The sequence below is a fragment of the Gymnodraco acuticeps genome, unplaced genomic scaffold (genome assembly GCF_902827175.1).
Source record: "Gymnodraco acuticeps unplaced genomic scaffold, fGymAcu1.1, whole genome shotgun sequence".
In the NCBI taxonomy this organism is placed as follows: domain Eukaryota; kingdom Metazoa; phylum Chordata; class Actinopteri; order Perciformes; family Bathydraconidae; genus Gymnodraco; species Gymnodraco acuticeps.
Genome location: NW_022990174.1, coordinates 1,488 through 134,207, shown reverse-complemented (window position 1 = coordinate 134,207; position 132,720 = coordinate 1,488). Strand labels below are relative to the sequence as shown.

At 41.3% G+C, this 132,720-nt stretch overlaps 3 protein-coding genes across 7 annotated transcripts; 1 reads left to right on the top strand and 2 right to left on the bottom strand.

The window, feature by feature from the left end:
* Positions 1-44,120: 44,120 nt before the first annotated feature.
* Positions 44,121-67,589, bottom strand: LOC117547180 (zinc finger protein 850-like). The gene is given in 5 exon segments (XM_034217736.1): positions 44,121-46,435; positions 48,235-48,711; positions 48,714-49,263; positions 64,420-64,485; positions 67,126-67,589. Coding segments are annotated over 4 exon segments (2,496 nt in total). The 5' UTR covers positions 64,453-64,485; positions 67,126-67,589; the 3' UTR covers positions 44,121-44,999.
* LOC117547179 (chromodomain-helicase-DNA-binding protein 8-like) lies at positions 56,029-60,462 on the bottom strand. 5 transcript variants are annotated; one of them, XM_034217733.1, is made up of 7 exons: positions 60,113-60,462; positions 59,399-59,468; positions 59,205-59,317; positions 58,311-58,422; positions 57,900-58,104; positions 57,657-57,811; positions 56,029-56,279 (listed from the first exon to the last, which is right to left on the bottom strand). In XM_034217733.1, the coding sequence occupies exons 2-7, from the start codon at positions 59,447-59,449 to the stop codon at positions 56,196-56,198; spliced, it is 720 nt and encodes a 239-aa protein (XP_034073624.1). In that variant the 5' UTR covers positions 59,450-59,468; positions 60,113-60,462; the 3' UTR covers positions 56,029-56,195. The 5 variants fall into 5 exon arrangements, 3 of the variants coding, with proteins under 3 accessions (XP_034073624.1, XP_034073623.1, XP_034073625.1); XM_034217732.1 differs by having other exon boundaries at positions 60,166-60,462; XM_034217734.1 differs by having other exon boundaries at positions 57,949-58,104; positions 60,166-60,462.
* Positions 67,590-85,691: 18,102 nt separating the features above from the next.
* LOC117547182 (zinc finger protein 135-like) lies at positions 85,692-112,456 on the top strand. The gene is given in 6 exon segments (XM_034217738.1): positions 85,692-86,005; positions 87,397-87,462; positions 109,980-111,005; positions 111,007-111,087; positions 111,089-111,181; positions 111,183-112,456. Coding segments are annotated over 5 exon segments (1,311 nt in total). The 5' UTR covers positions 85,692-86,005; positions 87,397-87,429; the 3' UTR covers positions 111,261-112,456.
* Positions 112,457-132,720: the final 20,264 nt, after the last annotated feature.

The window sequence follows — 132,720 nt, the reverse complement described above, 5'->3', positions numbered from 1 at the left end:
AAAAGCAAGATAATATAAGATAACTTTTTTCACAAATGTTTGATTTTTTCCTAAATTTCTCATCATTCTGACTTCATTCACAAAATCACAACTTTTTTACTATTTTCTGAAAATCGCAAAATTCTGTAATTTTCCCCGAAATTCAGACTTTTTATGAAAATCTAAAAATTCAGCCTTTTTTTCAATATCTCAAAATTCTTATTTCTTAAAATTTGGACTTTTCTTTTTTAAATTCGGACTTTACTCTCCAAATCACCTTTTTTGAGACTTGATTCTGGATATTGAATAATTCAGAATCCGACGTCTCTCATCATTCTGACATTTATTCTCAAAATCTATTTTTTTTAATACTATTTTCTGAAAACCTCAAAATTCTGACGTTTCTTCAAAAATGCATGATCTGTTTGGTATTTTGAAAAAAAACTTCACAGACATGTTTTATATAGATATGGCCCTACAATATATTATGAAAATATAGCATGATAGGTCCACTTTAACTTATAGTACAGAACAGTAGAGCTCGCAAAGCATTAATTCAATCTGCTGCTTTTACAACAAAAAGAGATTTGAACTCATCACCTGCTACATTTAAAGAAGAAGACTGAAAATAACGTCTTTGAGCACCAGGAAAAGAGTTTTATAAATACCATGTGTTTTATCATTAGTCTAAATGACACAGCCATTCAGTGAGACTTATCAACTGTTTTAAAAAGTTGATGGTGCAGAGTTTCTTTGTGCTGCAGTATGATGACGTTTCAGTTTTATTAGAGATACTTTATTAAGGACATGTGTTCATTCTCAGTGAATATGAGACGTCAGTCTGAATGGTTTCCTGTCAGTCAGTAAAGTAGTTAATAAATGAACAGATGATAACCTGCAGCTTTGTTCTCTCCATCAGATGCCTGTGAACTGGAGCTGGACTCAAACACAGCACACTGGAAACTCAAACTGTCTGAAGACAACAGGACGGTGACATCTGTAGAGGAGGAGCAGCCATATCCTGATCATCCAGAGAGGTTTGACTTCTACGAACAGCTGATGTGTAGAGAAGCTCGGACTGGTTCGCATGTTACTGGGAGGTCGAGTGAGGTCGGAAAGGTTCATGATATAAGTGACTTACAGAGGAATCAGCAGGAAGGAGATTGGGTAAAGAACTGTAGGTTTGGAGAGAATGATCAGTCCTGCGAGTCTGACCTGCAATGATGGTCGTTAACTCTATCAAGTCAGCAATAGGAAGAGAGTAAGCACACATCACATCATTAAAAAAAGAACATGACATCTCTCCCTCCTCCTCCTCATCCTCCTCCTTCCTCCTCCTCCCATCCTCCTCCTCCTCCTCCTCCTCCTCCTCCTCCTCCTCGCTCCTCCTCCTCCTCCCTCCTCTGGTAGAGTAGCAGTGTATCTGGATCATCCTGCTGGCTCTCTCTCCTTCTACAGAGTCTCCTCTGACTCACTGATCCACCTCCACACCTTCAGAACCACATTCACTGAACCTCTCTATGCTGGGTTTGGGTTCTGGTTCTGGTCACCTGGTCCCTCTTCAGTGTCTCTGGTTCCTCTGCAGGTCTGAGAGTCTCTCCTCAGCAGAGGTCACGTTAATTGAATATTTTCCGCCTATGACGCTTTTTTTTTTAACAATGTCGAAAAAATCTGAAAGACGTCCGTCATTTTGACAGATTAGAACAAACTCAGAACAGCGCCAAAGTTTCCCCGCAGCGGGGCTCTGGTGTTATGCCGTGTTATTATGCATGCCCTCCGAAAAGGAAATTATATCGTTTCCAAACCTAATTTTGCCGAACAGATCATTGAAATGTCTGTGAGTACTTGCTTTACGCTGCGTGCGCTCCCGCATGCATAACACGGCACGAACAGTTCACGAGCGAGTGTGCGCCCCCCACCGCTCAGTTCTGAGAGTCTCTCCTGACGACAGAAACTGACTGCAGAACAGCTGCTGAAATCAGTTCGGTGTGTTCACCATGACACACACACATCTGTCTCAAACTCAGACACAATAAATGTTTCTGATTCCATCCCTATGGCTAACATCATACTTACAAATGTATAACATTTCTACATTTACATTTGCTTGTTCTATATTTAGTTGTCTTGCGTGGGTTCAGAGGAACGTGTGATGTTCTTCGGGTTAACGATGTGTTTCCTCTGGTCTCCTGTGGTGCCTTGTATCCTCTTTGAGCAGCGCCAGTGTTTGCTGCCATAAACTGATTCTGAATCCAGTTTGAAGCCACATGTTTCCCATATGCAGTGTGGTATGCAATGATCAGACATGTTTTCTTTGTTTTGATTCAAAAGATGACGTATTGTTTTTATAATGGTACGAAACATCTGAAAACCAATTGCCTTCCTTAGCTTCCTCTTGAATAATACTGTAATGTTATAAATGTAAAACTGTGATCTTTTTCTTCTAATGTTTCTGAATATTTTGAATAAAATATTTTCTTTTTATTCTGAGGCTGAGCTTTTGTAAAACTAGCACCAGAATCACTTCACACATCTTCTAACACGCCCCCTACTGGTTATACTACTACATATATTTTGAAGGTTTAAATGCTATTACATATCTTTGAAGAATATTCAATAACGCCACAGTGAAGTGCTTCCAACAACACTTGGATACTTTTGGTTATAGTTCAACACTTATTCTGAACATTTAGCATTATCATGTTGGTTTTAAAATAATAAATGAGTCCCCTGTTGGACAGTTGTGTGTCACGTTAAATGTGTTAAAATACTAATTTCTTCTCTATTTTATTTCCACATTTATTTATTATTTTAATGTATTTATTCATACATATATTTATGCATTTATGTTTCTATCAGTTTATACTTATGCCATGTTCTGTCCTCCATACTAACCCCTCAACTGCTGCTCAAATGTATTAAATGTATAAACCCACCCTTTGAATCAGTGATGAAGATAATTCCTAATGCACAACTCTCCTTCTCTTAGCGACTGTAACTCCACAGTTGCCTACACTCTTTTCGGGTTTGCTAACGGTAGCTACTTTAGCTTGATAGCTAGCCATGGCTCTTTCCCCACCCTCGGGTGCTATTTCCTGCTCTAACTGTCTCATGTTTGGTTACTTCCCTGCCTCCTTTACTGGTACCGGTACATGTGTTAAATGTAGTATAGTTGTTAGGTTGGAGGCGGGAATCATAGCCATAGAAGCCCGGCTCCGCATCTTAGAAAGTAACTCAGCTACAGTAAAGCCCATGTTAGCCGGTGCGGACCGGCAAAAGGTAGCTCCTATTAGCCGTCCCCCGGCAACTCCCGAGCAGCAGGGAGACTGGGTGACTGTTCAGAAGGGGCATAACGCGAAACCCGCAGGTCCCCACCAACCCGTTCACGTATCTAACAGATATTCCCCACTCAGCGAGACACCCGCTGAGAAGCCAACTCTGGTTATTGGTAGCTCTATTATGAGACACGTGAAATTAGAGACCGAAGCCTCCACAGTCACATGCATTCCGGGGGCCAGAGCGGGCGACGTTGAGACGCATCTTAAACTGCTGGCTAAAAATAAACGTAAATACAGTAGGATTGTTATTCACGTCGGTGGTAATGATGTTCGTATACGCCGATCAGAATGCACCAAACTTAATGTGGAGTCGGTGTGTAGTTATGCTAAAACAATGTCGGACACCGTAATCTTCTCTGGTCCCCTCCCCAATCTGATCAATGATGACATGTATAGCCGCATGTCATCATTTCAGCGCTGGTTGTCTTGGTGGTGCCCAGCAAACAATGTGGGCTTCGTAAATAATTGGACAGCCTTCTGGGGAAAACCTGGTCTGATTAAGAGAGACGGCATTCATCCTACTTTGGAAGGTGCAAATCTCATTTCGGCAAACATTTCAGGGCTTTGTGGACTTAATCCATGACAAACTGGAGTTGAGACCAGGAGGCGGAGTCGCAGTCTTACACGCTTCTCTGCGCTCTCTCCTAGGCAGTCATCCATAGGAATCCCGAACCCAATAAAATACCCAATATTAGCGGTGTGTGTTGTGTCTGCCCAAGGACAAGTTAAGGTAAAACCTAATAGAGGTGTCATACATAATAACCTAATAAAAGTAAATGTAACAACTACTACAGTGCAACAAAACAGGAATATTAAATGTGGTCTCTTAAACATAAGATCTCTAGCATCTAAAGCAATATTGGTAAATTATTTAATATCAGATTATAATATTGATATATGCTGTCTCACTGAAACTTGGTTGAGACATGAAGAATATGTCAGCATAAATGAGGCCACTCCACCCAGCCATATCAATACTCATATTGCCCGAGGCACGGGCCGAGGAGGTGGAGTTGCAGCAACATTTGACTCAAGTTTACTTATCAATACTAAACCAAAATTAAATTATACCTCCTTTGAAAGTCTCGTTTTTAGTCTTACGCATCCGACCTGGAAAACTTTGCACCAGGTCCTTATTCAGAATGATTATCTGAATTCTCTGAGTTTTTATCAACTTTGGTTCTTAAAACAGATAAAGTAATTATCGTAGGTGACTTTAATATTCATGTTGACGATGATAAAAATAGCCTTACTGTTGCATTTAACTCTGTATTAGATTCTGTTGGTTTCTGTCAGAGTGTAAATAAACCAACCCACTGCTATAATCACACTCTCGACCTTGTTCTGACTTATGGTATTGAAATTGAGCAACTATTAGTCGAACCGCATAATCCTGCTTATCCGACCATTTCTTAGTAACTTTTGAAGTACTGTTACGAGACTACAAAGCATTAGTCAAAAGCTCCTGCAGCAAAAACCTATCTGTTAGTGCTATTGCCAAATTTAAGGAAGAGATTCCACCAATACTTAACTCGATAGCATGTCTGCATGTAAGGGAGGAAACTTATACAAAATGTACACCACCCCAAATTGATCATGTTGTTGATAGTGCTACAGATGCGCTGCGAATAAAATTAGACTCTGTTGCTCCTTTGAAAAAGAAGAAAATAAAACAACATAGATTAGCTCCATGGCATAATGCCGAAACCCGCAATATAAAGCAAAAGTCGAGACAACTTGAAAGTATATGGCGTTCCACTAAACTTGAAGAATCTCGTTTAATTTGGCATATTACTCTCAATGAATATAAGAAAGCACTGCGTAAAGCGAGAGCAGCCTACTACTCTTCATTAATAGATGAGAATAAGAATAATGCAAGATTTCTTTTCAGCACTGTAGCCAGGCTGACAGAAAGCCACAGCTCGATTGAGCCTTCTATTCCCATAGCACTCAGTATTAATGATTGTATGTGCTTTTTTAACGATAAAATTGTTACTCTTAGAAACAAAATTAATGACCTCTTGCCTTTGACCAGTATAGTGTTATCAACAGCTCCGGGAACGTAAGTTCTACTATTACACTAGATAGTAAACTAGAATGCTTTTCAGCCAGAAACCTTGAACAATTAAATTCAATGATTCTCTCTTCTAAACCATCAACGTGTATGTTAGACCCAATTCCAACTAAGCTGTTGCAGGAAGTTTTTCCAATAATTAGCACTTCTTTATTAAATATTATGAATATGTCTTTATTATCAGGCTATGTTCCACAATCATTCAAAGTAGCAGTGATAAAACCGCTTCTTAAAAAGCACAACCTCAATCCAGAGGTTTTAGCCAATTATAGACCTATTTCCAATCTTCCGTTCCTCTCCAAAATTCTTGAGAAAGCGGTCGCAAAACAGTTTGTGTGATTACTTAAAAAACAATGATTTATTTGAAGATTTTCAGTCTGGCTTTAGAACACATCATAGCACAGAGACAGCTCTGGTTAAAGTCACAAATTACATTCTAATAGCCTCTGACAAGGGACGTGTCTCTATTCTTGTTTTGCTCGATCTCAGTGCTGCATTTGATACTATCGACCATGATATCTTATTGCAAAGACTAGAGCACTTAGTTGGCATACAGGGAACTGCTTTAGGCTGGTTTAGGTCCTATCTATCTGAATGCTCTCAGTTTGTACGTGTCAATGATGAATCTTCCACGCAAACCAAAGTTAGCCACGGAGTGCCACAGGGCTCAGTGCTCGGACCTATTTTATTTATGCTTCCGTTAGGCAATATTATAAGGAATCATTCTGTAAACTTTCATTGTTATGCGGATGATACTCAACTATATTTATCAATCAAGCCTGATGAAATTAATCATCTAAATAAAATTCAAGACTGCCTTAAGGACTTAAAAACGTGGATGACCTTAAACTTTTTGATGTTAAACACGACCAAAACTGAAGTTATTGTACTTGGCCCGAAGAATCTACGAAACAAATTATCTAAGGATATACTAACTATGGATGGCATTAATTTGGCCTCCAGTGAGACTGTAAGGAATCTTGGTGTTATATTTGATCAGGATTTATCCTTTAACGCCCACATAAAATCAATTCAAGGACCGCCTACTTCCATCTACGTAACATTGCAAAAATCAGGCATATCTTGCCTCAAAACGATGCAGAAACTAGTCCATGCATTTGTTACTTCAAGGCTGGATTATTGTAACTCCTTATTATCAGGGTGTACCAAGAAGTCAGTCAAGTCGCTTCAGCTGATTCAAAATGCTGCAGCTCGTGTACTAACCAGAGTTAGGAAAAGGGACCACATTACTCCTGTTCTGGCTGCCTTACACTGGCTCCCTATAGAACACAGGATAGAATTTTAAATTCTTCTTCTCGCCTACAAAGCCCTTAATGGGCAGGCGCCATCTTACCTTAAAGAACTCATTATACCCTACTGTCCTACTAGGGCATTGCGTTCCAAGAATGCAGGGTTGTTGGTTGTACCTAGAGTGTCTAAAAGTACAATGGGAGCCAGAGCCTTTTCTTATCAAGCTCCACATTTGTGGAATCAGCTTCCAGTTTGTGTTCGGGCGGCAGACAGCCTATCCGTTTTTAAGAGTGCGCTTAAGACCTTCCTTTTTGATAAAGCTTATAGTTAGGGCTGATTAGATTCAGCCCCTAGTTTTGCTGATATAGGCTTAGTTTTTCGGGGGACATCTTACTTCTTCCTTCTCTCTGTCTATACCTGTGTACTCTCATGTTCCGATTAACCCAGCTTCCCCGAATTTCTTTCTTTTTGGTGTCTCTGGCTGCTTCTCAGGTCGATTAAATGAAATCCTTGCTTCCCTCACTTGCGTCATTTCCCTGCGTTTAGTCCCTCCCACCAGGGAAGCATGGAGGGATGCAAGGAAACCACGAGAAGCAGGGAAATTAGTTTTAAGAGCAATGGGACGTCCTTTCCTCCGGAGCGTCACGTGAAGCGACGTCCGTTTGTGATGACGCCGCACAGCTGTTCATCTGACAGCAGCTCTTTCCCCGTTGTTTTCACAAACACCCCCGCCACACATTTACTGACATCTACATTTGTATCATCTGTTGTAGACCCAAATACATTAAATAAAATAAGAACTCATTCTCAAAAAAGATAAATGCCATTCTTAAAATGTATAAACGAAAAAAGCGATCATGAAAATATTTCCAATAAATGAATAAAATGATTTTTGACCACTTTGTTGTTCAGATATATCACATATTTGTAACTAAATGATACATTAATTGAAACAAAACACGGTATAAACTGAGGAGTGAGTCCCGTGAGGTTCATGTATTTTCTTCACTCCGCTGGGGTATTGCTCTCATGTCAAGAAGCATCAGATCAGTGCATGCACTGCCTCGTCCAATCAGTGAGCGATACACAGTAAGGGGGCGGGGCGAGTATCTGAGGATTTCATCGGAGGATGGTCTGGTGGTTCCTCGGTTATCGCTCCTCCATGATCGCTCCTCGCTCCTCGCTCCTCCGGCAGAAATAAGAGCCATGGGACGGTACTCAAGATGGCGCAGGCAAATCAACTTCCGGTGAGACCGAGGAGCGAGGAGCGAGGAAATTAAAATAGTCGACCTGAGAAGCAGCCTATATATGCCGGGATCCGGAGTCATGGATGATCCTGCGCTCCTCTGTCCTGGATCGCGAGCCCTGGATCTTGAGTCGTGGCTGTGGTCCTGGATCATAGGTCCTCGATGGATATCCTCGTGGATTCATCTTCCTATTATACACACATGCATTTCCAAACATTTGGACTACCTATGTTGCAAATGTATTATCTTTTCAATTTACACACGGCATCTATTGCACATCTGTCCGTCCTGGGAGAGGGATCCCTCCTCTGTTGCTCTCCCTGAGGTTTCTCCCATTTTTCCCTTTAAACTGTGGGTTTTCTTCTGAAGTTTTTCCTTGTACGATGTGAGGGTCTAAGGACAGAGGGTGTCGTATTGTCATACTGATATTTTGTACAAACTGTAAAGTCCACTGAGACAAATGTAACATTTGTGATATTGGGCTATATAAATAAACATTGATTGATTGATTGATAATGCCTAATTCCAAACCACACCCACTCCCCCTCCATCTGAAGTCACACTCACAGCTGAACGAGGCTCCCTCCTTTCAGACGGAGGGTGTAAATTAAGCGGCAAGCATTGGAACAAATTCCCCTCTCACCGGCAGCAACAGGGAATACCGTAACTTGTTGTAACAACGGTTTCAAATCAGCATCTCTTGGATCAAAAAAGAAAATTAAAAATCAAACTCCAAAAATCTTTAATTGTCTTTTCTTTTTTGTAAAGTTCTTTTAGTTTTAAAACCTGATGTTTATAAGCTTCTTATTTTTTTTCAACAGTCTGTAAATATACACAACTTGATATATTCCACACAATATATTCCACACATTTACCGTTTTCTAGACTAAACACGGGTATGATCCTGAGTTAAAAACAATGCCAGGGAACATGAAGTTGTTAACATCTGTATGACGATATTTAACATCTATCTTGTTGTTCAGTTTATCAGTAAATGTTGGAACTGTTTGTGATCAGCGTGTTTCCTGACGGACACACACACGTTGGTCGGTCAGGTGGAGCAGCAGGTGAAGTCAGGTGATGCAGATTCTCTGATGGAGGGCTTGATAAAACACTCCCCCTCCACACTCGCTGGATTGGAACAGCACTTAACCTGTTAAGCCCCAAGCCTTTTTTTCAGGTTTCAGGCTCGAAAATGACATTCCCAGAACAAATGACCATATCTTCCCTTCTAAAAGGGTTAAATTAATAATCTTTTTTCTCAAAGTAATGATAAACCTGTGAGTTGGATGTAGAAAAGTCAGAATCAATATAGATGTTTTTTATTTTAAAGAAAATGTAGATTGAACATGGTAAAAAACTGTAAATTATAGTGTCCGTCCAAACAATATTTTGTACTTATAGTGAAAACTAACCTTGGCTGATGGGTTAGTAGACTAAAAGCTTTAGGAATCCAAAGTACAACATATAATAAGTACCCTGTATCAAGATTGATACAAAACAAGTGATATTTGACCTTTTTAGACAGATTTAGCAAAACAAACCTCTTCTGGGGCCATTTGGGTGGATTTTCCTTATCTTTGGCCCCCCTTCTTCGATTTTGACATGTGACATCTCTTTCTGACCGTTAGAGCCAATAGAATCCAAGGGAAATCATCCCGCACACACTCATGTTAAAAAAAAAAGATGGCGTCTTTGCACATTTAATCTTGCTACAGAGCGTAATAATGGCCTGCTCTGATATGTATCAGAACATTTCAAAGGGGACACAGACACATTGGATATTAACCTATGGATTAACTACAGCATCGTTGTTATCGTTTTAATGCCATTGAAGACCAGTTTTGACCAGACAAAACCAAGGTAAGCCATGTTAGCGTTGTAGGCTACCTAGCGCCACATGTTTTGATGTACGTTTTTGTTGATAACGTCGCGAGTTTGTATCTTTCAGTGTTGAGGTGGGCACCGTTATATTCTGTGTCTTTACGATCATAAACGATGTGTTGGATGTGCAGCTAGGATAAGTAATAAGGGAGCTAGGAGTGATTTTCGGTGCAGTAATAGGTTAGCATTTTTCGCTCGGGGCTAATTCAGAGGCTCACTGTTATTATTGTGTGTTTTTTTTGAAGAAAAATGAGTTTTTCCCGTTATATTGATGTGACCTGCCCCACCGGGGAGGGGGGGGGGGGGGGCTGCGATAATAAAAGGGGGTTAGGATACTTAACGCTAACCTGGGTTCCCCAATACGAGCCCTTAGGACAAGTCACGCAGATAAGAATAAAAGGATGGGCAGGGACGCGGCCTCAAGTTCAAATGTTTACAAACGTTTATTATATAAATAATCAAGTAAAAGTTCAGTAGTACAAAATGCAGATTAAAACTTATTCAGCTTTCCCAGTCGACACACCTAAGTCCCACGATTGAAGGCTGGCTCTGACAAGGAGAGAATAACTATAATAATTACAATATCACACATAATGATAGTTAAAAAGTGATTCTTCTGGCCAACTGCTGAGGGTTTCCCCAAAACCACAATATCACCACGTGTAGCTGTATTCAATCAAACACTCACTACAAATCAACCATATCTGCATGCAAAAAGTGCCCAGCAAACCACATGCTCCACTCCACAGTATGGCCAGGATCGTCACTGAAGAAGTATAAGCACAGAGACAGTATTAGACCTTGTGGGACAGAGTGGGTCGTTACAAGGAGGGTGCTGTCGCTTTAAAGATTTAAATCACTAGTTTGTACACAATACAACAAACTAGTCAATAAGCAAAACATAGAAGGTAGGCAAAACGGTAGCAAACAAATCCTAAAATAAATGGAGAAAGGAGATTAGAAATTGTATAAAGACTTATATGAATGTCCTTCAGTGTACATACAATTAATCTCTAGTGATGTTACATATTGCGCCGAGGCTTCGGAGCGTGTGTCGAGTAATCTCCGAAGCTTTTTGTGAAGCATGTATCGAGGCTTGTATCGTTTTGGGCCAGTGACGTCACCGATGACAAACAAAGCCTCGCTGCCTGTCGATACTACGTGACTGCTTCAGGAAGCCATTCAGATCGGTTGAACCACAACGCTCATAATACCCATGGATGTATAATAAGAACCATATTACCCCTCCTGTACCCGCTGGTGACACGATGGAATCAAGAGAGCTCAGACCCTCACTTATAGAGGTCGGAACATGTCATAAGTATAAATAGATACAAGCATAAATAAATGTAGGAATAAAAACATCAATAAATACAGGAATACATATCTTGCAGTGTTTTCAGGGAGCTTTAGTGTGTGTGCTGTGGCTCAGCTGGAAAGCAGTAGACTCATGACCGCAGGGTCCCTGGTTCAACGACTGAACAATACATATTTTTTGTTGTTTATAAAAGCTACAGCTAAATGAGAATGTAGTTAATAAATGTATTCTTTGATATGGTTTAGCCTTTCTCAGGCTACAACATGGTTAAGTTTACGAATATTATTAAGGAATACAAATCCCTCTTTGCAATGTTTACCAGCCTCCTTAGGCTTTTCAATCACAATCATTAAACTGGAATAAATACAATATTGTTAACATGAAAATATGATTTAATGTTCGTTGTTTAGAGTTATTCTAAGGCTTTACTCATTGGGAACTCGGTATGAGATGGAGCACACTCAGGGTCGGCGTCATAGGTGGGCATTCGCGGGCCATGCCCCCCCAAATGAGTCACTGTGCCCCCCCTAACGCAGGCCAGGCAAGCCCTGCCACTTTGTCGGTTTTTTAATTTATTTATCATATTATAAGTGAAAACGTTTCCACTAAATGTTTTTTCAGTGAAATAAATCAGAAATAAAGAATATAAATAAAAAACACAGCCTGAGGTGTGCTCACTGGTGATTGGTGTGTTTCTTGACCAATGACCCCGGCCTTTGATTTGTTGTTATTACTTCAAAAAATGCGCGCACAATTAGCAAGTCAGTGAGACGAAGCTATAAACTCGGACTGTCGGACATAAAGGAATAAAGTAATGGATATACGTAAATGGCTGCAAGGTGCAGCTGCTACACGGCCTCCTCCAACTCCTCCACCGACGGAAAACGAAAGGAATGAACCCAGCTCCAGCATCGCCGGCACCACCTCTGAAGAGCTGGAGCCGTGCTCTTCGACCAGCCAATATACACCACCTGCTAGCCAAGCGCATCCACCTGCTGCAGCTAACGTTAGCGCTGGAAATCAACCCATAGATGATCTTGGAACTGATCTGCCCAACCAAATTGTCTTAAAACAGTACCCTTACAGCATACTCACTGGCAGGAGGCGTTCGTTTGTCTCTGCTTGGTATCACAACCGAGACTGGCTTGAATACAGTGTCAAGGCCGATGCTGCATTTTGTTTCTGCTGTCGGCAGTCTAGCAAAACCCGGAGAATGGATGCATTTATGTCTGTTGGTTTCCGTAACTGGAAAAATGCGGTGGAGAGAGACAAGGGATTTCATAAACATGCAAATTCAAAGGAGCATCTCTCTTGCTATGCAATGTGGAAGGAGCGAGAGAGGCGTGCCAGCACTGGAAAGGAGATTTCTACACTTGTTAACGCAGACCAACTACGAAAAAACAGGTATTATATCTCCTCTCTTATTGATGTGGTTGGATTTCTGGTGGAAAACCAGCTGCCTTTACGAGGGAAGATAGAGGCTTTTGATAACATGTCAGAGGGGGTTAGTGGCCTTTTCCTCTCCCTGCTGGACTATACGATCAAAAAATACCCCGAATTGGCTGATGTAGTGAAATCAATCCCTCGAAACGCCACTTACACTTGTCACGAAATGCAAAATGAACTCATAAGTACACTCAGCAATGTGGTGACTGAGGCTATAGTGGAGGAAATAGGAGACTCCTTTTACACACTGAAAGTAGATGGAACCCGTGACCCCACGGGGTGTGAAAACATTTCGATTGTCATTCGATTTGTAAATGAGACATATGACGTCACAGAGCGCCTGCTGATCATATCGACAGCTGACAAAGGTGATGCACAGACATTAACGGACACAGTCGTGGCAGAGCTCAACAAAGTTGGACTGGACACATCAAAGATACTAAGCCAGGTATTTGATGGGGCTGCTCTGATGTCTGGGAAGCATGGTGGCGTCCAGAAGCTCCTGCAAAAGAAACTAGGTCGTGAGATTCCTTATGTACACTGTTTGAACCACCAGCTACACTTAGTTGTAGTACATGCTATGTCAGCAGAGACAGCTTTAGTGGATTTCTTTCATGTGTGCAATGCCCTCTACAAGTTCTGCAAGAAGCCCACAGTTGCTGTGCATTATAAGGGTGTGCACCTTAAACGCCTCCTGGAACAGAGATGGAAAGTGTAGAGGAAACTTCTGTGTAGCTATGCAGTGGGAGTCACCGACTCAGGAAGGAGACACGGTAGGAGCAGTAGCTTTGATGTCAAACACTGGTGGTTTATTTGGAGTTAACGGCCGGAGGATTCACATCACAAGTCCAAGAGTCAGAGGTTCTGACTCCACGGTAGAGTTGCCACGTCAATTCTGGAGAGCCTCTCTCTTGCCAGCCCATCTAACTGGTTTCGCAGAGAGTAAACAACATATTTGAGAAGATAGCCTAAACAGTGTGGGAACACTGAGCTACTTGCGTCGGACACTTATGACCTCGAAGATTTCACCTTGGAGTCCACAAATACAGAGAAGGAAGTGTCCCAGTGTACCCACAACACAGACCATCTGTGACCCAGTATTGACCGGTCACAGAATGGGAACAATAACATTATTGGCTAAGCAGCCTGTGTCCTTAAAGAAGGTAAACAGACATCAAGGTTTGTCCTGTATGTCACATCTTAGCGTCTATGATAATTATTTCCCTAACAGTCCACTCTTTTCATCATTTATGATAACCTAAAAACATTAGTCTAATAATAATTTGGTCAATAATTAACTCAATAGGCGTCTCCAGGTTCGAGTGTGGTCTCACCTTACATTAATTATATCACAAAGTAGAATAAGATTGAAACATTCAATCACAATGATTGATACAGCCAATCATAATAGGAAAAATCATCTCTCATCAGTGTTTGATCATCTTTTGTCAAAAGCATAATAATGAACACACATAAAACACAGGTGCACAATGGCTAAATATTTGTTTTTAAACTAATATCTTTTATCATTTACCATTAGTTAATTTCATTCATCAAACTATAAAATCAAACCCAGCTTGCCGCTTTAAAGATTTACTTCAAGGCAATCACTAGTGAAAAGCATTTTAAAACTCAGGATCGTAAGAGATCCAGCTAAACATTCACAGTTAGAGTATAGAATTCACACTGGTGATTTGATCAATCTGTAATCTGCAAAAGTGCAGTGTCCTCAATTTTAGGATTACTTTTACGTTTACTTAAATACGCTTTAGTCAAGAGTAAGGCACTTAGTGAAATCAATACATTCATTTTAGTCAAGTACATTGTTCAAAATCTGAAAAGGAAAAGTTAGGCAAATATTCAAAGACTTTTGTAAAAACCTGGAAAGGAAGGATTAAACATTCTTAAAATGTGAATTATTACATTTGTAAATGCTACCACTGATCTGTACCAAATTAAGTCTATCAAGTATTCCTATTAGCCATACTTACCTGAGCATCTACTTATGGTACTTGGAAAGGATTCTAAGCCTGATTGCTGGACGATTAAGGATATTAACATTATCTGTGATAATAGTAGAAATATCTTATGATTCAATACTTTATAATCTGAATTAATTTTGTTTAGTGCGAAAGTGTAATCTGATCCGGCAAAAATATATTAATCACCACTATTCAACACATGTCTGGTCCTTGGAAATATAAAGACAGTCATTAATTGTACATCTGTAAACATCCAAGATATAAAATCAATTCAAAGTTCATCTTTGTACGAGAGCTGGAAAAACGTGTCCTTCAGTCTTTCTGACTCGTTCTCCTCCTCTCTTTATGACAACGAATGTCTGGTGTATGTAAAGGCATCCTGATACTGTAGATTAGCACGGAGGTGCTGATTGGCTCAAACTCTTCCTCAGAGCGCCATATTTAAACCCCCCAATTGCTCTGCTTTTGTGTGGCTCATTCAGTGAGCACTGTAGTTGATCCCCCCAGTGAAACAGAGGCTCATCCGCCTGCATTCCTTCTGCTATCTGCTTGAGAGCAGTGCCAGACAAAACTGCGTATTCCAAGTGGCGCATCCAGGTCTCCCCCCGTGATGGGAGAGGTTAGGAAGACATCTGATCCTCCAAGAAACAAGGAACCTGGTATGAAGCCTCTGAAGTTCTCGCTCGTCCCGCAGGGTTGTCTGCCTGAGCCCACCGCGCAGAAAGGTGAAGAAGCATCCCATCTCCTCAGATAGTTGAAGATTAGAATCCTCTCATCTCGAACGACCTCGTGCCTCCTTGCCCGTAGATGGGGTGTCCTCTGCAGCCGGAGAGTGTGACCCTCTCTCTCTGACCCTTGGCCTTCAGAGCTGTCCTAGTTATTGGTTAACACTTGATAGGGATGTTTTCCTGAGTGCAGACAACTCAAGGTAATGGATTAGCACATTATCATTTAAATACAAAAATAGGATAGGCCCCTCAGAATTATTTGGGAGCCTTCCTGATACATGCACATTATAAATGTAAGGTTTGTGTTAGTCATTTAACATGCAAGAATCCTATACTCATCAGTCCAAAGCAGAGAAATGTTATTTTAATTTAAAGGTGAGCTAGTCCCTGCGGATATCACCCCTTCTCAATGATTCTAAATGTTATATTAATTCACCATTTACCGTTTGATAAAAGATTAGTTTATCAGAAATATTTTCCTCTTCCCTAAAACAGGTTTGAGAAATAAATGTTCCAATATAAAATCAATTACTCAATATAATTGACTCTTCCCTCCCTTTTCTTACATATGTCTCATATGAAATAATAACTTAGGAGTCTATTTAAGCATGGTGTAATCTATTACTCGAGAAGACTCAGTATCACCTGTGTGCAGCTTACAAAAAAACAAACAATTGTGAGAAACATATATTATGCAGGAAATGCATACCTTTGTTGAAAAACAAAGCATATCTGATTTGGGAGGAAAAGCTTCACCCCCTTAACATCTGAGTTACCACTGATGGCATAGCATAAATGATAGTGGGTGTCTGAGGGTGTTATTACTGAGAAATGTCAAACACATTCAAAACCTTACATTTGAAAACAGGTTTGCATTCCTTCTCTTAAAATGACGTTATCATTGGAAACAATAAAAGCTAATTGTTTTGATGTAGAATCTATCAATTGAATCATTAGAGCAGAACAGAATGGTCGTATTGTAGCCTGAGTACCGTGCAGCCTTTAGTTTTACCAGGTGGAAACATTGTCCATATAATGTGAATACATGTAGAACTAAGAGGCCCCTGACATTTAGGCCTATTTTAAAAAATAGTAGGGGCTTTTAACAGCTTGCCAACCTACAGGCATCCTCTGCATAGCAGTATGAATAGCCTAAAAAATACAACCTACTCTGCGGTAACGAGAGTCATATTTCTGAACCAAATGCCCTAAGTTAAGCCGTTAGTCCCATCTGACTGACCCAAGGGTTGGTGCTGGTGTGACCGGGAGGCTTCTAGGTGTTCAAAGCAGATGTCAAGCTTTCAGTTCATGGCTTGGTGGGGGGAGTGGCCCACGTGAGACAGTATTGTTCAGTTTGAGGAGCGGCATTGTCTCTGGAAGCAGGTAATGGTGTCCATTCTCAGACCAGACCATTAATGTCATTTCATGTAGAGCAGCCATAGCATCTCTGTGACTGCACTCAGAACTGTGTCAGAACTGGGTGATTCTTAGTGAAATCGTCCAAGGCCATAGACAGAATGGAACCACGTACCAACAAAAGGGACACAAGGTCATCAATGTCTCTCTTTACCATTGGCCTAATTGCACAACACATTAGTGGGAAAAATGTGGAGCACTAATCCATCATGTGAAATGTTGAGTTAATCTAAATAATTACTTATGGGTTGAAATCAAATTAACATTAGAACTAAAGTCAGTCATAATTGGACTTTGCACGGATCCGAATCTAAGCAATACACCATTTCCCCAGCTCTGTAATGAAAAGGATAACAAGATTAGGTACATTACAGGAGTGTTCCACACCCAAACATGCACACTTATCTTATTCTAGTAGAGATTAGAGGACAAGGTCTAATGTTGTGAACAAAATGATCAAGTCAAAGTTATTTTGTTTATTATATGTTATGTACCTAATTTAATTTAATAATTAATCTTGAATTACTAATAACTTTAAAGAAGGCAACAATTTACAATTTGGATGAAGTGATTACTCATCCAAAGTGTGTGTGTGTGTGTGTGTGTGTGTGTGTGTGTGTGTGTGTGTGTGTGTGTGTGTGTGTGTGTGTGTGTGTGTGTGTGTGTGTGGTGTGTGTGTGTGTGTGTGTGTGTGTGTGTGTGTGTGTGTGTGTGTGTGTGTGTGTGTTGTGTGTGTGTGTGTGTGTGTGTGTGTGTGTGTGTGTGTGTGTGGGTGTGTGTGTGTGTGTGTGTGTGGTGTGTGTGTGTGTGTGTGTGTGTGTGTGTGTGTGTGTGTGTGTGTGTGTGTGTGTGTGTGTGTGTGTGTGTGTGTGTGTGTGTGTGTGTGTGTGTGTGTGTGTGTGTGTGTGTGTGTGTGTGTGTGTGTGTGTGTGTGTGTGTGTGTGTGTGTGTGTGTGTGTGTGTGTGTGTGTGTGTGTGTGTGTGTGTGTGCGCTTATCTGCCCAAGGTTTAAAACATTTGGGACAGCACAGCAGTGAGAATGTTATGAGAACCAATCTGTTGTTTATATTAAACTCGAAGGAAGCTAGACTGGAACATTTTAAATAAATCAAAACACTTGCACATTAATTAAATACATTTCACATTTAGCTCGAGCTGGGTTCAATACTTTTCTTTATGGTATTTAAAATTGGGCTCGAGTAGAACCCCTGGGTTTGGCTTGCAACACAAAGTGATACTGATCTCTGTAGGACTTGGAAGTGTTATGATTCAAAGTGCCTGTGAAAGAGAGGCCCTTGGAAAACAACATCTATTTTGTAACTGTGATTACTTATTTTAAAGAAATTGCAACATTATACTTTTAAAGAATTGCTCAATTAATTTAACACATTTATTATGCACACAATAAAAACTTCAACAAATATATTGATCCTGGCTTAACCAGCGACCTTTACTCTGTTGTTCATAAGCTCGGTTTCAGAAAACTTGTCAGTAGTTTAACAACTATTTTAATTTTAGTATTGTCTCTGGAGACCAATTGGTTGATACTAGAAATAATTTGAAGCAGTTTAATAAAGAATGTTAAACTATTTTTAAAACTGTAATTGAACTTCAACTTATATTAATTCTCTGATTCCAGTGGCCAGTTGGAACAGAATAATTAACACAGTTTCCATTTTGCTGCAACAGCGCAAAAGGTTTCAACAACAATTAGTATTATGTCTGAGTCTTGTTCTGCTTATCTGCTTTGTTTCGGAATGTGTTCAATACATTACGTTTTTATTCATTATTACTATACAATACATAGATTAAGAATAAATGAAACAAATAATACAACATTGACCTAAAAAAACAGATTTTGCAACCCTGATCTCCTCAGGCAAGTCTCTGAGGGTCTCGGGGCGCAGGACGGGCATAGGGTTTATACAAGGTCACAAAGATATCTTAACATACCAGCAATACCATTTAAGAATGGATTCTTAAAGCAATATAATCTTATTTTCTTCTTACACCTAGCGCTCACCCTGAACAGTGTGCTTCTTGTTTACATGTTCCCCTGCACTCAGAGGCAGGACATAAAAACACTCTTTCTTTTTCTCAGGTCATTTACTTTTGGTGAGATAATTAAAGTTTAGTTCATTTTACCCTGTCTATGGACTGATTCATTATTGTTACAAAACATACACAAGACGGCGGGACAAACCAATATAGACCCCCATACAAACAATCAGACAAACAAAACATGAACTCTTAATAAACACCAGCGCGACAGCAAAGCTCATCAGCTCAATTTAGTCCGGATCTTAGAGATCTTAGAGGGGGGGGGGAATTCTCTCCAGTGCGGCGTCTTCTCACGCCTCACCCTTGCATACAAGTGATTTATCGGTGCCTGAAAGCCGTCCAAGAACGATAACTAGCTTATCCTCTTGCGACAACCACTAGGCTATTTGTTTCTAGTGGCGCTGTGCCCCCCCGATCGGAGCCCACAGACTTTTCCCTGCCCTTTCTCTCCAAACAACAGCTCAGTTGACTGTAGTCCGTACGACCAGCCTATATCTACCCGCCATCGAGTTCACCTCAAGGTGAAACACAGTTTGCCTATGCTTGCTTGCCACTACACACCTCTGATCAATTAGCCTATAATTGTATGTATGCACTCCTGACCGCCACCTGCTCCAGAGAGCCGTAGCGCATCGGGTGATGCACGCACTTCGCGCTGGCCCGTCTAACCATGAGAAAAGCGGTCCTAAACAACGAGTGCTTTTAGACCGTCCCGTTTGAAGGACGGCGGTGTTGTGAGTTCAAACCTAGACAATAAGCTGTGACTTTCTCCCTCTCAGCCTGCACTGCTCCAGCCCCACACACACACGGTGAGGTTTTACACACACACGCAAGGCTGCAGCTGGAGCCGTGTTGTTACAGAGAGGCGATAGCAGCAAATATCTTTGGCTGCTTATTTTCAACTGCTATGTTTGGCCGCTAAAATCCTCAGAATCCGGCGATTTGTCCAATACAAATCTTTTACATTGCTTTCAATTCACACAGAAGCTCCACTTCACTGATGCCCTTTCCTTAAGGTATCTCTAAACATGAGCTGTGTATGCCTGTATGGCACTTCCGTCCCGAGCAGCATACACAGAGGAAATAAGCCAGGACTGAGTCCCCAGACACTGATCTCCTGGGTTTATCATCCCCAAATGTTCATTAACCAAAAGGAAACGCAGCCGATTAGTTTCACAGGTAATTTTAGGATACCGTCAATCACAGATTCTAATAAGGCAATGTCCAAATGTAGATTTGAAAATCACACTTACCAGCTCTGTAGATTTATTGGCATCCTGCCGACAACGCCAATTTGTAGAGGAAACTTCTGTGTAGCTATGCAGTGGGAGTCACCGACTCAGGAAGGAGACAACTCAATAGGAGCAGTAGCTTTGATGTCAAACACATGATGGTTTATTTGGAGTTAACGGCCGGAGGATTCACATCACAAGTCCAAGAGTCAGAGGTTCTGACTTCACGGTAGAGTTGCCACGTCAATTCTGGAGAGCCTCTCTCTTGCCAGCCCATCTAACTGGTTTCGCAGAGAGTAAACAACATATTTGAGAAGATAGCCTAAACAGTGTGGGAACACTGAGCTACTTGCGTCGGACACTTATGACCTCGAAGATTTTACCTTGGAGTCCACAAATACAGAGAAGGAAGTGTCCCAGTGTACCCACAACACAGACCATCTGTGACCCAGTATTGACCGGTCACAGAATGGGAACAATAACATTATTGGCTAAGCAGCCTGTGTCCTTAAAGAAGGTAAACAGACATCAAGGTTTGTCCTGTATGTCACATCTTAGCGTCTATGACAATTATTTCCATAACAGTCCTCTCTTTTCATCATTTATGATAACCTAAAAACATTAGTCTAATAATAATTTGGTCAATAATTAACTCAATAGGCGTCTCCAGATTCGAGTGTGGTCTCACCTTACATTAATTATATCACAAAGTAGAATAAGATTGAAACATTCAATCACAATGATTGATACAGCCAATCATAATAGGAAAAATCATCTCTCATCAGTGTTTGATCATCTTTTGTCAAAAGCATAATAATGAACACACATAAAACACAGGTGCACAATGGCTAAATATTTGTTTTTAAACTAATATCTTTTATCATTTACCATTAGTTAATTTCATTCATCAAACTATAAAATCAAAACCAGCTTGCCGCTTTAAAGATTTACTTCAAGGCAATCACTAGTCAAAAGCATTTTAAAACTCAGGATCGTAAGAGATCCAGATAAACATTCACAGTTAGAGTATAGAATTCACACTGGTGATTTGATCAATCTGTAATCTGCAAAAGTGCCGTGTCCTCAATTTTAGGATTACTTTTACGTTTACTTAAATACGCTTTAGTCAAGAGTAAGGCACTTAGTGAAATCAATACCTTCATTTTAGTCAAGTACATTGTTCAAAATCTGAAAAGGAAAAGTTAGGCAAATATTCAAAGACTTTTGTAAAAACCTGGAAAGGAAGGATTAAACATTCTTAAAACTTGAATTATTACATTTGTAAATGCTACCACTGATCTGTACCAAATTAAGTCTATCAAGTATTCCTATTAGCCATACTTACCTGAGCATCTACTTATGGTACTTGGAAAGGATTCTAAGCCTGATTGATGGACGATTAAGGATATTAACAATATCTGTGATAATAGTAGAAATATCTTATGATTCAATACTTTATAATCTGAATTAATTTTGTTTAGTGCGAAAGTGTAATCTGATCCGGCAAAAATATATTAATCACCACTATTCAACACATGTCTGGTCCTTGGAAATATAAAGACAGTCATTAATTGTACATCTGTAAACATCCAAGATATAAAATCAATTCAAAGTTCATCTTTGTACGAGAGCTGGAAAAACGTGTCCTTCAGTCTTTCTGACTCGTTCTCCTCCTCTCTTTATGACAACGAATGTCTGGTGTATGTAAAGGCATCCTGATACTGTAGATTAGCACGGAGGTGCTGATTGGCTCAAACTCTTCCTCAGAGCGCCATATTTAAACCCCCCAATTGCTCTGCTTTTGTGGCTCCTTCAGTGAGCACTGTAGTTGATCCCCCCCCAAGTGAAACAGAGGCTCATCCGCCTGCATTCCTTCTGCTATCTGCTTGAGAGCAGTGCCAGACAAAACTGCGTATTCCAAGTGGCGCATCCAGGTCTCCCCCCGTGATGGGAGAGGTTAGGAAGACATCTGATCCTCCAAGAAACAAGGAACCTGGTATGAAGCCTCTGAAGTCCTCGCTCGTCCCGCAGGGTTGTCTACCTGAGCCCACCGCGCAGAAAGGTGAAGAAGCATCCCATCTCCTCAGATAGTTGAAGATTAGAATCCTCTCATCTCGAACGACCTCGTGCCTCCTTGCCCGTAGATGGGGTGTCCTCTGCAGCCGGAGAGTGTGACCCTCTCTCTCTGACCCTTGGCCTTCAGAGCTGTCCTAGTTATTGGTTAACACTTGATAGGGATGTTTTCCTGAGTGCAGACAACTCAAGGTAATGGATTAGCACATTATCATTTAAATACAAAAATAGGATAGACCCCTCAGAATTATTTGGGAGCCTTCCTGATACATGCACATTATAAATGTAAGGTTTGTGTTAGTCATTTAACATGCAAGAATCCTATACTCATCAGTCCAAAGCAGAGAAATGTTATTTTAAGTTAAAGGTGAGCTAGTCCCTGCGGATATCACCCTTTCTCAATGATTCTAAATGTTATATTAATTCACCATTTACCGTTTGATAAAAGATTAGTTTATCAGAAATATTTTCCTCTTCCATAAAACAGGTTTGAGAAATAAATGTTCCAATATAAAATCAATTACTCAATATAATTGACTCTTCCCTCCCTTTTCTTACATATGTCTCATATGAAATAATAACTTAGGAGTCTATTTAAGCATGGTGTAATCTATTACTCGAGAAGACTCAGTATCACCTGTGTGCAGCTTACAAAAAAACAAACAATTGTGAGTAACATATATTATGCAGGAACTGTATACCTTTGTTGAAAAACAAAGCATATCTGATTTGGGAGGAAAAGCTTCATCCCCCTTAACATCTGAGTCACTACTGAAGGCATAGCATAAATGATAGTGAGTGTCTGAGGGTGTTTTTACTGAGAAATGTCAAACACATTCAAAACCTTACATTTGAAAACAGGTTTGCATTCCTCCTCTTAAAATGACGTTATCATTGGAAACAATAAAAGCTAATTGTTTTGATGTAGAATCTATCAATTGAATCATTAGAGCAGAACAGAATGGTCGTATTGTAGCCTGAGTACCGTGCAGCCTTTAGTTTCACCAGGTGGAAACATTGTCCATATAATGTGAATACATGTAGAACTAAGAGGCCCCTGACATTTAGGCCTATTTTAAAAAATAGTAGGGGCTTTTAACAGCTTGCCAACCTACAGGCATCCTCTGCATAGCAGTATGAATAGCCTAAAAAATACAACCTACTCTGCGGTAACGAGAGTCATATTTCTGAACCAAATGCCCTAAGTTAAGCCGTTAGTCCCATCTGACTGACCCAAGGGTTGGTGCTGGTGTGACCGAGAGGCTTCTAGGTGTTCAAAGCAGATGTCAAGCTTTCAGTTCATGGCTTGGTGGGGGGAGTGGCCCACGTGAGACAGTATTGTTCAGTCTGAGGAGCGGCATTGTCTCTGGGAGCAGGGAATGGTGTCCATTCTCGGACCAGACCATTAATGTCATTTCATGTAGAGCAGCCATAGCATCTCTGTGACTGCACTCAGAACTGTGTCAGAACTGGGTGATTCTTAGTGAAGCCGTCCAAGGCCATAGACAGAATGGAACCACGTACCAACAAAAGGGACACAAGGTCATCAATGTCTCTCTTTACCATTGGCCTAATTGCACAACAAATTAGTGGGAAAAATGTGGAGCACTAATCCATCATCATGTGAAATGTTGAGTTAATCTAAATAATTACTTATGGGTTGAAATCAAATTAACATTAGAACTAAAGTCAGTCATAATTGGACTTTGCACGGATCCGAATCTAAGCAATACACCATTTCCCCAGCTCTGTAATGAAAAGGATAAGAAGATTAGGTACATTACAGGAGTGTTCCACACCCAAACATGCACACTTATCTTATTCTAGTAGAGATTAGAGGACAAGGTCTAATGTTGTGAACAAAATGATCAAGTCAAAGTTATTTTGTTTATTATATGTTATGTACCTAATCTAATTTAATAATTAATCTTGAATTACTAATAACTTTAAAGAAGGCAACAATTTACAATTTGGATGAAGTGATTACTCATCCAAAGTGTGTGTGTGTGTGTGTGTGTGTGTGTGTGTGTGTGTGTGTGTGTGTGTGTGTGTGTGTGTGTGTGTGTGTGTGTGTGTGTGTGTGTGTGTGTGTGTGTGTGTGTGTGTGTGTGTGTGTGTGTGTGTGTGTGTGTGTGTGTGTGTGTGTGTGTGTGTGTGTGTGTGTGTGTGTGTGGTGTGTGTGTGTGTGTGTGTGTGTGTGTGTGTGTGTGTGTGTGTGTGTGTGTGTGTGTGTGTGTGTGTGTGTGTGTGTGTGTGTGTGTGTGTGTGTGTGTGTGTGTGTGTGTGTGTGTGTGTGTGTGTGTGTGTGTGTGTGTGTGTGTGTGTGTGTGTGTGTGTGTGTGTGTGTGTGTGTGTGTGTGTGTGTGTGTGTGTGCTTGTCTGCCCAAGGTTTCAAACATTTGGGACAGCACAGCAGTGAGAATGTTATGAGAACCAATCTGTTGTTTATATTAAACTCGAAGGAAGCTAGACTGGAACATTTTAAATAAATCAAAACACTTGCACATTAATTAAATACATTTCACATTTAGCTCGAGCTGGGTTCAATACTTTTCTTTATGGTATTTAAAATTGGGCTCGAGTAGAACCCCTGGGTTTGGCTTGCAACACAAAGTGATACTGATCTCTGTAGGACTTGGGAGTGTTATGATTCAAAGTGCCTGTGAAAGAGAGGCCCTTGGAAAACAACACCTATTTTTTAACTGTGATTACTTATTTTAAAGAAATTGCAACATTATACTTTTAAAGAATTGCTCAATTAATTTAACACATTTATTATGCACACAATAAAAACTTCAACAAATATATTGATCCTGGCTTAACCAGCGACCTTTACTCTGTTGTTCATAAGCTCGGTTTCAGAAAACTTGTCAGTAGTTTAACAACTATTTTAATTTTAGTATTGTCTCTGGAGACCAATTGGTTGATACTAGAAATAATTTGAAGCAGTTTAATAAAGAATGTTAAACAATTTTTAAAACTGTAATTGAACTTCAACTTATATTAATTCTCTGATTCCAGTGGCCAGTTGGAACAGAATAATTAACACAGTTTCCATTTTGCTGCAACAGCGCAAAAGGTTTCAACAACAATTAGTATTATGTCTGAGTCTTATTCTGCTTATCTGCTTTGTTTCGGAATGTGTTCAATACATTACGTTTTTATTCATTATTACTATACAATACATAGATTAAGAATAAATGAAACAAATAATACAACATTGACCTAAAAAACAGATTTTGCAACTCTGATCTCCTCAGGCAAGTCTCTGAGGGTCTCGGGGCGCAGGACGGGGCATAGGGTTTATACAAGGTCACAAAGATATCTTAACATACCAGCAACACCATTTAAGAATGGATTCTTAAAGCAATATAATCTTATTTTCTTCTTACACCTAGCGCTCACCCTGAACAGTGTGCTTCTTGTTTACATGTTCCCCTGCACTCAGAGGCAGGACATAAAAACACTTTTTATTTTTCTCAGGTCATTTACTTTTGGTGAGATAATTAAAGTTTAGTTCATTTTACCCTGTCTATGGACTGATTAATTATTGTTCCAAAACATACACAAGACGGCGGGACAAACCAATATAGACCCCCATACAAACAATCAGACAAACAAAACATGAACTCGTAATAAACACCAGCGCGACAGCAAAGCTCTTCAGCTCAATTTAGTCCGGATTTTAGAGATCTTAGAGGGGGGGGGGAATTCTCTCCAGTGCGGCGTCTTCTCACGCCTCACCCTTGTATACAAGTGATTTATCGGTGCCTGAAAGCCGTCCAAGAGCGGTAACTAGCTTATCCTCTTGCGACAACCACTAGGCTATTTGTTTCTAGTGGCGCTGTGCCCCCCCGATCGGAGCCCACAGACTTTTCCCTTTCTCTCCAAACAACAGCTCAGTTGACTGTAGTCCGTACGACCAGCCCATCGAGTTCACCTCAAGGTGAAACACAGTTTGCCTATGCTTGCTTGCCACTACACACCTCTGATCAATTAGCCTATAATTGTATGTATGCACTCCTGACCGCCACCTGCTCCAGAGAGCCGTAGCGCATCGGGTGATGCACGCACTTCGCGCTGGCCCGTCTAACCATGAGAAAAGCGGTCCTAAACAACGAGTGCTTTTAGACCGTCCCGTTTGAAGGACGGCGGTGTTGTGAGTTCAAACCTAGACAATAAGCTGTGACTTTCTCCCTCTCAGCCTGCACTGCTCCAGCCCCACACACACACGGTGAGGTTTCCACAACAACATCGATACAACATTACATGTTGATAGAAATCAACACGTAATGAAATGAGACCCCACGGTTTGATGATTGATAGGTGCGTGGGCTGTCTTTCATTTTGACACACAGAACAATGGGGGCTATCCACCCTTATCCACAATGTAAAGTAATTCCCTCTTCTCTCTGTGAGGAGCAGCAGGTTCAGCTTTCAGAACAAAGTAACACAAAATAAATTAAAATGGCATTAATGTTTTTAAATATGTCGGGTAGTAATATATTTATTTATTGTTCTTCTCAAGAGAGTACCAGAATGTGTATTTTATGTTAGTATTTCAAAAAATCTCCTGGGGGAGAATCCCCCCAGACCCCCCAGCAGGGGTTGGGTTTTCAGCATGTCAACTCTTTCACCTGAGGGGAAATTGCAGGATTGGCTCCAGGTCGCCCTTTTTATTTACTACAAGACAAATGTGCCTTTTTATTTCATACAGTTCAATTTGGATTGAGACAGGGAAATAATCTAAACCTCACGCGTGGCGTTTCACTGTCAAGGGGAGCGTGTATGTGATTACATTGCAAATACTGACTTGAGCCCCACCACTGCATGGGTTAGCCCTACCATAGATTACCCAACAGAAATACCGCAACTGCCGACCCGTATTGCGCATGCGCAGATCTAAGATCCAGTAGAAATTATAAAAAAGTTAAAGTCTGCTGCTTATTGTTCTACTAGGCCAAAATAGAGTCAAAGAGTATATGAGAGGGAGAGTGTGTTAATTAATATATTTGGCAGTTCTGTAGATTTGTTTGTGTGTGTGTGCAGGGCCGCCCCTGGCCAACTTGGGGCCCCAAGCGACATTGTGAGATGAGCCCCCCCCCCCCCCAACCGACAGGAGTGAAAAAAAATGTTTTGGAAACAAAGTAGGCTAATTTGCAAATATAGTTCCTGTTTATTATTATTATCAACGGTTACTTTTTTATACAGTGAGGTAAATGGTAAATGTGCATGTATGTCACTCAGTATGCGTTTACAGGTGAATTTTGCATTTCCTGCCAAATACTAGCCTCAAAAAGATAAAAACATAATTAATGCAAATAAACTACTTCTACTAATAATCATAATCATAATCAATTCAATAATAAAAATACTATATTGTTTTATTATAATATAGTCAAGACAAAACATGCTTATGACATGCTCAAAAACTGATATTTCTTAAATCTGTATTCTAGTTCCCTCTGTCAGCAATGTATCAACAACTACACACACATTCCTATCAGTATTTCTCTGTGTTGTGGTTGACATGATGATGACTGTTGGGAGTTAAGGGGAGAGGCTGAGCGTCACCATGACGATGACTGTTAGGAGTTAAGGGGAGAGGCTGAGCGTCACAATGACGATGACTGTTAGGAGTTAAGGGGAGAGGCTGAGCATCACCATGATGATGACTGTTAGGAGTTAAGGGGAGAGGCTGAGCGTCACCATGACGATGACTGTTAGGAGTTAAGGGGAGAGGCTGAGCGTCACCATGATGATGACTGTTAGGAGTTAAGGGGAGAGGCTGAGCGTCACAATGACGATGACTGTTAGGAGTTAAGGGGAGAGGCTGAGCATCACCATGATGATGACTGTTAGGAGTTAAGGGGAGAGGCTGAGCGTCACCATGATGATGACTGTTAGGAGTTAAGGGGAGAGGCTGAGCGTCACCATGATGATGACTGTTAGGAGTTAAGGGGAGAGGCTGAGCGTCACCATGATGATGGCTGTTAGGAGTTAAGGGGAGAGGCTGAGCGTCACCATGATGATGACTGTTAGGAGTTAAGGGGAGAGGCTGAGCGTCACCATGATGATGACTGTTAGGAGTTAAGGGGAGAGGCTGAGCGTCACCATGATGATGACTGTTAGGAGTTAAGGGGAGAGGCTGAGCATCACCATGATGATGACTGTTAGGAGTTAAGGGGAGAGGCTGAGCGTCACCATGATGATGACTGTTAGGAGTTAAGGGGAGAGGCTGAGCGTCACCATGATGATGACTGTTAGGAGTTAAGGGGAGAGGCTGAGCGTCACCATGATGATGGCTGTTAGGAGTTAAGGGGAGAGGCTGAGCGTCACCATGATGATGACTGTTAGGAGTTAAGGGGAGAGGCTGAGCGTCACCATGATGATGACTGTTAGGAGTTAAGGGGAGAGGCTGAGCGTCACCATGATGATGACTGTTAGGAGTTAAGGGGAGAGGCTGAGCATCACCATGATGATGACTGTTAGGAGTTAAGGGGAGAGGCTGAGCGTCACCATGATGATGACTGTTAGGAGTTAAGGGGAGAGGCTGAGCGTCACCATGATGATGACTGTTAGGAGTTAAGGGGAGAGGCTGAGCGTCACCATGATGATGGCTGTTAGGAGTTAAGGGGAGAGGCTGAGCGTCACCATGATGATGACTGTTAGGAGTTAAGGGGAGAGGCTGAGCGTCACCATGATGATGACTGTTAGGAGTTAAGGGGAGAGGCTGAGTCACCATGATGATGACTGTTAGGAGTTAAGGGGAGAGGCTGAGCATCACCATGAAATGTGCAAATTGACATAAAAATGAATAAAAGGGGAAAAAATCCTCCATGTTTTTTAGGCTGTAAACTTTAACTGTTATGTAAGCCAAGTAGACAGACAGTGTATCTCTCTTCCTCCTGTACATCAGCAGATAAAAGGCATCACATAATGAATGAATGGTAAATAAAGAATGCTGGAAATAACTGCATCTCCATTAGCCTATATGCTCTGCAGAGACTGCCTTCTTCATGTCGTGAATTGCAGCTGATGTTTTAAGATGGCAATTGGCAATTTGACTTATACAACATTCGTAAGTTGTACATTTGACTCATACAATAACCCACCTTCGAGTGATGCGCTAGTTTCTTCATGTTTTCTTTTTTGCGCCGGACTGAAACTGTCTTTTCACCGACATCTCTTCACCTGCACTAGTGGCCGTATCAAAGCCGTGATTGGTCAGATGTCGATTCATTGCAACGCTGTCGGGTTACAGACGTGCTCCTCTTGTCACCTCTCACTCTCGCGGGGGGTGCGCGGAGAACTGAGTGGAGAACTGCGCACAGCAGCTGAGGCCCTCTGGGCGGGGCCCCCTGCGCAAGGCGGGGCCCCATGCAGCCTGCGTGATTGGCCTGTAGGGAGGGGCGGCCCTGTGTGTGTGTGTTTCATGTACAGTATAGGCCTCTCACGATAATTAATTTTGTTGGATACATTTTCCCGGAAATTATTGTCGGCACCGTTGTATGATCATTTTAGACCACTGACATAATGATAATATATAATAATAATTAAAGTACATCCTTTCAAACTGCTAGTCACATCCTCATGTCAATGGCAATTTATCGAGTTCATTTTTATTTATCGTACGATAAGTCAATGAATTGCTTATCGCGACAGGCACACAATAAAACAGTGGAAACAAACATGTGTTTGACTTTCAATAGTGAATGAAACTGTGTGTCCTTTATAGTCTGTGTCGAATATTGTGTATTTGTATATATTGTATATATATCCTGTATATATGCTAAGGTCCCGCTGCTGACACGATAGCAGTCATTTAGTGCATATGTGTAATTAGACCCATGATATCAAAATCTCACTCCAGCCAGGTACCCAAAGTTGGCAACCCTGCCTTAGACGTTGTTTCCTGCAAATGACGCGATTTCGGCCCCGGAACCGGGTCCGTGGGTCTTAAGAGGGCATATATTATAGGTCTCAGATATAAAAAAACATGTCTCTGAAGGCTTTTGCTAACCCTCTGGTAGAGTAGCAGTGTATCTGGATCATCCTGCCGGCTCTCTCTCCTTCTACAGAGTCTCCTCTGACAAACTGATCCACCTCCACACCTTCAGAACCACATTCACAGAACCTCTCTATGCTGGGTTTGGGTCAGGTTCTCGTTTTGTGTTAATTCCTCTTCAGAGTCTCTGTGTGCTCTGCAGGTCTGAGAGTCAACATTTTCACACTTATATATACATATACTGATAACATTTCTAAATGAAATGATGTGAAACGAGATGCTGACTGCAATGATCCACAGAATCTTTTTTTGTTCTTGTTTTGATTGGGAAAATCACATTCTGTTCGTCCAATAATAAGCAACATTTGAAAACAATGTGTTGAATTGTTCTGTAATGTAATGAGAGTTGTACTGTCTTATATTTGTTATGTTTCTAAAGACATCTAATAAAATATTTTCTTTTATCATATTGCAATCTTTTGTTTATTTGTTTACTTTTGTCTTTCCTGCGTACGTTTATTTATGTAGCACATTCAAAGACAGCACATTTAGAATAAAGTTATTCAAAAAGAGATCAAATAAAAACACTGTCATCGAAAAGGAGACCTGGTCCTGTGAACTACTACTTCATCGATTCCCAATGTGTTTTCTAAATGTATTATATGATATTAACACGTTCCTTTACCATACCAATTCATCTGTTACTGATAAATCATTTTGGGTTATTAATTATCAATACATATATCTGGTACTCTCTGTGAGGCCCAATGTGAAGCAGAATTTTTACAGAGGATTTTTTTTTTTAGATAAAATCGTAAAAGAGATTTCATAGCCTCGACGTCAGAAGAACGATGTACAGTAATAACAAGTTTCAACATTGTTGCTATTGTTAGTGCAACACAGAGAGTAAGTAATCCACTATTCCGTCTAAACCCCATCACACGTTTAAAATGAGAAAAAGATTGTCTGAGACCACCCACCAACACCGGTGCACAATGGAAACATTTGTCCACAAAATGTCAGAAACTGTTGCACGGAAGTTCTTCCGTCAGCACGGTCTGGACTTGGCTGAAGCTGCTGTCTGCAGGTCGACAATTTGATGGTCTTTGTGGTCATGTGACCCTAAAGAGTCCTGATGTTGTTTGTGTGCAATAAGGAGGGCAACGCAGGGCCTGTGGAGGAGAACTTTAGGCCCAGATGCTTTGGCACAAGCTGTCAAAACATGACAAGATCAATGTAGAGATAACATGGGGGGTGGAACTCTTTCTATAAAGTGAGGAAACAGACTCACTGTCTTCAGTTCAATTCTGTTTTTTTAGAATAACAATGCATCAAACTCTGATTGTCTACAGTTACTTCTTTTTTTTAACCTGAGGAGACTCTAATATCCTGCAGTAATCTCACAAGTGTTAGATCTCACAGGATTGGTGTAGTGGGTCTTGTAGTTTCAAAGATATAAACTAATACTTCCGTCATTTCCTGGTGCCTGAGCGAGAGCCAGGGTCCACTTGGAAAAATATAGATTTTAGCTAGTAAAATAGTTAATTTATCCATTTAACAACCTCAAATGTGCATCTATTCAAAAATGTCATGTCTTTGAAGATTACACAACAATAACATGTAACAAAGGTAATCAACCTGTGAAACCACAAACACACACACACACACACACACACACACACACACACACACACACACACACACACACACACACACACACACACACACTATTTTAAAGATACATTAGAATGCAGGAAGAGATGGCCCCTTGACTCTTTTTTATGTCAGTATTGTAAATCAAAGTGTCTGAGGAAAAAACTGTAAACCTTTATGATGCAGATGATAATGATCTATGCTCTCTGTTAACCAGTTAAGCCCCAAAACGCAACATCTTGCAAGAAACAGCGTTTGAGGGCTTAACAGTTAACAAACTATGAATGTGTCATACCCACTTAACAGGAAGGAACTCAGCTATCAGACAATATTAACAATTTTTAGCTAAACGAAACACAAGTGTCATCCCAAGCTTCTGAATTAGCCCTGAGTTGTGTTCAATGGCATTAAAACGATAAAAACGCCACTGTAGTTTAATCCATAGGTTAATCCAATGTGTCTGTGTCACTTTGAAATGATTACTGATAATCCATTTTCATATTTATGTCAATAACGGAGATTTCATATTAGCTGCTACCAGAGTGTAACCCAGCTTCCGGTTTAGGGCATTCTGGCTGTGCATCACTCATTCACCAATGGGTAATGTTTAGATGGATTTTAGGAACTTCCCCTTTATTCTATTGGCTCTAACTGTTAAAAATAGGTGTCAATCATCAAAATCGACAGAGGGGGGCCAGAGATATGGAAAATCCACCCAAATGACACCAGAAGTTTTTGCTAAATCTCTCTAAAAAGGTCAAATGTCACTTGTTTTGCATCAATCTTGATACAGGGTACTTATTATATGTTATATAAAGCTTTTAGTCTACTATCCCATCCTTCGGTGGTTTTCACAGCCTGTCCTCCTACAAAAAACGACCATATACAGTAGGCCGGTTGTTCATGCCCTTATTACGACCCAGAGACACGTTTTAAAGTGTATGTTGTTTCTTACACGACCGCTAGAGGTGCTCTAGTGGTCGTGTAAGAAAAAACATGCTCCCGGCCCGTTCATTACAAACGCTCCGGAGGGACGTTTATTCACAAATAACCCTCTCTGGAAAATCCTAAATTGTGGAATAGTTTGGCCATTAAAATGCTTTTTTATTCGATTTCTGGCATGAAGTGTATATTGTACTCTTAGAATCCACGTCCAGTCGATGTGTAGGATCTATAGTTTGATAGATGTTACGAAGATGATTTGAGGTCTCGCCAGGATAACGTGTATGCAGCTTCCATGTAAAGTTAGCGTGGGTGAAAACAGTTTTTCCGGTCTCGAAGTTTTCATAATAAAACCGGATGTATTCCCCTCACTGTCAAATGACTACACAGTGATATCTGCATTACTCATCCACTAAAAACATGAGTTTATCCTTGTTAATTACACAACATTGATTGGTTTAAATTGTGTACAATGCTTTTGTGTTTTTAACCTTCGATTCAGAGAAACAAATAGTTTTTTTGGAGTTTAGACACTACAGTTTCCGAAGTCACTACTCTACCCAGAATCCCCAGCTATGGTTTGGGACTAAAACATCCACCTTGCTGATTAGTCATCAAGCCCTGTGATTGGATGTTGGAGTGGCAGTGCGACAAGGTTACGCCGAGCGTCAAACAGCTCTATGAAATGGAATGGAACCACGGCAGACTTTCCAAAACTGGAATTGGACGGGTCCATATAAAACAAATAAAACGTATTCAACAACAAAATTCAATAACGTGCTTTAACCACTAGGCGGTGCGGGTTAAAAAAACAGTGGTATAGTTAATAAAACATAATAATATCAATCATAATATGACTATTAACTTTATTGTGAAATTGAAACAGAACGGTAAAGGAAAACACAGTTTCAGTTTCTCGATGTGAAGCTTATGCATTGTACCATGAACCTGTATAGACCTGTAACAGTCAACTGCACGAGGAGTTGGAAAGGTAGTTCAGTAAATAATATCTTTATAAACTACAAAAAAATCCCTTTCTATCAGCTGTGCACCTTTATGGTGTAAATATAACCTATCTACCAATTGGATCAAATATAAAAGTCAGCCGAATTAGTGTTGATACTGCAAGGAGACGTATTGTGTGAAAAGAAATGGAAGATGTTGTTTAATTGTTGATATATTTGTGACCCGCTCTATCGAAATCAGTCGGAAGTCACAACGGCTCATTTCAAAATAGATTTACGTAAAAAAACTATTTTTTCGGGGTTCGGGTGTTTTGTTTGATTTTAAACAAACACAGTCTTGGCTTTCAGAATATGAAACTTTTATTTCCAAAATCACACGATAAATACATGTTTGAAGCTTGTAAAGGGAAGAAGACAGCTCTCCCTCGCCACTCTGCTGTTCTGCTGTTCCCCTCCCTCCGCTGAAATTATGAATGTAAGGCGTATAGTAATCTTAGATAACACGGCAGGGTCCGTGACAGTTTGTTTTCATCTGATTTCAATTAAACAAAGTCTTGGCTTTCAGAATATTAAACTTGTTTCTGCAAATTCAGATGATAAATACAACTTTGAAGCTTCGGCATAATTACAAGCGGAGAACGGAGTAACTTAACGTCACAGCAGGCATAACAACAGCCGGTGTTTCTCGTGAGTGTTTTCCCCCGGAAACAAACACAATACACACAAATGCTAAATTACACAAACACACACACACACATGTATACACTTACACTCGCGAGCTTCCCCTCCAAATGAAAATATCTTCCCTCCGTACTACTTTGATCATTTGCTAATAATCAATCAGATCGATGGATTCCAGAGAAGAGAAAACTTTAAAGGCCTTTTTCTCAAAATGATGACTCGGTGACAGTCATTATATAATGTGACATATTTCGCTTAATATTTGGAGCACAAAAACAATCATGATATCATTAGAAAGCTAGGAATATCCTCTTTCCAACAGTGTATACAACTCAAAATGTGTCTTCGGGTCAATGCGACTGATTTCGATGGAGCAGGTCACATTTATGATCCACGTCACGTATTCAGTTTTGGTGGCATTTCTTACAGTTTGTCAAAAGGTCTTCTGATCAGGGCTCTATAAACAAATATCTACGGCAGATATGTAATATTTAATACAGCCGAACCGTGTATTACAATGCCGTTATGTGATGACTTCCAAAGAGAAAAGCAAGAACGCTCGGAATAAAGTATTATTTAAAAAAAATATGTTTTAGATTTCATATCATATAAACACCATATCCCAAAATGCATTGCGGCTAAAACAATCGATGTTTTAGCCTATCAAAACCTCTGAAAAAAGAAAGGTGTCTCTCAGAATCGAAAGAGAAAAACCTATGGGAAAAACACAAAAGCATTGTACACAATTTAAACCAATAAATGTTGTATAATTAACAAGGATAAACTGATGTTTTTCGTTGATGAGTACTGCAGATCCATCTTCTCCCGCTTATCCGTGGTCGGGTCGCGGGGGTAGCAGTTCCAGCAGAGAGCCCCAAACTTTCTTTTCCCTGGCGACATCAACCAGCTCTGACTGGGGGATCCCAAGGCGCTCCCAGGCCAGCGAAGAGATATAATCCCTCCGCCTGGTCCTAGGTCTACCCCTTGGTCTCTTCCCAGCTGGACGTGCCTGGAACACCTCCCTAGGGAGGCGCCCAGGTGGCATCCTAACTAGGTGCCCGAACCACCTCAACTGGCTCCTTTCGACGCGAAGGAGGAGCGGCTCAACTCCGAGTCCCTCCCTGATGACCGAACTTCTCACCTTATCCCTAAGGGAGACACCAGCCACCCTGCGGAGAAAACCCATCTCAGCCGCTTGTATCCGCGATCTCGTTCTTTCGGTCATGACCCAGATACTGCAGATATCACTGTTAAATCATGTGATCATTGGTTTTATTATGAAAACCTCGAGACCGGAAATACTGTTTTCAACCCGTAACTTTACATGGAGGCTGCCGCATACCTCAAATCATCTTCGTAATATCTATCAAACTATAGATCCTACATATCGACTGGACGTGGATTCTAAAAGTACAATATACACTTCTCGCTAGAAATCTAATCATAAAGCGTTTTAATGGCCAAACTATCCTACAATTTAGGATTTTACAGAGAGGGTTATTTGTGAATAAACGACCATCTGTAATATTTGCATTCAACGGGAGCACTAGAGGGCGAAAACTTGGTCGTAATAAGGGCCTGAACAACCGGCCCATTTGGTCGTATGAGTTGGAGGACTTGTTGGGTTTTCACTATAAGTAATGTTTTTCTTTTGGACGGACACTATAATTTACATTTTATTACTAAGTTCAATCTGAATTTACTTTAAAATAAAAAAATTCTATATTGATTCTATATTGACCGAGGAGGTGACGACGTTCCTTCATCTCATTGGGGATGATCAAATCCAGCGGGAGCTCGACGGAACAACTCGAAATGTGAACAAAAACAAAGCCGATCGCCCCGCCTACACTGCGTTGCTACCCCAGGTCCTAAACTGTAATGGAATGCGCCACGGCCTCGGACGGCCAGCGAGGCAGCCCGAGGCCTGAGCAAGGACGCTTAGGGACGCTTAAACGGGGCTACCCCGCTGCAGTGGAAACGCGCCATAATAGGGTTGATTTATTGTGAAATGTTTAACATTAGTGTGATTACATTACATTACATTGCATTTAGCTGAGGCTTTTATTCAAAGCGACTTACAATAAGTACATTCGACCAGGAAGACACAACCTTGAAGAAAACAGAATCATATAAGTACATCAGGTTTCATAGAGCCAAACATTTCAAGTGCTACTCAACTGGCTTTAGATAAGCCAGTCCTTTATTAGTATATAAGTGCTTTGTTAATAGTTCTATCGCTGATTGTTTTAGGAGACAGGCCCTAGACAGGGACTCAGACAAACATGAGGGCACACAGTTAGTGTAAAAGAAACAGGTTATGTCTAAATGATGCTACACGTATACTTCAACAACAACAGCGCACAAATATGAGAGGATGCATTTTTCTGAAATATAGGTACGAATTCTTTGCAAAATACATTCAGGTATTTATTCTTTACATATGCTTTTATTCAATTGGAATACAAATCATATTGTTTAGTGAATATATCATATACAATAATAGAATCAAATTCCAATTTCTGAACTGCAGGAATGAATCGAATTCCAGAAATGTTTTATATTTGGCTAAAACCAATCTTTCCTTTTTCAGCTTAACATATGGGACACATTGGTGAGTTATTTGTGGATGTGTGTTGTGCTTGAGCCATCCACAGTGTATGTTATATGTTTGAGTGTAATATGTTAGCACAGGTGTTGCTAATCAGATTTTCTGCTCAAACCAACATTAAAGTGCAGACACACGGAGAACATCAGATCATTTATCTATAATAATATAACCTGCTGCACCACCACCCCCCTTCCCGCTGCCTCCGCTCATCAGAAGCCAACCTCCTATCCATCCCCGCCCGCACCAATCAACGGACCTGGGGGGACAGAGCCTTCTCCGTCGCTGCCCCCTCCTCTGGAACTCACTCCCCCAACCCATCAGAGACGGCACTGACCCCCCCCCCCCACCTTCAAAACACTCACAAAAACTCACCTCTTCAACCTGGCTTTTAATGTGTGATTGTTTTTGTATTATTTGACTTTAACTTTAACTATATATTTATTTGTTGTTCCTTCCTTTTCTTTTCCCTTCACTATATCTGTAAAGCGTCTTTGAGCACCTGTAAAAGCACTAACAAATTAAATCTATTATTATTATTATTATAATCACAGTCGAGTTGATGGCAATTGCACGAGGCATTACAGGGGATAGAGGAGATGCAAATCCAAAGGATTATTCTTTGTATAATGGTTTAGGACCAAATTATATTAATGATCTCCTGCAAAAATATTAACCATCAAGGAGTCTCAGGTCTTCTGGGACGGGTCTGCTCTCTGCTACAAGAGTCAGAACTAAACATAGAGAAGCAGCATTTAGTTGTTATGCCCGACCATCTGGAACAAACTCCCTGAATCCTGCAGGTCCGCTGCAACTGTTGATACTTTTAAATTGATATTAAAAACGTTTATTTTTGACGCTGCATTTGGATGAGTTGTTCAAATAAAACTGCAGTATGGCTTTTTATCCATGTATTTTATACCTGTTGTGTTGATTTTATTATCTTTGCTTTTTAAATGCCTGTTTATAATGTGATTCCTCTGTATTTGTTCTTAAATGTCTTTTATCTTATTTTGTAAAGCACTTTGGGTTACCGTGTGCTGTATAAATTACCTTGCCTTCACTTGCCTTTGTTCAGATTTAAGTTCAGGAATAATGCCACTTCATTACATCTCATCGTAGGGAGGATATTGTGAATGACATTTATGATAATTTTCATTAATTTATTTTATTTTATCATTTTTATTATATTATTTTATTATTCTCAAAACAGAGATTTAAACGACCGTAAACAGGAAACGTTTGGACATTTATATCAAAACAGCAGCTGTGTCACATGATCTGTCGCAGGTCAGCTGACTGGATCGGACCAATAGGAACAGGTTAAAAAAAAGATATTAAATTGTGTCATTTTTAATAAAAACATCCATCAACACGAAGCCTCTTTTGTAATTGTCCAATAATGAGACAATTGTTGTCTTTCTTTAACAAGTAAGCAGACTGCAATGCAATATTAAATAACGTCCCCGTCATAAAGTCAGGTGCAACAAATACTTCAGACATCTCCTAACACTTCCCCTGGTGGTTTCACTACATTAATAACATCTGTTAAATGTAAAAAGGCTTTTGCATCAAGGGTTTTCTTTTATAATTGCATTTGCTTAATTTGAGTGAATACTCTTTCAGGAACTAGTTTATGTAAAAACGTGTGAAACAAATGTATTTGATTCTTATTTTGACCACTTTGTGTTTTTAGTTTCAGTAAACATTTTATTTTAATATTACATTTCTTTATAGATAGTTTTTCAAGTTTTTGTGACTTATTTATATATTTTATTTTTTGTTATTTAATTATTTTTATTTTTATTTATTTCTAATTCAATATTGTTTTCAAGTTTTATGTAAAAATGTTTGAAAACAATAATGCATTTAATTCTTATTCGTATCATCATGCCATCATGCTAGATAGACTCAGGGAGTGGGTAGGCATCTCAGGGTCTGCCCTCCAATGGTTTGCCTCCTACCTCAGTGGGAGAAGTTTCTTCTCCGTTCTCATCCCACAGCACTCCCCTATCCTGGAGCCTGCCCCAGGGTTCTGTTTTAGCCCCCCTTCTTTTGGTCCTTTACATGCTCCCATTAGGCCCCTTAATTAGCCAATTCAAGACTGTCTCGTGTCACTGTTACACAGATGATATCGATATATTTCTCTTTCAAACCCGTCAAAACGGAGAATTTAAACACCCTGATTACATGTCTGTCTGCCATTGAGGACTGGATGTCAAGCAACTTCCTACAGCTCAATGCATGAAAACCGGAAGTCTTGATCTCAGCGGCTGATAACATCGCCTCTAAGGTAGCAAGCCACCTGGGTTCATTTAGTGGTAACGTTAGGGCAAACATAAAAAACCTTGGTGTAACCTTCGATCAGTCTATGATACTAGACAAACACATCAAACTCCTGACCCGTACCTGTTTGTTCCACCTCAGGAACATTGCCAAGCTCAGGGGGTTTCTATCCAATGCAGAACTGGAGATGGCTATCCATGCCTTTATTTCATCCCTGCTTGATTGCTGTAATGCTCTGTTCTCCTGCCTCAACAAAAGCAACAATAATCTGGCTACAACAGGTCCAAAATGCTGCAGCCAGATTACTCACTCGGTCCAAAAAAACATGCCACATTACTCCGATCCTTTCTGCCCTGCACTGGCTCCCTGTCCATCTCAGAACCCAGTGTAAGGTATTAGTTTACACATATAGAGCTGTCCATGGCCAAACCCCCGCCTACATTAACGACCTTATCCACCCTCACAGGACAACCCGGGCCCTGAGGTCCTCCGAGCAAGGCCTCTTAAGGGTGCCCCGAACCAGGCTAAAAACTAAGGGGGACCGTGCCTTTGAGGCGGTGGCCCCTATGGAATGAACTCCCCCAGAAACTGAGAGCCTCTGTTACCTCATTCACACCAACGCAACTCCAGTTCAAGCTCCGTGCTAGAGCTTTTCAGGTTCAGAACCGGTTCTTCGGTTTAGCTCCAGCTCTTTTCCCACCGCCAAGAGTCCGACTGGTGCTGCGTCATCGTTTGTGTCATGGCGTACCCGTTTGCTTGCCTGCTTCATAAAGCCAAAGCGCGGGGAAACCCCTCACAGCTGACACCGACAACAACAACAATGGCCGATTGTGCTCCAGCTTCCTCTGTACCTCTTCGGAAGACCAGATTCCCAGTAGGTAGCTGGTCTCTTCAGGGGACCACTGCTGCTTGTTACGTTTCTCCATCGTTGTGTACAAACTGGATAAAACGCGGGCTTTTTGTTGTTGTTCAGGAGTTGATCCCGCCCCTGCCCCCGCCTCGACGTAAGCGTGACGTATGTGGTGCTTTAGCTCTGGCCGGAAAAAATGTTGGTGCTCGAAACGAACCAGATTCCAGAGCTAAGATGCTGCTCCACTGCGGTGTGAACAGGAAAACCCGGTGCTTTTCAAGCTCCGAACCGGCCCTGAAACACCGTTGGTGTGAATGAGGCTTGAGACATACCTCATTCACACCAACTCCTGAACAACAACAAAAAGCCTGCGTTTTATCCAGTTTGTACACAACGATGGAGAAACTTAACAAGCAGCAGTGGTCCACTGAAGAGACCAGCTACCTACTGGGAATCTGGTCTTCCGAAGAGGTACAGAAGAAGCTGGAGGGGAGCACGCAGTCCAAAGCAATTCTCGAACAATTGCAGAAAGAGATGGCAACCTCTGGTTTTTCCGGTACCGTGGAACAGATTGGCAACAAATCAAAAAAAGTCAAGAAGGACTATCAGGACCAAAAGCGAGACCTCGGACGGAGTGGTAGCGGTCGTCCGAAAACAAGTCCACATTATGACTTGCTAGACTCGGTCCTCTGGGACAGACCGACGAGTGGTTTTGAATCCACGGTGAACTCACTTTCTCTCACGTCGATTATGTTGCAGGACGAGTCGCTGAATGTGCGGGGCTCATTTGATGCCGGTGAGTTATGCATTACCCATTTGTTTTATTTGTGACTTTTTGTTTTACAACATAAACTAAACCATGTAGCTATCGACAGACCTGGCAATAAAGCTAAAGTTGACTACAGCTACCGGATGTGCATCCAAACCAATAATAGCGCTAGCATGCTAATGCTAACAATAACAAACAAAGGTATCCCCATGGCAAAGACAGCTAACGCCTCCAATGTATCTTCTTTCTTCGCACTAATGATTTATGATTCATTGTGTTTATATTGTGTTGACAGAAATATCTGGTTTGGAGTGTACTGTGTCGGAACCACCACTGCCGTCGGCGTGTAGCTCGCCAATGCGGATGCAAGAGTCTCCTTTTCCCCACAAGCAGCTCTTCCCAGGAATCTCTGGTGAACCTAATCCAGCCAGTGGGCAGACACAGACAGGGTAAGGTTTACAGTGGTCATAATAGTAATACTGTTCCCTGTTGCCTTGTGCATTTATCATGGCATAGTCATTGTAGTAGTTGTTCAAGTTATGCAACTGCAGCCATAATAACAATACAACATTTCATTACACAGTATATAATATACATCTCATAAAATGCCATGAATACGGTGTTGACTTTATTTTTCTCTTTTTGTAGTTAAAAGGAAGCAGGATTTATCATCTGGCCTTCTGGAGTATCTGGAGAAAAGTGACGACAGGGAGGAAAGGCTTCAGGAGCAGGGCCAGGCGATGCTTCAGGAGGTGCATGGGGCCAATTCTGAGTTCCTACGAGTTTTCACCAGAATCGAGCTGAACAGCCACTCAATGCTTGGTGATGGAGGCCAACAACAAAAGCTGACCTTATTTTTTTATGTAAATAGTTCATACCTTTTTTGTATACACGTTCTTTTTTTGTATACACATTATTATTATAGTATATTCGACACACTTTTTGGTGAATTATTGTCCATACATGTCTTTGATTTGTACAATAAACAAAATTCAAAAGTGATATGTCTGATCCATTGATTTTATTGAAAAAAAGGATAGGCATGTGTATTTGAGTTAAGAATATAGTCTAAACCATTTGGGTATGCACTTTATTTATAAGAATATAGTCTAAACCACAGAAATTACTCTGGAAAAGCTGCAGATAGAGCCATAAGAAAGGAATGCAACTGATTTAATGTGTAATGTTTTTATAGGCAATCATTTAAGCTTTGTTAGTTGCAGGTTTAATATGTGCAATAAGTTCATTTCAATACATTTTGCAATAAACATTGAACCAGTCTGGCCCTCGACTAGTACCCATTTTTATTTTTTTGGCCCAATGTGTATTTGAGTTAAGACTATAGTCTAAACCTGTTTGTATCTACATTCTGTGATTTGTATACAAAATAAACACAATTCAAGTCTGATCCAGTGATTTTATTGTAAAAAAAAAGAAGCATGATACAAAATATATCAGGTTTAAGTGCAGCAATATTAGTGGTCCCCCATGTTGAAATATCAATGCGGATCCAACATCAGCTCTTTCTTGTCTACCATTATCTGTTAAGGGGTGTAAAGCGGGTTGGTCGTACACAAGTTCATGGCAATCGTCAGTGAAGTTGTCGCTATGTTCCTCACATATGTTGTGTAGTACACAGCAAGTCACTGTCAATATTTTGCTGAGCTCCAGCTCGCAGTCGTTCCTTTTTAGGAGGCACCTCCATCTTCCTTTTAGCCTTCCAAACGCCATCTCAACAACCGACCGTGCACTGCTCAGCCTGTAATTGTAGGTGTGCTGTTCATTGGTCAGTCTCCCAGTGTCCGAAAATGGTTTCATTAGTCATATTTGCATTGGATAGGCTGGGTCACCAATCAGGTAATGTCCCACATCACAGCCAGAGATGGTCATTTTGTTTTGGCCTAGCAACACTCCATCACTGATAGCCACCCAAAGATTGGATTGTTTTAGCACTCTAGCATCATGTACACTACCTGGGTCGCCAACACACACATCCCAGAACATCCCCCTGCCATCAACAACAGCCTGTAGAACAACAGAATGCCATCCTTTTCTGTTATAATAGTCCTTGGGATAATCTCGGGTGCTAAAATAGGGATGTGGCTTCCATCTATTGCACCAACACACTGTGGTGCTCTTCAACGTCTGTTGAAAAAAGTGGCCATTTCCACCAACTTCTCCACATCAGGAAATGTGATATGTAGTGGAAGCAGCACTTCAATGGTTGCCCTGCAGAAATCCTGAACACAGAGGCAAACGGTCCTTAGGCCTACCCCGAAAAGATGGCTGATGGTCCTGTATTCACCTCCGGTGGCCAGCTTCCAGAGGACAATTGCAACCCGTTTTTTATTGAGTATACACAGACGGTAATTTGTGTCTCTTCTCCCCATAACGCCGCTGACCTGGTTGCAGATGTAGTCAAAGGACTGCCTGGACACGCGGAAATTCTGCATGAATTGCAGAGGGGAGAAGTCTGGAACAATGGTGTTCTACCAGTTGGAAGATCTGGGCTGTGTCCAAATAACACGCGACCTCCGCCTTTCCGCCAGCTTCAACATGATCAGTGGAAATAACATTGAGAATCAGTTTGAATGTTATACCATAGTAATTAATTTAGCAAAGCTGGGTATTTTGAGCTTGGCGCATGCAGAGGCTAACAACAGCTAGCTCTAACATCGAATAGGACATATATTTACCTTCTTTCTCCTACGGAATGGGAATCGTCGTTGAAGTTGATGATTACGATTGTAAAGTAGTTTTGAATGTAGCATGTAACGACTGTAAAGTTGGTAGTAAAGTCGTCCCATGTCTTCCATTTCATTTCGACAGAGCAAAACCAATAGCGCTTCAACATAATCTGCCATTGTTGTTGTTGTCGGTGTGAGCTGTGAGGGGTTTCCGCGCACTTTGGCTTTATGAAGCAGGCACGCAAACGGTTACGTCATGACGCAAACAATGACGCAATGCACCAGTCGGACTCTGGGCGGTGTGAAAAGAGCCGGAGCTAAACCGAATAACCGGAACCTGAAAAGCTCTAGCACGGAGCTTGAACCGGAGTTGCGTTGGTGTGAATGAGGTATTAGAGGAGGTTTAAAACACGGCATAGTAAAACATTTCTTCATAGTTCAATAAACGACAAGAAAGTCCCCTCAGATGTTAAGACCTTTACAGATACATGCAGCTAAATATAACATTTTAACAGGTTAAGATACACAAGGAGGTAAAAGGTATGATAATAATAAATTAAATACAGTGTTACGTTCCCTCCTAAACTAGGGGTACAAAGGGAAGTAACAAAATATTAAAATAACCAGGAGAGAGGAAACTGATTTGGCAAAATTAGTAGATAGTTTATTTTTTTGAAAAGGAAGAAGGCTCAACAGCAAATTTACAAAACAAACTTAAGATGAACTGAGAACAACTTTCTACTAAAAGAAAGTGACTGAAGTACTCAATGCACAAAGAAACTGAAGCACATCTAACAATGAACAAGTGAAACTAACAGGTCTCACACAGAGACACCACACTACACATGCTGCACACGTCACACAAGCAGCCCAGAGGAGAAGGATTATGAAAACTAAATTATGATTTCTCTCGGAAAGATAAGACACAAGAGAAGTGAATAGATGCAACAATATAAAACCCTATAAAATAAAGTGAACATATAGGTACAACAGAAATACAAATGAATAGTAATAAAAACGACATAATTCTAATAAAGGTTAAACGATTAAAATATAAAGAAACCAACGTAAAAATGAATGTTGCTACTGAAACTGTTAAATAACGAATATAAGATAAAACCCTTCCTATATCATAAATGAAACAATATAAAAGTAGGTAAATAATAAAGACTAAAAGACCATTTAAAGTGGGGTTGCTAATAAAAAGCTAATCTAAAGAGATGTGTCTTTAGAAGGCGTTTAAAAATGTCCACTGAGCCTCTCTGATATTTCCTGATGTTCCACAGTTTGGGAGCATAGTGGATAAAAGCCTCACCCATTTTATTATGGAGGACTTTAGGAATATTTACAAAGCTGAAGAGGACCTCAGGGCTTGTCCAGGGACATCAAACGAAACTGACTCTGTGAATTTAAGTCTGTTAGTCAGACTTCAATTCAGAAAGACTCTTCAAATATAACAATACAGCTCTCAGGACATCAGGAGGAGGAAACAGCTAGCTTGGCTCTCATAGTTGTTCAAAACTATGCGGTGTGGATTCGCTCATGGACTTTAAGGTGAGAAATTTGAGAATACGTTTTCCCACACTCTTCACACCAGTAAAGTACCGGTTTTTCTCCAGAGTGAATACGTTGATGTTTTTGGAGAGCACCTGATGAAGTGAACGTTTTCCCACAATCTTCACACCAATACGGTTTTTCTCGAGTGTGAATACGTTGATGTTTTTGGAGAGCACCTGATGAAGTGAACGTTTTCCCACACTCTTCACACCAATACGGTTTTTCTCGAGTGTGAATACGATGATGTTTTTTTAGATTACCTGATTCCCTGAATGTTTTCCCACACTCTTCACAGCTGTACGGTTTTTCTCCTGTATGAATACGTTGATGTTTTCGGAGATCACCTGATTCCCTGAATGTTTTCCCACACTCTTCACAACTGTACGGTTTATCTCCAGTGTGAATACGTTGATGTTTTTTTAGATTACCTGATTCCCTGAATGTTTTCCCACACTCTACACACCAGTACAGTTTTTCTCCTGTGTGAATACGTTGATGTGATTTGAGTTCATTTGATGTCTTGTACGTTGTCCCACACTCTTCGCAGCTGTACGGTTTCTGTCCAGTGTGAATACGTTGATGTTTTTTTAGATTACCTGATTCCCTGAATGTTTTCCCACACTCTTCACAACTGTAAGGTTTTTCTCCAGTGTGAATACGTTGATGTCTTTGGAGATTACTTGATGTAGTGAACGTTTTCCCACACTCTTCACAGCAGTACGGTTTTTCTCCAGTATGAATACGTTGATGTTTTTGGAGATCACTTGATGTAGTGAACATTTTCCCACACTCTTCACACCAGTAGGGTTTTTCTCCAGTGTGAATACGTTGATGTTTTTGGAGATCACTTGATGTAGTGAATGTTTTCACACACTCTTCACACCAGTACGGTTTTACTCCTGTGTGAATACGTCGATGTGATTCGAGAGAACCTGATGTAGTAAACGTTTTCCCACACTCTTTACAGCAGTACGGTTTTTCTCCAGTATGAATACGTTGATGTTTTTGGAGATCACTTGATGTAGTGAAGGTTTTCCCACACTCTTCACAACTGTACGGTTTTTCTCCAGTGTGAATACGTTGATGTAATTTGAGTTCATTTGATGTCTTAAACAATGTCCCACAGTCTTCACAGCTGTACGGTCTTTCTCCAGTGTGAATACGTTGATGTGCTTTGAGATGACTAGATCTAGTGAATGTTGTCCCACACTCTTCACAGCTGTACGGTTTTTCTCCAGTGTGAATACGTTGATGTTTTTTTAGATTACCTGATTCCCTGAAAGTTGTCCCACACTCTTCACAGCTGTACGGTTTTTCTCCTGTATGAATACGCAGGTGGCACTTTAAATGTGCAGATGTTGTAAAGGATTTTTCACATTGCTGACAGCTGTGATGTCTCTCTCTTCCTTTCAGTTTCTAAAACAGACGGACAAAGAAAGAGAGAAAGTAAATCTAAAAAGCATAAATACATACAGTTAACACAATAAAAACTCACTTAATATAAACATTGAGTTAACAAAATACTAGTTTTACTAACTGTTTGTGTTTATTACATTTGTATTATATTAGTTACAGTAACAGCAACATTCTAACCACAGTAACTACCAGAGGTGGGGGATTCGAGTCACATGACTTCAGTCGCATATTGTTGTGCTTTGGGACTTGCTTGACTAACATTGATAAAATCCTCGACTTGACTTTGACTTGGTATTCATGACTTGAGACTTGACTTAGGCTTGAGACAGATGACTCGAAAGGACTTTACTTTCTAAAATAAAATATTTGCATTTGCATTGTAGGAAGCCCCTAAAGGGCAATGAAAAAAAAAGAGTGATAGAAAGTAACTTGTTTGCAGGAGAAATTTACCAGTGCGTCAAGTAGGAAGTGGAGTGCATAGAAGACAGACGTTTCATTGCAGAATGTTATGTTAATGTTATCATTGCAGCTTAACGAGGCTAGCAGTTTAACCCTGGATATATAATATTTTATAGATGGAATAACAAGGCTATAAGAAAATCATGGTTTATACACGGCATAGTAAAACATTTCTTCATAGTTCAATAAACGACAAGAAAGTCCCCTCAGATGTTAAGACCTTTACAGATACATGCAGCTAAATATAAAATGTTAACAGGTTAAGATACACAAGGAGGTAAAACGTATGATAATAACAAATTAAATACAGTGTTACGTTCCCTCCTAAACTAGGGGTACAAAGGGAAGTAACAAAATATTAAAATAACCGGGAGAGAGGAAACTGATTTGGCAAAATTAGTAGTTTAATTTTTTTTAAAGGAAGAAGGCTCACCAGCCAATTTACAAAACAAACTTAAGATGAACTGAGGACAACTTTATCCTAAAAGAAAGTGACTGAAGTACTCAATGCACAAAGAAACTGAAGCACATCTAACAATGAACAAGTGAAACTAACAGGTCTCACACAGAGACACCACACTACACATGCTGCACACGTCACACAAGCAGCCCAGAGGAGAAGGATTATGAAAACTAAATTATGATTTGTCTCGAGAAAAAAACAAGACACAAGAGAAGTGAATAGATGCAACAATATAAAACCCTATAAAATAAAGTGAACATATAGGTACAACAGAAATACAAATACAAATGAATAGTAATAAAAACGACATCATTCTAATAAAGGTTAAACGATTAAAATATAAAGAAACCAACGTAAAAATAAATGTTGCTACTGAAACTGTTAAATAAGGAATATAAGATAAAACCCTTCCTATATCATAAATGAAACAATATAAAAGTAGGTAAATAATAAAGACTAAAAGACCATTTAAAGTGGGAGGTTGCTAATAAAAAGCTAATCTAAAGAGATGTGTCTTTAGAAGGCGTTTAAAAATGTCCACTGAGCCTCTCTGATATTTCCTTGTGTTCCACAGTTTGGGAGCGTAGTGGATAAAAGCCTCACCCATTTTATTTTGGAGGACTTTAGGAATATTTACAAAGCTGAAGAGGACCTCAGGGCTTGTCCAGGGACATCAAACGAGACTGACTCTGTGAATTGAAGTCTGTTAGTCAGACTTCAATTCAGAAAGACTCTTCAAATATAACAATACAGCTCTCAGGACATCAGGAGGAGGAAACAGCTAGCTTGGATCTCATAGTTGTTCAAAACTATGCGGTGTAGATTCGCTCGTGGACTTTAAGGTGAGAACTTTGAGAAAACGTTTTTCTCCAGTATGAATACGTTGATGTCTTTGGAGACTACTTGATGTAGTGTACGTTTTCCCACACTCTTCACAGCAGTACGGTTTTTCTCCAGTATGAATACGTTGATGTTTTTTTAGATCACTTGGTGTAGTGAACGTTTTCCCACACTCTTCACACCAGTACGGTTTTTCTCCAGTGTGAATACGTTGATGTTTTTGGAGATCACTTGATGTAGTGAACGTTTTCCCACACTTTTCACACCAGTACGGTTTTTCTCCAGTGTGAATACGTTGATGTGTTTTGAGATCACCTGATGTAGTGAACGTTTTCCCACACTCTTCACAGCAGTACGGTTTTTCTCCAGTATGAATACGTTGATGTTTTTTTAGATCACTTGATGTATTGAACGTTTTCCCACACTCTTCACAACTGTACGGTTTTTCTCCAGTGTGAATACGTTGATGTTTTTTTAGATTACCCGATTCCCTGAATGTTTCCCACACAACTCACAGCTGTACGGTTTTTCTCCAGTATGAATAAGTTTATGTTTTTGGAGAACACCTGATTGAGTGAACGTTTTCCCACACTCTTCACACCAGTACGGTTTTTCTCCTGTGTGAATACGTTGATGTTTTTGGAGATCACCTGATTGAGTGAACGTTTTCCCACACACTTCACACCAGTATGGGTTTTCTCCAGTGTGAATACGTTGATGTGATTTGAGTTCATTTGATGTCTTGAACATTGTCCCACATTCTTCACAGCTGTACGGTTTCTGTCTAGTGTGAATAAATTGATGTATTTTTAGATTACCTGATTCGCTGAATGTTTTCCCACACTCTTCACAGCTGTACGGTTTTTCTCCAGTGTGAATACGTTGATGTTTTTTTAGATTACCTGATTCCCTGAATGTTTTTCCACACTCTTCACAGCTGTACGGTTTTTCTCCTGTATGAATATGCAGGTGGCACTTTAAATGTGCAGCTGTTGTAAAGGATTTTTCACATTGCTGACAGCTGTGACGTCTCTCTCTTCCTTTCAGTTTCTAGAACAGACGGACAAAGAAAGAGAGAAAGTAAATCTAAAAAGCATAAATACATACAGTTAACACAATAAAAACTCACTTAATATAAACCTTGAGTTAACAAAATACTAGTTTTACTAACCGTTTGTGTTTATTATATTTGTATTATATTAGATACAGTAAGAGCAACATTCTAACCAGAGTAAATACCAGAGGTGGGAGATTCGAGTCACATGACTTGACTCGCATATTTTTGTGCTTTGGGACTTGCTTGACTAACATTGATAAAATCCTCGACATGACTTTGACTTGGTATTCATGACTTGAGACTTGACTTAGGCTTGAGACAGATGACTCGAAAGGACTTTACTTTCTAAAATAAAATATTTGTATTTGTATTGTAGGAAGCCCCTAAAGGGCAATGAAAAAGAGTGAGAGAAAGTAACTTGTTTGAAGGAGAAAGTTACCAGTGCGCCAAGTAGGAAGTGGAGTGCATAGGAGACAGACGTTTCATTGCAAACTGTTATGTTTATGTGGGGAAATGGCAGTGCATACATTATTTGAGATATATTTCGAAGTCGGACTTCATTTTAGGGACATTTCGGCCGGGAGAGCTATTTGTTTAAGCACCGGAGTTTTTAGCCAACTATAGACCTATTTCTAATCTTCCGTTCCTCTCAAAAATTCTTGAGAAAGCAATCGCAAAACAGTTGTGTGATTACTTAAAAAACAATGATTTATTTGAAGATTTTCAGTCTGGCTTTAGAACACAACATAGCACAGAGACAGCTCTGGTTAAAGTCACAAATGACATTCTAATAGACTCTGACAAGGGACGTGTCTCTATTCTTGTTTTGCTCGATCTCAGTGCTGCATTTAATACTATCGACCATGATATCTTATTGCAAAGACTAGAGCACTTAGTTGGCATACAGGGAACTACTTTAGGCTGGTTTAGGTCCTATCTATCTGAACGCTCTCAGTTTGTACGTGTCAACGATGAATCTTCCACGCAAACCAAAGTTAGCCATGGAGTGCCACAAGGCTCAGTGCTCGGACCTATTTTGTTCACATTATATATGCTTCCGTTAGGCAATATTATAAGGAATCATTCTGTAAATGTTCATTGTTATGCGGATGATACTCAACTATATGTATCAATCAAGCCTGATGAAATTAATCATCTAAATAAAATTCAAGACTGCCTCAAGGACTTAAAAACGTGGATGACCTTAAACTTTTTGATGTTAAACACGACCAAAACTGAAGTTATTGTACTTGGCCCGAAGAATCTACGAAACAAATTATCTAAGGATATACTAACTATGGATGGCATTAATTTGGCCTCCAGTGAGACTGTAAGGAATCTTGGTGTTATATTTGATCAGGATTTATCCTTTAACGCCCACATAAAATCAATTTCAAGGACCGCCTACTTCCATCTACGTAACTTTGCAAAAATCAGGCATATCTTGCCTCAAAACGATGCAGAAACTAGTCCATGCATTTGTTACTTCAAGGCTGGATTATTGTAACTCCTTATTATCAGGGTGTACCAAGAAGTCAGTCAAGTCGCTTCAGCTGATTCAAAATGCTGCGGCTCGTGTACTAACCAGAGTTAGGAAAAGGGACCACATTACTCCTGTTCTGGCTGCCTTACACTGGCTCCCTATAGAACACAGGATAGAATTTAAAATTCTTCTTCTCGCCTACAAAGCCCTTAATGGGCAGGCGCCATCTTACCTTAAAGAACTCATTATACCCTACTGTCCTACTAGGGCATTGCGTTCCAAGAATGCAGGGTTGTTGGTTGTTCCTAGAGTCTCTAAAAGTACAATGGGAGCCAGAGCCTTTTCTTATCAAGCTCCACATTTGTGGAATCAGCTTCCAGTTTGTATTCGGGCGGCAGACACCCTGTCCGTTTTTAAGAGTGCGCTTAAGACCTTCCTTTTTGATAAAGCTTATAGTTAGGGCTGATTAGATTCAGCCCCTAGTTTTGCTGATATAGGCTTAGTTTGTCGGGGGACATCTTACTTCTTCCTTCTCTCTGTCTATACCTGTGTACTCTCATGTTCCGATTAACCCAGCTTCCCCAAATGTCTTTCTTTTTGGTGTCTATATACGCTGGGATCCGGAGTCATGGATGATTCTGCGGTCCTGTGTCCTGGATCGCGAGCCCTGGATCTTGAGTCGTGGCTGTGGTCCTGGATCCATCTTCCTATTATACACACATGCATTTCCAAACATTTGGACTACCTATGTTGCAAATGTATTATCTTTTCAATTTACACACGGCATCTATTGCACGTCTGTCCGTCCTGGGAGAGGGATCCCTCCTCTGTTGCTCTCCCTGAGGTTTCTCCCATTTTTCCCTTTAAACTGTGGGTTTTCTTCTGAAGTTTTTCCTTGTACGATGTGAGGGTCTAAGGACAGAGGGTCTGAGGACAGAGGGTCTAAGGACAGAGGGTGTCATATTGTCATACTGATATTTTGTACAAACTGTAAAGTCCACTGAGACAAATGTAACATTTGTGATATTGGGCTATATAAATAAACATTGATTGATTGATTGATTGATTGATTGATTGATGCTGATAAATAAAAGAGAACCTACATGGCGATTAAACAGATCATGTATCTTGCTTATTTCTTCTGACATTTTATCTTTACAGTGACCTGTGTAGCATCCTATACATCTCATGTAGGTGATTATTCTGATACCATCATGTTTCATCGGTTATAAACTGGCGAAGCTTTATTTATTGTGTCCCACCCCAAATATGTGGCTTTGAAAAAGATAATTTCATTGTATTTCAAAATGGCATCCATCAACACAAGCACTATTTATAGAAAGAGAAATGGTTACGTTTGTAATTACCAGTGTTGTGATTTCAATATTTTAATTAATTATAGTAATGGAACATCTTAGGAGTTAGTGTACTGAGTTCCTCTCAGGAGGATATATAATAAAGGTGTGTTAAAGAGCCTATTTACTGTGCATACAACACACCTGGCAGTTTGTTATTATATTGCCACACTGTTTTGATACCGACATTTTATCTTTGCACTAAGGTGTGTCTGCACTATTGTAATTTAGATAGATCTTTAATTTGTCATTGTACAGGTACAACAAAATTAAAATGAACTCAAGGTGCCAACAGGCAGCAACAACAAGACACTATAAAAACAAGAAATGGGACATAAATAGACATGATAGGGAATATGTACATAAATACATAATAAATTAAAGGGGACCTATCATGCAAAATGCACTTTTGTACGTCTTTTATACATGAATATGGGTCCCAGGTGTTCCAGGGAACTCACTAAGTGTCAGAAAACACAACCCTCTCTCTTTTCCTCCATACCCAAATCTCTTAAAAAGGGGCTGCAACGGATCTGATACAGACTGATCCAGATTTGAACACTTCTATGATGTCACAGAAGTGGAGCTACGGCTATTGGGCCAACTCCACCAATCAGGAGGAGACAGCCACGGACATTGCCGTTCGAAAGCGCTGGAGACGCTGTAGTGCATATGCCAGGCCTGTAGATGGTGCTGTTCTCACAGAATCAGCCCATGCAAAGACCGTGTTAAATTGAGTGAAATGAGGAATGGCTAAAATGCATGATCGGTTTGGTATTTTGAAAAATTAAAAGTATAAATATGCCTTACATAGGTATGGTCTTACTTACACTATATTATTCAAATATAGCATGATAGGTCCACTTTAAAAATTGCACGATTCCCCTCGTATTGCACGGAAGGCTTATATAATTTAAATATTAGCAGCGTTTAGTGCACATATGGCCCTGGGGACAAAATCTGAATTTGAGTCTGTTTGTCCGGGAAGACATGGTACAGAAACGCCTGCCTGAGCGCAACCGAACAAAGTGCTTGTTACCCGGGTGGTGTGGATCCTTGATCCTTTTGACTGCCTTCTTAAGGCAACGAGAGCTGTACAGAACCTCCATGGAGGGGAGGGGGCAACCGATGATCTTCTGGGCCGAGTTGATGACCCTTTGGAGCGCACACCTCTCTGCGGCTGTGCAGCTGAGGAACCACACGCAGATGCAGTAGGTGAGGGTGCTTTACACGGCGCAGCGATAGAACAGGGTTCCTGCAGGTTTCGCCTACTCAAATGTAAGACTTTTTAAGACCACTTTGAATAGAATTTAAGACCTATTTCACGGTAAGAAAGTAAGAAGGAAAATTGCTATGAAAGAAGAAATACGTCCCATAATTACTTATAAAGTAAATGTATTCGTGTTCAACATAGGAACAATTACTGAACATAACAGCATAACAGTACAGAACTGTGTTAGCGTGTTAGACAAAAAGTGTGTGTGTGTGTGTGAGGGCTGTGCAATTAATCGTATTTTAATCGCAATTACGATTTTAGCCTGCCACAATTACGAAAACAACATAATCGAAAAAAACAGAATTGAGCTTTGCTAGGTTGTGACAGTGCACTACAACATATTTGATCTAATTAATTTTAGTCTAATTTATTTTTATTCATCATATTTATATATGTTTAATAGCTTGTGGAAATGCGCTCCAAAATATGTGTTGATCTTGTTTATTGGTATCTATTATTTTGATATTATTTATTTAAATGTATAATTTATTTAATTTAGTATTGTTTTTTCAGTTGAATTATACGTTCAGGGTGATCCACAGTTAAAAAGATACTGTTCAAATCATTATTTGTTTTAAAGTTCAATAAATGGATGCTTTCAAAGTCAATGAATAATCGTATTTAATAATCGTGATATCAATTATTGACCAAAATAATCGTGATTATGATTTTTGCCATAATCGAGCAGCCCTAGTGTGTGTGTGAGTGTGTGTGTGTGTGTGTGTGTGTGTGTGTGTGTGTGTGTGTGTGTGTGTGTGTGTGTCTTTCATAGTTGCTGTTGTATGATTAAGCAATAGCTCACGACAGGCCGTGGTATATGCTCATTATTATGGAATGCCATTTAAGCCAATATTAAATAAATAAATATATACATAAATAATTAAATAAATACATATATATATATAAATATGCCTATGAAATAAATTATAAAATAAATAAATTAGGCAATAAATATGTATACATGTACATTTAAATACACATTTATTTATTTCATGGGACTTTTATTTCATAATGACACATTTATTTATTTCAAGAGACTTGTATTTCATAATGACATATTTATTTATTTCAGATGACTTGTATTTCATAATGACGCGTTTCTTTATTTCAAGAGACTCGTATTTCATAATGGCTTATTTCATGTCGACTTGTATTTCATGATGAGACATTTCCATTCCTTATATGCAAATGAACGGGGCGTGGTTAGCTCACAGGTCCAGAGACCCAGACCAAAGCAACAGCACCACACTGACTACTCGAGAAGAGGAAGAAAATGGAGAAGGACTATAAAGCAAACTACTAAATTCTCAGAGTAATGTAATCGCATGTAATCTGATACTCTAAATTTCACCCGCCAGAAATGTTCGCTTCTTCTTCTTCGGTGTAAATTGTCCGTTGGCAAACCAGTTGACTTCTTCTTCTCTCGGTTTTTTGGCGGATTGCAAACAACTTTAAGGTGCATACCGCCACCTACTGTACATGTGTGAATCATCATATCATTCCATCTCTTAACTCATGGACGTATCTATGATCTAATCCAAAAATAAATAAATTAGGGCTGTCAAACGACTACAATTTTTAATCAGATTAATCACAGCTTAAAAATTAATTAATCATGATTAATCACCATTCGAACTATGTCCAAAATATGTCATTTCTTTATGTATATTGTTGTGGGAATGGAAAGATAAATGAAAGAAGGCGGATATATCCATTTAACATACGTTTATTGTAAAAAAAATTCTGTGTGTCAAAATGAAAGAGAGCACCTATCAATCATCAAACAGTGGGGTCTTAATTCATTACTGATAGATTTCTATCTTACTTAGAAACTTCAGGAAAGTCGACAGGGGGGGCGCTAGTGGAGTGGAGTACTTCGTGACCACAGAGTGTGAACGTTGTGATCAGCTGTTTTAGCGCAGTTCTCCAGTGAAGGGGGGGGAGTCTCCCTCCGCAGCCGGTTGGGGTAATTTTGGCACAATTCCATTGTACAGACCGACGTTAACAGCAGCCCTGTCTGTGCACACGGAGACCGACTCTGTCGTCCGGTGATCTAACCGCCTTCTGGAAAAGCTTCACAAGTACGTCGGTACGCAAATGTGCTTTGTGACACAAGTGACGGTACGCATTTCAGATTACGCACATAACCTGCGTACCAGTTATGTGCACCCCTGTACTACAGCTAAAGTATTCTCCGTCGGGACTTCCTGCAACAACACCACGCCGTTATCTTGATTCTGATTGGCCAGAAGACATTATCAAAGATGTTCTATTGGGAAGACGATCACTACGTGACAAAAGTTTTCAAAACCGTTTCTGGTCTTCCGTATTTCCAGACAAGTGGCTACTGAAATCAATTTGACCAACTGCTGTCTGTGCAATTTACTCCGCACAAGTTGGCAGACTTTATTTTGCTTACTTTAACATCATTTTTCATGGTGGGGCTAAGCTATTTCTTGGTATGGGTGTAGCCTACCCCAGCCATACCCTGTCTTTATAAATATTTGTCTGCTGGCATACCAGCAGACCAGCATTTATCTATCACCAGCTTATGTTAGTATTAAATATACAATGTATTCTGGTAACTATCAAAATAAAGACATTGTATAGTGTTCATAACAGTATTTTTATTTAATAAATTATACTTAATACAATAATATTACAAAAAAAAACCTACATCTAAATAAATATATCATCTAAAAAAGATGCATTTGATTTAAAAATAACAAATATAATTCAAAATGTAAACAGCAACAAAGAAATTATAAACATTTTTTTTCTTTTTCTTGTTAATATCCATTATCTTCTCTGTTATGTATCTTCCGGTCTTTGCCAATCTGGCCAGCATTTCTTGGTCCTCCACGTCTTTCTCGTGCAGCCACTGCTTGAAGCAAACTGAAAATAAGAAACAACAATGTTTTAACAAATCTTATTCAATTATGTGATGATAGAACTGCAAACAGAATAGCTGTAACTTTAACAAAATAAATAACTCAGTTACCTCTAATCATTAACCCATGTTTGTATCATTGAGTTAACTCTGTGTGTTGCTGCTAGCATACATAATATATACCTGACGTGGAAACGTTACTCGTGGATGGGGCTACAGAGCTACTAGAAAGACAGTCGAACCCGGTGCATTCCTCCTTCTGAATGTGGAGCACTTTTGCTAAATGTTTAGACACATAGCTTGTGTTACCGCCCTTACATGCTAAATTCTTATTGCACTATTGGCAACGAGCATTTTCCACCTCAAGACCAAGCCCCCAGGAAGTGTGCCGGACTCTGAGGAAAATATTCGTTGTGTCCAAACGGCGGTACTACAATTTCCTTATCAGTCTGTGACGTCGACCGGCCCAGAAATACTTTTTCCCATTTACTAACATTGGGAAAGAGACGTCTGTAACTCGGTGGATACTTTTTTTTAAACTAAATAAACTACCCAGTATGATCTATTGTATAGCCCTAGAATCATTAAGTTCTTAAAGTTGTAAAATGCACTAAAAGCCGAATCTAGATTTATTCTCTCTCTCCATTCTTTCTAGTGAGCCGAGAGTGTGTGCTCGGGGGGCGGGGCTTAAGGGGCGCATGCTCTGTGAGCGCACAAACGGGTTATTCTGCTCTGAGAGCCAGGCATGACGGGTAATCTGTGACGTTTCGCTCTCTCAAAAGTTGGGCCATTTTGACTTCATGCGCCAATGAGCAGCTCTCATAGGAAAGAACGAGACCCCTCCTCCGACGCTGTATCCAGTTCTTATTATACATCCATGCTCAAGACGGGTAACATAACTACCCTCGGGGCGCTTAGTTCTCTCCGCCATGTGTTTGTGTGCGCACGTGTGTGTGTGTGTGTGTGTTTGTTGCATGCATGTAGCAGGTTCTGTGTGTAAACTGCCCCACCCCCTCGCACACCGACAGGGGAGAGAGATCTCGTCTGGATTGGAAAGATCGAAAATAAATCATAGACGCACTTTGTAGTCTTATTGCATATTATAAACGGAGTTGCAGTAAGACTGCGATATAATGTTTATGTAGATATAATACATATGACATCTATTTTTTAAATGTCTCCCGTAACGATAAAAAGATTGATAACATCGGACGTTAACGGTACCACGGTCTTTAATAATTCAGCCCCGGGGCCCCGTTAATTACTGGGGCTCGGTACCCATCCCTAGTTTTAATTATTACATCATCAATATTACATTTCAAATAACCAAGTACTTGGTTACCAACACAAAGCGCAAGTGGCTAGTGCTGCTAAGAACATACCTGGTGATGGTGTTGATGGTGGCTCTTCGCTGCAGGATCTGGTCGATGTCCTCCTAGCAGAAGCGATTGCCTTCGTCGTTCTCGTCCATGATGGCGGCGTAGGCTCCTTTCCTCAGCAGGTCCTCGATCTCCTTCTTGGAGAACTGCTGGACCGGCTAAAGGCGACGCAGAGAGACATTTACACAAGTGGATTTAGAAAACTCTTTTTGAAAATAAACTAAGCGTACTGCAACAGCGACTGACCCAAAAATGACTTGGCATCTAGAAATATGACAGATTTTCTTTTTCTCACCCCGTTGTTGTTGCCACTCATGCTCTGCAGGACGGCACGGTCCAGCCCGAGCTTCAGACTAGCTTTATCCAGCATTTCCCTCTCATAGTTTCTAGTGATCAGACGGTACACCTCCACCGCCTTAGACTGGCCAAAACGATGACACCGAGCTTGAGCCTGAAATACAAAATTAAAAGAGGGGTCAACAGAGCATCATGTGCAGCTGCTGTTCAACGTTTTTAAGCATTAAATGGGAAAATATACACTTAAAGAACCGAGGGAATAAACGGAAAGACTGTTGTTGTTGTAGCCCTATTGAACTATCTTTAGGACGGACAGAGCAGATATATATATATATATATATATATATATATATATTGTACCTGCAGGTCATTTTGAGGGTTCCAGTCAGAGTGGAATATCACACAGGTGTCTGCAGCAGTGAGGTTCACAAGCTCTTGATCAGGTGTTTGATGTGGGCTGGCATGATCCTTTCTGCAGCGATGAATAAAGAAAACAAAGAAGACATTATTAATAATAGTAACAACAATAATATTAGTATAACTATTTATATAGCACTTACACAATAATTGCAAAGTGATTCTCACAACAAAAATAAAGAACAAAACAATAAAAAAACTAATTATTATAGGAATGTTAAAATACAAATAAATGCTAAACATTCTGAGAGGCCGACTACAAAAGGTAGACTCAATGGCTCTTGATGACATCAATGAGCAGTCCCAAAACATGCTGCTGTATCAAAAGAAATAGGTCCAGATTTCTTCCATTTAGTGTTGGATGATTTGTTGTATTGATTGCTGATGGATGTTAAGATATGTTTTACAATTATAACAAAAAGATTATTGTAATTGGAATCAAAAAGTTTACAAATCGTAGTTTTAATAAAATGACTAGCAATATAGGATTTATTCAACAGCGGTAAAGCATTAAGTTACTAAATTAACGTACACTGAACTGTAAAACTTACCACTATTTAGGAAAGGACCTGATCAGAAGGATTGACTAGTAAGACAGCAAAGAGGCGGAGGAGGTCTCTGTCATGTACAACCATTGGTAGATGTTACACCTGAAAGAAAGATAAGGAAATAAGACAACACAGGAGGACAAACATCTTCTTAAGTAAAAGACCAAATCATGTCAAGCTTTAACCTGAGGCTGTTTTTTCAGTCTTTACAATGCACAGTTGGAAATTACATTCCAAAAGCTAAATTCAAACTCAACACCATAAATAACTGGGTACCAAAGTGCTTTACCTGATAGGACACGTTCCACACGGAGCAGCAACCATCCGGCTGGGCCGTATGCTGCATATCATCTCCTCCCTCTCCACTGTTTCCAGTAGATCTCTACTGCCTGTCCAATAAAACTGAAATGCCCCAAAACAATCATATTTCAAAAGTTAAAAACAATAACTTGCTTTTGGCATTCAAATGTATTATAATCTCACCTTTTTCCTGGATGTCAGGAAGGCGTTCCCTTCAAGTCCGCAACCAGTCATAGGAGTTCAAATGCAAAGCCTGAACGATGACAAGAGCGGGAGACTTACATGTTATAAGATAAGTAATACCAGAGCAGTGTTTAGGACATGCAGAGAACAGATCAAATCCCCTGACAGGCTCACACACTTTGGTGATGTCCTCATCTGATAATGATGTTTCATTTTTAACAGCAAAGTAACATTACTCAAGGTATATGTTGGACCCAACTCATGTACAGTATGTTTTGCATCTCCTCAACAATGGTCTGTATAGTTGAGTAGAAACAAACTGTCCCTACAGTTTCAGGTAGATTAACAAAGAAAAGTTTGCAATGAAGCACAAAACCCCTCTTAGTATTAAGCTAGCTGCCACAAAAAGTACAGCTTAACATGCTAACCTGGTGGAGTTAGCTAACGTTAGCTAACTTCATGTCCAACACAAAACCTCTAACATGCATTACATTGACGATTTTAAACACAACTTAACTCTCTCAACTTGTAAAATAACGTTAATTTAACATACCCTTAAATAACTACATCACGTTTTTCAGGGGCAACACAAACTGCAGAAAACGTTAGCTGCTAACTGTTGTTAGCTAAGACAGCTAGCTCGTAACGATAGCCTCCTAGCAAACGTAAGGTTACGTTAACATTAACTTAACGTTGTAAGAAAGCAAAACGAACCTTCGAGACATATTTTACTCTCAGACTGGGTGTAATTGTGTAGCGTTGCTTACCTCCAGAAGGACTTTTAGCTGTTTCCCAGTAGAGACTAGAGAGAGCTGTCAGAGCGGTTGCTCTCAGAAGAGCAGCATTGGGCGGACCAGATAAGACCAGAGAATACCAGATAAGAACCAGTTAAGTCTTGGAGCCCACCGACGTCTTCCATTTTGTTATTTTCATTTAGTAGTTTGCCTTATAGTCCTTCTCCTCCATTTTCTTCCTCTTCTCGAGTAGTCAGTGTGGTGCTGTTGCTTTGGTCTGGGTCTCTGGACCTGTGAGCTAACCACGCCCCGTTCATTTGCATATAAGGAATGGAAATGTCTCATCATGAAATACAAGTCACATGAAATAAGCCATTATGAAATACGAGTCTCTTGAAATAAAGAAACGCGTCATTATGAAATACAAGTCATCTGAAATAAATAAATATGTCATTATGAAATACGAGTCTCTTCAAATAAATAAATGTGTCATTATGAAATAAAAGCCCCATGAAATAAATAAATGTGTATTTAAATGTACATGTATACATATTTATTGCCTAATTTATTTATTTTATAATTTATTTCATAGGCATATTTATATATATATGTATTTATTTAATTATTTATGTATATATTTATTTATTTAATATTGGCTTAAATGGCATTCCATACATTATATCACAGCTAAGGGGCGTGGTTCGGCCCGACGCGAAGCGGAATATTGCTCCACTTTCTCCGGTCCCCGAGATTTGGCTTCCAGTAGCTCTGGAGAGAGCTTTCGCACCTGTGGCCACTAACTGTCATAATTTCTCTGCTTTGTTTCAAGACCCGCATCAGAAAGCTTTTGAATGGTGGTACTTTTCCAGTTGGTCTACCTGCTCTTCACGTAGCTCTGCATGTCGTCGTTTAGGTGCTTTTTTTTTTCTGGAGAGAGGCACTGCTCAATCCACTCCTCCATAGTAAGAAGACCCCCCCGGAGGTCGAAGTTAATCTTAAATGTTTCCATCTTATGCTTTGTAAGTTTGTTTCGTAACGGAAGAAATGGAAATATATAAAACTGACAAGACAAATCAAGCAATCTGATTGGTCGATAGTGTTTTTGCGGACCTCTTTGATTACAGATTTGAAAACATTGTTGCTTGCTTTAAAAGTAGCAAACTTCATGATGTCAAACCTTGGAAAGTATCTAGATATCCCACCATAATGCCAAAGGAACTGCACACTGAATAGGCCTATGTTTTGCCGTTTGATGTCTATGTCTGGACCGCTGCGTAAAAAGGAGGGTTTCTGCCCCGTTACTTCTCCGCTGCTTTCTTGTTCCAGTTTGAAAAGCACCAACGGTATACTGTTTTACTCAAGACGCGGAGCGATACTGACTTGTTGTGAAAAGTAACTTACAAGTCTACCCGTGGTATACGCTCAGTATATCACGGCTAAGAACCAATCAGATTGCTTGATTTGACTTGTCCGTTTTATAATTGGTGTTTAGCTACGGTATTTAGCGTCTACAGCAACTCCGCTTTTAGGGTTGACGTAGACCCAAACGTCACCCGGACTTTTTAAGACCCCGCGGGAACCCTGTAGAAGGACACAAGCAGGTCCTGTCTGAGGTGGTATCTCTTGAGTATTCTCAGGAAGTAGAGTCTCTGCTGTGCCTTCATGGTGGTTGCCGTGGTGTTGGTCCTCCAGGACAGGTCCTCCACCAGGTGAACGCCCAGGAATTTGATCACTGAGACTCTCTCCACACAGCCTCCATCAATGTACAGGGACTGCATGTCGGTCTTCTTGCTCCTAAAGTCAATGATCATTTCCTGGGTTTTCAGCTTGTTCAGCTGCAGGTTGTTTACTTTACACAACGCTAACAGTTGCTCCACCTCTTCCATGTACGCAGTCTCGTCACCCCCTGAGATGCAGCCCACCACGGTGGTATCATCAGCTAACTTTATGATGGAGTTGCTGGTGTGGGCGGGTACGAGATCATAGGTGTAGAGGGCGTATAGTAGGGGGATCAGCACGCAGCCCTGTGGTGACCCGGTGCTGAGACTGAGGGAGGTGGAGGTGTGGGTGCCTATCCTCACTCTCTGGGGCGATCAGACAGGAAGTTCTTAATCCATAAACACAAGGAATGGGATACTCCCAGGACTGATAGCTTGGTCACCAGTCTGTCAGGGAGGATGGTATTAAATGCCGAGCTGAAGTCCACGAAGAGCATCCGTGCGTAGCTCCCCCTACTCTCCAGGTGAGACAGGGTAGAGTGGAGAGCTGTGGCGATTGCGTCCTCAGTGGACCTGTTGGTCCTGTAGGCGAACTGGTGGGGGTCCAGACCGCGAAGGAGGGATGAGACGATGTGGGGACGGACCACCTTCTCAAAAACTTTAGCGGGGTGGAGGTGAGTGCCACTGGACGGTAGTCATTTAGGCAGCCGATGTTGTTCTTTTTCGGCACTGGGATGATTGTGGATGTTTTCAGGCAGGATGGGACGACGGCCTGGGACAGAGACTGGTTGAAGATGTTGGTGAAGATCCCCGCCAGCTGGTCAGCGCAGTCTTTCAGCACCCGTCCCAAGACTCCGTCCGGCCCCGCTGCTTTCCTCGGGTTCACTGCCTTCAGTGTGCGTCTCACCTCGTGCTCCGTGAGGATGAGGCTGCTGAGGGCAGGTGGGTGTAATGGTGTGGCTGCTTCCGATAGCCCCGTCTCGTAGCGGGCGTAGAAGGAGTTCAGCTCCCCCGCCAGCTGAGGGTCCCCCCCGTCGGTCGAGGGGTGGCTGGGTTTGTAGTTGGTCATCTGCTGGAGCCCCTGCCACACCCGCCTGGAGTCGTTGCCCCGGAAGCAGTCCTCAATCTTCCCCTTGTAATCCATCTTGGCCCGCTTGATCCCCCGCTTCAGGTGGGCTCTGGCAGTGCTGTACAGCTCCCTCTCACTAGTCCTGAAGGCGATGTCCCTCTCCCTGACCAGGCGCTGCACCTCTCCAGTCATCCACGACTTCTTGTTGGGATGAACCCGGATGCGCTTATCCACAGTGACGGAGTCTGAACAGTGCTTGATGTATCCCAGGACCGCTGATGTGTACTGTTCCAGGTCCTCATGTTCGGAAAAACCCCAGTCGGTTCTCTCAAAACAGTCTTGCTGCTGTGGAGTGGCGTCTAAAGGCCAGGTTTTAATTGTCTTTATAGTGGTGGAAACACTTTTCCTGATGGGGGAGTAGGCCGGAATTAGGAGAAGGGACACATGATCTGACTGGCCTAGGTGCGCTAGCGCTTTAGCTCTGTAGCCCCCCTTTAATATTAGTGTAGACCTTGTCCAGTGTTTTAACCCCCCTCGTGGCACATTTAACATGCTGGTAGAGTCTTGGAAGCACTATCTTTAAGTTGGCATGGTTAAAGTCCCCCGCAATGATGTGGACAGCCTCAGGATACATGCTTTGTTGACTGCTAATAGTATCATGTAGCTGACTTAGCGCCGCGCTAGCATTGGCATCTGGTGGAATATATACTGCAGTTATCAATACAACATTGAACTCCCTCAGAAGGTATCTAGGTCGGCATTTAACTGTCATAAATTCTAGGTTCGGGGAACAGAGGTTACTCACAGTGATTGTGCCCCAATAATCCTTAGTGTATATAATGAGGCCACCACCTCACGTTTTCCCCAACAATTCTCGGGTCCTGTCTAGTCTATGGGAGGTGCGGTCAGCTAGCTCGATCCAATGGAGCTTTCCTAGATGGTTTGGTGAATCAAACCATCTGAGTCAGGTTAGTAATGCTCACATGTTTTACATCTATTACAGGGTGAATCTGAAACTGAAGCTTGACTTTAAAGCAACCCAACGGAAGTTTCATGTAAGTGTAGTTCTTTCTCTCGTAGCTCGGTCTGCAGGGGTGCTAGAGACGGGAGCACGTTGATACAACCTTCCTAGCCGGAGATATAGCCGCATTTTACAATTGGGTTGCTTAAAAATAAATATTGCAAATCAAATCGCAATATCTGTCAGAAAGATCGCAATTAGATTATTTCCCCAAATCATGCTGCCCTACTTTACATCTGTGATTGTGTCTGTTCTGCAGTTCTGCAAAGCTACCTGGTACAAGTGTTTGTCAACAGCTTTGAAATCAAAACTGCTCCAGCTGTTAATAATCTGCTCAGAGATTGTTGGTCCACCCTGTCAGAGACTTCCTGACTCAGCAGACCATAATGACCTGAGAGGCTGTCCAACAACATCATCTGGGACCTGCTCTGAACAGAGAATATGTGTTAGGAATATATTGTGATGAAGTGCACACTGACCTGAGCTCCAGGGGTCTTTTTATTCTCCTCCATGCTGCTCTCAGTGCTCCTTCTCCGGCTGGGTCTCTGAAATAATTAACACAACTACAGCTGACACAAAACAAGACAACTCAATACAACTGATAAACACAAGGAAACAAATATGCGGCTTTGTAGGGTCATAGCCAGGGTGGGAATTTCACGACGGCCACGACAGCCATGGCCGTCGTTGCCCCGCACTTTGGCCGTGATGCCCTGTGAAAAAAAATGCAATTCACGGCCAAAGTGGCCTTGGTGCCCCTGTCAAAAGTTCCAGTGTAAACAACGCTAGTAAAGTCATATTAGTGCGCGCAGTAGGATAGTTCCCGGGCGATGCCTGTGCCCTGTGGATCAGAGCGATTGCTCTGCTGTGATTGTTCCGTCAGAAATGCCTGTAGGGGCCCGACAGCCTCCTCCTCAGCCGCGGGAGCAAGACAAGCACAGGTAAGCAAGCGGACCAAGCTGTTTTGATATGATTTAACTGAAGTATGTGGTAGTATTTGAAAGGACTTAACATTTACGTGTTTATAGAAAGTACTATTGATGGGTAATTACCATTGTATTAGCCTATTTAAAGTCGACTCGTTATATTTTGTCATGAAAACTAGCGATTACGGGTGTAACGGTTCACAAACATTTCGGTTCGGTACGTACCTCGGTTTTTTGGTCACGGTTTGGTTCGGTACGTTTTCGGTACAGCAGAATTTTTTTTCACAAAACATATATATATATATATTTTTAATTATTATTAAACTGTGAATAATGTATTCACTCAAATAAATACAAAATATAATAAAATAAACATTAAGGTGCAGCATTTCGATTAACTGAAATAATCTGTATTTGAACTTTACTGTACTAGTACTCACAAAACATAAACTATTAGTTTTGGGTTTTTAATTATTATTAAACTGTGAATATTCACTCAAATAAATACAAAATATAATAAAATAAACATTAAGGTGCAGCTTTTCGATGAACTCAATAATCTGTATTTGAACTGTACTGTGCTAGTACCTAAGCAGCCAGCTTGACATTAGGACTTGCTTGTCATTGTATTTTCATGTTGTTTAAAGAAAGATGAACTTGTCCACATTGCTTGCCGAAAGGGCAGATCTGCTGGCACTAACAATGTCTCCTGCTGTGGAGAACACCCTCTCGCTAGGGACAGAGGTACAGCCAGGTAGCGCTTTGCTACCATGGCAACATAAGGATATTTGGCGTTTGTAATAGCTTTGGCTCGGTCTGAACTCTCTGCGAGTGGTGGAGGCTTAAATGCTAGCGGGAGTTGGGTTTGCACTTCAGTCTGTTTTCTTTTGGTACCGGTGATATTCACGTTCAGGTGATGCCTTTTCAAGAGTGTGCAAGTTTGATGTATTGCCAGCCGCGTAACCAATTTTAGTTGAATAATGCCGACAAACAGCTTTGGTTCGGTCCACCTGTCTTTGTCCTTCATCCTTGTACGTAACTGCGAAACCAAACTGTTCCCAAACCGGAGACTTCAATGATGCTGGAGGATTTTCGAGCTCAACTTTATCTGCGTTCGCCATTCATTTTCGACAGTTCCTCAAATTACTGACTACATATGAACGCATCCTTCTGACCAGCTCTCATAGTATGCCTCTCATCCAATGAAATGACTTGCTCGCTCTATGACGCGTTGAACCCAATGTGAGCAAATTACTCTGAATGCTGCGACGCAGCACCTGAGATTACTTCCAAAAAGTTGTTCACGTTCTCAATGTTTTACGTTTAACGTTATATTCGTTCGGTACACTTCGGTACACACCTGTACCGAACCGAAGGGCCCGTACCGAATAATTTCGGTACGGGTACGTGTACCGTTACACCCCTACTAGCGATAGCTAGCTAGTTTGGATAGCGCTAACGTAGTGCTACACTTTTCAGTCATGTTGATTCACCAGCGTAATTTAACCAAACGGCCTTTGTGCCCTCTCATGTGGCCTTTGTGCCCTGTCATGTGGCCTTTGTGCCCTGTCATGTGGCCTTTGTGCCCTTGAAAAAAAATGTGAACGGGAAGGCCAAATGGCCTTGCCCCTAAAATGAGGAAATTCCAAGCCTGGTCATAGCAGAGGTGAGAAGTAACTAAGTACATTTACTCAAGAACTGTACTTAAGTACCATTTAGGAGGTACTTTTACTTTACTTGAGTATTTCTATTTAATGCTACTTTGTACATTTAGAACAGTTCAGAGATAAATGGTACTTTTACTCCACTACATGCATTTAATACCTTTAGTTACTTCACAGATCTGGATGAATGATGTGAATTATAATCAAGTGTTAAATCAGACTAGTTCCACCTAGAACACACACACACAACACACACACACACACACACACACACAACAACACACACACACATAACACACACACACACACACACACACACACACACACACACACACCACACACACGACACACACACTACACACACACACACACACACACACACACACACACACACACACACACACACACACACAACACACACACCCACACACACACACCCACACACACACACACACACACACACACACACACACAACCACACACACACACACACACACACACACACACACCACACACACACACACACACACACACACACACACACACACACACACACACACACACACACACACACACACACAAGAGAGATGTTACCCTCTCTCTCCTCTTCGTCCTGGTTCCTCAGTCTTTCTTCTCCTTGATAAAACACTGCCGTTAAAACACACTAATCTCCCTTTAATGCCTTTACTTGTGTTTACCGATCAGCCACGTGGTATACAAAGCTACGAACAAAGAACGGGAGGCAACAAAAACACGGTTTAACGGATAAATCACCCTCCAAGGATAAACTAGCTCATTGTATGTGTTTTAAAAGTCTCTTAAACACATTACATTCGGTATAACATCTGCATCAACGTCTGTTAGCAACGTGTAGCTTCTGAGGACCGGAAGCTAGAAACGAACGGCCGCAATGCATCATGGGATTAGAGTTTTTCTTTTAAACATCATTTCACTACCCCCTCTGGTGAAAACATTGAAAACACTATCGCTATTAAAATAAATAATAATTACAATATTAATAATAATAATATATATGTAAAGATGAAACGGTCAGACGGGTTTTAAAAGTTGTGGAAAAGGATTTTGTTTGTAATAATACTTCTTTATAATGATTGATCAAGTGTTCTCAAAGCTGGTAAAGATGCAGCTAGTTTGAATGACTTTGTATTCTGAGGGACAAAACAAGAATTGGACAAAAAATAATAATAATAACATAATAAAAAAAAATACTATTATTAATATAATAGTGTTTTCAAATAACAAATATAATAAAATAAGAAGTAAAATAAGAAAATAAAAAAGTAAGAATAAAATAATGTAAAAATAAAAAAAATATTGAAATAAGAAAATAATAATTAAATATATATCAAATAAAAAAATATAATTTATAATGAAATCACAAAAACTAACTTGAAAAAAATATAAAGAAATGTTTATTTTTTACTAAAGCAAGAATGATACAATTAAGAATTAAATACATTATTCTTTTCAACTATTCTTATATTATAAATATGTATTATAATATATGTATATTGAAAGCAATGCATCATGAGATTTTAGTATTTATTTTCAACAGCAATTCACGGTATTAAAATAAATAATAACAATAATAATAATAATAAAAATAATAATAATATTAATAATAATAATAAATATAAATATGGGACTGGTATGACAGATTTTAAACATTGGGAAAAATGTTTTTGTTTCTGATAATACATTTTTTTTATTATATATGTTTTATAATGATTGATCATGAAAGTGTTCTCAAAGCTGGTAAAGGTGCAGCTAGTTTGAATGGCTTTGTATACTGCAGGGTAGCTGGTGGATTTACTCCAGGTGGAACTAAAGTCTGATTTAACACTTGATTATATTTCACATCATTCATCCACATCTGTAAAGTAACTAAAGGTATTAAATACATGTAGTGGAGGAGAAGTACACCATGTACCTCTGATCTGTAGTGGAGTACTCGTTTATAAATGTGCTATATACCGTAAATAAAACTTGATTTGATTTGAAAGTGGTCAAAAATCATTTTATTCATTTATTGGAAACATTTTCATGATCGCTTTTTTCGTTTTATATTTTCATTTATTGTCATTTCCAGTCAGTCAGTCATTAAGTGCTATTAATATGTTAATGTGCTACATATCCACACAAACACACAAAGTGTGCAATCCAATGAATGTTAATCTAACTGGGTTTTGATAGATAACATATCTATTTTTCTTCTCTCAATTATTTTATTTCTTTTGTGCACTCTAATCAATATTAATCTAACTATTGTTCGTTTTTACATTTTAAGAATGGCGTTTATCTTTTTTGAGAATGAGTTTTTATTTGATTTGATTTATTGGGGTCTACAACAGATGATACAAATGTTTGTGTAAGTAAATGTGTACTAACAGAGGCGGGGAGGGGGTGTGGAAATAACGGGGACAGAGCATAGACTGTATATATAAGGTACAGAGCTGGCTGCTGTCAGCTGTGCGGCGTCATCACAAATGGACGTCGCTTCACATGACGCTCCGGAGGAAAGGACGTCCCATTGCTCTTAAAAACTCATTTCCTGCTTCTCGTGGTTTCCTTGCGTCCCTCCATGCTTCCCTGGTGGGAGGGACTAAACGCAGGGAAACGACGCAAGTGAGGGACTCAAGGAATTCATTTAACCGACCTGAGACGGGGCCTAGGACGGATAAATGATATCATGAAAGTTACGGTGCTTATTACGCATTTTAAAACGTATGTGGTAAGTTGCCAAAGTGCTTTGTTCTGAACGTTCATCAGTATTATAATCACAGAGAGAAATATGAACGTTAGTTTTTACTGAAATGATCAAATAAAGTCAACATCTCACAGTCTTTACTGAGCTGTGTGGGGTTTGTTCAACTTTTAAAAGATGTTTGAATGGTGATATACACAGTGATAGATGTTAAGGACTAACGTTTATAATAAATACATCTGTATTGATTTAAGATCTTTTCATCAATCATACGTATTGGGATCATTTGTATTAATGTGGACCGGAGGGAGAGGGAGACGAGCAGAAGTTTCACTTTCCTTTTTTATTTCAATTCCAGCTTTGGTCATGAAGAATCTGTTTCTCTGTTGTCCACGTTCATAAAGCAAAGCAACAGCGTCAGAGCACAGAGTCTCTAGATGAGTTTACAGGAGTCCCTCGTTCTTATTGAACATCCATGTTGTAGTCCGCTGTATAGAAAACTGTAGTTTCCATAGTTTCCCCACAGCAGCAGACGCTCATTCAGGACGTCCGCTGGCGCATCATAAACACATCGGATAGTGAAAGTGCAGTCGATTCTCTAAAGTACTCCAGTCTCTTCTCCTAAGTCCTTTTGAATTCTCCTATCCACTATCCCTTAACCCCGTGACCTTTCACTCAGAGGTCAAGGAGTAGACGATAGGAGCTGATTTTTGGATTATCCGACCGCAACCCAGGCATGTTGAGAGCTGTACATACACAAGGGGAGTTAGTAGGCTTGTTTGAGACAAGCGAGACCTGCGCAGACCTGCGCAATTTCGATCAACGTCTTGCTCATGCGTTGCATGATGGTTAGTCATTTTGTCCGACTTGCTCTGGAGGCTCGCCTACATGAGACGTTGAAATCTCGCGGGACAAAGACGCCCGCAGCCTTGAGAGCGAGGCGCGGCGAGGCGCGGCGAGGCGGCGCAATTCCTCTCCACGGGCTGCGGAAGCGAAATGCTTGATGGGAAACGACTCGCCGGTATCTCGAGCTGAGCGCTCATTGGTGGTTTTTACCACGTGCTGGTGATGAAACTCTCCAATTGGCTCGGCAAAAGTGTGTTGTTGTTTTGTGTCAGTTTTACGTCGCCACATCCATTCCCATTTTTCATCATCGTTCCACAATGTTTATCATCATGAAATTAATATCTATATATTTTATACTATACTTGCACTGCTTACCGTTTTCATACTTTATATATCTTAGCATATTCATACACACTGTTCATACTGCTCTCAGGCTGCTGTGTATATCTAGTGTATTAATACCCCTCACTGTTTATTCATCATTCAATTCATTATATATATTATTCTGTAGATTGTGTACATTACTTTTCACTTTACTGCTTGTTGCACCTGGTTAGAAGCTAAACTGCATTTCGTTGTCTCAGTACCTGTAATATGTGCAATAACAATAAAGTTGAATCTAATCTTGAGCAGGAACAAATGTATTTACTTAGTACATATCTGACATTAACGATTAAACACATGTGTGCATTCTTTATAAATGTAAACCGAGTCAAGCCGACTCCACCTTAAAGGGATAGTGGGAATGGAACCTCAAATAGTTTCGTTTTAACTTATATACAAGCATAATTACGTACCAAAACAATCACACCTGATTAAAAAAATATAATAATTGCCTTACGCATGTTAGAAGCACTTTATTGCAGCTTCCCCGAAGTTTTTTAGAAACGAAATGTTCGACTCAGCCAAACCGGAAGTGACGAAAACTCAGGAAGACGATACGATAACAAACCATGGCGTCTATGCAGAATGAACGTGGAAGGGCAAATATACCAGACAAAGAAGAAGGATTGTACGAGGTATCCAGTGATGATAGCGAGTCAGAAACATCCTCTCGGCTTTCCTACGAAAATGTCGTTTTAGGAACTGAATCTGAATCCGGTTCAGTAAGCGACGATGGTGACAATATTGAGCCAGACGATGGACCATTACGTCCTTATTTGTTCGAGCCCGAGGTGATGGTTCACGGCATGGGCAATGGCGAGGATGACCAGGACCAGGCGCCAGGTGATGCACCCCTACGCACAAATAATCTTGACTGGTAGGTCCCTAAGCATAGCTCACGCATCTTAAGATCAACTGTAGCCTTTACAAATATTAATCATTGTTAACCAGTTAAGGCCGAAGGTCCCCCCAGTGGACCCATCCCACCGTTTTTTCTCTCTCACATGTCTCAGGGCTTCTTAACATTTATGAAACTATTAATGTTTCATACCCTTTTAAAGGTAAGAAACTCCGCTAACTGACAATAAGAACAATTGTTAGCTAGAAAAAACACAAGAGTAATACCAAGCCTTTGAATTAGCATTGAGCGAAACAATGCTAACTAATGCTAACGCTTTTTTACACACAACACACGGTAGAAATGCCCTTATTACTATCTTAACTGCACAAACAAGATATACGATTTAAAGCTGAGACTCCACAGATTCCACACATGTAATCATCACTGTAAGACCTCGAATTCCTGGAGCTATCAGCCAGAAAAGAGAAAGTAAACAACATCCGGTTCCAAAAATATTACAATAATTACGTCTTACCTTTTTTGATTTGTGATCAAAAGTTGTGTTCAACGGAATAAAAACGCATCTCAAGGTTAATCCAATGTCGTTGTGTCACGTAGAATTTTTCTGTCGCACTACAGCCATACAAAACACATCTATTCACCATAATAAAGGTCGGCTATTCACATGCAAATGCTATTGAATGTCCGCCATTGTTTGTGCCCGTCTTCCTGAGCTCTCGTCATCACCCGAAGATTCCCGACGATTCCCGAAGTATTTCGTTTCATTGAGAGGGCGCAGTAAAATTGAAAATAAAATGAAACTAGGCGGATGAAATTTAAAAAAATTGTTTAATATGCTTCTTTTTAATAAAAATACATAAGTTAAACCCAAAATTCGCGGATTTCCACTATCCCTTTAAAGTTGTTTGCAATCTGCCAAATAACCGAGAGAAGAAGAAGAAGAAGAAGAAGCCGACTCCGAGCTGTCCGACTTCAGGCGAGCTTTTTGAGACCTCCCCCGGCTGCGATCGGCTATTCTCGTCTACTTTCGAGGCGAGCCGCAACGCGTCTCAAACAAGCCTAGTATCTGTTTCCTGATACATCTGTTCACATCTTTTGCCTTCAGCTATATTCGTTCATTTTCTGTTTTCAAAATCTGTCTTGAATATCTTTGACTAATCCCTGATCCCGCCCTCTTTAAGGCTCTTCTTATCAATAGCCAAAACCTTCCTCTGTCATCGAGGGTCTTTTACCAGACGAAGGCTTTTCTTTGTAAATTACTTCCGAGAGGTCCCTCCCTCCTCTCAAAGATATTTTGGTCATTAAGGTAAAGAATAAAAACAAAAAAAACCTTTGCAGTTCCTTTTCCATTCACTAGTTTAAAAACAGAATATGAGAGAGAGTACACAGACTGTTTGGATGTAAGTAGGCCAATGAGTTTCAAATTCAGCAAAAAAGCAAGTCACATTTCTGTTGGTGATTGGAAACGCTTTCTGACAAGCCATCATTTCGTAAAAATTAGTAAATACGTATATCTAAACCAAAAACGCAATTACATCCTATTTGAGTGATTTTATGATCATTTTAGAATGTATCTTTAAAAGAGGTGTAAAGTAACTAAGTACATTTACTCACATGCTGTACGTACTGTAAGTACAATTTGGAGAAACTTGGACTTTACTTCAGCTACCTTGTACTTCTACACTGAAAAAAAGGGGAAAGTGGGGTTGTTCAATTTGCAAATATGCATTTAATATATGAAACATAATTTATTCATGTTTCTCGTCGAAACATGAATCAATCATGTAGAACTATGTTAATCTTGAGGGGTGTACGTTTTATAAGTCTCAATCATGTTAAGAAATAAGAAAAAAGTTATGTTTGTCTCTGTAACTCCGCCCACTGAGCACATACGTCAGCAGCTTGCTCCGCAGCCGATTAGTCAGCTTCTAATTATTATTTACAAATATTTTATTCACAAATGAATATGGTCGGACTCAAACCCGTTCACATTTGCCGTTACAACGAGCAACGTAAATACAGCTGTCAATTTGTAAACATTGTCATTCGCTGGTGTTCGCTAGGATAAAGCCATGAAAATCATAAGGTGAGTTTATATTGATTGACTTGTGTTTAGCGTGTTTTTTTTATAGTGTGAGTATTTGTAGAGCATAAGTCCGACAGTTGCTTTATTTACAATATTTAAAACTATGAACCTTGCCCAAAGTTATGCACATTAAACCAAGCTCAGTGGGGGGGAGTCATATCTGATGGATGACCTTGCGGCATGTTTGCATGTCTATACGTCTTGTTTTAAATGATTGTTTCATGTCTGCTGTCAGGCGGTGTAGAACTTTACTGCGTCGGTCCGGCTCTGCATGTCTACTCTTGTGCCGACTTTTAAGGGCGCTGATGCAGGTTGTAGGCCTACCTTACGTTAAGCGACCATCTTTACCCATTTAAGGTGTTGATTGATAAAGATACAATATTGTCTGTGGGACCGCAGTGTTTTCCCTAAAAAACTGTGTTCCGCTGATCCGCTCTGTGTTCATGTAAATACCGTAAATACTATGGAAGCAAACAAGAGACAGAAGTATTTGAATTGTATTAGACACCGAATTTATAGCATTGAAAATAATTACTTTGAAAATCATGTATCTAAATGTTTTTGCTCCGAATTTACCTATGTGAAATAAAAATGTAAAAATTCAAGTGAAAACAATTCGAATGTTCAAATTCAGATCCCAAAAATTCGACGTCAAAAAATTCGATGTATAAAATTCGATGTCCAAAATTGCGATGCAGCATCATCCGGGCTACGCAGACAGGATAAGCAATCGAGCCCTAATGCAACTCCGACTTCTGGCCTATCAGAGCACGGCTTTGTCAGTCATGTGATCACAACAACCCGGGAGAAAAATGACGGAGAACAGCGGGGCTCGCCGCTCGGGTAAGTAGTCAGTTTGTGCTCTTTATCTTACAAGCAGTGAGGGCTCGACAGCATTTGTATCTTACATTAGCTAAATGAGTGAAGTAGCCTTGTGCCTTGTGCAAGCTCCGTTACCATTAATTGAAGTGAATCACAACGTGTGTGTGTGTGTGTGTGTGTGTGTGTGGGTTGGTTGGTTGGGGGTGACGGTTTGCAAAGTAACGTAACGATCACTTCGGTTAGATAAGTATACGAAATACTCTCTTACAAAAGCCCTGCATTTAAACATGTTAATGTTACTTTAGTAAAAGTATGCTAGTATAATTAGGAAAGTGTTGTTAAAGTAGACACAAGTTATACTATTATATTATATCATTTGATTTATTGTTATTACCGATGCACGAGTTGACTTAACTGTTGTAGTTGGAGCTCATTTTGAACAATGAGCTAACTAATTATTACTTTCATAATGGTGTAATGTGCCAACTATTTTCTACATTAATAGATGAAGGTCTGGTTTGTTCAAACTCTCAAAATAGTAGGACCAGAGCCCTAGAGACTCTAGGTCTGAGTAGGACATGCTGTCATAATTACCCAGAGTCCGAAGTGACACCTTTACAATGTTAAAGCTGTTAGATAAATGTAGTGACGTAAAAACTAAAGTATTCAAGATAGTGTAGTGAAAAAGAGATGTTTTTTTTTTTTTTTAAATGTTACCAAAACAAAATCTCTTGTTTTGGACTGACAGTAATAATTCAAGAAATAGTAGATAAATAAATACACACACATCAATCTGTTGTGAATGGAACACAACAAATGGTGCTCTTACCTGTGATGTCTCCTCCACACATTATAACCAGACTGTATCATTCAAACTATAAGTAACAGTTCTAGCTACTTGACTTCAGACAAACAATTCAAATGACAAAATCAACACAATTTATTGAAAGACCAATCTTTATTTCTCTCCTTTTGTTTGTGTTATTAAACCCTGTCAATCTAAAAAAACTGAGCAACTCAACAGTTAACTTTATATTTCTTATTGTCCAAAGCATCTATTACACTATTTGTTCCCCTCTCATATTCACAGGATGGATGATTAGAGACTTTGGGGGAAACCTCAGCTTTATGAACGTCCTGTCTGTTGCTTTGGCCAGAGAGGCCTGAGGGTCTGAGGGAGGAGGACCAGACCTGATGGAGGAGGACCTGCACCACCTACAGAACTTAGCCCATGCTGGGCATAGCTGTTACCACCTGCACAGGCCTAGCCTGTCAATTAACAGATTAACATTTAGTGTAACTTATGTATATTATTTCGTTTTTATTTAAAAAAAATGGTGATGGTTCATGCTTGATAACTTTTAGTTCACATTTCAATAAATTGTATTTGCTCTCCTTTTGTCCGTTATTCTTGCTGAAAATGTTAGATTACACATTCACATCTGAATGAAGATTGGCACCATTTATTTATGACGTTGCAAACTCTGCGGTACAAGGCACAAGTGATGTGAAGCTCATAAAGTGAGGCAAATGCATTTGATCAGCTGACTTTTTTTTTTTTGCCAAACTTTATAGGCCTGACAATCACACTGTCTCTGAGGTGCAACGTAAAACACAAAACAACACAAATGAAGTTCCTGTTAGACTACAAAACTATTCAGTGTGCAGGTCTTTGTGTTACAATATAAGTGTCTCTTAGTGAATGTCCTGTACTGCTCTTAAATCTCATAACATCAGCTTCTCCTTTCCCTCTTGGATGTTCTTCTGGACCCTCGGAGAAAGAGAACATGGTGAAGCAGTCCTGTCTCTCAGGCGTGTTCTTTCCTAACAGAAATATCAAAAAACATATTATTGCAGAGCAAGTGTGTTATTTAAGAAAGAGGTTTGTTTGTTCATAAATATAATGATTTTTTTATTTGAATGTGTTTTTTTAAATCCAACAGTGTACTGCAAAGATAATCAGATTATGAATAAACCATTCTAAATTCCTCAACATTGAAATAAATGTATTATTAAAATAATATTTAACTGTTATCAAAACTTAGTGCAACTGTAGAAGCTTGCTCTGTCCGGTTGTCTCACTGAAAGACAAAGGGTCGCAGCTCTCACTATGTTCAATAATATTTGCCTTAAATACATTGAAATGTGAAAGTTGAACAAAAAAGTGATGTTGCTTGGTAAAATGTAAATGTAACCTTTTGCTAAGAAAGTCCACTCAACATCACTGATGTGTAGGAGATCTAGTATTCAGTCATGTTTAATGGCATGTCTATCAGTGTATTAGAGTCATTACTTTATGCATTCTTTGTAAAGCATGAAAAAGGTGTACCTTGGAATCCGTGCTGAAGTTCTCTGCTGCTAGGACTCCAGATCTGTCTCTCCTCCTCTGGTCCAGGTCTGTCTCTCCTCCTCTGGTCCAGGTCTGTCTCTCCTCCTCTGGTCCAGATCTGTCTCTCCTCCTCTGGTCCAGCCTGTCTGGATCACCTTGAGGACACTTTGAACAAACAGATGTAAAGTTACATGCGTGGGTTACAGACTTCTTTACATGCAAACTACTTTTTATCTTCTTTTAAAAACAGGTCATAATCTTATTGTTATACTTAAGAAATGGCTGGATATCACAGTCCTTATACTGTATCAGTTTGATTGAGTATTATTGTGTAGGTCCTTTTTATTTTACTGTTTGGATGAGGTTTTCATGAGTCAGTCATATTAATTTGTTTTCATATGCCATATTCATATGTATCACACACATAGGGGTAAGACACAAACCTATTGAACAAATGCAATGCAATGGATAAGCTTAATTTCCACTGAAGTCACAGATAATGTCATATCTAATATTTAAACAAATCATTTCCTTGTCACTAAAGCATTGACTACGCTATTCATCGTCCTTAAATGCAGGAATTAAGTTACATGTTCCGTTGTACAGCCACGATAAGGCTGTTTCTCAAGTGTGATGATAATACAATTAAAAGAGGCATTGGTAATAATATTAAAAACAACAATGTTTGGGTCGTTCGTCAGATAGGCGGTTAGCTGCAATAAATAACTCCAGTTCAACAAACCATATTACAATATCTAAGGGAGCGTTATTATCTTGAAATGTGACGTTCATATTTTAAAGATACACACATTTCATTGTGAGGTTGATTTAATATACACTAAGCCTCTCTTCAACAATACGTTGAAGTTAGCTAGTCTATTTTATGCTATAGTAGAGCATAGCGAATTTAAATGAACCTTAACAATGCATACAGTAACCTAAATAGCAAACTAACTATCTAACGTACAAGGATGACCTTATTTTAGCAACCTCGCACAGAAGCCTTTTGGTATACAGTAGCATCGCACTTAATGCTTTACACTCTTGGATGCTACGCATAGCATCGTTAGCACAGATGGAGCTACGATTGCTCAAATGCTAACCCAACTCTAAACATTCATTAACGTTAGCTTAATAAAAACACCAGTAACATAACGTAAAGTACGCAGGGTTGACTTACCGAAGAAACTGCATTCATGGACGGTCTGTTTCAACCACAGATAAATCCTATATTTGCAGGACGAATAGTCCACCAGGAGCCAACACAACAAACACCGCCGAGTTCAAGTAGTGTTCTCCTCATGCGCTGAGCCGCTGTAGCATCACGGAGCTAACGGAGCTAGCAGAGAGGAGCTAGGAGCAGCAGTCCCGTTGTCATGAAGGGGGAATCTAACTATATACAGAATATGTTTTTGTGGATCCAGGCTAGAAACATGTTCATTTTCTGATGTTAAGTTGGACATTTTAACAAAGGGTCTACGGGAATTGCTCCCATCTGCATCCATCGCCTACAGTTTGCAGCATTGGGCTTCACCGCACTGTCCCGGGGTTTGCCGCTTGGCTCTGATAGACCAGAAGTCGGTTTGATTGCATTCGGACTCGATTGCTTATCCTGTCTGAGTAGCCCGGATGAGGCTGCATCGCAATTTTTGACGTCGAATTTTATACACCGAAATATTTGACATCGAATTTTAAACACCGAAATATTTGACGTCGAATTTTTTTCACTTGAATTTTTGGGATCTGAATTTGAACATTCGAATTTTTTTAACTTGAATTTTTACATTTTTATTTCACATAGATAAATTCGGAGCAAAACAAATTCAGATTCATGATTTTCAAAGTAATTATTTTCAATGCTATAAATTCGGTGTCTAATACAATTCGAATACTTCTGTCTCTTGTTTGCTTCCATAAAATACACACAGATCAAAACAGAGACACAATATTGTGTGTGGGGGTTTGTCCCGGAAAGCGACACTTGATACTGGAAAGTGGAGGATATTAATGATTGTGTTACATTTTAGCAGCGGTGCACATACCATGAATATGGGGACATGCCGGACAGATCAAGTAAGGGTGCCGATCCACCCGCTGTGAAATGAACTTATCTTCCATATTTGCCGTACACTAGTGTTTACGGAAGTTGAGATGTTTCTCGGTTGTGATTGGTTGTTCTTCGTCACATGACGAGCGGTGCGCGCTGCTGCAGTGCACGTCTCCATTGAAACCAATGGAAATGAGCTCGCAACGCTGATGTGTATGGCTCCGTGCAAAGTTGTACTCATTGCATTAGTATAGGCTACTTAACTGTAGCTTTTTACACTGGAGGCGCCCATCTCGGCCGAAGTCGGTTCATATTAACCTAAAGGTACATCATTACATGGTAAATGTCGCCTTTAAGGAGCAGAACATTTTTGTTTTATTTGTGTGTGAATAATGAAATACTTTCAAATGTGTTTTTCTGTGATAGGTCATTGGTGTGGAGAAGATTGACCTCAGCCTTGCTTTGAACATTGTTCCAAAGGCTTTGTAGTAAATGGTGAGTATTCAAATGTTTTGTGTGATTTACTTGACTAACTTAAACTTGATCTTTAACTAATTGAAAACTGGTATTAGTCTGACAATTTCTGAATATGTATTCATAACATTTACATACTGCAAACATTGCAGGGATATACACATGTTCTGATTCATTAGGCAAAGGTGATTCAGAAAGTGAGAGGCAAAAGCCAAACATTCTGCGATAAAGCCTCCTTCACAAAAGTGATAATGTTTGGTTTGTTGAAATGGCTATAAGGGTGTTTCTTATATGTAGTCTTATATTACAGTAATACTTATTTTAAGTCGCTTTTGAAAAAAACTTAAACTAAATGAAATGTAATGTAGTCTAACCTGGTTGTTCGTACTTGATATAAAAAGTTATTCTCACTATGGAGCCAACACAGGAGTCATGTGGTCCCTTCTCCGTGCTCTGGTCAATACATTTTGAATCAGCTGAAGCAGGCCCGGTTCTACGGGGGTGCATAAGGGTGCATTGCACCCTCCGTTGAGTCGTTATGCACCCTCATTTGAAAAGTGAAAATGAAAAGTGAAAAAATATATATATATTACATATATAATAATAATAATAATAACAATAATAATAAGAAGAAGAATTTAGTTGAAATAAAATAAATTGGAATTGTGGTTAAATAACATTGCTGCATTTATTTGGTCAATTTAAACGGTAAGTAACGTTATTATGTCAGGTGCGTGTGACCTGTGCCGCTGCGCGTCATCTGCAAGGTTCTTACAAAGCTATCAGTGTTAGTGATGGACATCAGAAAATGGTTAAAACAACCAGCCCTTATCGCCAGCAGTAACACTGCATCTACTGCAGGTAATAACAGTTCAGATCATGGGGACATTACGTTGCCCGCGGCCACTGTCGTGGACAATAACGACCGACTCGCCGGCTTTGCCCGCCTCGCCCACAGAGGCGGAGCAGCCGCAGCCGTCTTTGTTGCCCCAAACACCGCCACCCCTCAGCGGCCCGCAAGTGCCAGAGGACCTCGGCAAAACAGAGCCTGACCAGGTATATTTAAAAAAGTGCCCAACTCGCCTGTAGGCTACTCATTCTGCAGCTCATGGTTTCAAAACAGAGATTGGCTGGAATATTCATGTAAAAAAGATGCCATCTTCTGCTATGCATGTAGACATTTCGGTTCAAGTAAGTCAGATGCCTTCACCACAACTGGCTACAACATTTGGCGCCATGCTCTAATAGGGTACGTGATAAGGGACTGGGAAGGCATGAATCAAGCAAAGAGCACATAGATCCATAGTTCTCTTAATTTTGCTCTCAAAGTGCACCAGATTGATGCTTTTAACTTCAATATTAAAAAAAAATCTTCCCGGGGGAGCATGCCCCCGGACCCCCCTAGAGGAGGTGAGGACCCCCTAGAGGGTATTAGGCCCACTCCCCACTTATAAAAATAGCACTTACCACTGCACCCTCTCTAATCTCAGATGCACCCTGAGTCATTTTGTTCTGGAACCGGGCCTGAGCTGAAGCAACTTGACTGACCTTTTGGTACACCCTGATAATAAAGAGCTACAATAAGCTAGCCTTGAAGTAACAAATGCATGGACTAGTTTCTCTGCATCGTTTTGAGGCAAGCAAACAACTACAATCATAACATCATTAGAAAATGAAATTATTTCATGATTTTTATGACTGTGATATTTAGTTTTCTTTGATAAATGCGGAGTTTAAGCGCATAACAACCCTGCCCCTCCAATCAAGAGTTCTCTCTCAGCTGGATGTGCTATCTGACACACTTCTGAAGGTTTTTGAGAAGAGAGGAGGACAGATAGGCCAGCGTCTGAACTGTATTATGTCAAACATGACTCAAGTAAGAATTCATTTTAAGGAAATTATACATCGAGTCAATAGTGTACACATTTCATTGAGCAAAATAGATTCTTTCTTTTCTTATTCCCCTTCACTTAGGTTGATGATGTCGATTTAGGCCGGGATTGTCTTCTCAAGGGGCTGTGTGTGTACCTCTGTGTGTGTACCTCTGTGTGTGTACCTCTGTGTGTGTACCTCTGTGTGTGTACCTCTGTGTGTGTACCTCTGTGTGTACCTCTGTGTGTGTACCTCTGTGTGTGTACCTCTGTGTGTGCACCTCAATGAGAGAGTTTGTGGTCAGTAGAAGTAATATTTGACCCTTTGATTTTTTTGTTGGGCGTTAAAATATGTATTTATTGTAACACCACATAGTATATAGCCAAAAGTATGTGAACATCCCTGTTTTTTGTTTAATAGCCAGACTACACTGAAAAGCTTGAGGGCTTTTAATTTAAAACGGATACAGGAAATGAAACATTTTCATCAGGTCAGACAGGAGTATATCAGATAACAAGGAGGCTTAAAAGTACTGAAATCTGACCAAATGTACTTGTTAAACACAGGGACTTAGTAATGGGTATATATATGTATTGATTTGTTAGATCTCACTCTATTCCCTTTGTGACTGTGCGCTCTGCAGGCAGAAGATGAAGACGTCATTCTGCGGTCCATTGAGGGGATTACAGTGGGACTTTATGTCGTCAAACACAATTCCACCATGAGACCAGAGGACAGATGAGACCAGAGGACAGATGAGACCAGAGGACATATGAGACCAGAGGACAGATGAGACCAGAGGACATATGAGACCAGAGGACAGATGAGACCAGAGGACATATGAGACCAGAGGACAGATGAGACCAGAGGACAGATGAGACCAGAGGACAGATGAGACCAGAGGACAGATGAGACCAGAGGACAGATGAGACCAGAGGACAGATGAGACCAGAGGACAGATGAGACCAGATGAGACCAGAGGACAGATGAGACCAGAGGACAGATGAGACCAGAGGACAGATGAGACCAGAGGACATATGAGACCAGAGGACAGATGAGACCAGAGGACAGATGAGACCAGAGGACATATGAGACCAGAGGACAGATGAGACCAGAGGACAGACTTTCCTGGAAGGCCAACAGGTACTAACTGATGTGGACAACATTGCATTAGCTGCTACCATGCTGTTTGGACTAATGTATGCAATGAACCTGAACAACCCCCCTAAACTGAAGTGCACGTTCGAAGTGCTCCAGCAAATGTTAATGGAGCTAGACGCAACATGCTCTCCAAGAAAGCACAAGCGTTTAAAAACAAACTGTTTGAGTGAGCTGTTGCCATGGACCATTGTGCACTTTTACAGCATTCATACTGGACTTTCATCGATACAACTGTCTTGCACTTCCTTTGCTCATGCTTTTTGCTTGCTTTGCATGTTTCAGAAATGTGGGTTTTTCCTGGGGTCATGTGTTTTCAGAATGTACCCTTTGTCATGTGTTTCAGAATGTACTAATTGCACTAATTGTACTAATGTACTAACTTCAAAATGTCAGTTCTTGTTTTTATTTGTAATACTTTCTTTAGTGCATATGTGGTGAGAAACCAGGCCATTATTATACTTCCATGTATTTGTCCAAAGCAATGCCATTGCTTTTTTGCATTAAAGTGCCCTTTCATATTAGCAGGTTACTATTTAAATAATGGATTTGCAAGAACATTTCCTTTTTTGGGCTAGGCGTTGACATTTTCTGTTAATTGTTTATGAATGATATAACAATAAGCCTTTCTTTGCCCTCTGGCCCAATACACCTTTATTTTGGTCGGGAGAATAGTTTCCTTTAAGCTTCCTTGCTGTGTTCTAACACAATGCATATGTACATGCATCACAAACATGTTCTATTTCTTTATTTTCAATGTATTTGTTAATTCTCCTGGCTGCATGATGGAGGAACCAAAAGCTCATCTGGATGTGTGGTGGTTGTTAATATTGTTTTATTTTTTGAGAAAAATACATGAATGTTGTTCAAAGAAATGTGTTTGTCTTTATTGACTATTTGTTTTAAAATGTTATGATAAATGCTGTCGATAAGAGATTAGGATGGATCCTGTAGAAGAATGTACGACATGCCTCGATTCACATGAAATAAATAATCTTATGTACCCCTTGAGCACTAGGTAGATTAAACAGAAAACTATAGCATGTAGTTTAAACAAAACATTAATGTGGCTTTAACAGGTACAAATGAAATATACTAAGTATATTAAAAGCCTAAAATGAACATTAAAAGTCATGTTGGTTAAACATAGGGTAAATGAATATACCTATATTAAAGGAAATGTTCACATTAACATAACAATTTCATGTTTCTTTGACATAACATTGTTGTGTGTCTCTAACATAATGGAATAGTTTTGAGTACACATGTTTTTAATGTGAGCAACCGATGTCCATGTTAAAATCATGTTAATCCAACGGCCTTTTTTTCAGTGTACTCCACTACAGATCAGAGGTACATGGTGTACTTCTCCTCCACTCCATGTATTTAATACCTTTAGTTACTTCACAGATCTGGATGAATGATGTGAAATCTAATCAAGTGTTAAATCAGACTTTAGTTCCACCTGGAATACATTTACATTACATTACATTGCATTTAGCTGACGCTTTTATCCAAAGCGACTTACAATAAGTGCGTTCGTCCAACAAAATACAACTTGAAGAAAACAGAATCATAAAAGTACATCAGGTTTCATAGAGCAAAAACATTTCAAGTGCTACTCAACTGGCTTTAGAAAAGCCAGTCCTATATTAGTATATAAGTGCTTCGTTAATAGTTCTAACGCTCGAAGTGGAGTCGAAAGAGATGAGTTTTCAGTTTGCGCCGGAAGATGTGCAAGCTATCTGCCATCCTGATGTCAATGGGGAGCTCATTCCACCATCTTGGAGCCAGGACAGCAAACCCACGTGTTTTCGCCGTTGGGAACTTGGGTCCCCCTCGCAGCGAGGGCGCAGCGAGTCGTTTGGCTGATGCAGAGCGTAGTGCACGCGCTGGGGTGTACGGTGTAACCATGTCCTGGATGTACGAAGGGCCAGATCCATTCGCAGCACGGTAAGCAAGTACCAGTGTCTTGAAGTGGATTCTAGCAGTTACCGGAAGCCAGTGAAGGGAGCGGAGGAGCGGAGTGGTGTGGGAGAATTTAGGAAGGTTGAAAACCAGACGAGCCGCTGCATTCTGGATGAGCTGCAGAGGTCGGATGGCACATGCAGGTAGACCAGCCAGGAGGGAGTTGCAGTAGTCTAGGCGTGAGATGACGAGAGCCTGGACCAGAACCTGAGTCGCTTTCTGAGTCAGCTGGGGATGTATCCTCCTGATGTTGTAAAGCGTGTATCTGCAGCAGCGGGTTGTAGCAGCGATGTTTGCAGTGAAGGACAGGTTGTTATCTAGGGTCACACCGAGATTCCTTGCAGTCTGAGTCGGGGAAACAACTGAAGTGCCGATGTTGATTGTTAGGTCAAGAGTGGGACAATCTTTTCCCGGGAGGAAGAGCAGCTCAGTCTTGTCAAGGTTGAGCTTGAGGTGATGAGCAGACATCCACTGAGAGATGTCAGCTAGACAAGCAGAGATGCGTGCAACGACCTGGGTCTCTGAGCGGGGAAAGGACAGAATTAATTGGGTGTCATCAGCGTAGCAATGGTAAATCCACAAGCTACCCTGCAGTATACAAAGCCATTCAGACTAGCTGCACCTTCATCAGCTTTGAGAACACTTTCATGATCAATCATTATAAAACATATATAATAAAACAAATGTATTATCAGAAACAAAACATTTTTCCCAATGTTTAAAATCTGTCATCCCAGTTCCATATTTATATGTATTATTATTATTATTATTATTATTATCATTATTATTTATTTTAATACCGTGAATTGCTGTTGAAAATAAATACTAAAATCTCATGATGCATTGCTTTCAATATACATATATCATAATACATATATATAATATAAGAATAGTTGAAAAAAATAATGTATTTAATTCTTAATTGTATCATTCTTGCTTTAGTAAAAAATAAACATTTCTTTATATTTTTTTCAAGTTAGTTTTTGTGATTTCATTAAAAATTATATTTTTTTATTTGATATATTTAATTATTATTTTCTTATTTCAATTATTTTTTTATTTTTACATTATTTTATTCTTACTTTTTTATTTTCTTATTTTACTTCTTATTTTATTATATTTGTTATTTGAAAACACTATTATATTAATAATAGTATTTTCAATCACAAAAAACTAATTATTTTTTCCAAGATTATTAAATCTTTCATTATTATTTTCTTTAACTATTTGTATTTTTAATTCCTAATGAATTTGTGTTATTATGTTATTATTATTATTATTATTATTTTTTGTCCAATTCTTGTTTTGTCCCTCAGAATACAAAGTCATTCAAACTAGCTGCATCTTTACCAGCTTTGAGAACACTTGATCAATCATTATAAAGAAGTATTATTACAAACAAAATCCTTTTCCACAACTTTTAAAACCCGTCTGACCATTTCATCTTTACATATATATTATTATTATTAATATTGTAATTATTATTTATTTTAATAGCGATAGTGTTTTAAATGTTTTCACCAGAGGGGGTAGTGAAATGATGTTTAAAAGAACAACTCTAATCCCATGATGCATTGCGGCAGTTCGTTTCTAGCTTCCGGTCCTCAGAAGCTACACGTTGCTAACAGACGTTGATGCAGATGTTATACCGAATGTAATGTGTTTAAGAGACTTTTAAAACACATACAATGAGCTAGTTTATCATTGGAGGGTGATTTATCCGTGCTTTTGTCCGTTAAACCGTGTTTTTGTTGCCTCCCGTTCTTTGTTCGTAGCTTTGAATACCACGTGGCTGATCGGTAAACACAAGTAAAGGCATTAAAGGGAGATTAGTGTGTTTTAACGGCAGTGTTTTATCAAGGAGAAGAAAGACTGAGGAACCAGGACGAAGAGGAGAGAGAGGTAACATCTCTCTTTGTGTGTGTGTGTGTGTGTGTGTGTGTGTGTGTGTGTGTGTGTGTGTGTGGTGTGTGTGTGTGTGTGTGTGTGTGTGTGTGTGTGTGTGTGTGTGTGTGTGTGTGTGTGTGTGTGTGTGTGAATTTACGAGTGATGGCAAAATGAAGCTTTGAATGAAGCGTCGAACCACTTGGACAATTGTGTCAGAAATAGGTTCATTTCTCGAAGCTTCAGTTACAGCGTCCTCTCCTGGCGAAGTGCAAGGCTGCAGTGGGTTTAACGTATCTTTGCCTTGAAAAATATTCGATGCACACACACACAAAGACTGAATATCATGTTCTATTTGCAATTAAAGGTTGATAATTGTGTGTATTGGGTTATTGAGAAGAGAGAGTACTAGACATGTTTTTGGGCGGAGAGTGCCTTTTATCAGTTATTAAAGTTGAAAAGCAATGATTTAAAATACGTCCATTCCGGGATTTGAACCAGCTGCGCGGAGGACATCGCCGCATCCGGGCCGCCGGCCCTATCCACTGGGCTATCTATTCCTTGACATATTTAACTGTTTTTATATTACTGATAATTGTCTTTTTGTTAACAACTTCTCCACATTTCGAAGTGTTTCCCGAGCCAGAACGACCTATCTTTCTTCCTGGCTTGCTCTATAATGATATCAAATGCAATAACAACAACAACTCAACAGCAACAACGCAAACTACGACAACAACCCACACATTGCGCATTCTTTAGAGCGGTCATAAAGTGTTGAAGCACTCAAGTTTTAAACTGTTTCAACCTGTCACCTGTCTGAATCGAGACGAGGCAGTGAATTGAATCACGTGAATGGACCGCGAACCAGTCAAGTGATTCATTCAGGAAATGAAGCAGTTGCTGCTTCGGACGTCACATGTCACGTGATTTGAAGCAGTTGCTGCTTCGGACGTCATATGTCACGTGATTTGAAACAAGCTTCGAAGCACTGCTTCTATGGAATAGGAAGTCCAGGGTTGAAGCTCCGTTCGAAGCTTCAGTGTCAAACTGCCATCACTAGAATTTACTCCAGGTGGAACTAGTCTGATTTAACACTTGATTATATTTCACATCATTCATCCAGATCTGTAAAGTAACTAAAGGTATTAAATGCATGTAGTGGAGTAAAAGTACCATTTATCTCTGAACTGTTCTAAATGTACAAAGTAGCATTAAATAGAAATACTCAAGTAAAGTAAAAGTACCTCCTAAATGGTACTTAAGTACAGTTCTTGAGTAAATGTACTTAGTTACTTCTCACCTCTGCTATGACCCTACGAAGTAGCTGTAGATATGTTTAGTTGTGTCTGTTGGTTGTATTGAGTTGTCTTGTTTTGTGTCAGCTGTAGTTGTGTTGATTATTTCAGAGACACAGCCGGAGAAGGAGCACTGAGAGCAGCATGGAGGAGAATAAAAAGACCCCTGGAGCTCAGGTCAGTGTGCACTTCATCACAATATATTCCTAACACTGTTATCCCCAAATGAAAGATCACAACCTGTTTAGAGAATACAATATGAATACACAATATGGTCAGATATAGGTTAGAACGTTGTTGTACATTACGACACGATAACACTGTATTGGTCAGATCAGGTCTGAAATGTGACTTGCATAGTGTAACAGCAGCTCCATGTGTAACATCAACATAAACTAATATCAAGACACAATACATGAAAAACAAACATGTAACATAACAGCAGGATCAGCGAGAGACAACCTGCTCAAAGAGCCTTCAGCGTGCTTTTGATCTGGATTCAGCTCTGTGTTTACTGAGAGGACTGACTGGAGCACAAAGGAGGCTTCAGTCTGACTTTATTGAATCTCCATTAGATGGCAGCAGTTCATATTCTCTGTTCAGAGCATGCTTTGGGTCCCAGGTGATGTTGTTGGACAGCCTCTCAGGTTATTATGGTCTGCTGAGTCAGGAAGTCTCTGACAGGGTGGACCAACAATCTTTGAGCAGATTATTAACAGCTGGAGCAGTTTTGATTTCAAAGCTGTTGACAAACACTTGTACCAGGTAGCTTTGCAGTACTGCAGAACAGACACAGTCACAGATGTAAAGTAGGGCTGCATGATTTGGGGAAATAATCTAATTGCGATCTTTCTGACAGATATTGCGATTTGATTTGCAATATTTGTTTTTAAGCAACCCAATTGTAAAATGCGGCTATATCTCCGGCTAGGAAGGTCGTATCAACGTGCTCCCGTCTCTAGCACCCCTGCAGACCGAGCTACGAGAGAAAGAACTAAACTTACATGAAACTTCCGTTGGGTTGCTTTAAAGTCAAGTTTCAGTTTCAGTTTCAGGCAAGGCGAGGCGAGGCTAGGCGATCTGATCTGATCTGATCTGATCTAGTGCAGTCTAAGATATGAATAGTTCAATTAAAAGTAGCGACAAAAAGAAAAGTCTTCAGCCTGGATTTAAAAGTAGTCAGAGTTGCAGCGGACCTGCAGGTTTCTGGGAGTTTGTTCCAGATATTTGGAGCATAATAACTGAACGCTGCTTCTCCATGTTTAGTTCTGACTCTGGGGACAGAAAGCTGACCAGTCCCTGAAGACCTGAGAGATCTGGATGGTTCATCATTTAGCAGGAGGTCAGAAATGTATTTTGGGCCTAAACCATTCAGTGCTTTATAAACCAGCAGCAGTATTTTGAAATCTATTATTTGACACACAGGAAGCCAGTGTAAAGACTTCAGAACTGGAGTGATCCACTTTCTTAGTGTCAGTGAGGACTCGAGCAGCAGCGTTCTGAATCAGCTGCAGCTTTCTAATAGATTTTTTAGTGAGACCTGTGAAGACACCATTGCAGTAGTCGAGTCTACTGAAGATAAAAGCATGGACAAGTTTTTCCAAATCCTGCTGTGACATTAGTCTTTTAATCCTAGATATATTCTTTAGGTGATAGTAGGCTGATTTAGTAACTGTTTTAATGTGACTGTTGAAACTCAGGTCAGAGTCCATGACTACACCTAGATTTCTGGCTTTATCTGTTGTTTTGAACTTTGCAGACTGAAGCTCAGCGCTAACTTTTATACGTTCTGCCTTGGCTCCAAAAACCATTACCTCAGTTTTATCTTTGTTTAATTGGAGAAAGTTCTGACACATCCAGTCATTGATTTGTTCAATGCACTTACTCAGTGTTTGAATTGGAGCATAGTCTCCTGGTGAAATTGTTACGTAAATTTGTGTGTCATCTGCATAGCTATGGTAACTTATTTTGTTGTTCTTCATTATCTGAGCCAGTGGAAGCATGTAGATGTTAATTCAAACCAATTCAGATCTGTTTCCGAAAGTCCCACCCAGTTTTCCAGTCGGTCTAGTAATATGCTGTGGTCAACAGTGTCAACATGTGAGCATTACTAACTTGACTCAGATGGTTTGATTCACCAAACCATCTAGGAAAGCTCCATTGGATCGAGCTAGCTGACCGCACCTCCCATACACTAGACAGTAGTGTTAATTTCGTCAGCTATTTTTTAATTTAGTTTTAGTCTTAGTCCTTTGTTAAATTTCCTTTTTAGTTTTAGTCATATTTAGTCACCTTCATCCTGTTTTTATTTAGTCAAGTTTTAGTCGACTAAAAGTCTGAGCATTTTAGTCTTATTTTAGTCGACTAAAACAGTAACTATTTTAGTCAAGATTTAGTCGACTAAAAGTCTGAGCATTTTAGTCTTATTTTAGTCAAAGAAAACAAATTATTTTAGTCTACTTTTTGTCAATGAAAACTGTTGAGTATTTTTTAGTCATCAGATTATATAGAACATTTCAGTTAAACTAGTCTAGCCAAAACCAATAATTTGTCATTTTAGCAAATATAAATAAATAAGATTATATATTGTCCTTATTTGATGAAAACCACAGGTTGAATGATTAAGCAGCTTTGCAGAGAGTATCTGCTCAGGTTTGTGGTGTTTTTACCTGTGTTATGGCCACATTGCTTCCCTTCTGATGAAACAATGCATTCGCGTTTTTTCTCCGCCTCATTGTAGCGAAAATGGGCCCAAATATCACGTTGTTTCTTTCTGCCAAGCAGTGGTGGCTTTAGACTTTTTCGTTGTCAGTCATTTTGACGGACAGGATCGTAACATTTCCGTCATAATCCATTATTACCCGTCGAGTACACAATTTATCACTCACTCGCGCTGACGGGGGGGTATTCGGTTAACGCGAGTGCGACCACTGCTCCCAAGCCCTGTTGTTGCCATTTCATTTTATGTTGAATAAGGTTAGTTAGAGCATGAGTTAGACCCGAGTCTTCCTGACAGTTCATATTGTGCCGCTGCCCGGTGTAATTCAAATGTACCGCCGCGCGCAGCACAGACACACAGCTGCTGCCCAGCCGCAGCACCGGAAATGGAACTGCTGGGAGAAAAACTGACTATCAGAGATGTAATGTTATCTTTGATAATATGTAAACTACATTTTCGTCGAGTCACTTTTCGTCAACGATATTACATGATGATTTCGTTACAGTTATTGTTTACTGCCGTCGGTGCCGTCTCGTCATCGTCTCGTTTTCGTCATGGAAAAAAAGGTCTAACCCTAACCCATATTTCGTCATTGTTTTAGTTAACGAAATTAACACTACTAGACAGGACCCGAGAATTGTCGGGGAAAACGTGAGGTGGTGGCCTCATTATATACACTAAGGGGCACAATCACTGTGAGTAACCTCTGTTCCCCGAACCTAGAATGTATGACAGTTAAATGCCGACCTAGATACCTTCCGAGGGAGTTCAATGTTGTATTGATAACTGCAGTATATATTCCACCAGATGCCAATGCCAGCGCGGCGCTAAGTCAGCTACATGATACTATTAGCAGTCAACAAAGCATGTATCCTGAGGCTGTCCACATCATTGCGGGGGACTTTAACCATGCCAACTTAAAGATAGTGCTTCCCAGACTCTACCAGCATGTTAAATGTGCCACGAGGGGGGATAAAACACTGGACAAGGTCTACACTAATATTAAAGGGGGCTACAGAGCTAAAGCACTAGCGAAAAGTGTTTCCACCACTATAAAGATGACTAAAACCTGGCCTTTAGACGCCACTCCACAGCTGCAAGACTGTTTTGAGAACACCGACTGGGGTTTTTTCGTGCATGAGGACCTGGAACAGTACACATCAGCGGTCCTGGGATACATCAAGCACTGTTCAGACTCCGTCACTGTGGATAAGCGCATCCGGGTTCATCCCAACAAGAAGCCGTGGATGACTAGAGAGGTGCAGCGCCTGGTCAGGGAGAGGGACATCGCCTTCAGGACTGGTGAGAGGGAGCTGTACAGCACTGCCAGAGCCCACCTGAAGCGGGGGATCAAGCGGGCCAAGATGGACTACAAGGGGAAGTTTGAGGAGTGCTTCCGGGGCAACGACTCCAGGCGGGTGTGGCAGGGGGTCCAGCAGATGACCAACTACAAACCCAGCCACCCCTCGACCGACGGGGGTGACCCTCAGCTGGCGGGGGAGTTGAACTCCTTCTACGCCCGCTACGAGACGGGGCTATCGGAAGCAGCCACACCATTACACCCACCTGCCCTCAGCAGCCTCATCCTCACGGAGCACGAGGTGAGACGCACACTGAAGGCAGTGAACCCGAGGTAAGCAGCGGGGCCGGACGGAGTCTTGGGACGGGTGCTGAAAGACTGCGCTGACCAGCTGGCGGGGTTCTTCACCAAGATCTTCAACCAGTCTCTGTCCCAGGCCATCGTCCCATCCTGCCTGAAAACATCCACAATCATCCCAGTGCCGAAAAAGAACAACATCGGCTGCCTAAATAACTACCGTCCAGTGGCACTCACCTCCACCCCCACTAAAGTTTTTGAGAAGGTGGTCCGTCCCCACATCGTCTCATCCCTCCTTCGCGGTCTGGACCCCCACCAGTTCGCCTACAGGACCAACAGGTCCACGGAGGACACAATCGCCACAGCTCTCCACTCCACCCTGTCTCACCTGGAGAGTAGGGGGAGCTACGCACGGATGCTCTTCGTGGACTTCAGCTCGGCATTTAATACCATCCTCCCTGACAGACTGGTGACCAAGCTATCAGTCCTGGGAGTATCCCATTCCTTGTGTCTATGGATTAAGAACTTCCTGTCTGATCGCCCCAGAGAGTGAGGATAGGCACCCACACCTCCACCTCCCTCAGTCTCAGCACCGGGTCACCACAGGGCTGCGTGCTGAGCCCCCTACTATACGCCCTCTACACCTATGATCTCGTCCCCGGCCACACCAGCAACTCCATCATAAAGTTAGCTGATGATACCACCGTGGTGGGCTGCATCTCAGGGGGTGACGAGACTGCGTACATGGAAGAGGTGGAGCAACTGTTAGCGTTGTGTAAAGTAAACAACCTGCAGCTGAACAAGCTGAAAACCCAGGAAATGATCATTGACTTTAGGAGGAAGAAGACTGACATGCAGCCCCTGTACATTGATGGAGGCTGTGTGGAGAGAGTCTCAGTGATCAAATTCCTGGGCGTTCACCCGACGGAGGACCTGTCCTGGAGGACCAACACCACGGCAACCGCCATGAAGGCACAGCAGAGACTCTACTTCCTGAGAATACTCAAGAGATACCACCTCAGACAGGACCTGCTTGTGTCCTTCTACAGCAGGGGTGGCCAACCTGCGGCTCTCGAGCCGCATGCGGCTCTTTGCCTAGTTTCATGCGGCTCTTCAGTTCATATTGAATTTTATATGTGTGAGTTCGGGGGAGAGACACTGACTCCTGACTAGTTGTGCACGGTTGTAACCGATACTTGAAAGGTATACCGCGATACCCTGCCGTTAAAAACGTTACGATTCCTCCGTTTAAGAATGACGGCGGAAAGTACTCCGGTGAGAAAGCGCCGTTTAAATAAGAGCTGTGTGTGTTCAGCGCTCTGCTTCCACTCCCTGCTCTGCAGCCGTGCCTGCAGTCCCGCCCCTCTAAAGCACGCTCAAGTGCCTCCCCGCACTCGTGCACGCGCTAGCTGCCAGAGCATGTGAGAAAACGAGAAGCATGGCTGCAAGTGGGAGTGCAACTGCCGCTGCCCCTCGGCTTGTTGACAAAAAAGACGCCAGAAGCGAAATGTGGAAGTATTTTAGCTATATCTCTGACAGTGAGGGCAAGCCTACGGACACCACGAGGCCTGTCTGTAAGAAATGTATTGATTTTATTTAATACGAATTCTTGTCATTTATTGTATTTATTGTTCTCATTGTTTAAAGGTTGTGTTATGGTTCTGGTGTGAAATAAAGCACAATAATTACATTTAAGACTGTTTCCCTTTTTTTAAGAAAAGTATCGAAAAATAATCGGAATCGCAATTCTTGACTTGGTATCGAAACCAAAATGTTGGTACCGTGACAACACTACTCCTCAGAGTTAAACCTGATATTTAGTAGGTCTGTTAAGTATTGAATGCTGATAATTCTGACGTAATTTGGCCGGTCAAAGTTGTTTGGGCTCGGATAAAATTGCTCCGTTACTTTCGTCCCGTGTTACTTTCGTCCCGGCTCTCCCTACGTGTGTATGTGTGGTGTCAGGTGTCAGTATGAGAGGATGACAGCGTGTCTAATTTTGATGTGGCCCAACAGCCAATCACAATAATACCTGCGATGCAGTGAACCAATCACTTTTTGAGGGGGGGAAAACCTATCGTTGATTAAACACTACTATCCAGTGTTTCCCCTACCATTGTCTTGGAAGGGCGCTGCACCCCGCCAACGGAGCCCCGCGCCCCCCCCTGAAATTCAAGGTGTTTAAAAAAAATATATAATTTAAAAAAATATATATATATCGCACCAAATTGCAAATAATCTATAACTACTGTCACTTTTCACATTGAACATGAGCTCTTTTATTAAATAAACTAAACGCTTTCATTTGAAGTTGTGAGTTTAGTGTTTTTGACCCTAAGAAACACTGATGCATTAATCAATAACAATAATCCACAGCTCCTCTCTGCTCCAGAGGATTTAAAAAAAAAATATCCCAATGCCACAAAGATGCATCAGTGACGTGGTTGAAATCTTGTCTCCAGAAAACAAAAAACTGAAACAAGCGGTATCAGTGACTGTGTGTTTGATGTGGCGCTTTGCAGTAACATAGAAAAAATGTGGCTCTTAACCTCTGACTGGTTGGCCACCCCTGTTCTACAGGGTTCCCGCGGGGTCTTAAAAAGTCCGGGTGACGTTTGGGTCTACGTCAACCCTAAAAGCGGAGTTGCTGTAGACGCTAAATACCGTAGCTAAACACCAATCATACAACAGCAACGATGAAAGACACACACACACAGACACACACACACGCTAGGGCTGCTCGATTATGGTAAAAATCATAATCACGACTATTTTGGTCAATAATTGATATCACGATTATTAAATACGATTATTCATTGACTTTGAAAACATCCATTTATTGAACTTTAAAACAAATAATAATTTGAACAGTATCTTTTTAACTGTGGATCACCCTGAACGTATAATTCTACGGAGCCCTGGAGGGTTCATAGAGAGAAAAATAAATAAAACGTGGCCACGTTTTACTTTCTCGTGCGCACGCTTTAGTAACTCGTGCGCACGAGTTACTAAAGCGTGCGCACGAGTTACTAAAGCGTGCGCACGAGTTACTAAAGCGTGCGCACGAGTTAATAAAGCGTGCGCACGAGTTAATAAAGCATGGCCTCGTTTTGTATGTGTGTGTGTGTGTGTGGGGGGGCATTTGTTTATGATAGTATCGTTCGTTCCGGTGCACTCCGGCAGGACTATAGCACATCGAGATTAAGATTAAACACATTTCTTTCACTTGGGAATACACTTAACTATGGGGAACCAGATTTGTTTAAAGTACTGTTCGTGGTAATTTGAAAACAAATGCCGGTGGTGTCGGATACACACGAACACGCACACAGAGCGGAGCTGAGCACACACACACACACATCATGCGCCCCGGTGACAGGACGATCTCCTTCATAAAGCGAGGGGGAATACTCTGGTAGTTCGATGTGTGTATAGGTGTGTGTGGTTAAACGTAGCAGCCTCGATCTCTATTCAGCGGTTCTAATGAAGGGAAACGCAGTGAAGTAAACAGTAAAAGGCACAGCTCTTTGCAGCTGGTGCTGCTCTTCTCAGATTCTGCTGAGTTACACGTTACTGCCTCCAGTGCCCTGTACGACGAAGCCAGTTCAACAGACCCTGGACCTGGACATGTTCGATTTACCCGGCTTAACTGACCCTAACAAACGCGATGTCCATAAGCGGTCCTACGAAGCTGGTTATCAACTCAGTAAATCAACCAGGGTTTCTCTGTCCGGCTGAGAGCGTGCTCAGGTGAAAGGGACGGGGTTAGCAACATTTGACCAATCACAAACATTGAGACGCGTGCTGACAGCGCAGCGTCATACTTCATGAATGAATAGTGTAAATAGCCAATCCTGCTTCGTAGTACAGGCCACTGGTGCCGCAGAGATTTCATAAAGTGAAGGAGGTTTTCCTTCTATAAAACAGCTGTGGGCAGCAGACACTGTGAGTCACGGACAGGAATCCCTCAATTTAAATAAAACGAGGCCACGCTTTTAAGTAACTCGTGCGCACGAGTTACTAAAGCGTGCGCACGAGAAAGTAAAACGTGGCCACGTTTTATTTATTTTTCTCTCTATGAACCCTCCAGGGCTCCGTATAATTCAACTGAAAAAACAATACTAAATTAAATAAATTATACATTTAAATAAATAATATCAAAATAATAAATGCCAATAAACAAGATCAACACATATTTTGGAGCGCACTTCCACAAGCTATTAAACATATATAAATATGATGAATACAAATAAATTAGACTAAAATTAATTAAATCAAATATGTTGTAGTGCACTGTCACAACCTAGCAAAGCTAAATTCGTTTTTTTTCGATTATGTTGTTTTCGTAATTGTGGCAGGCTAAAATCGTAATTGCGATTAAAATACCATTAATTGCACAGCCCTAACACACACTCTCACACACACACACACACACACACACTTTTGGTCTAACACGCTAACACAGTACTGTACTGTTATGTTCAGTAATTGTTCTTATGTTGAACACGAATACATTTACTTTATAAGTAATTATGGGACGTATTTCTTATTTCATAGCAATTTTCCTTCATACTTTCTTGAAATAGGTTTTAAATTCTATTCAAAGTGGTCTTAAAAGGTCTTAAAAAGTCTTACATTTGAGTAGGCGAAACCTGCAGGAACCCTGTTCTATCGCTGCGCCGTGGAAAGCATCCTCACCTACTGCATCTACGTGTGGTTCCTCAGCTGCACAGCCGCAGAGAGGGGTGCGCTCCAAAGGGTGATCAACTCGGCCCAGAAGATCATCGGTTGCCCCCTCCCCTCCCTGGAGGTTCTGTACAGCTCTCGTTGCCTTAAGAAGGCAGTCAAAATCCTCAAGGATCCACACCACCCGGGTAACAAGCACTTTGTTCGGTTGCGCTCAGGCAGGCGTTTCTGTACCATGTCTTCCCGGACAAACAGACTCAAATTCAGTTTTTTTTCCCAGGGCCATATGTGCACTAAACGCTGCTAATATTTAAATTATATAAGCCTTCCGTGCAATACGAGGGGAATCGTGCAATTTTTAAAGTGGACCTATCATGCTATATTTGAATAATGTAGTGTAAGGCATATTTATACTTTTTATTTTTCAAAATACCAAACACATCATGCATTTTAGCCATTCCTCATTTCGCTCAATTTAACACTGTCTTTGCATGGGCTGATTCTGTGAGAACAGCACCATCTACAGGCCTGGCATATGCACTACAGCGTCTCCAGCGCTTTTGAACGGCAATGTCCGTGGCTGTCTCCTCCTGATTGGTGGAGTTGGCCCAATAGCCGTAGCTCCACTTCTGTGACATCATAGAAGTGTTCAAATCTGGATCAGTCTGTATCAGATCCGTTGCAGCCCCTTTTTAAGAGATTTGGGTATGGAGGAAAAGAGAGAGGGTTGTGTTTTCTGGCACTTGGTGAGTTCCCTGGAACACCGGGGACACATATTCATGTATAAAAGACGTACAAAAGTGCATTTTGCATGATAGGTCCCCTTTAATTTATTATGTATTTATGTACATATTCCTTATCATGTCTATTTAAGTCCCATTTCTTGTTTTTATAGTGTCTTGTTTTTTTTATATTGTCTTGTTGTTTTTATATTGTCTTGTTGTTGCTGCCTGTTGGCACCTTGAGTTCATTGTAATTTCGTTGTACCTATACAATGACAAATTAAAGATCTATCTATCTAAATTACAATAGTGCAGACACACCTTAGTGCAAAGATAAAATGTCAGTATCAAAACAGTGTGGCAATATAATAACAAACTGCCAGGTGTGTTGTATGCACAGTAAATAGGCTCAGCAGTTAAAGAGCCTGTGACACGAGTTTCCCCCATCATCCAAACCCATTAATTTGAGTAAATATTGTCCCCTTGAAAATCGTTACTGAACTGATTTTGGATATTTGTACTTTGATATCCATTAATCTGCCCTTCAATGTTGACCATTTTCTGGATCTTCTCGGGGATTCTTCAAGTCCCGCCAATGTGACGTCATTGCGGGCACAGCGCTCCAGCTGCACCGTTCAGGATCCCAGCATCTGCATGTAAACGTACGATGGTGCACACAGCAGCAAGCTCAGACAGCGATGACAGTTTACTTTTGAACGTGTCTGAGAGCTCATATGAGGCTGAAGGATCGGTTTATGTTGTATCGGTTAGAAGTTTAGGAATTAGGTGCGTCAATATGGGTGATCATACGGTCATGTAGCCAGTGGTGGAAAGAGACTAAAAATCATCCCGGGACTCTCGACCGGCCCACTTTGGTACCGCTAGTAAATTGTCAACGGGGGAGTGGGGGGATGTCAGGGGCGGCGGGTGCTGTAGGCTAGGGAAGGCTAAGCCTTCCCTAATATTTGTGTCACTGCATCCTGGTAAAATACAAATATAATGTATAATGTGTGTGTCTTTGACATTAGCGCTGCTAGCCACCTGTGCCCTGTACTACGAAGCCAGTTCAACATACCCTGGATATGTTTGAGTAGCAAACAAACTAACAACAACAAACTAACAAACAAACGAGATCTCGCTAAACGGTCCTACGACGCTGGTTATCAACTCGGTAAATCAAGCCAGGGTTTCTCTCTCCAGCTGAGAGCACGTTCACGTGAAAGGGACGGGGTTAGCTACATTTGACCAATCACAAACAGGGACAAGTGTACTGACAGCGCAGCGTCATACTTCATTAATGAAAAGTAAACTAATATTAGACAAATATGAGCTTTAAACATCCATGACTTAAACATATAATCCAGGATCAAAGCCACAGAGTTGCTGCAAGGAGAATACAGAACAACTGGTTACAAAATAACTAGGCCTACCGAGTGTTTGAAAGCGTATCGTTTTATGATATCACTGCCCCATCTAAGACACGAGTGGATCTGACTTTAATTACATTTGACTCGAGTGTTTCGTCAACATAATGTGTTGCTTAAAATAATACTTCTGCATATAGTATGTGACACTGTAAGTGTTGCACGGCCAGATACGGCTGGAGAAGCTGACTCAGATAAGGAAATATATTATATGATCGATGATCTGATTGATGATGTGATATGAATGATAAGTGCGACACGTCGGCGTCTTCTCTGCATACGGCAGTTTAAACTGTATTTCCTTTATCCTGTAATATGACTTGAGAGATTTAAACTCCGCACACTGAGTTGATCTCTTTTCTATAGACGCCGGAGGCGGGCAGCGTCAGGTAAAAAAAGTTATTTAGCCTTCCCAAACCTGAGCCTCACGCGCCGCCTATGGGGGAAGTGCTAGTGACTTATCCGACCGGCCCACTTCGGTACCGGCCCATCGGGATTCGTCCCGATGGCCAGTCCGCCACTGCACCCAGCCCGCGTAAACTGTCAACGGGGGGAGCCTCGCTGCGGGGAAACGGTGGACCTAGTGTCCCGATCGGAGTGGGAATAATAATAAGAATAATAATCCGTGCATTTTATCCATTAATTTCCCCAACATTGTGGTAAAAAAAACACTCGTTTAATCCATGTTGGTGTACTACAACTACAAAAAGCATCGGTTTGTTTTCTCATCAGGAAATGCAGACCGGCTCAAACGATTTTTAATCATCATCCTCACGATCATTTCATGTATCATATGTTCGCCGAATTGACATGAAAGCACTAATAAATGTAGTTTCATCCACTTGAGTTTACAACTACAAAAATAATCGATTTGTTTTTATATCACATCCCACGGGAGGAAATTCAGCAGCTCTCACTACCGATTTTTAATTCTAATGTAATCATCATCTTCACCACGATCATTTATGTTTATGTTCGCCGAATTGACATGAAAGCACTGACAAATATGAATATACTGGCCCTTCGTACATCCAGGACATGGTTAAACTGTACACCCCAGCGCGTGCACTACGCTCTGCATCAGCCAAACGACTCGCTGCGCCCTCGCTGCGATGGGGACCCAAGTTCCCATCAGCAAAAACACGTGGGTTTGCTATCCTGGCTCCAAGATGGTGGAATGAGCTCCCCATTGACATCAGGACGGCAGATAGCTTACACACCTTCCGGCGCAAACTGAAAACTCATCTCTTTCGACTCCACTTCGATAGATAGATAATAGAACTATTAACAAAGCACTTTTATACTAATAAAGGACTGGCTTATCTAAAGCCAGTTGAGTAGCTCTTGAAATGTTTGGCTCTATGAAACCTGATGTACTTTATGATTCTGTTTTCTTCAAGGTTGTGTCTTCCTGGTCGAATGTACTTATTGTAAGTCGCTTTGGATAAAAGCGTCAGCTAAATGCAATGTAATGTAATAATGTAATTAGGGATGCACCGAATATTCGGCCACCGAAAATTATCGGCCGAAAATGGTTAAAAAGGCCCTTTCGGCTTTCGGCCAAAAGGGTTTTAGCACCGAAAAAATATCACCGAATGTCAGAACAGGCCTACGTTGGTAACCTAACGTGTTGTTGTGATTACGTAATAAAGACGCGGCGACCATGCTCGCGGCTGGCTCACAGGGGGGGGACATTGACCTTTGTCATCGAGATTGCCCTGAGCCTTTAACAAATCGTATTAAATAATCTGATGACAGACTGTAAACAGAATAGCTGAAATGTTAACAAACTAAATAACTCAGTTTCCTCTAATCATTAACCCATGTTTGTATCATGTAGTTAACTCCGTGTGTTGCTGCTAGCATACATAACACCTGACGTGGAAACATTACTCGTGATGGAGCTACAGAGCTGCTAGAAAGACGGTCGAACCCGGTACATTCCTCCGTCTGGATGTGGTGCACTTTTGCTAAATGTTTAGACAAATTGCTCGTGCTTACATGCTAAACTCTTATTGCACTTATGGTAACAAGTATTCTCCACATCGAGATGGGTAAAGTTGAACCACACCTCGGAGCGCGTTCTCTCCGCCATCTCCGCAGTGTGCTCCGCTGCATGTAGCAGCTGCGTGTGTGTAAACTGCCCCGCCCCCTCGCACACAGACTGGGAGAGAGATCTCGTCTGATCGAAAATACATCATAGACGCATTTGTTGTCTTTGCATATTAGAAACGAGTTGGCGACACTAAGACTGCGATATCATGTTTTTTAGCAATAATACATGACATATATAAATGTACTGTATGCATGCTGAATAAATGTTTTATGGACCCATAATAGTGATTATTATTTAAGTTAAGTTTTGCCATAATCATGTCTATTTCCATAATCAGGTAGCTGAACAACATGGGTAAAAAATGTATACATTATATATATATATATATATATTTCTATTAATCATTTTCGGCCTTTCGGCATTCGGTTTTCGGCCAACTGTTTCCTATTTTCGGTATCGGTTTCGGCCAAGAATTTCACATTCGGTGCACCCCTAAATGTAATGTAATGTACTGTAGTCAACTTCATTAAAACGTTATTAACGTGCCTAAACTCAGTCATTCACCATTTCTACGCATGACAACACACTTTGTCCGTGTTTGGCTCTCTCGCCGCACAGTGAAGCGTTCCCGCATTGACGTCACTTCCGGCTTCCCCCAAAACTTCAAAATGAGTCGAAGGAATTTCCCCGCGATGTTCGAAATTATTGATATTTATCGGAACGGTATCGCACCTTCTTTTTTATACTGACGGTTCGAGATGACTAGTAGCCCAATATTTCATTGCACAACAGTTGTTGGGATGCTGTCACAGGCTCTTTAACACATCTTTATTATATATCCTCCTGAGAGGAACTCAGTACACTAACTCCTAAGATGTTCCCTTACTATAATTAATTAAAATAATGAAATCACAACACTGGTAATTACAAACTTAACCATTTCTCTTTCTATAAATAGTGCTTGTGTTGATGGATGCCATTTTGAAATACAATGAAATTATCTTTTTCAAAGCCACATATTTGGGGTGGGACACAATAAATAAAGCTTCGCCAGTTTATAACCGATGAAACATGATGGTATCAGAATAATCACCTACATGAGATGTATAGGATGCTACACAGGTCACTGTAAAGATAAAATGTCAGAAGAAATAAGCAAGATACATGATCTGTTTAATCGCCATGTAGGTTCTCTTTTATTTATCAGCATCAGATCAATAAGTGTCAGTAGTATCAAAATATAATAATATAATAACAGTGGCAATATATAACAATAATAGGTAGGCTCAGCAGCAGACACACCTTAGTGCAAAGTTATGTGTCAGTATTAATAACAGTGGTATATATATCGAGAGTAGGGATGCCAGTGATTATTCGATTAATCGTTACAGTCTCCATAATCGAATATTATTTTTTTAAACCGATTTTATTTATGTTTTTTTTTTTTTTTTCTGGCTTAGTTTCAACCAAAATATAGACTAATGCTAATAATAGTAATAGTATTAACAATTGTAAATGACCATTGGTCACACCACCAGTTTGTTTTACTGTAAACTTGGAGGAAGCCTGCGTGCAGAGCAGACTGCTGCTGCAGCACGCTACACACCGCCCCCGCCCCCACCCCCACCCTCCCTCACATGTGCGACTAAAGATGAACAAAGCGGCAGGTCAAAAGAGTTCCTCCTCGTGGAACAATAGGCTAATTATTAAATGTATTTCAATGCTGCTATTATTGATACAGGCTACATGATGGTGGTTTATTTGTTGTTATTGTCTAAAGTGCCTGCCATTGCCTTTATTTGAAGATGCGCGCACCATTTATTTATTGCAATGCTGCTATTATTAATAATACAGGCTAGGATTAATCGATTATTATTCGCCAGTGCTGCCGAATAATCGATTTTGATCATGGTCAGTTTCTGGCAACCCTAGTGTATATATATATATATGCCGGCGCGCCATCACCATGAGCAGCTGGTCCTGCGATTCCTGGGCCTTGTGTGAATGCAGCAGCAGTTCGTCGTGCATCTCCTTTTTGGCCATGGCATGCCGGTCCTCATTTTTCTTGCTGACCATGGCACGCCGGTCATCCATCACCATGATAGTGTCAAGGAAGCTGTCATCCCGTGCCCGCTTTCCTAAGAGGAGATATAAGCAAGATACAAGATCAGTTTAATCGCCAAGTAGTTTTACAACATACTAGGAATGTGTTTACCAGTAGGTTGTCAACAGACAACATTGGACATAGGCAGGGACAGTGTACACAATGCAGGTGTAAAGTATAAGATAGGATCAAATAGCTGACGCTCAAAGTGCCCTTATTTATTGTGTTTTGCTTGATGTATGCTTGAACTTTGTTTTATTTGGTCAAAAAATGATTAAGAGTTTTCTTACCAGAAGTCATGTGACCTCTAGCCCCGGATGTTTACGTTTGTGAGAGAGTGAAAAGGGCGCAAAAAGTGTAAACGATGTATGATCACGGTGTTTCATAATTGTACCAAGAAAGAAATAAACGTGATTAGTGGACATCAGTTCGATGCGTAACCTTCTTTCAAGGCGTAGGAGTAGTTACAGTGTGTTTATATGTACCTTTGCGTTTGGTTGGAAAGGGAGATGATTTCCGGAGGGGAAAGCTCACTAGATTCCAATCCAATGGGAAACACCTCGTCGCCTGAAACACACGATTAGTGCCATGAGTTAGTGAAGCAAATTACAGAACACTGCACACTTATTCACAAGTCAAGACGTTTTCATAGCGGCCGAGAATAGCTAGCGAGCTAGCTAGATGTTATTAGCTAGCTCGGTTCCGGCCTGCTAACAGTGTTACCCACTTCAGACTAGCATTGCTAACTCGATCTACCGAGCAAATAAAAGTACATCTGAGATAGGGGTGTAACGGTTCACAGCATTCACGGTTCGGTATGTACCTCGGTTTGGGGGTCACGGTTCGGTACGGGTTCGGTACATCAAGAAAAAGCAAAAACAATTCCCAAATGCATAATTCCATGTTTGTTGTTATTTATTTGGAATAGTAGTGCAAGTTTCAGTTTTAAAAATGTAAGGAACCTTTAACATTTTGAATAATTAACTGTATTACACTGTTAAAAACAAACAGTCCCACACACACACTCATATGCCCAGATTACCTATAATGGCTGATGTCAAACAAAAAGGTTCAATAAACTGTCAAACTAAAAAGAATGTCTTGAAAATATTACAAAATAAATAATAAGATAGTGTTTCAATCACTTTCAATCACAATCAATAAAAGCTGGGGTCCTCCACTATTGCATAAGGGTGCATAGCAGTTGAAGAACATATGCCAAAAGCTTCCGTTATTTATTTTGGTCTCTCGGCTTTCATGTGTATTGGCTTCTTATAAACAGCGGGGATCAGCTGTTGAACTGCTGCTGTATTTTGCCGGGCTCCGTTGATTGCCAAATCTGGGTGATCCCTTCTGATATGATTTAGCATGTTTGGCGTGTGTTACCATTAGCATACCGCATCGCTGTCGAACAACACAGCCACACCGTCCTCGTCCGATCCACCACCCGAAATGTTCCCACACAGCTGATTTAAAAGAAGCAGGTGGTTCTTCTAGCTCCTGTGTTATCTGAACTCGCCATACTAACACATTTTTTTCGTTTTGTTGTGTTTTCTTCTTTTTCATTTGTTGTTTAAGGGCAGCTGGCAAACAGCTTTTAGGCGCAATACCGCCCCCTGGATTATATATAGTGTAGTGGATACTGCCCTGAATGACAGACTTTTTTCCCACTCGTAAAAAAAAGGTAATACGGTTATCGTTACACCCCTAATCTGAGACCAGTATTGTGCAGATTAAAACAGTAAAGTGCATGAAGTATATTTTACCTTTGATTAGTGCCATGAGTTAGTGAAGCAAATTACAGAACATTGTACACGTATTCACAAGTCAAAACGTTTTCATAGCGGCCGAGAATAGCTAGCTAGCTGTTAGCCAATTCAGCCTAGCAGGACTAGCTCGATCTACCGAGCAAATAAAAGTACATATCTGACCAGTATTGTGCAGATTAAAACAGTGCAGTGCATGTAGTATATTTTACCTAATTCGTCGTCGTTTGGCAATTCAACCGTCATTTCAGCCTCCCACCTCATCGCGCCAGAATTGATCGTCGAAGCTGTGCCGGAGAATGAGGGTCTGTGGCCGAGCAGAGCATCCAAGCGATCGTACCACTTGCTGGTCTTCCGACCGTTACCACTCTTGTTGTTGTGGTCTTTTATTTTTTTGTAGTCCTGCTTCAGTTTCTTTATTTTGTCCCGGCACGACTTAGCGCTGTGGACGATTCCCATGGCCGCTAACTTTACCGAAATACAGTCGTACATTTTCGCGTTGGAAACTGCCTTCAGTAGAAGCTTCTGGATCGCGTCCTCCGAGTAAATCTCCAGATGCGCCGACACATCATCATCACTCCACCGCTCCATGGCTGCTTTCACAAAAGGCTTTTTGGTGTGAACGCAAATATATCGTAGTTCTGATTAACTATTGTGGGAAAAGTACTCCGGTGTGAACGCGCCAACTGCTGCTTGCAGATGTTGTGGTTTCTCCCCCGCCTGCGGGGAATGGGGCTTAACAGGTTAATAATATACACACAAATACCGCCTCCTCTGGTTTTCCCCGAGTTCGCATCGCTGTCTGCTCGAACAAGGTTGAATCCGGATACCTCAAAGATAGATTCAGGCATTGTAGATTGGAGCCAACTTTCTGTGAAACATAATAAAGAGGCCTCACGAAATTCAGGACAGTTCCTTGTGTATGTCCTTGGTGTGTCCACTTTGTTAATCAATGAGCGCAGGTTTGTGAGAATGATGGATGAAAGTGGTGGCCGGCTGAATCTTCGCCGTAGGCGATTCTGAACACCTCGTCTCCTTCCTTGTCTCTTTTTCCTGGTGTTTCTAAGCGGCTCCCGAGGGAGGTCATCCAATATTGAAGAGCACAGATGGCTTGATGTATTCGTATGATGCCGATCGCATTGTAGCTCCAGCATAGCCTCACGGCTGTAGCAGCGTAGGGGCCGGGACTCCTCGCCATACCTGCTTGTGCTGTCACTCAGGTGTGTCTTGGAAAGTTGTATGGCCAGACATGGTCTGCTAAAAGGAAAATATAATCGACAGGATCAAAAGCATGGTCTCTCAAAATGACGTTTCATACAGAGACAACAAAGTTTAGACAATAATTAGACCAAAAAAACAAACACAAGACTAACGGAGCATACTGAGACGCGCAGTGATGCCATCTCCCTCTGTCTCCTGTATATACCAGAGGTGGGAGTAAGTCATACATGTGCAAGTCTCAAGTTACTGGGGTGAGAGTCAAGCAAGTCAAGTCATACGAAATCTTGATGAATAACCCCAGTTTCCGCATTTAAATCAGTTAAAAGACGGTGGTTATGAAAAGTAGAGTTTTATTTTTAACATTAGCAACAATGGAGAGTGGGGCTCTGAAATCATAAAACAGGTAATATGGGGAATAATCAGGCAGTACGATATGTGTGTGTGTAGAGGTGTGTGTTGTTAAAACGTAGCAGCCTGCAATTACTATTTATCTGTTCTAGTGAAGGTAAACACAGTGAAGTAAAAGGCACAGCTCTTTGCAGCTGGTGCTGCTCCTCTCAGATTCTGCTGAGTTACACGTTACTGCCTCCTGGTGCTGCAGAGATTTCATGAAGTGAAGATTTTCCTTATATAAAACAGCTGTGGGCAGCAGATACTGTGAGAGTCACGGACATGAATTCATAGATCAAGGCAGACTGGTTCACAGACTCTCCTGTTTTGCCGATCCGGTGCTTAAACAAATAGCTCTCCTGGCCGAAATGTCCCTAAAATGAAGTCCGACATCGAAATATATCTCAAATAATGTATGCACTGCCATTTCCCCACATAAACATAACAATCTGTAATGAAACGTCTGTCTCCTATGCACTCCACTTCCTACTTGGCGCACTGGTAACTTTCTCCTGCAAACAAGTTACTTTCTCTCACTCTTTGTTTTCATTGCCCTTTAGGGGCTTCCTACAATACAAATGCAAATATTTTATTTTAGAAAGTAAAGTCCTTTCGAGTCATCCGTCTCAAGTCTCAAGTCATGGATACCAAGTCAAAGTCAAGTCGAGGATGTTATCTATGTTAGTCAAGTGTTACGTTCCCTTGTAGATCTAGGGGTACCAAGGGAAGTAGCGACACACAAGATAGCCGGACGAGAGAAAAAAAGAGAGGCAACTGAATGCTGAAGGAGTTTAAGTGAGGTTTTAATTAGCAAATAAGTAAGGCGGCTCACCAGCCAAATTACAAAACAAGCTTACAATAAACAACACACAACTATGCTGGGTCTCACACAGATACATGCTGCACACATGCAGCCAGATCACAAGGAGAGAAAAGGCGTCTCACTGCCGTCCTCCTCCGGTCCTATATGGAAGCCCTGATTGTCAATTAGGAGCACCTGGGGAGAGGCTGCACCTGGGGACAATCAGAGGGAGAGAGAGGAAAACACACACCCGACCACACAAACACTACGGCACGTAACACTTCCCCCCATAAAACCAAACAAGTGTTTGGTCACAGTTACCAACAACACTCATCACATAATTCACAAGCATACTATAGAATGCTTGGAAGCTGCCACCTGCTGCTTCCAAGCCACACACTCCGCCGCTAAATGACCAGGGTCAAGACAATAAAAACACAATCTCTCAGTGTCGGGACCTGGGAGAGAAACAGAATGAGCACGTGTGACACGTCTGTTACGAGCCCTACAGTGAGGATAACTGCCCTGAGGATACATTTTACCCCCGGCTATATCATTACCCATTATGACATCCACACCGTCGACAGGAAATTTGGGGAGCACAGCAACTGGAAAGAAACCAGTAGCCAGTTCAGACTGGACATGGACATTGTGGAGAGGTGCAGGCACAAAACCCATTTCAATACCTCTTACCACGGCACTTACATCACAGGCGGACTCATTACTCAAGGGCAGGGCACTCGCAAGAATGAATGACTGTGAGCTGCCACTGTCTCGTAACATAGCAACCTGCCGCTGATCCTCCACCTTCCCTGACAGAGAGACAAAAGCAGTGGAGATGAATGGCTTAAAACACTCATCAGGGCCCATTTTAACAGTGACCTGCCTACTAGGACACACTGTTTTAATCAGGCCCACCCCTTTTGGGTGCGTGCCACCTGCTGCCCGCTCTCGCTTCCAAGCTGCACAGTCTGCTATCATATGACCTGGGTCAAAACAAAAATAACAAGCTCTGTCTATCCTGGGACCTAACAATGGAACACTGGCACAGGGAACATAATTGTCAGGAGCTCTCCGATAAGTGTCCCGCTGAGGAGGATCCCGCTGAAAAAAAACACTCTTATGTATCAGCGCAAACTCGTCTGCCAGAGTGGCAGCCTGCTGAAGGGTAGTCACTTTCTGCTCATTCAGGTAGACTACCGTACGCTCCGGTACACAGTTTTTAAACTCCTCTAACATCATCAGCTCACAGACTGAAGTAATGTCATCAGCTTTACACGCTCTACACCACCTGTCAAAGAGGGCTTTCTTCTCCCTCGCGAAGTCCATGTATGTTTGGCCAGAAGCTTTCTTCATGCCGCGAAAACGCTGCCTGTAGGCCTCAGGCACAAGCTCATATGCCCTGAGAATAGCACCTTTCACCTTCTCATACACCAAACTGTCCTCGACAGAAAGAGAAGAGCAAGCCGCTTGAGCCTTGCCGACTAGCTTGCACTGTAAAAGAATAGCCCACATGTCTTCTGGCCAGTGCAGGGCAGCAGCAAAGCGCTCAAATGCACCAAAATAGACTTCCACCTCTGATTCACGAAACACAGGGACCAAAGAAATATGCCTGCTCACGTCAAAGGAGGCAGCAGGACCAGAAGGTGTAACTGCAGAATCACCCACCACAGCTGCTTGGAGCTCTAGCTGACGCATCCGGACAGCAGTGTCTGCCTCCAGCTTCCTGATCTCCAGCTCCTGCTTCCTGACCTCCAGCTCCCTCCTGAGCTGAAACTCTCGCTCACGCTCCTCCCTCTCACACTGGAGACGGGCCATACGCACTTTTACCCTGGCATCTAATTTAGACCCCGTAGGTGAGGATCCTGCCGAAAACGAGTCAAACTGAGGTGTGGTGAAAATGTTTGCCTGTTCCGTAGCACTCTGAACCACCGTGCCAGGAGATTCCACTAAAGCAGGCCGCCTCAAAACCCCCTGTTCAACTAGTCCAGTTATCAAAGTAGCCTTGAGTTCACTTTTTACCAGAGCAGAGGAGACCGAAACATGATAATGGTCAGCAACTAACCGCAAATCAACCTTCCTGCCCCCGTCTAGCTGACCCACAGTAGGACTGGCCACAAACTGCTCCAACACAAAAACCATCCTTAGCAACGGCTATTTACAAATATTATTATTTATTTATTTACAAACTTCCCCAGATCCTGCCTACCAAACTTTACCTAACTATCTTCTGGAGCGTGCCGGGCTCGAGGCGACTTTAAAGGCAAACATCAGCGGCCGAAACCCTGAATCGCCTGCCCCCAACCGGGAATAAATCCCCACCCAGGATTACCCCGAAAATAAAAAAGGCAAAATAAAAAATGAGTGCCTGAAGGAAGGACTGATTCAGTCCAGCTAGACACTCCCATATCTAAACTGAGGAAGATGTTCAACAGTAAATAATTTCACAGCCAATTCTACACTTATATACACTACTGCTCACCACCAAACACAATATCAACACTAACCAACAACCAAATACTCACTCTTTGTCTCAAAGATTGGACGAGCCCCCATGTTACGTTCCCTTGTAGATCTAGGGGTACCAAGGGAAGTAGCGACACACAAGATAGCCGGACGAGAGAAAAAAGGAGAGGAAACTGAATGCTGAAGGAGTTTAAGTGAGGTTTTAATTAGCAAATAAGTAAGGCGGCTCACCAGCCAAATTACAAAACAAGCTTACAATAAACAACACACAACTATGCTGGGTCTCACACAGAGACATGCTGCACACATGCAGCCAGATGACAAGGAGAGAAAAGGCGTCTCACTGCCGTCCTCCTCCGGTCCTATATGGAAGCCCTGATTGTCAATTAGGAGCACCTAGGGAGAGGCTGCACCTGGGGACAATCAGAGGGAGAGAGAGGAAAACACACACCCGACCACACAAACACTACGGCACGTAACACAAGCAAGTCCCAAAGCACAAAAATATGCGACTCGAGTCAAGTCATGTGACTCGAATCCCCCACCTCTGGTATTTACTGTGGTTAGAATGTTGCTGTTACTGTATCTAATATAATACAAATGTAATAAACACACACCGTTAGTAAAACTAGTATTTTGTTAACTCAAGGTTTATATTAAGTGAGTTTTTATTGTATTGTAACTGTATGTATTTATGCTTTTTAGATTTACTTTCTCTCTTTCTTTGTCCGTCTGTTCTAGAAAATGAAAGGAAGAGAGAGACGTCACGGCTGTCAGCAATGTGAAAAATCCTTTACAACATCTGCACATTTAAAGTGCCACCTGCGTATTCACACTGGAGAAAGACCGTACAGCTGTGAAGAGTGTGGGAAAACGTTCACTACATCAGGTGATCTCAAAACACATCAACGTATTCACACTGGAGAAAAACCTTACTGGTGTCAAGAGTGTGGGAAAACGTTCACTCAATCAGGTGTTCTCCAAAAACATCAACGTATTCATACCGGAGAAAAACCGTACAGCTGTGAGTTGTGTGGGAAGACATTCAGGGAATTGGGTTGTCTAAAAAAACATCAACGTATTCACACTGGAGAAAAACCGTACAGCTGTGAAGAGTGTGGGAAAACATTCACTCAATCAGGTCATCTAAAAACACATCAACGTATTCACACTGGAGAAAACCCGTATTGGTGTCAAGAGTGTGGGAAAAAGTTCACTCAATCAGGTGTTCTCCAAAAACATCAACGTATTCATACCGGAGAAAAACCGTACAGCTGTGAGTTGTGTGGGAAGACATTCAGGGAATTGGGTGATCTAAAAAAACATCAACGTATTCACACTGGAGAAAAACCGTACAGCTGTGAAGAGTGTGGGAAAACATTCAGGGTATCAGGTAATCTAAAAACACATCAACGCATTCACACTGGAGAAAAACCGTACAGCTGTGAAGAGTGTGGAACAACATTCACTCATTCAGGTGATCTCCGAAAACATCAACGTATTCATACAGGAGAAAAACCGTACAGCTGTGAAGAGTGTGGGAAAACATTCAGGGAATCAGGTGCTCTCCAAACACATCAACGTATTCACACAGGAGAAAAACCGTACTGGTGTGAAGACTGTGGGAAAACGTTCACTTCATCAGGTGCTCTCCAAAAACATCAACGTATTCACTCAGGAGAAAAACCGTACTGGTGTGAAGAGTGTGGGAAAACATTCAGGCAATCAGGTAATCTAAAATCACATCAACGTATTCATACAGGAGAAAAAACCGTACAGCTGTGAAGAGTGTGGGAAAACATTCAGGGAATCAGGTAATCTAAAAAAACATCATCGTATTCACACAGGAGGAAAAACCATACTGGTGTGAAGAGTGTGGGAAAACGTTCACTAAATCAGGTGCTCTCCAAAAACATCAACGTATTCATTCTGGAGAAAACCCTGTACTGGTGTGAAGAGTGTGGGAAAACGTATTCTCAAAGTTCTCACCTTAAGCTCCACGAGCGAATCCACACCTTATAGTTTTGAACAACTATGAGAGCCAAGCTAGCTGTTTCCTCCTCCTGATGTTCTTTTATATTTGAAGTCTTTCTAAACAGACTTCAATTCACAGAGTCAGTCTCGTTTGATGTCCCTGGACAAGTCCTAAGGTCCTCTTCAGCTATTTAAATATCCCTAAAATCCCCCAAAATAAAATGGGTGAGGCTTTTATCCACTACGCTCCCAAACTGTGGAACACCAGGAAATATCAGAGAGGCTCAGTGGACATTTTTAAACGCCTTCTAAAGACCCATCTCTTTAGATTAGCTTTTTATTAGCAAGCCCCCACTTTAAATGGTCTTTTAGTCTTTATTATTTACCTACTTTTATATTGTTTCATTTATGATATAGGAAGGGTTTTATCTTATATTAGTTATTTAACAGTTTCAATAGCAACATTAATTTTTACGTTGGTTTCTTTATATTTTAATCGTTTAACCTTTATTAGAATTATGTCGTTTCTATTACTATTCATTTGTATTTCTGTTGTACCTATATGTTCACTTTATTTTATAGGGTTTTATATTGTTGCATCTATTCACTTGTCTTGTGTCTTATTTTTTCTCGAGACATCATAATTTAGTTTTCATAATCCTTCTCCTCTGGGCTGCTTGTGTGACGTGTGCAGCATGTGTAGTGTGGTGTCTCTGTGTGAGACCTGTTAGTTTCACTTGTTCATTGTTAGATGTGGTCTTGCTGCTATTTTTAGGAAGGATGTGAAAGCCACCACCATCTCCATCCCTGATATTCCCTCATTCGAGCACCTGGTATTTAAGCTCTCTGGTCCCACTCCCCTGGTCACAGCCATCATTTACCACCCTCCAAAACAAAATCCCACCTTTCTCTCCGACCTCTCTGACCTTCTAACCCAGCTATCTGCAATATCTAAATCTGTGCTCCTCGTAGGGGATTTCAATATCCACATTGATGACCCAACCAGCATATATGCCATTGAATTTCTGGAAACTCTGCAGTGCTTCAACTTCACACAGCACATCAACTTCCCCACACACAGCCACGGACACATCCTTGACCTAGTCTGCTCCACAGGTCTCACCGCCCACCACCTATCCAGTCTCGACCCTCATATCTCCGACCACCTGGCCATCACCATGGACATCAATATCCCCATCCCCATCCAAAAACACAAGCGCACAATAACCTTCAGAAACCTAAAATCCCTGGTCTCCCTCAGCACTCTCAGCTTGCATCACCCGCAAGATGTCCGCCTTCCCATCCCCCCCCGCGCCTGACAATCCATGTCAACTAGTGGACTACTACAACACCACCCTCTCCTCCTGTCTTGATGAACTGGCTCCCCAAAAACTAAAACTGTCTCTTTCACACATTCAGCTCCCTGGTACACCGCTGAACTCCGCCAAATGAAATCACAAAAACGCCAACTGGAACGCCTCCATAAGAAAACCACTCTAACAGTTCATCTCCATGCCTACACCCGACCACCTACATCAGTACAATAATGCGCTCAAAGCAGCCCGGACCAACTACTACTCACAACTGATACACTCCGGCTCCAGCAACCCCAAGGCTCTGTTCTCCACCATCAGCACACTCCTTAAACCCTGCGACAACACCACCCCATCCTTCACAACTGCACAGTGCAATTCTTTTCCTCTCATTCTTTCAATCCAAAATCGACAGCATCTACAGAAACCTGACCTCCTCAACAGCCCCCTCCCCATCTCCCCCACTGGCTCCCCCCCCTTCACCTCAAAGCCCCTATCCCGGTTCTCCCCTGTGACCCCAATGCAACTTTCCACCCTCATGGCCGGAATGAACCCACCTGCACTCTGGATCCCATACCAACTACATTTGTCAGGGAATGCCTCCCTCCCATCTCCCAACTCATAACCCACAATCATTAACTCCTCCCTCTGCTCTGGATCAGTCCCCCCCCCTCACTCAAACTGGCTGCTGTTACACCCATACTGAAAAAACCCGGACTCACACCTGACATCATGTCCAACTTCCGGCCCATTTCCAATCTCCCGTTCCTATCAAAGCTACTCGAACGTGTTGTAGCCTCCCAACTAAAATCCCACCTCAGCTCCAATAACCTGTTTGAACCCTTTCAATCAGGATTCCGGACAAAACATAGCACAGAGACAGCCCTCCTCAGAATCACTAACGACCTCCTCCTCTCCTCAGACTCCGGCAATCTCAACATCCTCATCCTCCTCGACCTCACAGCAGCGTTCGACACCATCGACCACACCATCCTGCTGTCCCGCCTGGAATCATCCCTCAACATCACTGACACTGCACTCTCCTGGTTGAAATCATACCTCACCAACAGGACACCAGTTCATCCACATCAATAACTGCACTTCCTCCACTGCCCCTCTGAACCCAAGGCGTCCCCCAGGGTTCGGTGCTGGTCCCCTCCTCTCATCCTCTATATACTCCCCTTGGAAAATCATTCCGTCGCCACAACCTCCAGTATCACTGCTACGCTGATGACATCCAACTCTACATCTCCACAAAAACCATCACTGCCACAACTCACTCCACACTCACCAACTGTCTCTCAGAAATTAAATCCTGGATGCAAAACAAACTACCTTCAACTGAACAGCGACAAAATCTGATATCATCATAATCGGACCCCATCCCGCACCAACACCACTCAGAACTTCAACCTCACCCTTGACAACACCACTCTAACCCCCTCTCCTCACATTCGCAACCTTGGAGTAATCTTTGACAGCCAGCTCAAATTTGACAAACACACAAACCACATCACCAGGACTGCCTTCTTCCATCTGAAAAACATTGCCCGCCTCCGCCCCTCACTCACCTTCCCGGCTGCTGAAACCCTCATCCACGCATTTGTCACTTCAAGACTGGACTACTGCAACAGCATCCTGTATGGTTCATCATCCAAAATCCTAAATAAACTACAATACATCCAGAACTGCGCTGCCCGCCTCCTCACCCACACCCGCTCCAGAGACCACATCACCCCCGTCCTTCAAAACCTGCACTGGCTCCCTGTTCGTCAACGAATACACTTCAAAATCCTTCTGCTAACACACAAAGCTCTCAATAACCAGGCTCCCCCCTACCTCTCCGACCTGATCCACCACTACACCCCTTCCCGCAGCCTTCGCTCATCAGAAGCGAACCTCCTCTCTATCCCCAAGAAAACCAAGCTCCGAACCTGGGGGGATAGAGCCTTCTCCATCGCTGCCCCCACCCTCTGGAACTCACTCCCACAACACATCAGAGACTGCACTGACCCCTCCACTTTCAAAACACTGACCAAAACACACCTCTTCATCCATCCATCCATCCATCCATCTTCTCCCGCTTATCCGTGGTCGGGTCGCGGGGTAGCAGTTCCAGCAGAGAGCCCCAAACTTTCTTTTCCCTGGCGACATCAACCAGCTCTGACTGGGGGATCCCAAGACGCTCCCAGGCCAGCGAAGAGATATAATCCCTCCACCTGGTCCTAGGTCTACCCCTTGGTCTCTTCAGACTGGCTTTTAATCTGTGAATTATGCTGTATTGCTGTTTTAATAACTTTTAAGTGTTATTTTATCTTGTTTTAATAACTTTTAAATTCTATTTTATCATGTTTTATCACCACTGTAAAGCGTCTTTGAGCACCTGGAAAAGCGCTTTGAAATGCAATGTATTATTATTATTATTATTATTATTTCTTTGTGCCTGGTGAGTACTTCAGTCACTTTCTTTTAGGAGAAAGTTGTTCTCAGTTCATCTTAAGTTTGTTTTGTAACTTTGCTGGTGAGCCCTCTTCCTTTTCAAAAAAATAAACTATCTACTAATTTTGCCAAATCAGTTTCCTCTCTCCCGGTTATTTTTATATTTTGTACTTCCTTTGTAACCCCTAGTGTAGGAGGGAACGTAACACTGTATTTAAGTTGTTATTATCATACCTTTTACCTCCTAGTGTATCTTAACCTGTTAAAATATTATATTTAGCTGCATGTATCTGTAAAGGTCTTAACACTAGGGCTGCAACAAACGACTAATTTGATAGTCGATTAATCTATCGATTAATTGAACGATTAATCGACTATTCGGACTATTACTGTATGCCTTGCACAATTTCTCCAAACGCTCTTATTTAGCCATCAACTTTTAGATTTAGCTTGAGGTTTGTTTTAGGCATGTGGAAACTAACAAGACAATAAAGATGAATACTTGATTCAAAAATACATATATTATTAAATTAACTTAACACATTGTTTACAAAATGAACATTGCTTTTTATTTAAATAAAATAAATAATATTTCACATCAAAAGAAACAACAGTGTTTTAGCAAATAATAAATAATCTGATGACAGAACTGTAAACAGAATAGCTGAAACTGTAACAAAATAAATAACTCAGTTACCTCTAATCATTACCCCATGTTTGTATAATGGTGTTAACTCCGTGTGTTGCTGCTAGCATACATAACACCTGACGTGGAAACGTTACTCGTGGACGGGGCTACAGAGCTGCTAGAAAGACAGTCGAACCCGGTGCATTCCTCCGTCTGCATGTGGAGCGCTTTTGATAAATGTTTAGACGAATTGCTCGTGTTACCTCCCTTACATGCTAAACTCTTATTGCACTTTTGGCAACGAGCATCGAGACGGATAAAGTTTAACCACACCTCGGAGCGCGTTCTCTCCGCCATCTCCGCAATGTGTTGCTGCATGTAGCAGCCGCGTGTGTGTAAACTGCCCCGCCCCCTCCCACACAGACGGGGAGAGATCTCGTCTGATCGAAAATACATCATAGACGCATTTGTTTGTCTTTTTACATATTATAAACGAGCTGGCCACACTAAGACTGCGATATAATGTTTTTGTATCAATAATACATGACATATATTTTTTAAATGTCTCAAGTACCAATAACGTTGTAGCTTACCGGCGCGTAAAACGCACGTGATGACGTCACCAACGAATCGACGATGAATTAGTTGGCAACTAATTTGGTTAATCGATTTTAATCGATTAAGCGATTAGTTGTTGCACCCCTACTTAAACACCTGAGGGGACTTTCTTGTCGTTTATTGAAACTATGAAGAAATGTTTTACTATGCCGTGTTTCAACCATGGTTTTCTTATAGCCTTGTTATTAAATATTCTATATCCAGGGTTTTTAAACTGCTAGCCTCGTTAAGCTGCAATAATTACATTATTGTTGATAATAATAATACATAAACATGGGACTGGTATTACCGATTTTAAACATTGGGAAAAAATGTTTTTGTTTGTAATAAAAGGCATAAAACACAGCAAGTAAAAGATAGGATAAAACAGCTACAAACGCCTGTCGGAAAAGTTGAGTCTTTAGCTGCCCCTTTAAAACCTCCACTGAGACAGAGGCTCTCAGTTTCTGGGGGAGTTCATTCCATGGGGGCCACCGCCTCAAAGGCCACGGTCCCCCTTAGTTTTTAGCCTGGTTCGGGGACCCTTAAGAGGCCTTGCTCGGACAACACACCTCTCACTCCATAATCGTCCAGGAGCGACGCTTGATCAGGGTCCCGAGGCGTGCAGTTGTGACGCTCCTAGGCTCCTTCAGATTCATAAAGGGATGCAAATAGCTTTCAACTGATTGCGATGGTATTCCCATCTGCGGCGGGATTTTGACGCTCATGGAAGCACGGCATTCGTTTGTGTCGGCTGCCCTTAAAGGCAATGTGAGCGTCCATTCCCATTGGATAACGGAGAATTGTACACCCGGAAGGAAGTATTCCCCTTACTGTGGATTGATTTTACAGTGATATCTGCACTACTCATCAACCAAAAACACCAGATATCCTTGTTAATTACACAAGTATTTTTCCCCTTCGATTCGGAGAAACAAATATTTTTTCTAAGTAAAGGATTGTCAGAAGACACTACACTACCCAGAATCCCCAGCTATCGTTTAGGACTACACCATGTGCTCATGTTTGACAAGCCCGTGATTAGTTCTCAAGCTATGTGATTGGTTGACCTCCAACTGCATTCACATTCCATTCCAATGGCTGGCGTCTATGTCACGTGATCTTGAAATTTCTCCCTGAAGAACAAAAAAACATGGCCGAACATCGTTTATTCCCGGTTGGAAAATGCCTGTTTTAAAGTTAGTTGGCCATTAAAATGCGTTTTGATGTCAATTTGATGCGAGAAATATGAGTTGTTATTTCAGATTATGTGTGCAGTGGATGTACATGATCTTTAGTTTGCTAGTTATTATGAAGATTACTTCAGAAATGTGTCCATACAACGTTTTCATTGTTACCAAGGTGGTTGCTAGGACGATGCTATCGATATTATTTCTGTTATGTTGTTGTAACTGTTTAATGTGTTATCTTTATTGCTACCCCCTTCCCCGTTAATGTATAGTGTTGGTCCACAGCGCAAACGTATTAGTTTTAACAAAATCTGCATCTAAAATTGTGGCATAGATACGTTATTTCACATCGTCATTATTCGCGTATTCGCGTCATTATTCAAACCACCAAGGGAAGTGTTAGGAGATGTCTGAAGTATTTGTTGCACCTGACTTTATGACGGGGACGTTATTTAATATTGCATTGCAGTCTGCTTACTTGTTAAAGAAAGACAACAATTGTCTCACTTATTGGACAATCACAAAAGAGGCTTTCGTGTTTGATGGATGTTTTATTAAAAATGACACAATTTAATATCTTTTTTTATAACCTGTTCCTATTGGTCTGATCCAGTCAGCTGACCTGCGACAGATCATGTGACCCAGCTGCTGTTTTGATAAATGTCCAAACGTTTCCTGTTTACTGTTCGTTTTGAACCTCTGTTTTGAGAATAATAAAACAAGACAATAAAAATGATAAAATAATCTAATTAATTAAAGAAAATTATGAAATACATTTTCTAATAAGAAAATAATAATACAATAAAAATAACAATATATCATTCATCACAATAACTACTTTGCTTTATATATATGTTTTTAAAATTAGATATCTTTACAGAATGTGTCCTTAACACACAGCCCGTTTATTCAGAGTATTAATGAGGATGTTGGAGAGATGCTGATGTAACTAAATAATTCCCAATGTGGGATCAATGACGTTTAACATGTCAATACTTCATTGCTTGTTTGTTTGTTCGTTTGTTCACATGTAAAGCTTTGTTCCCTTATAAATATGTAATCAATTATTATATTATTATTGATAAGGTATTTGTTTCCCTCTGGCGGCCATTAAGTGTACTCCGCCACCTCAAATTTTGCAATAGTGCTATTTATCTTTACGGCAGTTCACCACAACAGACACCATGGCCTCCGCAGCTTCCGGAAGCAGTGGCGGTTCCAGACCAATTTGACTGATAATGCAGGACGACAAAGTCAAAGACAGTATGAAGTAATTGCGCATAAGAAAACAATGCAACACAGTTCTTGGTATTTGTTTCATTACACATATTTATTTCAGATGCTTATACAGTTTTTAAGCTCTAATGGCAGGGGTCTCCAGCCTTTTTAGGATGAGAGCTACTTTCAAAAAATAAAACAAGTCGTGAGCTACTTTTACTCATCTTTTTTTGTTTTTTGCAGTGTACGTATTTAGCAAATTGTAACATTATATTATTACCTTTAACCTTTGTGTGCTGTTTGGGTCTGTGGTACCCGTTTGCAGTGTTTACTAAAATAAAATGTATGCAATTTAATTATTTTAACCTGCTTTATTTGGGGGTGGACCTCACCTCCTCCAGGGGGGTCCTCACCTCCTCTAGGGGGGGTCCTCACCTCCTCCAGGGGGGAACCTAACCTCCTCTAGGGGGTCCTCACCTCCTCCAGGGGGGACCCTAACCTCCTCTAGGGGGGTCCTCACCTCCTCCAGGGGGGAACCTAACCTCCTCTAGGGGGGTCCTCACCTCCTCCAGGGGGGGACCTAACCTCCTCTAGGGGGGTCCTCACCTCCTCCAGGGGGAACCTAACCTCCTCTAGGGGGGTCCTCACCTCCTCCAGGGGGGGACCTAACCTCCTCTAGGGGGGTCCTCACCTCCTCCAGGGTGGGACCTAACCTCCTCTAGGGGGGTCCGGAGGCATGCAACCCCCGGGAAGATATTTTTTTAAATGTTGGAAGTGAAATGCATCAACCTGGTGGCACTTGAGCACAACATGGAAGTTTATGGATACAGCTCTCAACACTCATATAAGAGAGCTGTATACTTTTTCAATAATCCAAACATCTTTACAATATGATCACAACCAAGAACAAATCCTTTAACTTGTTATTCTTATCTTATGTTCCCTAGTTAGCATTCTTTCTTTTTATTTATGCATGTGTTACATGCTCCCTTTTCTGTTGTCCTCTCTGTCTCTCTGTTGCGCAGGTACACCTGGTCCGCCCCTGGCTCCGCCTCCCCCAGGTGTCCGAATTCCATTCAGCTGGGGACTTAAAGGAGAAGCTGGAGGAGAAGTAGCACTCTCTATCCCTATGCGGGAAGACTTCGTCTTTACTCTCTGCTGTGTAGGATCTGTAGATCCCTTGTGTTACTTTGTCTATATGTGTACTCTGGAGGACCAGGTAGTGTAGGTTTTCGCGGCTTTATTTTACCCGCAGGTATTTGTTAGACCTCTGGGTAGCGGAGGGAAGCTCTGGGTCCTACGGCCCGTGGTGTGTGGCTGGGCCCGTCAAAGCAGCCAAAACAGAGCACATTTCTCTGTTAATCTCTAAAAACAGCCATAAACCCCAGGTTCTTTTTAATGTCAACTCGATCATTAATCCTTGTGATGCTTCTCCAATTGTGCCATCGACTACTCTCTTTGATACATTTTTTTAATTTTAATTAAAAAAGTATCTGCTCTTAGGCTAGCCCACACTAGTGCTACCCAGATTCTGCTCCTTTTCTGTGCCCTGCTGTCTTCGACCACTTTGAGCCTGTATCCCTCTCTTCTCTCTCGGATGTAGTCGAGCACCTGCGGCCGACAAACTGCACCTCAGACAGCATTCCCTCTCGCTTCTTAGAGATGTTTTTGAATCAGTTGGAGCAAGTGTTTATTGCTTGTTAAACAACCTCTCTTAGCTCAGGTTGTGTCCCAGCTGCCTTCAAACATGCCGTGTCAAGCCTCTACTTAAAAGAAAATCACGATCCCTCCATTCTCGCAAATTTTAGGCCCATCTCACAGCTACCTTTTTTATCTAAAGACCTGGAGCGAGTAGTCTGCGCCCAGCTGCAGTTCATCTTAACATGCATGGCATGCATGAAAAGTTTCAGTCTGGCTTCAAACCCATGCACAGCACTTGAAACAGCCCTTTAAAGAGTTTTAATGATCTGCTCATAGCCGCCGAACTCAGGTAGCCCAGCTGTCCTGGTGCTGTGGACCTGACAGCCAGCCTTTGACACTGTGGACCATAGCATCCTGTTGTCACGGCTTGAACAGTCCGCAGGCATCACAGGCTCTGCCCTTGCATGGTTCAGGTCCTACATACAGACCGTAGCTTCTCAGTGCAGTTGGGTGCCTTCTCCTCTGCCAAAGCCCCTCTTACCTGTGGGGTTCCCCAAGGCTTGATTCTGGGCCCCATCCTTTTTCTATGGTACATACTGCCCCTAGGTTTAAATTCTCACAAAACATAATATCCCCTTCATTGTTACGCTGACGATGTACAGATCTATCTGCTTCTCAATCAAAATGTCAAACTCACTACAGCAGTTGATGGACTGCTTAACAGAGATCAAATCCTGGCTGAGCCAAAACGTTCTCACCCTCAACGAGAGCAAGACCGAGGTCATCTTTTTTGGACCCCGACCTCCAGCCTCCCAGGTTGATATGCTGGGCCCCCCCTCAATAAAAACATCCTCCTCTCTGTCTTGAACCTTGGAGTGACCTTCAATAGCGCTTTTAAATTGATAAGCAGGTCAGCACCGTAGTCAAGACCTGATTTTTTTAAATACGACTATTGGCCAAGACCAAGTCGTTTTTATCTTTTAAAGACCTAGAAAGGGTTATTAATGCCTTTGTTACCTCGAGACAGGATTACTGCAATGCTCTGTATGTGGGTATGGACCAGGCCTCAATTAGACGCCTGCAGCTAGTGCAGAACGCAGCTGCACGTCTTCTAACTGGCCATAAAAAGCGTGACCACATCACCCCAATTACTGGCCTCATTGCACTGGCTTCCAGTTCGGTTAAGAATAGATTTTAAACTCCTTTTATTGTTTTCAAAGCCCTAAATGGGTTGGCTCCGGCCTATGTAGCCGAACTCCTCCATCGCTACACCCCAGGCAGAGCCTTAAGGTCGGCTGACCAGCTGCTGCTGATAGTGCCTAAGACCAGTCTCAAAACCAGAGGGTACCTAGCATTCGCAGCAGCTGGCCCTAGGCTCTGGAACATTTTGCCCCTCCACGTGAGGTCGGCCCAGACCCTGTTTTTTTAAATTTAAATCAACACTTAAAACTCGCTTTTTCTCTCTGGCCTTCTAGGCTTCTCTTATCAAGAATAACTTTTACCCAAGACCTTTTCCCTCTCTAACCTCTCAAGGTTTTATTAGAGGGAAACTGTTTGTAGAGTGGCTTAGAAAGGCCGGGGAGTGTTACGATTCGTAGACACAGCGTACCTCCCTATCTCTCATCAATTTCCAAATAAGGCTCCAGTGGGGACCTTGTTCCCTGAGTGTGCCTCTCCACCTATGTTTCTTACTCTCTTACTTGCTACCCATTGCCCTCAACCAGGGCCGTGGGAAGTAGGGGTGCTGAGGGTGCTGCAGCACCCCCTGGTGGAGGACCATCAATCTGCACTTCCACAAGGTTAAATACAAATATAATACACACAAAACTAATTTTCGTTAACTTTAGTCTAAGTTATCTCAGTGGGTCTTAAACGGTTTGGTCACAACTTATGTAAACAAATATTTCCAAGGCACACCTTTATGATAATTAGGATAAATAAAACAGGTTTGAAATCATTCCAATTTATAATATAGGACAGTAAACCACAACTATCGTTTAAAACTGGAGAGATTACAAAATATGCATAAATAAATGTTAACTGGTAAAATAAGATATAAATGAACCACAAAACTAAAATAAGTTAGCCTACATTTATTTATTATTGGCTATGGTAGGTTATTGGAAATGTTCACACTTATTTGATTAATAGATTGAAGCATTTTACTTTGAAATGTTAAAAAAAATCTTCCCGGACGGCAACCCCGGGACCCCCCCTAGAGGATGAGACGTCCACCCCCCCAATTAAAACATGTTCATACAATACTAATACATTTGAAGCCTTTTTATGTAAGCTGTCCCACCATGTCAATACGTTTCTCTTTTCGTATGTGTATTGGTCTTTTGTAGAGGTTTTTCATTACCAGCTAAAATCTTGCCAAGGGCAGCAAATTGGTCAGAACTGGCCCTGGTGCGCACCAGACGACAGTTTGTTACATTGTTTCATTTTTCAGAAGGTTCGGTTTGCGTTCACACGGGCAAAACTCAAAACCAGTGGCGAGCCGTGACTTTTATACCTAGGCCCTTTCCAAAATCCTCTGGAGAAATCCCACTGCTTTCTGTCGAGGGAATCCGAGCGAAGCTTACTTCCGGGTTTTAGGACGCGTCACTGCAACCACTTGCATAGACCTCACAGCGGGCGGAACTTGTCATAAAGTCCGCGAAAATAAAGCCCCGCCCATTTAGAGGGAAGATATGATTGGTCCAATTGTACTGTCATTTGACATTACTCTCTCGTTGAGTTACTAAAGCGGGCCCTATGTGAATGTAGAGAGGGACCAACAAGCCCTCCCGTCTTCACATAACTCGCAGAGACGGCATTTAACCCTTCACATTCCAACAGAAACTGAACAGGCAGATTCGAAGGATTTATTATTTTAAATACAATTAAATCAAGTTATTTTGGTAAAACTAATGAAAAATGTAACAACAAAAAAACAAACAAAAAAATTCAAAATACAATTTTATTTTTTTAATGTTTTCACATATTATTTTTAGAATATCTTAGGCCCTCACAGAGGGCCTAGAGGGCCCTGACGGCTCGCCACTTGTGTTTAAAGTTTATAGTCCGTTTTGAGTCAAAACGGACTATAAACTTTAACACAAGTCATGTGCACGGAAATGCTGTTCAACCATTGGTCAGACATGAAGGGGGGTAACAACGCGAATCCCGGCAATTTCTACCGGAGCCTCCGCTATGGAGCATCGGCACTTTCGGCAGGTTATTCTCATGCGGCTGTTAATCTGGAGATCAACAGACACTAGCGGCCCGTGCATATGATTTTAATCAGACAAACATCCGTTTTAAAAAACATTATAACACATATAATGAGACGTTCTGCAGTAAGGAGGGGCGTTTCACAGACGACAGGTGTTCTTACTTTTATGTAGTTGTCGGAGCATTTTTACTTTACACGACACTGTGAGTCTGGTTGTTTAGTTCACTTCAGAGGTCTCGGACTGTGTTTCACACCGACCCAAATGAACCTCACCAGGGTTCGATTTCAACCGGACTATACAAGCAGGTGTGAACGCATATCTACGCCGGGATCCGGAGTCGAGGCTGATCTTCTTGCTGTGGTCCTGTGTCCTGGATCCTCTATCCTGAGTTCTGGATTAAGTCGTGGACTTCGGGTCGTGGCTGAACCTGTCTCTGCGGTCCTGCCTGGGTCTTGTCATGCTGCTTCCCTGATGGCTTCCACAGAATTGTAGTTGACATCTTCGTAGATTCATCTTCTTATTACAGACACATGCATTTCCTAACATTCGGTCTATATGCTGTAAAATGTATTATCTCTTCGATTTACACACAGCATCTATTGCACGTCTGTCCATCCTGAGAGAGGGATTCCTCCTCTGTTGCTCTCCCTGAGGTTTCTCCCATTTTTTCCCTTTAACTTGTGGGTTTTCTCTGGAAGTTTTCCTTGTACGATGTGAGGGTCTAAGGATAGAGGGTGTCGTTTTTCTCATACTGATATTCTGAACAATCTTTCTTTTCGACCTGTCCCCCCTGTCCCATGTGGAATTATGCGGAGACCCTGCCTCTAATGGGTCCGACTAGAATGACAAATATCGTTTAGTTCGGCCTATTCCGTCAGCCAAGAAATGGTTTAATCACAAACTTTTTTTTTTCAGGGGGGCCACAGGGGGGTCCAAAGTCAGCCAGCACCGTCCCTGCTCCGGAGGATTATCGGAGAACCGGGAGAGTTTAGCGGCCTCAGGAAACACCAGACTGACCAACCCAGTCTCACAAAAAAAACGTGTAATAACTACGTTGGTCCACAACGTAGGACGTAGTATTTCTACAAAAAACGCCTCTGAAATTGTAAGATCCCTACGTTTTTTTTCACCATTCATTCCAATGGCTGGCGTCTACAGTATGTCACGTGATCTTCAAATGTCTCCCTGCAGAACAAAAAAATAAACATGGCCGAACTTCGTTTTATTCTCGGTGGAAAATGCCTATTTTAAAGTTAGTTTGGCCATTAAAATGCGTTTTGATGTCATTTGATGCGAGAGAAATATGAGTTTTTATTTCAGATTATGTGTGCAGTGGATGCACATGATCTTTAGTTGCTAGTTATTACGAAGATTACTTCAGGAAATTGTGTCTATACAACATTTTCATTGTCACCAAGGTGGTTGCTAGGATGCTGCTATCGATATTATTTCTGTTATACGTTATTTTCCCCTGTGCAATTCTCCATTTACTCAACAATAACACATAATTATCCTTGTGTTTATTTATTTAACTGTCCTGAGAGTGGAGGTGTGCAGGCACAGGCAGGCTCCCATGGTCAGGACCGAGGGTCGGAGCAGCTCATTTGCTTTACAGAATATTACACCCGGAAGTAAGTATTCTCTCCACTTCGCTTGACAAACCCCATGATAGTCCTCAAGCTCTGTGATTGGAGTGTGTGCCGAGCGTCGAACAGCACTTGAAATGGGATGGAACCACGGCATCACTGTACAAAACTGGATTTGAATGGGTCCACCCCGTCCCCCCCCTCCCCGTCCCCAGAACTACACATGCTGGCTATTGTGTTTTGCAACCTTTGCAACATGCTCTATGGCACTCCTCTACTGGGAGTTGTAGTTTTAAAAGACCGTTTTCGATTTCCCATAATAAGAAGTGGCCAGTATTAAACTGTGTCCTCCCTGGAGGTTTAGGGGATAGGAAACACTCAAATGTAAAACATATAATTAATAATGGGTGAAAATTGCTTGTGTCCATAATTGCAGCCCATACCCACATGCCAGCTAAGGTCAGAAGAGCTTTATTAACAGCTGGTCTATGTCTGTGACCCTCCTGTTGTTTATTGATGAGCCTGAAACATGCACTTGTCAAGGTTCAGAGGCACATTTTGCAAAATATGGCAGTAGCCATCGATCATCTTGAGATAAGATATACTTTATTGATCCCAAGTTGGAAACATTTGCGTTACATCAGCATGTGCAAACAGTTGTAAATATGCAGTGGTGTTTATTTGTAAATCATTTAGTATAATCACACAAATTCTGTGTTTTATATTTAATAACTTCTGTGTTCTATATTTATTTGATTGTTCATACCTGACAAGGCCGGAGATGAACAAACTTTGGTCGCAGGATTCCTCAACAGTGCATTACAAGACATCTGATCAATATGTGTGTATACCTCCACCATTAAACTGTCGTATTCTGCACATTTCTTATACTATCTACATACATCTTATAAGAGTATTATAGCGGCCCAAAATCATAAAAATATAAGAAAGAAATATAACGCAAGTGCCGCTGAGGCACCCGTCAGCGAATCTTACGCATGGGTAAAAATCAAGGTCCGAGCAAAAGTCGTTTCAGTGCAATTTATTGTCAACACATCAAGCATTTCTCTTCGTTCTTAACCCGATGGTAAAAAACCATAAGCCTACCGGGGTGCACCGCTCACTACCACCTGTTTCCCATATTTATAATGAGCCGGTCTCCCCTCCCCCGGTGCCCAAAGGCTGCCTTTACAAAATCAGAGGCATGGTACAACTTATTTTGATCAACTTAAATAAGAATTAAAAGGAAGATTTACTATAAACAAAAAAGAACAATAAAATAAATGTGGTTAACTATTAAATAATATAAGTTCCTAGATATGGCTTCATCATACCGGCCCCTAATTGTGATGCAATAGCAAACAATTACACAAACATTCTATGGAGCCAGGGTAACACCTTTAATATTTTAGACTACGCAAAATATCTAATTACATTTTTGTTTATCATACAAATCTACTCAATATGCATAATATACATTCAACAAGTCAGTTCAATTAGCCCCCACTTAGATCCCCCCCAAAGTTCATGCTGCATCAGTGTCTTTGGTGGTTTCACCACTCACTGTCCCTGAGGCAGGAGACAATAGTCAAAGGGTATCAGTGTAGTTTGAAATGAGAGGTTTGTGTATGGAAAGATGTAAGAAAACAGTATGTGTGTGTGCAGGGGATAGGGGTAGGGCATTGGCTAGCTCTTGGCTCAGTTGGCTTCCAGGAGTAGACAGAGCTTACTAATGGGCCTTTGCAGGATGTTAGTCTTGGTCTGAACTAACACACTTCTGACCAGACCTTTGGGTCCGGGCAGGGTTTTAACCACACGGCCGAGGGGCCACGAGTTCCTTGGTGCCGTTTCATCGACGATGACCACAATATCATTGGGTTGAAGATTCCTTCTAGTGTTGACCCACTTTTGCCTTTGCTGCATGAGTGGCAGATATTCTTTAGCCCACCTCTGCCAGAAGAGGTCTGCAATGTATTGAACTTGTCTCCATCTCTTTCTGGTGTAGAGGTCATCTTTGCAGAAGAGTCCAGGTGGTAAGAGTGGTCTGGTTTTCAGCTGCAGCAGGTGGTTTGGCGTGAGGGGTTCTAAATCATTAGGATCAGCTGACACAGTTGTGATTGGTCTGTCATTGAGAATAGATTCAACTTCACAAAAGGCAGTTTGTAGCATTTCATCATCCATGACCTGATGTTGAAGAACTGAAAAGAGTACTTTTTTCACCAGCCGGATCAGTCTTTCCCACACTCCTCCAAAGTGTGCTCCTGATGGGGGATTGAACAGCCACCTGACTTGCTCAGAGCAGGGAATCCTGGATCCTTTTGTGATCAAGCTGGTTTAGAGCAGTCTCCAGTTCTTTCTGAGCGCCTACAAAGTTGGTCCCACGATCTGTTCTGATTGTTAGAATTGGTCCTCTTCGACATGAAAACCGCCTTATGGCGTTGATGCAGGAGTTAGTATCCAGGGTACTCGCCACCTCCAGATGAATAGCTCGACTCACAAGGCAGGTGAATATTACCCCCCACCGCTTCACCTGGCCTCGACCTCTTTTAACCACGATGGGTCCGAAATAGTCAATTCCCACATGAGAGAAAGGTGGAAGGTCTGGATGGAGCCACACGATCTTCAGGTAGGTCAGCCATTTTTTGTTCTCCAACTCTAGCTTGCATGCGTCTACAAAAAACACAAGCCTTTATTATTTTCCTTGCAGAAGAGTTGGCAGAGGGTAACCAGAATTTCTGGCCTAGTCTGGAGAGCATGTGGTTCCTCCCAGAGTGTCCGACCTGCTGATGAATATCGCGTAGAATCAGTTTGGATATGTGGGAGTTTTTTGGAAGGATTATCGGGTTTCTCAAATGTACTGGCATAGCAGATTTACTTATGCGTCCTCCAATCCGTAGGATACCTTCATCCAGAATAGGATCAACTTTGCGTAAGGGGCTGTCAGCTTTAACATATTTTCCTTTCCTTAGCAGCATCAGCTCAGATTCAAAGTAGCGCTCTTGTTCATAGTGAATGATGGATTTCTCTGCTTCCTCCAAATCCTCCACAGATAGTCCTTGTTGTCTTTCTGCAGTTTTGGAGCGGGTCACTGGTGCTTTAGCTCTTTTGGATTGAAGCAGTCTTTTGAGTTTCAACAACCAACCAACTGCTCTCTGTAGTTTTTTCCAAGAGGAGTAGTGTTCAATGAGGTCGGTGGTTGCACAGTTATTTATTTTCAAGCTGTTAACAGAGATGTCCTTTTTGATCTCTGGATCATTAAGGAGGATGTGGCCAAGATCCTTTGGCACTTCGGGCCATTCACTTTCCTCCTTTGAAAGGAAGTCAGGGCCATTCAACCATCTTGTGGACTCCAAGAATGGTTCAATATTCAATCCACGTGATGCAAAGTCTGCTGGATTGTCCTTGGAACTTACATGCCTCCATTGGCTTTCTTGGGACAAGTTGTGAATCACAGCTATCCTATTAGCAACGTAGGTATGGAATCTTTTTGTTTGGTTGTGGATGTATTTTAGTACTGATGTACTATCTGTCCAGAAGGTTGATTTCTGTAGTTTCATGTTTAGTTCCTTCTGTAACATCCTGTCAACTTTTACAGCAAGTGTAGCAGCTGCGAGCTCCAGTCTGGGAATGGTGATTTGCTTCAGAGGATTGACTCTGGATTTCCCGAGAATGAATGACACATGAGTATCTCCTTTGTGGTTCGTGAATCTAATGTAGCTTGCAGTGCCATGCCCTTTTTCACTTGCGTCACAGAAGTGATGCAGCTCAGCAGTCCTTATGAGTCCAACATGTTCAGGCTTCATGCACCTGTTCACTTCAAATCTGCCCAGCTGATCTAGTTCTGCTATCCATCTTTGCCATGACTTTGAAAGGTGTTCTGGGATAACTTCATCCCATCCACACTTATCAATGCAGAGTCCTCTAAGGATTTGCTTCGCCTTGAGGATGAATGGTGAAAGGAAACCGAGGGGGTCGTAAATAGAACTGACAATAGAAAGAACTGTTCTTCTTGTAGGAACTCTGTGTTTGATGGCAGCAGTGAAGGTAAATGTATCTCTCACAATATTCCACTGGATGCCTAGAACTCTTTCTAGAGGTGTTTTTTCGTTGTCCAGATCTAGTTGCTCAACTGGTTTAGCTCTGTGCACTTCAGGGATGGTTCTAAGCACGTCTTGGCTATTACTCACCCATTTGGTAAGAGTAAATCCTCCTTCGGCACATGCCTTCATTAGATCCTTGGTAAGGTTGATAGCTTGAGTTGTAGAAGCCACTGATTTGAGACAATCATCCACATAGAAGCTGCGCTGAATGGTTTCCAGTACTTCCGTGCTGTATTTACTGATATTGTCTCTTGACACTTGTTGCAAGGCAAAGCTGGCTATGCTTGGGGATGATACTGCACCAAAGAGATGCACATTCATCCGATAGACCTCCAGTGGTTTGCTGATGTCTCCTTGAGGCCACCACAAAAACCTGAGATAGTCACGGTGGTCTTCCTGTACTTGTACTTGGTAGTACATTGCTTCAATGTCAGCCATTATTGCAATTTTCTCCTGACGGAAACGAAGCAAGACGCCTAGAAGGGGATTAGTCAAGTCCGGACCTTGGAGGAGTGCAGCATTAAGGGACTTTCCTTTAAATGAAGATGAACAGTCAAATACAACCCTGAGTTTCTTCTTTCTTTTATGGTAAACCCCATGATGCGGTATGTACCAGAGCCTGCCGTCTGATCTTTGAAGTTGATCTTGTGGAACCTTTTCGGCATAGCCCTTGTCCAGTACCTTTTCCATGAAGGCTTTATATTCTTCAGCGTAAACTGAATCCCTCTTGAATTTCCCAGCAAGGTTGGCTGTGCGATGTAGTGCCATGTTGTAATTGTTAGGCAGGGCCAAGTCCTTATCACGGAAGGGTAGAGGTAAGTTGTAATGTCCGTTTTGATGATTATTGAACTTTCAGCCAAGTCCATGAATTTCCTGTCCTCACATGACATCTCTCTTTTTTCCTCATATTCCTTTTCAGGGAAATCCTGGTTGTACTGTGAGACTAGCTGGTCCCTCAGATTATCCAGTGAAATTCTATTGACGGTTGCTGACCTTGTTTCAGAAGTATCCAAAGCAGTGTGAGATTTGAGGGGCCCATTGACCACCCATCCAAACATTGTCTTCACTGCATATGGTCCATTACCCTGACTGTGGATTATATCCCAGGGTTCCAAGGCTTTGGGAACATTCATCCCTATCAGCATTTCAATGTCTGCATCAATTTCCTTGATTTGGATCTGACTGAGATGAGGCCATTTTTCAAGATCGGAGTGTGTGAGAAGGTTTTCCGTTGAGACAGGAATCTTAGTTTGTGTATACACTTTGGGCAAGTTGATAAATTGTCCTCCATCTATGTTTCCTATTTCCAGACCTGTGATTTCATAGCTTTTTGCATTCCTTTTTTGTCCCATTGTGCGGAGTAGAATTTCAGTCTTTGGTCCTTTAGTATTCAGTTGGTTCATTAGGTTTTCAGTACAGAATGTGGCCGTGCTCCCAGGGTCAAGAAAGGCGTAGGTTTGAATATACTTGCTTCCTTTTGCTGCTTTAACTTGCACTGGAACAATAGCAAGAGCACAATCCTCACCGGCCCCTGTTGACTGATCAGCTGATACCTTCGCACTGTTGATGGACGCTCGCTTTGGTTCTGTTCTACTGTTTTGCAGGGTGACTTGTTTTGAATTTAAATCATCAATATGCAGCAGTGTTGGATGTTTCCTTTGGCATGTTAGACAGTTTAGCTTCAATGTACAGTCTTTGCTCATGTGACCCTTCTTAAGGCAACCAAAACAGTAACCATTTGTCTTTAGATAATTAACCTTTTGGTCGTGAGGCTCTGATTTGAGTTTTAAGCAGTCCACTACTGCATGCCTGCCTTGACAGAAACTACATAGGGTTGCAGGGGCAGCTTTGATGTAGGTGGGTTGCTGCACCTTAAATGCCTGTAGCCTGGTGTCATGATGTTCAGTTGCGGCGACAGCCGTGGCAAAGCTACTGCTCCTTTTAGGTGTTCTGAGGTCAGTTGTCCTATTGTTGGTGATTATCCTTTTAGTGGGATTTGAGTCTTTAATTTCTCCAAACACTGGGTGTAATAATATGTCAGAATGCTTTTCGGTGAATTCGACCAGATGTTTGAATCTAGCCCTGATGTTCTTCTTTTGAAATTCTTCATACGCTGTTGTGCGCCATCTTTCCCTGAGCTTATATGGTAGCTTGGATACAATTAGTCTTAACGTTGATGTGACGTCTAGCTCATCCATGTACTCCAAGTCCTGCATGGCGTTAAGGCATTCTCTTAGGTATAGTGAGTAGGCATGAAGAGATTGTCCATCATCTGGCTTGATAGCTGTCCAGTTGAGTGCCTTATCCAGATAAGCATTTGCAATTTTCATTTCATTTCCATAATGTCTCTTTAAAAGTTGCATGGCCTCTGAATATCCTCTTTGTGCATCCATGTGAAGACAGCTACGGATCAGATCTCTGGCTTGACCTGATGTAAACTGTTCAAGAAAGTAGAGCCTGTCCTGGCAGTTACTAGTTTTCTCTTCAATTAGGTATCTGAATGCATGCATGAAAGGTTGATAAGAGAGTGGGTCCCCATTAAACACAGGCACCTCTCTCTTAGGTAGCAGGGATAGATTTTGTTGCATTATCATGAGATCAGCTATGTCCTTTTGTCTCTGTGCCAGTGTGTTGAGGTTTTCCTGAGTAAAAATGTTGATTGCAGGATTTTCCAGTTGTGGGCTTGATGCACCATTTGCTTGCCGAGATCTTTTATGGAAATCCACAATTGTTCTATGTAGTGGAGTTTTAGGTACAGCAGCTACTTCAATAAATTCCAAGACAGAAGTGTCTGTATACGTTTGCTCCACATTCCAGTTTACCTTCTTCATCTAAATAAGCATTCATAGCATCCCCAAGATGATCATCCTCATGTGGGCATCTGCTGCTGCAATCTGTGATTCCATCTCCACCTTTTCCATCTTTGATTTGAGAATGGTTTCCTCCAGTCGCAGTGCATGCATGTGCTTTAAAGCAGCACACTTAGCCTCCAGAGCTGCCCTTTCTGCTGATGCTAACTTAGCAGCAGATGAGGCCCTTGATGTTGAAGTCCTTTTGGAGGCATTGGAGATACTGTCAAGTGGATCAACTTGTAGTTGTGCAATACGTTCTCTTCTCCATGCTTTAACTTCCTTTGCAAAGTAATTAAAGTTCATAATTCTGGGTTCATACCAGTCCGTTGCATCAATGTCCTTTTCCTCTTCAGATAAGAGTTGTTGGAGAGAATGATGCACTTTATTGAATTCATCCATAGCAGTTTTAAACATATCCATGCAATCATCAACATCATCAACATTCCCATCGTCAGTGAGCAGGGCTTTAGTTTCATTTAGTTTTCTTGTGCACACTCCAAGTTTCCCTCTGCGTGTGGCCGTGAGGGATTTGAAAAGATCCTCTGCCTCAATGGCAGTTTTAGGTTCAGTCATTTTTACTTGAGTTGCTTTTAATTGTATTCAATCCCTTTGATCAGATTGCGTCTGCGTTAATCCATCACGCTGTTCTCCGCAGCGTGCGTAAAGCTGGCTTGCACAGACGTCCTTATTTCTTTGATGAAGCGCTTAATCATTCCATCCATAACC

Excerpts from the sequence above, each read along its gene's own strand:
- LOC117547179 (XM_034217733.1), bottom strand. The coding sequence starts at position 59,449 with ATGACTGGTTGCGGACTTGAAGGGAACGCCTTCCTGACATCCAGGAAA. Across the intron at positions 58,105-58,310 it reads ACCCTCAAAATGACCTGCAG|GCTCAAGCTCGGTGTCATCG; the intron begins GTACAATATATA and ends TTTGTATTTCAG. Across the intron at positions 56,280-57,656 it reads ACCATCAACACCATCACCAG|TTTGCTTCAAGCAGTGGCTG; the intron begins GTATGTTCTTAG and ends TCTTATTTTCAG.